The sequence below is a fragment of the Ranitomeya imitator genome, chromosome 1 (assembly GCF_032444005.1).
Source record: "Ranitomeya imitator isolate aRanImi1 chromosome 1, aRanImi1.pri, whole genome shotgun sequence".
NCBI lineage: Eukaryota > Metazoa > Chordata > Amphibia > Anura > Dendrobatidae > Ranitomeya > Ranitomeya imitator.
Genome location: NC_091282.1, coordinates 1,218,965,437 through 1,219,109,615, shown reverse-complemented (window position 1 = coordinate 1,219,109,615; position 144,179 = coordinate 1,218,965,437). Strand labels below are relative to the sequence as shown.

General features: G+C 45.3%; 1 protein-coding gene across 1 annotated transcript; it reads right to left on the bottom strand.

Moving 5' to 3' along the window:
• Window positions 1–57,830: 57,830 nt before the first annotated feature.
• Window positions 57,831–138,291, bottom strand: LOC138657336 (uncharacterized). Its single transcript, XM_069745073.1, has 5 exons — window positions 138,156–138,291; window positions 119,365–119,516; window positions 91,643–92,495; window positions 79,433–79,613; window positions 57,831–58,740 (listed from the first exon to the last, which is right to left on the bottom strand). Exons 2-5 carry the CDS (start codon window positions 119,369–119,371, stop codon window positions 58,537–58,539), a joined length of 1,245 nt encoding a protein of 414 aa, XP_069601174.1. The 5' UTR covers window positions 119,372–119,516; window positions 138,156–138,291; the 3' UTR covers window positions 57,831–58,536.
• Window positions 138,292–144,179: the final 5,888 nt, after the last annotated feature.

Sequence of the window (144,179 nt, the reverse complement as noted above, 5' to 3'; positions counted from 1 at the left end):
AGGCAGGGTTGCCCACTGTCGCCCCTTCTGTTTGCCTTAGCTGTGGAGCCACTGGCCGCTAAGATCCGACAATCGGATGAGGTTCCTGGGTTCAGATATGGGAGTGTTGAGGAGAAGATCGCGTTATATGCAGATGACATTTTACTGTTCCTGGCGGACCCGGATGAAGCCTTGAATGGGGCTATCGAGATCATTGGGAAATTTGGAGCCTTGTCGGGATTGAGGATAAATTGGGATAAATCGGTCCTCTTCGAGGTGGATGGAGTGGAGGAGAGCAGAAGTGAGCCATTGGGAGAGGGGCGGCTTAAGGTGGCATCCCTTTTCAAATACCTGGGAATATGGATCTCGATGCCAGTTACAGAGTTTTTGTATAGGAATTTGACTCCTCTCATGGGCGCCCTTAAAGCAAAAGTGGATGCGTGGAATAAATTACACCTATCGGTGGTGGGTAGGGTTAATCTCATTAAAATGGTTCTGATGCCCAAATTACTTTACGTCCTACATAATGCGCCAGTTTGGATTCCACGTGGGAAATTCCGGCAGATTAATGCTCTTTTTAGAAGCCTGATATGGGGGAGGCGGTACCCACGTATTCGCCTGGAGACGCTTCAGCGACCCAAGGAAGATGGAGGATTGGCTTTACCCAATCCTGAGTTATATTTTCTTGCAGCCCAGAGCCAGCATTTGAAGGGCTGGGCGCGGGGAGCGTCTACCAGTGCGGTACAACACTTGATGGAGAGGGTGACAAACCGAAGACCGGTGGCGCAGTGTCTGGAGGATGGCTCCTTGGGAGTATTGGGGAAATTATACCCAACTATGTTTTTGATACATAAATTATGGACCAGACTGCGACATATTCGGGGGGTTACGGGGCTGACTAAATTTACACCGATATGGCTTAATAATAATTTGGTTGAGTTTGCGGCTCTTGGAGTGCTGGCGGAGTGGCAGGCCAAAGGAATCCACTTGGTGGCTCAGATAATTCAACAACAAGGATTAAAGTCCTTTTCGCAGCTGCAGGGAGAGTTTGGATTGAGACCGACTGGGGAGTATCAATATGCTCAGATGAAACATGCCTTTAAAGCGCAAAACAAGGGCGGTGGTATTGAGATCCAGGAGGACATAGTTCTGGAATACGTATGTGGGGAAGGGTCCACAAGGGGAGTCATTACCACCCTTTATAAGGACCTTCTACATGCATATTTACTAGACTTCCCTCTAAAAGCGAGAGCGAAATGGGAAAGAGATTTAGGCCCAATGGAGGATGAAACCTGGGAGTCGGTGTTGGAGTGGGTCCCACGAGTGTCACTGAGCGAGCCGTATAGACTATCGCAGCTGTACATCTTGCACAGAGTCTATAAATCACCGGAAGTGTTGCACAGAGCGGGGTTGCGTGCGGACTCTGAATGCCCGAGATGTAAGACTGAGAATGCAGGAATATACCACATGATGTGGACATGTCCAAGACTGGTTGCTTTCTGGTTGGTGGTAATGAGCCGTGTGGAAGGGGCGTATAAATGCAGAGTGCCGAGAGATCCGATAGTGTGTATACTGGGACATGTAGAGGAAATTAGAGTGGATAACACCTGGAAGATAGCAATAGCTAGGCTATTATATATGGCAAGGAAGGTAATAGCAAGGAACTGGATCAAGGATGAGCCGCCTACAAGGGGTGAATTCCTGAAATATGTTAAACATGGTCTCAATTTGGAAAAGGGGGTATACAAAAGACGTGGGAAAATAGAAACGTTTGATAAAATGTGGTCTCCGTGGCTTGAGCTGGGATAGTAGGTATGGGAAATGGGAGGATGAGGGCCTCTGAAAGGAAGAGAGTGCTAAAGAACAAGCGGACATAAGTGATTCAAATGGCTCAAAGAGCCATCAATACTGGTAACAAAAGTATAACTGGGAAGGAGCTGTCAGGGGAGGGGGAGGTTTGGGTTTTGTTGGGATTGTTGGGGGTTTGGAAAATGTAAAAATTTTGTAATATACTGGAAAATGCATAAATTGTATTGTTCATATTCGCTTTCAATAAAAATCTATTTAATAAAAAAAAAAAAAAAATAGGCCTGACTTGCCCCAGAGAAATACCCCAAAGGAAAAGGCAGCCCCCCACATATAATGACTGTGAGTAAGACGAAAAGACAAAACGCAGGGACGAAATAGATTCAGCAAAGTGGGGCCCGATAATCCTAGACAGAGCGAGGATAGTAAAGCGAACCCTGCAGTCTACAAAAAACCCTAAAGCAAAAACCACGCAAAGGGGGCAAAAAAGACCCACCGTGCCGAACTAACGGCACGGCGGTACACCCTTTGCTTCCTAGAGCCACCAGCAAAACAAAAGACAAGCTGGACAAAAAAAAAAGCAACAAAACAGCAAAAAAAACACATAGCTATACAGAGCAGCAGGTCACAGGAACAATCAGGAGAAGCTCAGATCCAACACTGGAACATTGACAAGGAGCAGGGATAGCAGCATCAGGCGGAGTTAAGTAACGAAGCAGTTACCGAGCTCACCAGAACACCTGAGGAAGGAAGCTCAGAAGCTGCAGTACCACTTGTGACCACAGGAGTGAATTCAGCCACAGAATTCACAACAGGTGGACACACAGGGACAGAATGGTGGACACACAGTGGGACAGAATGCTGGACACAGTGGGGCAGAATGCTGGACACACAGTGGGGCAGAATGGTGGACACACAGTGGGACAGAATGCTGGACACACAGTGGGGCAGAATGCTGGACACACAGTGGGGCAGAATGCTGGACACAGTGGGGCAGAATGCTGGACACACAGTGGGGCAGAATGTTGGAGACAGTGGGGCAGAATGCTGGAGACAGTGGGGCAGAATGCTGGACACAGTGACAGGGGCAGAAATGCTGGACACAGTGGGGCAGAATGCTGGACACAGTGACAGGGGCAGAATGCTGGACACAAGGGCAGAATGCGAGACACAGTGGGGCAGAATGCTGGACACAGTGGGGCAGAATGCTGGACACAGTGGGGCAGAATGCTGGACACAGTGGGGCAGAATGTTGGAGACAGTGGGGCAGAATGCTGGAGACAGTGGGGCAGAATGCTGGACACAGTGGGGCAGAAATGCTGGACACAGTGGGACAGAATGGTGGACACACAGGGGCAGAAATGCTGGACACACAGTGGGACAGAATGCTGGACACACAGTGGGGCAGAATGCTGGACACAGTGGGGCAGAATGGTGGACACACAGGGGCAGAAATGCTGGACACAGTGGGGCAGAATGCTGGACACAGTGGGGGCAGAATGCTGGACACAGTGGGGACAGAATGGTGGACACACAGGGGCAGAAATGCTGGACACAGTGGGGCAGAATGCTGGACACAGTGGGGCAGTATGCTGGACACACAGTGGGGCAGAATGCTGGACACAGTGGGGCAGAAATGCTGGACACAGTGACAGGGGCAGAATGCTGGACACAGTGACAGGGGCAGAATGCTGGACACAGGGGCAGACTGTGAGACCCAGGGGCAGAATGCTGGACATTGGGGCAGAATGCGAGACACGGGGCAGAATGGAGATACGGGGCATGATTGGAGACACGGGGCAGGATGAAAGACATGGGGGCATGACTGGAGACAGATGGGGCAGGATTGGAGACAGATGGCGCAGAATGGAGACACAGGGGGCATGATTGGAGACAAGTGTCAGGATTTCAGACATGGGGGCATGGTTGGAGACATAGGGGGCAGAATGGAGACATGGGGCATGATTGGAGACACTGGGGGCAGAATTGGAGACAGATCGTGCAGGATCATGGGGCAGGAAGGATATGATGGAGACAGATGGGGCAGGATGGAGAGATCACATGGGGCGATCATATGGGGCAGGATGGGGAGATCATATGGGGCAGAATGGATACTCATGAGGGCAGGATGGGAGAACATCTGGCTGACGCCAGGAATGAGACACACGGGGCCAGGCTGGGGGATATTATTAATACCATAGGGGCTAATTTAGGGATATTATTACTGCAGTGATGTATTTATTTTATTTTTTGAGTATACTGTTTTAAATGGGGGGCGATCCTGTTACTCTATAGAGTGATACTATGTCGCCTTCTTCATGTGGTGTAATGTAGAAGTTGTGAAAAATTAAGTAATGTGTTCTGCAAGCGGAGCTCGAGATAACTGTGTTATTTCCTGCAGAGAGAAGTCCTGGCTGGATGAAATGATGGCGGTCTGTGCTGGATGAAAGATGAAGGACTTCACCTAGAGATGTCACTGGTGAGTCAGTTTTACCTATACACTGACACTATACACTGTATACTGTATACAGAGCTCCTGTGTATAATTTCACTAGTGATCACTATATTATCTGTACACAGACACTGCATACTAAGTACAGATCTCCTGTGTATAATGGCACTTATGGTGATAGTATGGTGCTTTTTTAAAATTACTGATCAGAATTGTAGTATTCAGTCACTATGTGGTGGTAATATGTGGTCTGGACATGGTGTTGTGGTATTTGTTCCTTGTATGTGATATTATTCGATCACTGTGGTGGTAATATGTGGTCTGGTCATGGTGTTGTGGTATTTGTTCCTTGTATGTGATATTATTCGATCACTGTGGTGGTAATATGTCATCTGGTCCTGATGTTGTGGTATTTGTTCCTTCTATGTGATATTATTGGTCATTTTAAAAATTGAAAAATAAATAAAAATATACCTAAATTGTATTGCATATTTTAACAAATATTTAATAGGTTACAGCAGTGTAGGGCCCGGCCAAAAGTGTCTACCGTGTTATGGTGGCGGCTTAAAAAATCTTTTGGCCAAAACAAAAGCTGCCAGCTATATGTGTGATCTGGTGATGGGAACTGTTAATGTGTGATTGGTGAGAAGTGGAGTTTTTCCAAGAGAGAGCAGTGGGACTGTGGACAGTTCGAGGGGTGGAGCCTGGAGGCGGGGCTGGGGTGGAGCCTGGGCGGAGTCTCAAGGGGGCCCCGAAAATTTTGCCAGTATGGGGCCCCGAAATTTCTAGTGGCAGCCCTGCTCCCATGGCAAACGTCTGTAAGACGACAGACCTAAACTTATAGATATTGTTAACCCTAAAGGTATCCTCCTTTACTTCCTCTTCTTCCCCCAGGACCACCACCACCACCACCTGCTCACCCACACTATTTAAAGTGTGCTCTGGCATGTAGATGACAGTAATAGGGATGCTGACGATGGTATCATCACGGCTAACCATCTTAGTAGCCATTAAGAAAATATACAGAAGGGTGCAGAGGTCCTTCATCTGTATCCACTACGCAAGTGTGAATTGCACAATGTCTGTAATGCGTTGTGCCAGGCTATGAAATATGTCATCCTGCACCAGGTCTCGGTGCTGCTGCCAGAGTCGCTGCAACATGTGCAGAGTTTAAATCCGTGGTGTGGTTCTATCGCATATCAACTGGTTAACCGGTTGTCCAAAAGATCTCTATACCAACTGATGTGGAATGGTGGAAGTCAGCACGACAGTGGTTTCTGCAGCAGCACATCCAGGCTGGGATAGTGGTGGAGGAATTGCTGTCCATCAGGTTGAGGATGCGAGCCATACAAGGCACGTGTGTAAGGTTGGCCCGGTGTTTGCACTGTTATCGCACACTCTTTCCTGGCTCCAGGTGGAGTGTAGACAGCCATTGCTCAAACTCGGCATGGATAACTGTCCACAACTGTTGATCTGTATGACTGCAATCTCCAAGGCATATTAATGTAAACACGGTCTGATTACGGTGAGCCCTGGCTGCGCAGTACAGAGGTGGGGGAGGGATTCTCTCTGCAGTGTTGGAATGTGTGTTTAATTAAGACAGAGGTTGAGGGCACAGGTGGAGGCCCTAGAGGAGGTGGAGGAGGCAGCATCACTGCAGGAACTGTTACATACAGAGGTTTGTTCTGCAAGCCCTGAGGATTTCAAGACTAGGTGTCTAGTGACACCTTGGTGTCTACTGCTTTAATTATCCATCCCCTGGTGTGTACTAGATTAATTCTCCATCCCAAGCTCTTCAGTAGTTAAGTCCTCCAACCTCTGTTCTCTATTAGTTTAGTACTCCATGTTCTGGTATGAATTTGTTTAGATCTGCAATCATAGTATCAGGATCCTGTCAGCATCGGCGCACTACCACGGCTAAACAGAGTGACTCACCCACACTTAGGGAGAGCCCGGGGTCTGATACCGCAGGGAAAGCACAGGCAGACGGGACCTGAGCAGCGTGCTGAGGATGGCAGAAAACAGAAGGACCTGCGATCATGTGACCATAGGAGGCGGGGCTTAGTGTCCTGCTGCTGGAGATGAGAGCAGGATTCTACTGGGACCCTAAAGTAGCGGAGAGGGGAACTCATGGCAGACAGGCGGGGGTCATACACGGCGGTACAGGAGGGGCGATCAAAGAATAGTCAGAACGTAAGCAAGGAATCATACACGGAGATAGCAGCGCAGTACAGGAGGGACAAACAGAACTCTAAACGGGGACAGAACCAGATCAGAACCAGACAAGCATAAAGTGGCACAGGCACAAAGCACAGACACAAGCACAACAGGGTCACACACACTCGGCCAAGGGTCAGAGTATAAGCGACGAGGAATGAACCCACAATGAGGCTATAAGAAGCCTCCCAGAATTCCATAGTGAGGCCGTCCAGATTAACCTCTGAACTACCTAATCCCACAAACTAAGCAGATCATGACAGTACCCCCCTCTCAATGGGGGACCTCCGGACCCCCAGGTTTCCCGGGATGCCGGGCATGGAATGCACGAACCAGGCGGTCAGCGTGTACCGATCTGGCTGGTACCCATGATCGATCTTCCGGACCATACCCCCTCGAATGTACCAAGTACTGCAAAGACCCCCGAACCCACCTGGAATCCACAATATGTTGTACCTCAAACTTCATATGTCCTTCAATCAAGATAGGAGGAGCAGCTTCAGTATCCTCCCTCACCGCCCCCAAGGGTTTAAGTAAAGACCTATGAAAGACATTATGGAGTTTTAAGGAGGGAGGAAGATGGAGGCGAAAAGTTACCAGGTTCACTACTTCGATGACCTCATAGGGGCCAATAAATTTAGGCCTCAGTTTGGTAGGGGGCAGTCGAAGATCTATATTTCGTGTGGACAGCCACACTTTATCACCACAAAGCAGTGTCTGAGCAGCGTCTCTTTTCCTATCCGCAAAATGTTTCTATGTCTCCTGAGCCTTAGAAATGTTTAAATGAACCTTAGTCCAAAGGTCCTTGAGACGATTGACCCCGTCCTCTGCCCCTGGACAACCAGAATCTATTTGAGAAAATTCGCCAAAATGAGGGTTCATCCCATAATTAATAAAAAATGGTGACCTATCGGTAGATTGGTTTACCCTGTTGTTGAAGGCGAATTCTGCTAATGATAAGGCATCAGACCAGTCCCTTTGCAGGGTAGAAGTCAGGGAATGAAGAATTTGTTCAAGCGACTGGTTGGTGCGTTCAGTTTGTCCGTTGGTTTCTGGATAATACGCTGAGGAAAAAGACAGTGATATCCCCAATTTTTTGCAGATGGCCCGCCAGAATTTAGACACAAACTGAGTCCCTCTATCTGACACAATATTAGTGGGGACCCCGTGTAAGCATACCAACTGGGACAGGAAATATCTAGAGAGCGTCTCTGCTGAAGGTAAACTTGTCATGTGTACAAAATGTGCCAACATAGAAAACCTATCCACCACTACCAAAATAACCGTATTACCACGGGAAGATGGAAGATTGGTGATGAAGTCCATGGACAAGTGAGTCCATGGCCTTCCTGGGACTGGCAAAGGCACCAATTCCCCGGCCGGCAACTCGAGCTCTTAGAACAGGCGCATATCCCACATACTGGAACATGTTTCTTGACATCTGAAGCCATTAAAGGCCACCAAAAGACCCTTGCCACTGCTTCCCGTGTGGCGGCCATACCATGGTGTGCACTCAACTTTGAATCATGGAACTCCCACAGGAGTTTGTTGCGCAAATGCTGCGAGACAAATAATTTGTCTACAGGTTTGGAGCTTGTGTAAAGGGACAAATTAAGAAAGATTCTCCATTTTGTGCTTTTCAACTCCATTTTGCTGTTATAATATAAATTTTGTTACTAGGCTAAAGTTTACAGCTGTTATGAGACCTCGATTGTTGCAATCTGGCAGGACATGAGACTGAGGGTGTATTGTTCTACGAGACTTTGACGTACAGACTGTTCCTGCATTATTATAGGTTAAGAACTGTGAGCGTGTTCTTATGCTGATTGGTTGAAGTATAATTGTTATGACTATGAAAAGTCATACACAATAAACGGGGGCCCAGAGATCTGCTTGATCCCCCCCAAACAGAGACACACGTCTCCGTCTGGTCATTTTCAGTTGCCGGCAATGCCCTGTAGATTAATTTGGAAATCACTGAGTTAACCGTGAAGGATCACTTTAGATCCTCCCTCAACACTTGGAGCCAAAGATTGAGCCCCCACAATCTCTTGCTCCAATTCCGACGACACTTCGGCAACCACAAGACTGGGTTGAAGAATGGGGGACCACAGATCGGGGGCCGAAAGGTAATGGAAAACTGAAATCTGGAAAAAAAAAGTGATTAGCGAGCTTACCTGGGAGTCAGTCTTTTAGCAGATTTGATGTACTCTAAATTTTTATGTTCAGTGATAACCGTAATAGGATGAGCCGCCCCCTGCAAAAAGTGCCTCCATTCTTCGAACGCCAATTTAATGGCCAGAAGCCTCTGTTGCCTACGTCATAATTTTTATCTGCCAGAGAAAATTTCTTAGAAAAATAGGCACAGGGCCTGAGATTAGTCAGAGAAACTGGTCCTTGCGACAAAACTGCCCCCACCCCCACCTCGGAAGCATCCACCTCAACCACGAATGGTTTGGAAGGGTCCGGTTGGACCAGGATAGGAGCAGATGAAAAACAGTTTTTTAGTATTAGAAAGGATTGTTTAGCTAACGAGGACCAGTTTTTGACATCTGCCCCTTTACAAGTGAGGTCCGTGAGAGGCTTAGTCACCTGTGAAAAACCTTTAATAAACTTGCGATAATAATTTGAGAATCCCAAGAAGCAGTGGAGTCCCCTAAGGTCCCGGGGCTGGACCCACTCCACAATAGCTTGCACTTTCTTGGGATCCATGGGAAACCCCTGAGGTGAAATTATCAGACCTAGAAATGACAATTCCTGAACAAAAAATGAACATTTCTCGAGTTTGACGAACAATTGATTTTCTCTGAGCCTCTGAAGCACTGTTTTAACTTGCAACAAATGGGAAACTCTGTCAAAAGAATATATCAGGATATCATCTAGGTATACCACTACAAAACAGCCAATGAGATCTGAAAATACCACATTGATAACATTTTGAAACACTGACTAAAGTCACCAATGACCTGCTAACTGCCAAATGAAAGCAACGTGAGTTTGTCTTCCTCCTTCCCCTGGACCTTGCATCCGTCTTTGACACACTGGACCATTTCCTCTTACTACAGACTTTCTGATCTGTTGATATTACAGACTTGGCCCTTTTTTGGATCTCCTTGTACCTAACAGACAGGACATTCAGTGTCTCTCACTCACACACCTCCACCTCATCTCGCCCCCTATGTGTCGGTGTCCACCAAGGTTCAGTTGTTTCAGTTGTAGGACCGGGAACTATGCTTAGTGGGCGCATGTGCGCACTCCCTCCCTCTTAAAAGGACCCGCCTGGAACAACCAACCTATAGCTGGGCGACACCTTCTATTTAAGGCTTCTCCTCCAATATAGAGGTGCCTGAGTTACATTGATGGTTTGCCTCGCATGCTTGCTAGTTGTCAGGTTCCCCTGGTCCACCTGTCTGCTTGTCTACTCTGACCCCATCTGCTTTTACCTGTCTGTGCCCTTCTGCCAGTCCAGCCTGCACTTGCCAGTGCTTTTCTGTTCCTCAGCCGGTCCCATCTGCACCCATGGTTCCATAGTCCCTACAGTGCCTGCCTGCATTTTTCATCCCTCCTTCAGGCTGTAGCAGCTTACCTGCTGTAGGGGTTCAGCTGCCACTTTCTGTAGGTCAGCCATGGAGTAGCACCTGGTGCCACCTCTTTGTCCCTCCTTGGTTGGCAGTTTTCACCTGCTGCCACTTGTCTGAGTAGGGATTTGGTAGGCCACATAGTTACGCCCCTTCCAAGCTTTCAAAGGCATACCTTACCTGTTACAGTCTCCATCTGCTGGGTTGGCTGTAGTGGAAGAGGTGTCGGTCCCCTCTATATTATTACTAGTCTATTGCAATTGATGCCACTTTGTTGGTGTCTGCCACTAATTTTTGTAAATGTGTAGACTCCTGGTTGGGTCTCCTTTATGCATGTTGCCTGTAGCAGTAGGCCTCCAAGACTGTCAGGCCTCCACTTCCTTGGAGTCATCTACCCTTGTTACTATCCTTAGATTTTTCTGACAATAGTAGTTTACAAAATTTATTTGATATTTTTGCCACCTTAGTGTGGCTGAGTATGAAAGCAGGTAGAGGTGTTGCATGTGGTGTCAGGGCTTCCAGCACAGGAGGCCTACACCGATTCATCACCCACCTCGTCTAAAGGTACCGTCACACTTAGCGACGCTGCAGCGATACCGACAACGATCCGGATCGCTGCAGCGTCGCTGTTTGGTCGCTGGAGAGCTGTCACACAGACAGCTCTCCAGCGACCAACGATCCCGAGGTCCCCGGTAACCAGGGTAAACATCGGGTAACTAAGTGCAGGGCCGCGCTTAGTAACCCGATGTTTACCCTGGTTACCAGCGTAAAAAAACAAACAGTACATACTTACATTCAGCTGTCTGTCCCTTGCCGTCTGGTTCCTGGACTGACTGCTGGCCGTAAAGTGAAAGCAGAGCACAGCCACAGCGGTGAGTCACCGCTGTGTGACTCACCGCTGTGCTGTGCTTTCACTTTCACTTTACGGCCAGCAGTCAGTGCAGGAAGCAGACGGCAAGGGACAGACAGCTGAATGTAAGTATGTACTGTTTGTTTTTTTACGCTGGTAACCAGGGTAAACATCGGGTTACTAAGCGCGGCCCTGCGCTTAGTTACCCAATGTTTACCCTGGTTACCAGTGAAGACATCGCTGAATCGGTGTCACACACGCCGATTCAGCGATGTCTGCGGGGAGTCCAGCGACGAAACAAAGTTCTGGACTTTCTTCCCCGACCAGCGATCTCCCAGCAGGGGCCTGATCGCTGCTGCGTGTCACACTGGACGATATCGCTAGCCAGGATGCTGCAACGTCACGGATCGCTAGCGATATCGTCTAGTGTGACGGTACCTTTAGCTTGACATTCATTGGAAAGCTGTAAATGCTGGCCCCGACCCCGATACCTCTTGTCTGGCTGATTACTGCAGTGCCGTGATACAATCTGTACTGTGGGTGAATTGAGGCCACTTTCATGGTGTCTGTCCCTCATTTGCTTTTGGTCCATTATAAGGTGTTGTGCATGCGTTTGTTTTGCCTACCATTGACTGTAATGGCGCTCTTTTATGCTTGGTGAATATTCAACGAATTAAGTGGCAAATATTGCAAATTCAGTGATCTTAATCCGAACCGAACATTGAAGTATTCGCTCATCTCTAATACTAAACCAATTTTTTGGGAGCAACAAAATATTCCTGCATACCAGTATATACATTTTTTTTTTACAGCTAAATACTATTCGTCAGTACCAGCATACAGTAACATCCTTTTAAAAGCTGGTTGCTAAATAGAATTCCTCGGCTATTATTGAAATAGCTAATATTTATCTAGGCAGTTGTGTGACTGGTGCAAAACCTGTTGAACTATGGAAATGTCACTATTTAATAGTAGTTTCCTTGAGTCTGCTGTTGGTGTGTCCCATAAAGGCGACAAAAATTTTAAAAAAATTATATTGGTTAAATAAATAGCATATCTTTATCTAGCAGTTGTGCGACTAGCGCAAATCCTGCCGAGATACGCAAACGTCACAATTTACCAGTGCCAATAATTTTCCTTACTCTGCTGTTGCCATGTGTCAGAAAGGTGATATAAAAAAATACTAATTTTCTATTGGTTAAATAAACAGTAAGCACAATACCCAAGCCCATATTCCCCTAAGGAGTGGGCAACACTTCATGTAACATTGAAAACATACTGAACCACAGCTACATGGACTGTGTTCACAGAAGTGTCTCAAAAGACCTTTGATATTGTTAAAACTAAGTTTTTATTACAAATAATTAAAAACATATACACAAATAAGAACCGTCAATAGGTACCTCAAAACAAACCGACAAAATTGGATGCGGTCAGCTAGAGACAGACATGTAATTTTCAGAGACAGGATTGAAAGGGAACATGCATGAAAATGTAGAAATACATGTATATTTAACTATGGTTCTCAGAATATACTAACAAGAATTGAAAAAGACGCATACATTTTATCTAGCAGTTGTAGAATTGGCGCAAAGCCTGCAGAGATACGCAATTGTCACAATTTACCAGTGCCAATTATTTTCCTTACTCTGCTGTTGCCGTGTGTAATTAAGCTGATATCTGGGAAAAAATTGCCACACATATTGCTAGATACAGAGAATTTGTCCATAACACTTCTGTGAGGGTATTTGTGAAAAATAAAGCCAGGCAATAATTTATACATAACGCATTCAATATCAGAAAGGGTGATATTAAGGAACAGGGACGTGGTGGTGCCCGCCAAGACCGTGTGACAGATCAGAAGGTGACTGTAACTCGTTCTAACTTCCTGTTGACAAGCAGCACCACGAAGGCTTCAACACAGTCCTGTCTCAGTAGCCAAGAGGGTGGGACTCTGAATCCACAACCCGCTTCTCCTTCCTCCCCCATCAAGAGTCCCAGGAGACCTATGACCCCAACGCTGGCCACTCTGAGGAACTGTTTAGGTTCCCTTGTAATTTGCCAGGCCTCTCAACGTGTGCCATTAAAGAGGGCCATGAAGAGGTGGAGTGCAATGATGTCCAAACATTTGAGCACCCATGGCCAGGAGAAAGGGGAAGGTCAATTAATGTCTGAAAAGATTGAGGATAATGATGACGCACAGTTGCCATCAGGACAGCCTAAAATAGCAACTCAGAAGGAGGATCAGATTGAGGAATTGGAAGACATAGGAGTATAATACAGCCTGTGAAGCTGTATTTTACTCCTATGGGGGCTGCATTATAATTATGTGGGGATGCATTATGCTCCTATGGGGAGCATTATATTATATGGAGGACTATGTTGTGCATTATACTTTATGGAAGACTATAGTGTGCATTATATTATATGGAGGACTATAGGGAGTGCATTATACTATATGGAAGACTATGGTGTGCATTATACTATATGGAGGACTATGAGGTGCATTATACCATATAGAGCACTATGAGGAGTGTATGATACTATATGGAGGACTATGGGAAGTGTATTAAACTATATGAAGGACTATGAGGTACATGATACCGTATAGAGCACTATGAGAAGTGTATTCTAATATATGGAGGACAATGGGATGTATATTACTATATGGAGGACTATGGGGTGTATTATACTAGTTGGAGGACTATAGGGCCCATTATACTTAACAAGCAAAATGCTGCCTATTCATCAAAGGATTGGATTGTTTATGTTTGAACAGAAATCATTGTTCTCAGCAGCACATCATCTGGTGAAAAACTTCAGACATGCTGCTAATAATATGATCCTGTATGTGGACAGATTGATTGAGTGATGGTTCTGTCCCCATCGTTCTTCCTCAGCCGCTGTAAAGAGGCCAGGAAACAAGAGCCACTGACTTCCATATCATTGATCACATTAATTAACGGCCTGAACTCAGCGCATGTAAATACAACCGACATGTTTCTGTGTGATGGTTCAGTGTGTCAGCAAATGGGGCCCTTGTGATGGGGTGAGATGCTATGTGGGTATCATTTCTGTGTATATTTATATTTTACTGATTATCATGGTGTTCTCTTGTAGGATGAGTTGTTATTTGCCATCTGATATTCTCCCCACAGTTCTGTATTGTTATCTCTCCACAGGGTCAGTGAATAATGTTGTTTGCTAATATACTAATGACATGTTGACCTAGCTTGCTGAAACAATGAGCCCCTGAGACCTTCCCCCTCCTGGCCTGTGAATGAGGGGGGACACTTGTAAATTTCAGTGAGGTGATCAGAGAGATCAGTCTTGTGTGGAACCTGGATGTGAAGAGCATATCAGAGAGAAAGAAGGGAATATGGACTGTTCTCCTCTGTGCTGGATTGTTGGACTTTTATTCTGCAACTGAACTGCATTCGTGTTCTGGAATATTTAATCCTTTGTGTGATGGATCGTATATGGACCTTTCGTGTTTTGCCTAAATAAAGGTCTTGGAATTGTTCACTATTCTCTTGCTCTGTTGATACCGGAGAAGGAACCCGTGACAACTGGTGGCAGCAGTGGGATCAACAGAGCATAACCTAATGGAGAACCACACACAGAGCGAGTACAGAAATTGGACTGTATCCAGTTTACAGGAGAGAGCCAGAGACCTGGGCCTGAACTACTAGGGACTGACTAAAGAGGCCTTGATTGACCTACTGGTGGGTGCCACCTCCTCCCATATGTCTGAAGGACGAGCACTGGAGACGAGGACCCCCACCCCAAAAAGCCAGTGGGTGGTGTGGTACAAAGAAGAGATGGCGGTTCTGGGCCCAAGCATCTCTCAGGAGTACAAGGAGGAGGCTGCCCGCCGGGCACAGCGGAGACAAGAAGCAATGGAGCTTGAAAGAGGGAGTAACGCAATGTGGACTTCCTGCAGATATCCTCCTTGGAAATGACATTGGGGAGTTGCAAAGTCATTTTGTGGAAGCAGAAGGTCCATGGGTCTCTCCTTCTTCTGAAAGAACAATTGGAGGAAGATATCGCAGATACCATACCGCCCATCATTCCTTACGTTCTAGAGTTCAGAGACTGTCTCGCCCAGCTAGCTACCTTGGCTAATGAACATCAGCGAACGACCCAGTCCAGTCAAAAAGCCTGGTATGACCATAAAGCCAGGATCCGGGTGTAACGGGGACTACTGTGCTGGAGTACCTCTTTCAGTACCACCCCGTGTTTCAGGAGGTCCTGCTTTGGCTGGAGTTGGAATGAAGAACGCTGGCTGGAATTGCTTGGTTACATGGGCGCATATAAAAGATCACTGCGTCTCCACGTATTTCCAGTATGACAACACTTTATTCACAGGACACAGAATATATCACACAGATACAGAGGGCAGGCCAATAGAAAAGCGGCAGGCCAGACATACATTACAATAGCCGCAGGTGGCTGGAGCCTGCCGATATTTACTGTGGGAATTACAAAGGTGGGGGAGGTCAGAAGGGGGATATCTTGTCCCCTCTGCCCAGGGGCGCAGCCTGTGGGCTGAAGCATTAGGGACATGCATCTCACATGGAACCTATTATACATACATATAACTCAACATATTCTGGGTGCTGTGGGGTTCGGTAACACCGGGAATTTATGGACAAGTGCTCATGATTAGGGTTGAGCGAAACGGATCGGTCATTTTCATAAATCGCTGACTTTTGGCAAAGTCGGGTTTCATGAAACCCGACCCGATCCCTGTGTGGGGTCGGCCACGCGGTCGGCAACCTTCGCGCCAAAGTCGCGTTTCATATGACGCGTTCAGCGCCATTTTTCAGCCAATGAAGGTGGACGCAGAGTGTGGGCAGCATGATGACATAGGTCCTGGTCCCCACCATCTTAGAGAAGGGCATGACAGTGATTGGCTTGCTTTCTGCGGTGTCACAGGGGCTATAAAGGGGCGTTCCCGCCGACCGCCATCTTACTGCTGCTGATCTGAGCATAGGGAAAGGTTGCTGCAGCTTCGTCAGAAGCAGGGATAGCGTTAGGCAGGGTCCATTAACCCCCAAACCGCTTGTGCTGTAGCGATTTCCACTGTCCAACACCACCTTTTCTTTGCAGGGACAGTGGAGGCTAGATTTTTGTTCATCAGCTCCGTAGCTTATTGGGCTGCCCTAGAAGGCTCCCTGATAGCTGCATTGCTGTGTGTACGCCGCTGTGCAAACCAACTGCTTTTTTCAAAGCACAAATCCTGTTGCTCCTTCCTTTCTGCACACTTCTCTTGTTTGTTTGTCCACACTTTTGTGTGCAGCAGTCCTTTTTATAGCTGCCTGCCATACTTTTCTGAGATTATTGTGGGGAGATAGTAATTGTAGTACGGTCCCTTTTTTTTAATATATATATATATATCTTCAAGCCACTTTCTGCCCCTGAAACTGTGTAGTGTAAAACAGTGGGCCTGTATTTTTCTGCACTGTCCCACACCTAAGAAGGGAGATTTATATTGCCAATCAGTGAATCTGCGCCAGTCCTGTCTGCGGCATCTGTCTGTCATTTTCTGCCACAGAAAATGTACTGTTCAACAGTGCGCCTGATTTATTAACTAGTCTCCCAGAATAAATAAAAAAAAGGGGTTGATTAATATTGGCAAATCTGCATCTGTGCCAGTCCTGTCTGTGACATCTGTCTGTTATTTTCTGCCACAGAAACTATACTGTAATACAGTGGGCCTGATTTATTCACTAGTCTCCCATAAAAAAAAAATAAGGGGAGATTAAAAGTGGCAAATCTGCATCTGTGCCAGTCCTGTCTGTGGCATCTGTCTGTTATTTTCTGCCACAGAAACTATAATGTAATACAGTGGGCCTGATTTATTCACTAGTCTCCCATAAAAAAGGGAGAGATTAAAATTGGCAAATCTGGATCTGTGCCAGTCCTGTCTGTGGCATCTGTCTGTCATTTTCTGCCACAGAAAATATACTGTTCAACAGTGGGCCCGATTTATTCACTAGTCTCCCAGAATAAATAAAAAAGGGGAGATTAATATTGGCACATCTGCATCTGTGCCAGTCCTGTGTGTGGCATCTGTCAGTCTTTTTCTGCCACAGAAAATATACTGTTCAACAGTGGGCCAGATTTATTCACTAGTCTCCCATATAAAAAAAGGGGGAGATTTTTATTGGTAGTGTGTGCATCTGCGTCAGTCCTGTTAGTGGCATATCTGTCTGTCACTGAAGCTGTGTACTGTTATACAGTGGGCCTGATTGTCCCTGCAGTCTCACCCACCTATAAAGGGAGATTTAAATTCACCACAAGTTTGCGTCCACCTTCTAACTGGTTTTACAGAACCAAATACTGTTTGTTTGGTGACATTTTTCAAAGAATGAGGAAGTCTGGTGGAAGAGGTTGTGGCCGTGGGCGGTCATTGCCAGCTGGTAATGATGGTAGTGGTGGTGGAGCATCAGGTGGTCGTGGGAAAAGCAATATAGCACCTAAGTCTAGAGTTGTTGAGCCAGCGTCATCGTCTGGCTACACAAGGCCTCGAACGCTCCCTTTTCTGGGAGTAGGAAAACCGCTTTTAAAGCCGGAGCAGCAGGAACAAGTTTTGGCTTTCCTTGCTGACTCTGCCTCTAGCTCTTTCGCCTCCTCTTCGGAAAGTGCAAAATGTAAAAGCAGCGCGTCGTCAGTGGATGTTCCCGGTCAGGGACAAGTTGCTTCCTTGTCTTCTTCACCCAGAACAACAGAGAAGGATGCGTCAGGCGACACAACGGGTTACTCCATGGAGCTCTTTACAAATACCGTTCCTGGGTTAGAAAGTGAAACAGTTAACAGGCCATGCCCATTACAAGATGAATCGGACATGGAGTGCACAGATGCACAGCCACAGCCAGATTATTATGCTGTTCCTTTGACTCAGATCACAACATTGCCCTCGCAGTGTACTGATCCAGAATCAGACCCTGATGAGACTATGGTGCCCCGTCACGAACACTATAGCACCAGCTTAAACGGTGACACAGAGGAAGGTGCACAGGACATAGAAGAGGAGGTCATAGATGACCCAGTTGTTGACCCCGATTGGCAGCCATTGGGGGAACAGGGTGCAGCCGGCAGTAGCTCTGAAGAGGAGGAGGAGGAGCAGGCATCAACATCGCAACAGGTTCCATCTGGCAGGCCCGTATCTGGCCAAAAACGCGTGGCAAAACCAAAACCAATTGTAGGACAGCGTGGCCATCCGGTTAAAGAAGCTCAGTCTGCAATGCCTGAAAAGGTATCCGAGAGTAGGAAGAGTGCAGTCTGGCATTTTTTTAACCAAGATACAAATGATCAGTGCAAAGTCATCTGTAAGAAATGCTCAAGGACCTTCAGCAGAGGTCAGAATGTTAAAAATCTAAATACAAGTTGCATGTGTAGACATTTAACCACCATGCACTTGCAAGCCTGGACTAACTACCAAACGCCCCTTAACGTTGTAGCACCCTCTCACAATGAAGCTAGTCAGCAACGCTACATCCCTTCCCTCACTGTAAGCCCACCGTTTACCACACCACCTGCAGCAAATGTGGAGGTTTCATCGCAAGGCCAAAGCAGTCAGGGAATCACCAGGTTCGTGGTAGGAAACACTGTATGTAGGCCAACTGCAAGAATACCATCACCAACCCTCTCTCAGTCTGCCATGTCCACCAGCACCCCCGCTAGTTCCACCATATGAAGCTTTCCAGTCCAGCTCACCCTACAAGAGACTCTCGTTAGGAAAAGGAAGTACTCATCCTCGCATCTGCATACACAGGTTTTGAACGCCCACATTGCTAGACTAATCTCGTTAGAGATGATGCCCTACCGGTTAGTTGAAAGCGAAGCTTTCAAAGCCCTGATGGCCTACGCTGTACCACGCTACGAGCTACCCAGTTGACACTTCTTTTCGAGAAAAGCCATCCCAGCCCTCCACCGGCATGTAAAAGACCTTTTTTGGAAGTGCATTTGAACAGCAAGGTGGATTGCTGTTGAGGGGAACTAGAGAAAAAAAAATCTATAAATCTTCAGCATAGCGAGTGTGAGCGAGCTGAGTGTGACCAGAGCGTAAGTGTGGACGGCGGTAAGTGTGACTTGTGATTCAGTGACTTTAGATTCAGGGAGTTTCCAAGGGAGGAATTACTGAATTGCTGTCTGTTTTGTATTAATACTTTGTATTTATTTATTTATTTTTTTTATTATTTAACTTTTCTGTCTGGTGCAATCCCCATTAGGAAATGTGCTCCACTCTTGTTAATGCCATCCAGTGCACATCTTGCCACATGTATGCAGTCCTTGAGCAGCCGATCGAGGGTGCATACTGCTGTGCGAGATGTGAGCACATTGTGCATTTGGAAACCCAGATTCTGGATCTAAATGTGCAGCTGGCAACACTGAGATCCATTGACAATATGGAGAGGAGTCTTCTGCTCACGGAGTAGACGCTCAATGGGACAGATGAGGGGGGATGGTGGGATGGAGCTGCAGGATGATGAAGTAGCAAGCTGGGTGACAGTTAGGAAGCAGGGTAGAGGGAAGAGTGCCAGGGAGGCTAGTCCTGATCTGGAACACCCCAATAAGTTTGCTAAGTTGGCAGATGAGGGGGGTGCCAGTACAGGGGTAGCACTGCTGCAGCCAGGCATGTCCTCTGAAAGCCGGAGGAGTGACTGCTCCAGTAAGGAGGGAAATAGGAGAGCAGGGCAGGCCAGACAGGTGCTGGTAGTGGGGGACCCAATTATTAGGGGAACAGATAGGGCAATCTGTCACAAAGACAGGGATCGTCGAGCGGTGTGCTGCCTACCTGGCGCTCGAGTCCGACACATCGCTGATCGGGTGGACAGATTATTGGGAGGGGCTGGTGAGGACCCAGCGGTCATGGTGCACATAGGCACAAATGACAAAGTTAGAGGTAGGTGGAAGGTCCTTAAAGATGATTTCAGGGAATTAGGCTGCAAGCTGAAAGCAAGGACCTCCAACGTGGTATTCTCCGAAATACTGCCTGTACCACGTGCCACGCCAGAGAGGCAACGGGAGATTAGGGAGGTTAATAAGTGGCTCAAGAATTGGTGTAGGAAGGAGGGGTTTGGGTTCCTGCAGAACTGGGCCGACTTCTCAGTTGGCTACAGGCTCTACGCTAGGGACGGGCTGCACCTCAATGGGGAGGGTGCAGCTGTGCTGGGGGAGAGAATGGCTAGAAGGTTGGAGGAGTGTTTAAACTAGGAATCGGGGGGGAGGGTATTCAATTTATAGGAGGGGAAGATAGTGCAGACAGAGACCTGGGCACAAATAAGGAAGTTGGGGGTGGCGGTGGCATGGGGGGTGGGGTTAGAACAGTTAATAATTTAAGAAAGAGTAGAGGTACAGAGAGGAACATCAAGTGCATGTATACTCATGCCAGAAGTCTCGCCAACAAAATGGACGAATTAGAACTAATGTTGTTGGAGCATAATTATGACATGGTGGGGATATCTGAAACGTGGCTGGATGAGAGCCATGACTGGGCTGTTAACTTGCAGGGCTATAGCCTGTTCAGAAATGACCGTACAGATAAGCGAGGGGGTGGGGTGTGTCTATATGTAAAATCATCCTTAAAACCCATCCTGCGTGATACAATAGGTGAATCTAATGAAAATGTAGAATCCCTGTGGGTGAAGATAAGGGGAGGGGGAAAAAATAATAAATTACTGATAGGGGTTTGTTATAAATCTCCAAAAATAATGGAAGCAATGGAGAATATCCTCGTAAAGCAAATAGATGAAGCTGCGACTCAAGGAGAAGTCATTATTATGGGGGACTTCAACTACCCTGAAATAGATTGGGGAACAGAAACCTGCAGTTCCAGCAAAGGTAATCGGTGTCTGACAACTATGAGAGACAATTACCTCTGACAACTGGTTCAGGACCCAACAAGAAGGGGGGCACTGCTAGACCTAATATTAACCAACAGGCCAGACCGCATAGCAAATGTAAGGGTTGGGGGTCACTTGGGAAATAGCGATCACAAAATAAAAAGTTTTCATGTATCCTTTAAAAAGATGTGTAATAGAGGGGTTACAAGGACACTAAACTTCAGGAGGGCAAATTTCCAAGTAATGAGAGAGGATCTTGGTGCAATTAAATGGGACGATATCCTGAGACACAAAAATACACAAAGAAAATGGGAGACATTTATTAGCATCCTGGATAGGACCTGTGCACAGTATATACCGTATGGGAATAAACATACTAGAAATAGGAGGAAACCAATATGGCTAAATAGAGCTGTAAGGGGCGCAATAAGGGACAAAAAGAAAGCATTTAGAGAATTAAAGGCAGTAGTTAGTGATGAGGCATTAAATACAGAAAATTAAATAAATTATGTAAAATGCAAATCAAGACAGCAAAGATTGAGACAGAGAAACTCATTGCCAGAGAGTAAAAATAATCCCAAAATATTCTTTAACTACATAAATAGTAAGAAACTAAAAAATGATAGTGTTGGCCCCCTTAAAAATAGTCTGGGTGAAATGGTGGATGAGGATGAGGAAAACCAATATGCTAAATGACTTTTTTTCATCAGTATTTACACAAGAAAATCCCATGGCGACAAAATGACTAGTGATAAAAATTCCCCATTAAATGTCACCTGCTTAACCCAGCAGGAAGTGCGGCAGAGTCTAAAAATCACTAAAATTGACAAATCTCCGGGCCCGGATGGGATCCACCCTCGAGTACTGCAGGAATTAAGTACAGTCATTGATAGACAATTATTTTTAATCTTTAAAGACTCCATAATAACAGGGTCTGTGCGACAGGACTGGCGTATAGCAAATGTGGTGCCAATATTCAAAAAGGGAACAAAAACTGAACTCGGAAATTATAGGCCAGTAAGCTTAACCTCTACTGTGGGTAAAATCCTGGAGGGCATTCTAAGGGACGCTATACTGGAGTATCTGAAGAGGAATAACCTCAAGACCCAGTATCAGCACGGGTTTACTAGGGACTAGTGTTGAGCGATACCGTCCGATACTTGAAAGTATCGGTATCGGATAGTATCGGCCGATACCCGAAAAATATCGGATATCGCCGATACCGATATCCGATACCAATACAAGTCAATGGGACATCAAGTATCGGAAGGTATTCTCATGGTTCCCAGGGTCTGAAGGAGAGGAAACTCTCCTTCAGGCCCTGGGATCCATAGGGATGTGTAAAATAAAGAATATAAATAAAAAATATTGATATATTTACCTCTCCGGCGGCCCCTGAACTCAGCGCGGGTAACCGGCAGGCTTCTTTGTTCAAAATCAGCGCTTTTAGGACCTGAGAATCACGTCCCGGCTTCTGATTGGTCGCGGGCCGCCCATGTGACCGTCACGCGACCAATCACAAGCCGTGACATCATTCGCAGGTCCTTAACGCGCTCATTTTTTAAAAATGAGCGCGGTAATGACTTTTAAAGACGTAGCGGCTTGTGATTGGTCACGGCCACGCGACCAATCACAAGCCGCGACGTCACCGCAAGCTATTAACGCGCTCATTTTTAAAAATGAGCGCGTTAATGACTTTCAAAGACGTAGCGGTTTGTGATTGGTCGCGTGGCCGCGACCAATCACAAGCCGCTACGTCTTTGAAAGCCATTAACGCACTCATTTTTTAAAATGAGCGCGTTAATAGCTTGCGGTGACGTCGCGGCTTGTGATTGGTCGCGTGGCCGCGACCAATCACAAGCCGCTACGTCTTTGAAAGCCATTAACGCGCTCATTTTTAAAAATGAGCGCGTTAATAGCTTGCGGTGACGTCGCGGCTGGTGATTGGTCGCGGCCACGCGACCAATCACAAGCCGCTACGTCTTTGAAAGTCATTAACGCGCTCATTTTTAAAAATGAGCGCGTTAATAGCTTGCGGTGACGTCGCGGCTTGTGATTGGTCGCGTGGCCGCGACCAATCACAAGCCGCTACGTCTTTGAAAGCCATTAACGCGCTCATTTTTAAAAATGAGCGCGTTAATAGCTTGCGGTGACGTCGCGGCTTGTGATTGGTCGCGGCCACGCGACCAATCACAAGCCGCTACGTCTTTGAAAGTCATTAACGCGCTCATTTTTAAAAATGAGCGCGTTAATAGCTTGCGGTGATGTCGCGGCTTGTGATTGGTCGCGTGGCCGCGACCAATCACAAGCCGCTACGTCTTTGAAAGTCATTAACGCGCTCATTTTTAAAAATGAGCGCGTTAATAGCTTGCGGTGACGTCGCGGCTTATGATTGGTCACGGCCACGCGACCAATCACAAGCCGCTACGTCTTTGAAAGCCATTAACGCGCTCATTTTTAAAAAATGAGCGCGTTAAGGACCTGCGAATGACGTCGCGGCTTTGGATTGGTCGCGTGGCGGTCACATGGGCGGCCCGCGACCAATCAGAAGCCGGGACGTGATTCTCAGGTCCTAAAAGCGCTGATTTTGAACAACGAAGCCTGCCGGTTACCCGCGCTGAGTCCAGGGGCCGCCGGAGAGGTAAACATATCAATATTTTTATTTTAATTCTTTATTTTACACATCTCTTTGTATCCGATACCGATACCCGATACCACAAAAGTATCGGATCTCGGTATCGGAATTCCGATACCGCAAGTATCGGCCGATACCCGATACTTGCGGTATCGGAATGCTCAACACTACTAGGGACCATTCATGTCAGACTAATCTGATCAGTTTCTATGAAGAGGTAAGTTCCGGACTGGACCAAGGGAACCCAGTAGATGTAGGGTATATGGACTTTTCAAAAGCTTTTGATACGGTGCCACACAAAAGGTTGATACATAAAATGAGAATAATGGGGATAGGGGAAAATACAGGTCCTTCTCAAAAAATTAGCATATAGTGTTAAATTTCATTATTTACCATAATGTAATGATTACAATTAAACTTTAACATAGTAACATAGTTAGTAAGGCCGAAAAAAGACATTTGTCCATCCAGTTCAGCCTATATTCCATCATAATAAATAAATACCCAGATCTACGTCCTTCTACAGAACCTAATAATTGTATGATACAATATTGTTCTGCTCCAGGAAGACATCCAGGCCTCTCTTGAACCCCTCGACTGAGTTCGCCATCACCACCTCCTCAGGCAAGCAATTCCAGATTCTCACTGCCCTAACAGTAAAGAATCCTCTTCTATGTTGGTGGAAAAACCTTCTCTCCTCCAGACGCAAAGAATGCCCCCTTGTGCCCGTCACCTTCCTTGGTATAAACAGATCCTCAGCGAGATATTTGTATTGTCCCCTTATATACTTATACATGGTTATTAGATCGCCCCTCAGTCGTCTTTTTTCTAGACTAAATAATCCTAATTTCGCTAATCTATCTGGGTATTGTAGTTCTCCCATCCCCTTTATTAATTTTGTTGCCCTCCTTTGTACTCTCTCTAGTTCCATTATATCCTTCCTGAGCACCGGTGCCCAAAACTGGACACAGTACTCCATGTGCGGTCTAACTAGGGATTTGTACAGAGGCAGTATAATGCTCTCATCATGTGTATCCAGACCTCTTTTAATGCACCCCATGATCCTGTTTGCCTTGGCAGCTGCTGCCTGGCACTGGCTGCTCCAGGTAAGTTTATCATTAACTAGGATCCCCAAGTCCTTCTCCCTGTCAGATTTACCCAGTGGTTTCCCGTTCAGTGTGTAATGGTGATATTGATTCCCTCTTCCCATGTGTATAACCTTACATTTATCATTGTTAAACCTCATCTGCCACCTTTCAGCCCAAGTTTCCAACTTATCCAGATCCATCTGTAGCAGAATACTATCTTCTCTTGTATTAACTGCTTTACATAGTTTTGTATCATCTGCAAATATCGATATTTTACTGTGTAAACCTTCTACCAGATCATTAATGAATATGTTGAAGAGAACAGGTCCCAATACTGACCCCTGCGGTACCCCACTGGTCACAGCGACCCAGTTAGAGACTATACCATTTATAACCACCCTCTGCTTTCTATCACTAAGCCAGTTACTAACCCATTTACACACAATTTCCCCCAGACCAAGCATTCTCATTTTGTGTACCAACCTCTTGTGCGGCACGGTATCAAACGCTTTGGAAAAATCGAGATATACCACGTCCAATGACTCACCGTGGTCCAGTCTATAGCTTACCTCTTCATAAAAACTGATTAGATTGGTTTGACAGGAGCGATTTCTCATAAACCCATGCTGATATGGAGTTAAACAGTTATTCTCATGGAGATAATCCAGAATAACATCCCTCAGAAACCCTTCAAATATTTTACCAACAATAGAGGTTAGACTTACTGGCCTATAATTTCCAGGTTCACTTTTAGAGCCCTTTTTGAATATTGGCACCACATTTGCTATGCGCCAGTCCTGCGGAACAGACCCTGTCGCTATAGAGTCACTAAAAATAAGAAATAATGGTTTATCTATTACATTACTTAGTTCTCTTAGTACTCGTGGGTGTATGCCATCCGGACCCGGAGATTTATCTATTTTAATCTTATTTAGCCGGTTTCGCACCTCTTCTTGGGTTAGATTGGTGACCCTTAATATAGGGTTTTCATTGTTTCTTGGGATTTCACCTAGCAATTCATTTTCCACCGTGAATACCGTGGAGAAGAAGGTGTTTAATATGTTAGCTTTTTCCTCGTCATCTACAACCATTCTTTCCTCACTATTTTTTAAGGGGCCTACATTTTCAGTTTTTATTCTTTTACTATTGATATAGTTGAAGAACAGTTTGGGATTAGTTTTACTCTCCTTAGCAATGTGCTTCTCTGTTTCCTTTTTGGCAGCTTTAATTAGTTTTTTAGATAAAGTATTTTTCTCCCTATAGTTTTTTAGAGCTTCAATGGTGCCATCCTGCTTTAGTAGTGCAAATGCTTTCTTTTTACTGTTAATTGCCTGTCTTACTTCTTTGTTTAGCCACATTGGGTTTTTCCTATTTCTAGTCCTTTTATTCCCACAAGGTATAAACCGCTTACACTGCCTATTTAGGATGTTCTTAAACATTTCCCATTCATTATCTGTATTCTCATTTCTGAGGATATTGTCCCAGTCTACCAGATTAAGGGCATCTCTAAGCTGTTCAAACTTTGCCTTCCTAAAGTTCAGTGTTTTTGTGACTCCCTGACAAGTCCCCCTAGTGAAAGACAGGTGAAACTGCACAATATTGTGGTCGCTATTTCCTAAATGCCCAACCACCTGCAGATTTGTTATTCTGTCAGGTCTATTAGATAGTATTAGGTCTAAAAGTGCTGCTCCTCTGGTTGGATTCTGCACCAATTGTGAAAGATTATTTTTCTTGGTTATTAGCAGAAACCTGTTGCCTTTATGGGTTTCACAGGTTTCTGTTTCCCAGTTAATATCCGGGTAGTTAAAGTCCCCCATAACCAGGACCTCATTATGGGTTGCAGCTTCATCTATCTGCTTTAGAAGTAGACTTTCCATGCTTTCTGTTATATTTGGGGGTTTGTAACAGACCCCAATGAGAATTTTGTTACCATTTTTCCCTCCATGAATTTCAACCCATATGGACTCGACATCCTCATTCCCTTCGCTAATATCCTCCCTTAAAGTGGACTTTAGACAAGACTTTACATAGAGACAAACCCCTCCTCCTCTCCGATTTTTACGATCCTTTCTAAACAGACTGTAACCCTGTAAGTTAACTGCCCAGTCATAGCTTTCATCTAACCATGTCTCGGTTATTCCCACTATGTCAAAGTTACCTGTAGATATTTCTGCTTCTAGTTCTTCCATCTTGTTTGTCAGGCTTCTGGCGTTTGCGAGCATGCAGTTTAGAGGATTTTGTTTTGTTCCAATCTCCTCGCTGTGGATTGTTTTAGAAATGTTCTTACCTCCCTTCTGAGTATGTTTTCCTGGGTCGTCTTTGTTCGAGTCTAATGTTTTTCTTCCCGTCCCCTCTTCTTCTAGTTTATTATTGCCTCTTTCAATTCAGATTTAAGGCCGGGCATACAACCTGCCACAAAAATGATTTACAATGAGAGTCCCAGAACTTTAAATACTACCATAAGATGCCCATAGAACTTCTCGGCAGTCCAGGATATATTGGTGCCTTGGGGTTACGGGGCATAGGGCTTACAGTCGGGAGAAGAAGCTTAATTTCCTGGGGAGGGACCATATTATCTAGCAGGGACACCCCCTCTCCCAAATTTTTGATTGTTTGCTTTCCCGACACATTAGTTACTTTCTCAGTTCCTTCTTGCACCACAAAGCATCCAGTTTTTTGTCATAGTAATAGACAACTTTCCTTTTTCAACGTATCAAAAAAAATCAGAATTCACTTCCTCTGTTAATCCTTAATTTACTATTTATCAACCACACAACTTGAAGCAGGTGAATCTTTTACCAATCTTTCAATTACACTGATAACCAAACAATCTTACAAGTTTCCTTCTAAAACTAGGCACCATATTTTACCTTAAACTTACAATATTTCTTTCTACTTCAATACAATATTGTACTATTGCTTTAAACAAAACACAGATCTCCCAGCACATACTACACAAGGATAGAAAATTCAGAGAGAACGCAGCTACGTGCCCCCTCCATACCAGAGACACAGAACAGATAAGAAGATCACAGCATTCCTCAGCACAGAAAGAAAAAAACAATAGCGCAGCTGTTTGACTACCCTTCCCATCGGGTATCTTAGAAATTTACACAGAAACAGAATACAGCAGTTCTCAGACTTAATTAATTTCTACAAAACCTTCATCACATAATTCATATGAAAAACCAGACCACCTTAGAAAAACCCATGATTGAGAACATTTTCCCCATCTTTGGGCTAACAATATCAGATTCATCACACAAATTCAAAGTCTTCTCTTACTTCCATGGAAACTGATTCTCCTTTAGAGCTAAATATCCTTACTTTAGTCGTGCATAGTACTAGAGCGGCCGGATAGTCTATTCCACTGGGTCTACCTGTCCCCCGCTGGGACAACCCAAAAACGCGGTACTCAGTGAAAGGAGGAGGGCGGCTTATACTAACCCTCCGGATACCTCTGGATATATTTACTGTATATCAATATATACCTGAGTTACGTATCCTACCCAATCTTCGATCACCTCACCGCGCCTGATTCTAACAATGATCAGGAATTCAGGATATTTTGACTAAAAAGAGAATTACATCACTGGTCAATCCGGGGTGTCAGTCCCTTATGAGGTACGGTGTTGTGAATTCAGCTTTTGGGCTCCCTCCGGTGGTTGTAGAGGGTAATGCAGTTGTGCCTGGACTGCAGGAGTGGACAGGTGTATCTACTAATTGCAAAACTAACTGGGGTATATAGCTTTAGTCAGTGCCAGTTGCCCATTGTTCTGGAAGGATTCACTTCCCTGCTGGTCTCTCAAGTTTGCTGTGCTTTTCTACAAAGAAAAGTCCTGCTTGGTTTTTGCTGTCCACCTGCAGTGGACTTTATAGTTCTGTGCATTTTCATGTTTTTGTTTTGTCCAGCTTAGTCTGTGAAGGATTTTTTGCAGCCTAGATATTTCTCTGGAGATGCAGATATACCCCCCATGTCTTTAGTCAGATGTGGTTATCCGTATTTTCTGCGGTGGATATTTTCTAGTGTTTTTGTACTGACCGCATAGTACTCTGTTCTATTCTTTCTTTTTAGCCAGTATGGCCTCCTATGCTAAAATCTGATTTCATATCTGCGTATGTTATTTCCCTCTCCTCTCACAGTCAATATTTGTGGGGGGCTATCTATCCTTTGGGGTTTTTCTCTGAGGCAAGATAGGTTTCCTGTTTCTGTCTTTAGGGGTAGTTAGATCTTAGGCTGTGCCGAGGGGTCTAGGGAGTGTTAGGTACCCCCCACGGCTACTTCTAGTTGCGCTGCTAGGTTCAGGGTTTGCGGTCAGTACAGGGACCACCTTCTCCAGAGTCCGTCTCATGCTGCTCCTAGGCCACCAGATCATAACAGTACAACTGGCCAACAATGAGTTAATTGCATCTCAGAAGAAGGGCGGGAAGCTTTTGAGCCATTTTTTTTTCCTTAGTCTGTTTGGTATTTTCCTCCCTCTTTACCTCTGGGGTTGTTGTATGATGAGCCTAATTCTGTGGATCAGGCTGAAAAAATCTTGTTAGCCCTGTGTCAAGGTCAAGAAGCGGCAGAATTGTATTGCCAGAAATTTAGAAAATGGTCTGTACTGACTAAATGGAATGAGGATGCCTTGGCGGCAATTTTCAGAAAGGGTCTTTCTGAATCCGTTAAAGATGTTATGGTGGGGTTCCCCACGCCTGCTGGTCTGAGTGATTCTATGTCTCTGGCCATTCAGATTGATCGGCGCTTGTGCGAGCGCAGAGTTGTGCACACTGTGGCGTTGCCCTCTGAGCGGAGCCCTGAGCCTATGCAGTGTGATAGGATTTAGAGCTGAACGTCAAACATTCAGGCGTCAGAATAGGTTGTGTTTTTACTGCGGCGATTCTGCTCATGTTATTTCTGATTGCCCTAAGCGTACTAGGAGAATCGCTAGTTCTGTTGCCATCAGTACTATACAACCTAAATTTCTGTTATCCGTGACCTTGATCTGCTCATTATCATCATTTTCTGTCATGGCATTTGTGGATTCAGGCGCCGCTCTGAACTTAATGGACTTAGAATTTGCCAGACGTTGTGGTTTTCTCATGCAGCCTTTGCAGAACCCTATTCCTTTGAGGGGCATTGATGCTACACCGTTGGCTAAAAATAAACCTCAGTTTTGGACACAGCTGACCATGCGCATGGCACCAGCCCATCAGGAAGATTGTCGTTTTCTGGTGTTGCATAATTTGCATGATGATATTGTGCTGGGTTTTCCATGGTTGCAGCTACATAATCCGGTGTTAGATTGGAAATCCATGTCTGTGACTAGTTGGGGTTGTCAGGGGGTTCATGATCAGGTTCCTTTGATGTCAATTTCCTCTTCCCCCTCTTCTGAAGTTCCTGAGTTTTTGTCTGACTTCCAGGATGTATTCGATGAGCCCAAATCCAGTTCCCTTTCACCGCATAGGGACTGTGATTGTGCTATTCACTTGATTCCAGGTTGTAAGTTCCCTAAGGGCCGACTTTTCAACCTGTCTGTGCCTGAACATACCGCCATGCGGAGCTATATTAAGGAGTCTTTGGAGAAGGGGCATATTCGGCCATCTTCTTCACCGTTGGGAGCGGGGTTCTTTTTTGTTGCCAAGAAGGATGGCTCCTTGAGACCCTGTATTGATTATCGCCTCTTGAATAAGATCACGGTTAAATTTCAATACCCCTTGCATTTGCTTACTGATTTGTTTGCTAGGATTAAGGGGTCTAGCTGGTTTACTAAGATTGACCTTCGAGGGGCATATAATCTTATTCGTATCAAGCAGGGTGACGAATAGAAAACTGCATTTAATACGCCCGAAGGCCATTTTGAATATCTTGTGATGCCATTCGGACTCTCTAATGCCCCATCTGTGTTCCAATCCTTCATGCATGATATCTTTCGGAGTTATCTTGATAAATTCATGGTTATATATTTGGATGATATTTTGATTTTTTCCAATGATTGGGAGTCTCATGTGAAACAGGTCAGGATGGTATTTCAGATCCTCCGTAATAATGCTTTATTTGTGAAGGGGTCAAAGTGCCTCTTTGGAGTGCAGAAGGTTTCTTTTTTGGGTTTCATTTTTTCTCCCTCATCTATAGAAATGGATCCGGTTAAGGTTCAGGCCATTCATGATTGGATTCGGCCCACATCTGTGAAGAGCCTTCAGAAATTCTTGGGCTTTGCTAATTTTTAACGTCGTTTCATTGCCAACTTCTCCAGTGTGGTTAAACCTCTAACCGATTTGACCAAGAAAGGCGCTGATGTGACGAATTGGTCCTCCGCAGCTGTTTCTGCCTTTCAGGAGCTTAAACGCCGATTTACTTCTGCCCCTGTGTTGCATCAGCCAGATGTTTCTCTTCCATTTCAGGTTGAGGTTGACGCGTCTGAGATTGGGGTAGGGGCCGTTTTGTCTCAGAGGAATTCTGATGGTTCCTTGATGAAACCGTGTGCCTTCTTTTCTCAGAAGTTTTCACCTGCGGAACGCAATTATGATGTCGGCAATCGGGAGTTGTTGGCTATGAAGTGGGCATTTGAGGAGTGGTGACATTGGCTTAAGGGGACCAAGCACCGTATTGTGGTCCTGACCGATCATAAGAATCTGATTTACCTTGAGTCTGCCAAACGGCTGAATCCTAGACAGGCTCGATGGTCCCTGTTTTTCTCCCGTTTTGATTTAGTGGTCTCGTACATTCCTGGTACTAAGAATGTTAAGGCGGATGTTCTCTCTAGGAGTTTTTTTCCTGATTCCCCTGGGGTTCTTGAGCCGGTTGGCATTTTGAAGGAAGGGGTGATTCTTTCTGCCATCTCCCCTGATTTGCGACGGGTTCTTCAGGAATTTCAGGCTGATAAGCCTGACCGCTGTCCTGTGGGGAAACTGTTTGTTCCTGATAGATGGACTAGTAAAGTGATTTCTGAGGTTCATTGTTCTGTGTTGGCTGGCCATCCTGGGATTTTTGGTACCAGAGATTTGGTTAGTAGGTCCTTTTGGTGGCCTTCTTTGTCACGGGATGTGTGTTCTTTTGTGCAGTCCTGTGGGATTTGTGCGCGGGCTAAGCCTTGCTGTTCCTGCACTAGTGGGTTGCTTTTGCCATTGCCGGTCCCTGAGAGACCTTGGACGCATATTTCTATGGTTTTTATTTCCGATCTTCCAGTTTCCCAAAGAATGTCAGTTATCTGGGTTGTCTGTGACCGATTTTCTAAGATGGTTCATTTGGTACCTTTGCCTAAATTGCCTTCTTCTTCTGATTTGGTTCCGTTCTTTTTTCAGCATGTGGTGCGTTTACATGGTATTCCGAAGAATATTGTGTCCGACAGAGGTTCTCAGTTTGTTTCCAGGTTTTGGCGGGCCTTTTGTGCCAAGCTGGGCATTGATTTGTCTTTTTCCTCTGCATTTTATCCTCAGACAAATGGCCAGACTGAGCGAACTAATCAGACCTTGGAGACCTATTTGAGATGCTTTGTGTCTGCTGATCAGGATGATTGGGTGGCTTTTTTGCCATTGGCCGAGTTTGCCCTTAATAATCGGGCTAGTTCGGCTACTTTGGTTTCGCCTTTTTTTTGTAATTTTGGTTTTCATCCTCGTTTTTCTTCTGGGCAGGTTGAGCCTTCTGACCTTCCTGGTGTGGATTCTGTGGTCAACAGGTTGCAGCAGATTTGGGCTTATGTGGTGGACAATTTGGTGCTGTCTCAGGAGGAGGCTCAGCGTTTTGCTAACCGTCGTCGGTGTGTTGGTTCCCGGCTTCGGGTTGGTGATCTGGTTTGGTTATCTTCCCGTCATGTTCCTATGAAGGTTTCTTCCCCTAAGTTTAAGCCTCGATTTATTGGTCCTTATAGGATTTCTGAGATTGTTAATCCGGTGTCCTTTCGCCTGGCGCTTCCGGCCTCTTTTGCTATTCATAATGTCTTCCATAGATCTTTGTTGCGGAAATATGTGGAGCCCGTTGTTCCCTCTGTTGATCCTCCGGCCCCTGTATTGGTCGATGGGGAGTTGGAATATGTTATTGAGAAGATTTTGGATTCCCGTTTTTCGAGGCGGAAGCTTCAGTACCTTGTCAAGTGGAAGGGTTATGGCCAGGAGGATAATTCTTGGGTTTCTGCCTGTGATGTCCATGCCGTTGATTTGGTTCGTGCCTTTCATCGGGCTCATCCTGATCGGCCTGGGGGCTCTGGTGAGGGTTCGGTGACCCCTCCTCAAGGGGGGGCTACTGTTGTGAATTCAGCTTTTGGGCTCCCTCCGGTGGTTGTAGAGGGTAATGCAGTTGTGCCTGGACTGCAGGAGTGGACAGGTGTATCTACTAATTGCAAAACTGACTGGGGTATATAGCTTTGCAGGATCCTTTAGTCAGTGCCAGTTGTCCATTGTTCTGGAAGGATTCACTTCCCTGCTGGTCTCTCCAGTTTGCTGTGCTTTTCTACAAAGATAAGTCCTGCTTTGTTTTTGCTGTCCACCTGCAGTGGACTTTATAGTTCTGTGCATTTTCATGTTTTTGTTTTGTCCAGCTTAGTCTGTGAAGGATTTTTTGCAGCCTAGATATTTCTCTGGAGATGCAGATATACCCCCATGTCTTTAGTCAGATGTGGTTATCCATATTTTCTGCGGTGGATATTTTCTAGTGTTTTTGTACTGACCGCATAGTACTCTGTTCTATTCTTTCTTTTTAGCTAGTATGGCCTCCTATGCTAAAATCTGATTTCATATCTGCGTATGTTATTTCCCTCTCCTCTCACAGTCAATATTTGTGGGGGGCTATCTATCCTTTGGGGTTTTTCTCTGAGGCAAGATAGGTTTCCTGTTTCTGTCTTTAGGGGTAGTTAGATCTTAGGCTGTGCCGAGGGGTCTAGGGAGTGTTAGGTACCCCCCACGGCTACTTCTAGTTGCGCTGCTAGGTTCAGGGTTTGCGGTCAGTACAGGGACCACCTTTTCCAGAGTCCGTCTCATGCTGCTCCTAGGCCACCAGATCATAACAGTACTGTTCGAGCACTGGGCTCCCAACGGAACTACACCTCTATATGATTCCACCCAAAAATCACCCCACCATCGGGGACAAACCTCAGATCCTCTTTGCAGCACAAACACAGGAAAACCACACCAAACGGTCAGTCTGGACAGTATAACTGCCAACTTACCGTGGTTGTTGTGGGGGATGATCAGTCCCAATTTTCCAGTGCCTGTGTCCGGTCCGAGGGTCCTTTGTGTTGTTGTCCTCCGGGGGGCAGAGGCGTTCCTGTTTGGGGCCCCACATTGGGCGCCAACTGTTGAGGGAGGATCTAAATTGATCCTTCACGGTTGACTCAGTGATTTCCAAATTAATCTACAGGGCGTTGCCAGCAACTGAAAATGACCAGACGGAGACGTTTGCCTCTCTATGGGGGATCTGTTGTGGATTCTGTTTTTGGGCTCCCTCTGGTGGTTACAGATGGTACTGGGTGACTTGTGTTCTCTGCTGTCTCTGGTGTCCACCTGTTCTATCAGGATATGGGAGTTTCCTATTTAACCTGGCCTTCTTGTCATTTCCTCGCCGGCGATCAATGTAATCAGTGTGTCTTGTTACCTCTGCTTCCCGCTTCTGTTATCTTCAGGACAAGCTAAGTTTTGATTTTTCTGTTTCACGTTTTGCTTAATTTTAGTCTTAGTCCAGCTTGCAGATATGTGATTCCTTTTTGCTGGTTGCTCTAGTGGGCTGATATTACTCCTCATGTTCCATGAGTTGGCACATGAGTTCAAGTAATTTCAGGATGGTTTTTTGTAGGGTTTTTCGCTGACCGCGCAGTTCACTTTTGTATCCTCTGCTATCTAGCTTTAGCGGGCCTCATTTTGCTGAATCTGTTTTCATAACTACGTATGTGCTTTCCTCTCATTTCACCGTCATCACATGTGGGGGGCTGCTATTTCTGTGGGGTGTTTCTCTGGAGGCAAGAGAGGTCTGTGTTTCTTCTAATAGGGGAAGTTAATCCTTCGGCTGGCGCGAGACGTCTAGGAATCATCGTAGGCACGTTCCCCGGCTACTGCTAGTTGTGTGTTTAGGTTCAGGATCGCGGTCAGCTCAGTTTCCATCACCCTAGAGCTCGTCTTGTTTTTTGCGCTTGTTCTTTTGTGGTCCCCTGCCATTGGGATCATGACAGTATCGCCGGCCCAAAATGTGGTAATCGTATTGGCTGAAGTAGGAGGAAAAGTAGTCTGAGGAAGTTTTTTTTTTTTTTCCCTCAGTGTTTGCTGCCTAGCCTTAATTGCAGCCTGGCTGCTTCTTACCTCCTCTTAATCCTTGAATGGCTCTGACCTCAGCTGTTTATCATGGACGTCCAGAGTTTGGCTTCCAGCCTGAATAATCTTGCTGCTAAGGTTCAAAATATACAAGATTTTGTTGTACATGCTCCTATGTTTGAACCTAGAATTCCTATCCCAGAGTTTTTTTCTGGAGATAGATCTAGTTTTCTGAATTTTAGGAACAATTGCAAGTTGTTTCTTTCTTTGAAATCTCGTTCCTCTGGAGACCCTGCTCAGCAGGTCAAGATCGTTATATCTTTCCTGCGGGGTGACCCTCAGAATTGGGCATTTGCATTGGCACCAAGGGATCCTGCGTTGCTCAATGTGGATGCGTTTTTTCTAGCATTGGGTTTGCTCTATGAGGAACCTAACCTAGAGATTCAGGCTGAAAAAGCTTTATTGGCTCTCTCTCAGGGGCAAGATGAAGCAGAAATATATTGTCAGAAATTTCGGAAATGGTCGGTGCTTACTCAGTGGAATGAGTGCGCCCTGGCTGCAAAATTCAGAGATGGCCTTTCTGAGGCCATTAAAGATGTTATGGTGGGGTTCCCTGCGCCTACAGGTCTGAATGAGTCTATGACTATGGCTATTCAGATTGATCGGCGTTTACGGGAGCGCAAACCTGTGCACCATTTGGTGGTGTCTTCTGAACAGGCACCTGAGACAATGCAATGTGATAGAATTCAGTCCAGAAGTGAACGGCAAAACTATAGGCTGAAAAATGGGTTGTGTTTTTATTGTGGTGATTCAGCTCATGTTATATCAGCATGCTCTAAACGCACAAAAAAGGTTGATAAGTCTGTAGCCATTAGTACTTTACAGTCTAAGTTCATTCTGTCTGTGACTCTGATTTGTTCATTATCAGCCATTTCCGTCGATGCCTATGTGGATTCAGGCGCTGCCCTGATTCTTATGGATTGGTCATTTGCCAACCGCTGTGGGTTTAGTCTGGAGCCTCTGAAAGTCCCTATTCCTTTGAAAGGAATTGACTCTACACCTTTGGCTATGAATAAACCTCAGTACTGGACACAAGTGACCATGCGTATGACTCCCGTTCATCAGGAGGTGATTCGCTTCCTGGTACTGTACAATTTACATGATGTCTTAGTGCTTGGTCTGCCATGGTTACAAACTCATAACCCAGTCTTGGACTGGAAAACAATGTCTGTGTTAAGCTGGGGATGTCAGGGGGTTCATGATGATGCACCTCCGATTTCTATCGCTTCATCTACTCCTTCTGAGGTTCTTGTATTTTTGTCTGATTATCGGGATGTTTTTGAGGAGCCTAAGCTCAATTCGCTTCCTCCTCACAGGGATTGCGATTGTGCTATAGATTTGATTCCTGGCAGTAAATTTCCTAAAGGTCGTTTGTTCAATCTGTCAGTGCCAGAGCATACTGCTATGCGGGATTATGTTAAGGAGTCCTTGGAAAAGGGACATATCCGTCCATCTTCGTCCCCTTTGGGAGCAAGTTTTTTTTTCGTGGCCAAAAAAGATGGTTCCTTGAGGCCTTGTATAGATTACCGTCTTTTGAAAAAGATTACAGTCAAATATCAGTATCTTTTGCCATTGTTGACTGATTTGTTCGCTCGCATTAAGGGGGCTAAATGGTTCACTAAGATTGATCTTCGGGGTGCGTATAATCTTGTGCGGATAAAGCAGGGTGATGAGTGGAAAACCGCATTTAATACGCCTGAGGGCCATTTTGAGTATTTGGTGATGCCTTTTGGACTTTCTAATGCTCCTTCTGTCTTCCAGTCCTTTATGCACGATATTTTCCGTGAATATCTGGATAAATTTATGATTGTGTATTTGGATGATGTTTTGGTTTTTTCTGATGACTGGGAGTCCCATGTTCAGCAGGTCAGGAAGGTGTTTCAGGTCCTGCGGGCCAATTCTTTGTTTGTAAAAGGTTCAAAGTGTCTCTTTGGAGTCCAGAAGATTTCTTTTTTGGGGTATATTTTTTCCCCTTCTACTATTGAGATGGATCCCGTCAAGGTTCAGGCTATTTGTGACTGGACGCAGCCTACATCTCTTAAGAGTCTACAGAAGTTCTTGGGCTTTGCTAATTTTTATCGTCGTTTTATAACTAATTTTTCTAGTGCTGTTAAGCCTTTGACGGATTTGACTAAGAAGGGTGCTGATGTTGCTGATTGGTCTCCTGCGGCTGTGGAGGCCTTTCAGGAACTTAAGCGCCGGTTTTCTTCTGCTCCTGTGTTGCGTCAGCCAGATGTTTCGCTTCCTTTTCAGGTTGAGGTTGATGCTTCCGAGATTGGAGCGGGGGCGGTTTTGTCACAGAGAAGCTCCGATGGCTCAGTGATGAAGCCATGTGCGTTCTTTTCTAGAAAGTTTTCGCCCACTGAGCGGAATTAGGATGTTGGTAATCGGGAGCTTTTGGCCATGAAGTGGGCATTTGAGGAGTGGCGTCATTGGCTTGAGGGTGCTAGACATCATGTGGTGGTCTTGACTGATCACAAAAATCTGATTTACCTTGAGTCTGCCAAGCGTCTGAATCCTAGACAGGCTCGTTGGTCACTGTTTTTCTCCCGTTTCGATTTTGTGGTTTCATACCTGCCAGGATCAAAGAATGTGAAGGCGGATGCTCTTTCTAGGAGTTTTGTGCCTGACTCCCCTGGAAATTCTGAGCCCACTGGTATCCTTAGGGATGGGGTGATTTTGTCGGCTGTCTCCCCAGACTTGCGACGTGCTTTGCAGGAGTTTCAGGTGGATAAACCTGATCGTTGTCCGCCTGAAAGACTGTTTGTTCCGGATAATTGGACCAGTAGAGTCATCTCCGAGGTCCATTCTTCTGCGTTGGCAGGTCATCCTGGAATATTTGGTACTAGAGACTTGGTGGCCAGGTCTTTTTGGTGGCCTTCCTTGTCGAGGGATGTGCGTTCTTTTGTGCAGTCTTGTGAAGTTTGCGCTCGGGCTAAGCCTTGCTGTTCTCGGGCCAGTGGATTGTTGTCACCTTTGCCTATCCCGAAGAGGCCTTGGACGCACATTTCCATGGACTTTATTTCGGATCTCCCTGTCTCTCAAAAGATGTCCGTCATCTGGGTTGTGTGTGACCGCTTTTCTAAGATGGTTCATCTGGTACCCTTGCCTAAGTTACCTTCCTCCTCTGAGTTGGTCCCTCTGTTTTTTCAGAACGTGGTTCGTTTGCATGGGATTCCGGAGAACATAGTTTCTGATAGGGGATCCCAGTTTGTGTCTAGATTTTGGCGGACGTTCTATGCTAAGATGGGCATTGATTTGTCCTTTTCGTCTGCATTCCATCCTCAGACGAATGGCCAGACGGAACGAACTAATCAGACCTTAGAAACTTATTTAAGGTGTTTTGTTTCTGCTGATCAAGATGACTGGGTTACCTTTTTGCCGCTTGCCGAGTTTGCCCTTAATAATCGGGCTAGTTCTGCTACCTTGGTTTCTCCTTTCTTTTGTAATTCGAGGTTTCATCCTCGTTTTTCCTCTGGTCAGGTGGAGCGTTCTGATTGTCCTGGAGTGGACATGGTGGTGGATAGGTTGCATCAGATTTGGAGTCATGTGGTGGACAATTTGAAGTTGTCCCAGGAGAGGGCTCAGCAGTTTGCTAATCGCCGTCGCCGCGTGGGTCCTCGACTTCGTGTTGGGGACTTGGTGTGGTTGTCTTCTCGTTTTGTTCCTATGAAGGTCTCTTCTCCTAAGTTCAAGCCTCGGTTCATCGGTCCCTATAGGATCTTGGAAATTCTTAACCCTGTGTCGTTTCGTTTGGATCTCCCGGCATCGTTTGCTATTCATAATGTGTTCCATCGGTCGTTTTTGCGGAAGTATGAGGTACCTGTTGTTCCTTCGCTTGAGCCTCCTGCTGCGGTGCTGGTGGAGGGAGAATTGGAGTATGTTGTGGAGAAGATCTTGGATTCTCGTGTTTCCAGACGGAAACTCCAATATTTGGTCAAGTGGAAGGGTTATGGTCAGGAGGATAATTCTTGGGTGGTTGCCTCTGATGTTCATGCTGCTGATTTGGTCCGTGCATTTCATAGGGCTCATCCTGGTCGCCCTGGTGGTTCTCGTGAGGGTTCGGTGACCCCTCCTCAAGGGGGGGGGTACTGTTGTGGATTCTGTTTTTGGGCTCCCTCTGGTGGTTACAGATGGTACTGGGTGACTTGTGTTCTCTGCTGTCTCTGGTGTCCACCTGTTCTATCAGGATATTGGAGTTTCCTATTTAACCTGGCCTTCTTGTCATTTCCTCGCCGGCGATTAATGTAATCAGTGTGTCTTGTTACCTCTGCTTCCCGCTTCTGTTATCTTCAGGACAAGCTAAGTTTTGATTTTTCTGTTTCACGTTTTGCTTAATTTTAGTCTTAGTCCAGCTTGCAGATATGTGATTCCTTTTTGCTGGTTGCTCTAGTGTGCTGATATTACTCCTCATGTTCCATGAGTTGGCACATGAGTTCAAGTAATTTCAGGATGGTTTTTTGTAGGGTTTCACTTTTGTATCCTCTGCTATCTAGCTTTAGCGGGCCTCATTTTGCTGAATCTGTTTTCATAACTACGTATGTGCTTTCCTCTCATTTCACCGTCATTACATGTGGGGGGCTGCTATTTCTGTGGGGTGTTTCTCTGGAGGCAAGAGAGGTCTGTGTTTCTTCTAATAGGGGAAGTTAATCCTTCGGCTGGCGCGAGACGTCTAGGAATCATCGTAGGCACGTTCCCCGGCTACTGCTAGTTGTGTGTTTAGGTTCAGGATCGCGGTCAGCTCAGTTTCCATCACCCTAGAGCTCGTCTTGTTTTTTGCGCTTGTTCTTTTGTGGTCCCCTGCCATTGGGATCATGACAGGGATCGAGCAGATCTCTGGCCCCCGTTTATTGTGTATGACTTTTCATAGTCATAGAAATTATACTTCAACCAATCAGCATGAGAACACGCTCACAGTTCTTAACCCATAAGAATACAGGAAAAACTTATCCCATGAAGATACAGAAAAAACAGAAACTACAGATATGGTCATGTCTTCTTAACATAAAAAAACATACTAACAGATGCCTCAGACTTGTATAGCGATACACCCCCGAGTCTCTTATCTGGCTCGAGTTAGAACACTCAAGGTCTTTATACCAATTATAAACCATAACCTAGTTGAATAACAGGCTTGTGAAAAACAAGATAAAGTTACTTCATGGCAGCTGTAACCTTTTACCTAATTAAATAACAGAATTTATCTTTAACCAACAAGAAAATGGAGTCAAAGCACAAAATGGAGAATCTTTCTTAATCTGTTCCTTTACACACACACGCGGCTCTGCTCCATACACCTTGCACACACGCGGCTCTGCTCCGTACACCTTGTACACACGCGGCTCTGCACCTTACACTTTGTACACACGCGGCTCTGCTCCTTACACCTTGTACACACGCGGCTCTGCACCTTACACCTTGCACACACACGGCTCTGCTCCTTACACCCGCAGATCTGCTCCGTACACCTCACACACACAGCTCCGCTTTGTACACTCCATACACACGCTTCTCCGCTCCATCCACCCCGTACACACGCGGCTCAGCTCCATACACCTCATAAACACGCAGCACCACTCCATACACCCCATACATACATGACTCCGCTCACCTCTTTCACCCTCGGCTCAGCTTTGTACACCTTGTACACACCTGACTCTGCTCCGTACACCTTGTACACATTGCTCCACTACACACATACACGGCTCCGCTCTGTACACCTTGTACACACACAGCTCTGTTCCATCCACACTGTAAACCCCTCCTGACCCCACACATAAACGTCCCCTTATTCAGCACGATGACAATCAAGCACAGCAGAGTCCTGCATACACTGAGGCCACTGATCATGTGACCCCTGACTCCTCCTCTCCTGTGACCTCATCACAGGTCCTGTGCGCACAGAACAGGTGTGCGTGTGTGTGTGTGTGTGCACGCGCATGTGTCAGGTGTAAACGGCTCATCAGCACTTTACTAAGTGCTGCGGGCCCAGTCGCAGCTGCGACCCCTGCGACCGCAGTTGTTACGCCCCTGCCTGGACCTCTTACTGGGCAGGTATTGTCCGAATTTTAGCCTCCCTTTGAAGTGAATGAGAGATTCATCAATAGCGATGCTCCTATGGGGTGTGTACTTCTCAGCAAATTTTCTGCTGAAGTGTTCAACCATTGGCCGAATTTTATATAGACGATCAAAGTTTGGATCGTCTCGGGAAGGACACTGTGCATTATCACTATAATGCAAAAATCTTTGGATCCCTTCAAATCGTGTCCTTGTCATGGTCATGCGGAATACCGGTGTACTGTAGAGAATGTCAGTACTCCAGTATTGCCGAAGCTTTGGTTTTCTGATTATGCCCATATGCAACACAATTCCCCAAAATGTCATCATCTCTGCTGCATTTACGGGGGTCCATCTGGCGTGTGATGACGTGGGGTTTTGGGTGAAAATTTGATGGGCATACAGGTTCGTCTGGGCCACCATAAGATTTATTAGTTCCTCACTGAAAAAGAATTTGAAGAAGTCAGCTTCAGTGAGGCCAGTGGTGTCAAACTGGATTCCTGAGCTGTCGATGAAATCCCAAATGACGGGCTGATCATTTTCAGGGGGTGCAATCCATATGGGATCGAGTTGCCTGGCTCCTAGGGCGCCTTGCTGGGAACCTTCCTCACTAAATGAGAAGGAGGAATAGAGGAATGTGGGATCTTCCTCATTGCATGAAACCGTGTCAGAGGCAAGGATGACGTAAGCCTCCTCTGATGAATAGCGTCTTCTTGACGAACGTGCCTTTTTTCCCCCCAAACCCCAGGGATGTGTGTGTAATTGGTGCTTTTACATGTGTAATGTGTGGGCCTTGTGTATAGGGTACTATTGATTATAAAAAATAAAAAAAGAGAAAAAAAGTAGAAAAAACAAGAAAAAAATGAAAAGAAAAACCAGATGTAAAAAAATAAGTTTGTATAAAAAAAAAAAGCAGATGTTCACTACACTAATGCCCTCCTCATAAATTTACCTGATGCAACCAATTCTTTTTTTTACAAAAGAAAAACGAACGACACCAACAATGCGACGCACCCTCCCAATGCACTAGAAAGTACCCGGCAAAAAAAAAAAAAAGAAGCTACCTCCCTACCTAAAAAAATGACTCTGTACAATTTTCTTTTTCTCTAAAAGAAGATCGGTTGTCACTAACGTTTAATAATGTATAGACTGATAAACCTGGTACCACCACAATGTGTTCTTCTTGTACTTTTGCATAAAATAAAATAGAATTATTCATTTCCTATGTGGTGATCACCTTTGTGGCCCGGGCCTTTTCTTCTGATTTTCACCTTCTTTGTGGCCCGGGCCTTTTCTTCTGATTTTCACCTTCTTTGTTGCCCGGGCCTTTTCTTCTGATTTTCACCTTCTTTGTGGCCCGGGCCTTTTCTTCTGATTTGTGGACTGTTGCTGTTTGGGCCCCAGGTTGATCCCCAGTGTTATTGTTCGGTGGTGCCCTCTATCCCTGTTTGTTTCAAGTAATAAAAATGCCTTAAAACCTTCTCTCTCTCATTATTCTGGCATTTGACAAATATTAATAATTATAGAAAGGTTTATTCTGATTTCATGCAGATATTGAGAACAACCTGCAGATGTGTCTTTATATGTAGTGGATGGAAACGTCTGGTTTTCACTGTATACAGTGTGAAGATCTGTGTGGGGGTCCATCATACTGAGTGGAGAGGTGTGGGGGCCATTATGCTGTATGTAGGCTCATTATACTACATGGAGGGCTGTGTGGGGGGGTCACAGTTGGGGGATCATACTGTGTTGGGGGCACCATACTTTTCTGGGACAGTTGCGGGGTGGGGTACAGTAGGGTCATCATACTGCGTGTGAGGAGGGTAGTGGGAGGAACTCACTATGGGGGTATCATAATGTTTGTGGGCACTTTTGTTGACGTCATACTTTACAAATGCAATGAAAGGGAAATCTAGGGCTCCAGTAGGAGGAAAATTAGGAGGCGCACAGTAGAAGACCCATGAGCAAGAAGCAGACAAGCCGCTCTTACCCATAGCTGATGATAAAGCACCTGGTGATATCTCTCCAGCCATCCATAGTGAGCGGTGACGTCCCTGACCTCGGCCCTTACATACAGTATAACTAATGGTCGGAAACTACGTTAACCCCTTAGTGACCAGGCCATATTTTTCTAATCCGGCGTGCGTCACTTAAAGCGGTGAGAACTCTGGAATGTTTCAGCGTATCCCAGTGATTTCACCATTGTTTTTTTCGTGACACATTATACTTTATGTCAGTGGTAAATTTAGGTTGGTATCTTTTGTTTTTCTTTATAAAAATATAAGATACTTGACAAAAAGTTTTTAAAATTTACAGTTTTCAAACTTTGAACATTTATCTCTTTAATCCAGACACCACACAAAATTGTTAATAAATATGATCATTCTGGAATTTCGAATAATGAATGAAGAACACGTGGGATAGTGAATGCATGCATAGATTTTATTGGATGTTGTGCAGATTAGTGATAGCATAAAATATATGTCATATGCAATAATCAGAGCAATGTGATACAATGAAGCAGAATTTCTAGGAACAATCCCAGGGGATGACCACGTTCCCAGCGTTCTCTTAGGTGCCTGTTGTCTAGTGAGATCCTAACATTCCAGCTGATTAGCAGAAAGGCTTTTCTTTTTTTATATATATATATATTTTTTTTATACTAGAACATAGTACAAAGCTTTGGACTCTAGATGAGATAGTAATGTAGAAGGGGCGGATGCTTCTCTGGATTTCTTTAGATACCTGAGAATGTGGACTGGAGCTGCAGAAAGTGAATGTGTCTATTTGATGGCGGCAGTAAATCAGGAGTGTTCAGGACTGAACACATGAAGTCCCTGCGGCTCTTACACTCTATATCCACATTCAGCTCCTGCACAATGATACAGTTGGTGCAGAAAGTATTCAGGCCCCTTTAAATCTTTCACTCTGTTTCATTGTAGCCATTTGGTAAATTTAAAAAGTTCATTTTTTCCTCATGAATGTGCACTCTGCACCCCATCTTGACGGAAAAAAACAGAAATGTAGACATCTTTCCAAATTTATTAAAAAAGAAAAGCTGAAATATCACATGGTCATAAATATTCAGACCCTTTGCTCAGACATTTAGTCCCATGCTGTCCATTTCCTTGAGATGGTTCTACTCCTTCATTGGAGCCCAGCTGTGTGTAATTAAACTGATAAGACTTGATTTGGAAAAGCGCACACCTGACTATATAAGACCTCACAGCTCACAGTGCATGTCAGACCAAAGGAGAATCATGAGGTCAAAGGAACCGGCCAAGGAGCTCAGAGACAGAATTATGGCAAGGCACAGATCTGGCCAAGGTTACCACAGAATTTCTGCAGAACTCAAGGTTCCTACGAGCACAGTGGCCTCCATAATCCTTAATTGGAAGAAGTTTGTGACCACCAGAAGTCTTCCTAGACCTGGCCATCTAGCCAAACTGAGCAATCGTGGGAGAAGAGCCTTGGTGAGAGAGGTAAAGAAGAACCCCAAGATCACTGCGGCTGAGCTCCAGAGATGCAGTAGGGAGATTGGAGAAAGTTCCACAAAGTCAACTATCATTGCTCATCACCTGCCCAATACAATCCCATGAGTGTAACATGGTGGTGGCAGCATCATGCTATGGGGGTGTTCTTCAGCTGCAGGGACAGGACGACTGGTTGTCATTGAAGGAAACATGAATGCGGCCAAGTACAGAGATATCCTAGATGAAAACCTCTTCCAGAGTGCTCTGGACCTCAGAATTGGCCGAAAGTTCAATGACCCTAAGCACACAGCTAAAATAACAAAGAAGCGGCTTCAGAACAACTCTGTGACCATTCTTGACCGGCCCAGCCAGAGCCCTGACCTAAACCCAATAGAGCATCTCCGGAGAGACCTGAAAATGGCGGTCCACCAATGTTCACCATCCAACCTGATGGAACTGGAGAGGATCTGCATGGAAGAATGGCCGAGGATCCCCAAACCCAGGGGTGAAAAACTTGTTGCATCATTCCCAAGAAGACTCATGTGTTGTGAATTCTGTGGCTGAATTCACTCCTGTGGTCACAAGTGGTACTGCAGCTTCTGAGCTTCCTCCCTCAGGTGTTCTGGTGAGCTCGTTGGCTGCTTTGTTATTTAACTCCGCCTGATTCTGTCTTCCTTGCTCCTTGTCAATGTTCCAGTGTTGGATCTGAGCTTCTGAATCTTTCCTGTGGCCTGCTGCTCTGCTTAGATAAGTGCTTCTTTGCTTTTGTTGCTACTTTTCTGTCCAGCTTGTCAATTCGTTTTGCTGGAAGCTCTGAGACGCAAAGGGTGTACCGCCGTGCCGTTAGTTCGGCACGGTGGGTCTTTTTGCCCCCTTTGCGTGTTTTTTTGCTTTAGGGTTTTTGTAGACTGCAAAGTTCTCTTTGCTATCCTCGCTCTATCTAGAATATCGGGTCTCACTTTGCTGAATCTATTTCATCCCTACGTTTGTCTTTTCATCTTGCTAACAGTCATTATATGTGGGGGGCTGCCTTTTCCTTTGGGGTATTTCTCTGAGGCAAGTCAGGCTTGTTTTTCTATCTTCAGGCTAGTCAGTTTCTCAGGCTGTGCCGAGTTGCATAGGTAGTGTCAGGCGCAATCCACAGCTGCCTTTAGTTGTGTTTAGGATAGGTTCAGGTATTGCGGTCTACAGAGATTCCACGTCTCAAAGCTCGTTCTATTGTTTTTGGGTTTTGTCAGATCACTGTTGTGCTCTGATTTCTGGCACACTGTGTCACTGGATTGCCTTCATAACAGTACCAGGAGCCTACCTAATGATTCTCAATAGAGGGAAAAAAGAAGTTCTGACATCATTTTTTTTTTTTCTCAGCTCTGTGTTCAGTTTTTTTTTTCCCCTAGACATTTGGGTGTTTCAGGACACAGGTGTGGACATGGATATTCAGAGTCTGTGCTCTTCAATGGATAATCTCGTTACAAATATACAAAGGATTCAAGATACTATTGATCAGAAATCTATGTTAGAACCAAGAATTCCTATTCCTGATTTGTTTTTTGGTGATAGAACTAAGTTTCTTAATTTCAAAAATAATTGTAAGCTATTTCTGGCCTTGAAACCTCATTCTTCTGGTAATCCTATTCAACAGGTTTTGATTATTATTTCTTTTTTGCGCGGCGACCCTCAGGACTGGGCATTTTCTCTTGCGCCAGGGGACCCTGCATTGAGTAATGTCAATGCGTTTTTCCTGGCGCTCGGATTACTTTACGATGAGCCTAATTCAGTGGATCAGGCTGAGAAAAATTTGCTGGCTTTGTGCCAGGGTCAGGATGATATAGAAGTATATTGTCAGAAATTTAGGAAGTGGTCAGTACTCACTCTGTGGAATGAATCTGCGCTGGCAGCTTTGTTCAGAAAGGGTCTCTCTGAGGCTCTTAAGGATGTCATGGTGGGTTTTCCTATGCCTGCTGGTTTGAATGAATCTATGTCTTTGGCCATTCAGATCGGTCGACGCTTGCGCGAGCGTAAATCTGTGCACCATTTGGCGGTATTGTCTAAGATTAAACCTGAGCCTATGCAGTGCGATAGGACTATGACCAGAGTAGAACGGCAAGAACACAGACGTCTGAATGGTCTGTGTTTCTACTGTGGTGATTCCACTCATGCTATTTCTGATTGTCCTAAGCGCACTAAGCGGTTCGATAGGTCTGCCGTCATTGGTACTGTACAATCCAAATTCCTTCTGTCCATTACCTTGATATGCTCTTTGTCATCGTATTCTGTCATGGCGTTTGTGGATTCAGGCGCTGCCCTGAATCTGATGGATTTGGATTATGCTAAACTTTGTGGGTTTTTCTTGGAGCCTTTGCGGTGTCCTATTCCGTTGAGAGGAATTGATGCTACACCTTTGGCCAAGAATAAACCTCAGTACTGGGCCCAGCTGACCATGTGCATGGCTCCTGCACATCAGGAAGTTATTCGCTTTCTGGTGCTACATAATCTGCATGATGTGGTCGTGTTGGGGTTGCCATGGCTACAAACCCATAATCCTGTATTGGATTGGAACTCTATGTCGGTATCCAGCTGGGGCTGTCAGGGGGTACATGGTGATGTTCCATTTTTGTCTATTTCGTCATCCACTCCTTCTGAGGTCCCAGAGTTCTTGTCTGATTATCAGGATGTATTTGAAGAGCCCAAGTCCGATGCCCTACCTCCGCATAGGGATTGTGATTGTGCTATCAATTTGATTCCTGGTAGTAAATTCCCTAAAGGTCGATTGTTTAATTTGTCCGTGCCTGAACACGCCGCTATGCGCAGTTATGTGAAGGAATCCCTGGAGAAGGGACATATTCGCCCATCGTCATCACCACTGGGAGCAGGGTTCTTTTTTGTAGCTAAGAAGGATGGTTCGCTGAGACCGTGTATTGATTACCGCCTTCTTAATAAGATCACTGTTAAATTTCAGTATCCCTTGCCACTGTTATCTGACTTGTTTGCTCGGATTAAGAGGGCTAGTTGGTTCACTAAGATAGATCTTCGTGGTGCGTATAATCTGGTGAGAATCAGGCAAGGAGATGAATGGAAAACTGCATTTAATACGCCCGAGGGTCATTTTGAGTATCTAGTGATGCCGTTCGGACTTGCCAATGCTCCATCTGTGTTTCAGTCTTTTATGCATGACATCTTCCGTGAGTATCTGGATAAATTCCTGATTGTTTACTTGGATGACATTTTGGTCTTCTCAGATGATTGGGAGTCTCATGTGAAGCAGGTCAGAATGGTTTTCCAGGTCCTGCGTGCTAATTCTTTGTTTGTGAAGGGATCAAAGTGTCTCTTCGGTGTGTAGAAAGTTTCATTTTTGGGGTTCATCTTTTCCCCTTCTACTATCGAGATGGATCCGGTTAAGGTCCAAGCCATCCAGGATTGGACTCAGCCGACATCTCTGAAAAGTCTGCAAAAATTCCTGGGTTTTGCTAATTTTTATCGTCGCTTCATCTGTAATTTTTCTAGCATTGCCAAACCATTGACCGATTTGACCAAGAAGGGTGCTGATTTGGTTAATTGGTCTTCTGCTGCTGTGGAAGCTTTTCAGGAGTTGAAGCATCGTTTTTGTTCTGCCCCTGTGTTGTGTCAACCAGATGTTTCTCTTCCGTTCCAGGTCGAGGTTGATGCTTCTGAGATTGGAGCAGGGGCAGTTTTGTCACAGAGAGGTTCTGGTTGCTCAGTGTTGAAACCATGTGCTTTCTTTTCCAGGAAGTTTTCGGCTGCTGAGCGTAATTATGATGTGGGCAACCGAGAGTTGCTGGCCATGAAGTGGGCATTCGAGGAATGGCGTCATTGGCTTGAAGGAGCTAAGCATCGCGTGGTGGTATTGACTGATCATAAGAACCTTACTTATCTCGAGTCTGCCAAGCGCTTGAATCCTAGACAGGCCCGTTGGTCGTTATTTTTTGCCCGCTTCGATTTTGTGATTTCGTACCTTCCGGGCTCTAAAAATGTGAAGGCGGATGCTCTGTCTAGGAGTTTTGTGCCCGACTCTCCGGGTTCATCTGAGCCGGCGAGTATCCTCAAGGAAGGAGTCATTGTGTCTGCCATCTCCCCTGATTTGCGGCGAGTGTTGCAAAAATTTCAGGCGAATAAACCTGATCGTTGTCCGGCGGAGAAACTGTTCGTCCCTGATAGGTGGACTAGTAAAGTTATCTCTGAACTTCATTGTTCGGTGTTGGCTGGTTATCCTGGAATCTTTGGTACCAGAGAGTTAGTGGCTAGATCCTTCTGGTGGCCATCTCTGTCACGGGATGTACGTACTTTTGTGCAGTCCTGTGGGATTTGTGCTAGGGCTAAGCCCTGCTGTTCACGTGCCAGTGGGTTGCTTTTGCCCTTGCCGGTCCCAAAGAGGCCTTGGACACATATTTCGATGGATTTCATTTCTGACCTTCCCGTTTCTCAAAAGATGTCAGTCATTTGGGTGGTCTGTGATCGCTTTTCTAAAATGGTCCATCTGGTGCCCTTGGTTAAATTGCCTTCCTTCTCTGATTTGGTACCTTTGTTCTTTCAGCATGTGGTTCGTTTGCATGGCATTCCTGAGAATATTGTTTCTGACAGAGGTTCCCAGTTTGTTTCTAGGTTTTGGCGAGCCTTTTGTGGTAGGATGGGCATTGACCTATCTTTTTCCTCGGCTTTCCATCCTCAGACTAATGGCCAGACCGAACGAACCAATCAGACCTTGGAAACATATCTGAGATGTTTTGTTTCTGCAGACCAGGATGATTGGGTGTCCTTTTTGCCGTTGGCTGAGTTCGCCCTTAATAATCGGGCCAGCTCGGCTACCTTGGTCTCTCCATTTTTCTGCAATTCTGGGTTCCACCCTCGTTTCTCTTCAGGACAGGTTGAGTCTTCGGACTGTCCTGGTGTGGATTCTGTGGTGGACAGGTTGCAGCAGATCTGGACTCAGGTAGTGGACAATTTGACCTTGTCCCAGGAGAAGGCTCAACTTTTCGCTAATCGCAGACGCCGTGTGGGTCCCCGACTTCGTGTTGGGGATCTGGTTTGGTTATCTTCTCGTCATATTCCTATGAAGGTTTCCTCTCCTAAATTTAAACCTCATTTTATTGGTCCGTATAGGATTTCTGAGATTCTCAATCCTGTGACTTTTCGTCTGACCCTCCCAGACTCCTTTTCCATACATAATGTATTCCATAGGTCGTTGTTGCGGAGATACGTGGCACCTATGGTTCCTTCTGTTGAGCCTCCTGCCCCGGTTTTGGTGGAGGGGGAATTGGAGTATATTGTGGAGAAAATTTTGGATTCTCGTGATTCTAGACGGAAACTCCAGTATCTGGTTAAATGGAAGGGTTATGCTCAGGAAGATAATTCCTGGGTTTTTGCCTCTGATGTCCATGCTCCAGATCTTGTTCGTGCCTTTCATGTGGCTCATCCTGGTCGGCCTGGGGGCTCTGGTGAGGGTTCGGTGACCCCTCCTCAAGGGGGGGGGGTACTGTTGTGAATTCTGTGGCTGAATTCACTCCTGTGGTCACAAGTGGTACTGCAGCTTCTGAGCTTCCTCCCTCAGGTGTTCTGGTGAGCTCGTTGGCTGCTTTGTTATTTAACTCCGCCTGATTCTGTCTTCCTTGCTCCTGGTCAATGTTCCAGTGTTGGACCTGAGCTTCTGGATCTTTCCTGTGGCCTGCTGCTCTGCTTAGATAAGTGCTTCTTTGCTTTTGTTGCTACTTTTTCTGTCCAGCTTGTCAATTCGTTTTGCTGGAAGCTCTGAGACGCAAAGGGTGTACCGCCGTGCCGTTAGTTAGGCACGGTGGGTCTTTTTGCCCCCTTTGCGTGGTTTTTTGCTTTAGGGTTTTTTGTAGACTGCAAAGTTCTCTTTGCTATCCTCGCTCTATCTAGAATATCGGGCCTCACTTTGCTGAATCTATTTCATCCCTACGTTTGTCTTTTCATCTTGCTAACAGTCATTATATGTGGGGGGCTGCCTTTTCCTTTGGGGTATTTCTCTGAGGCAAGTCAGGCTTGTTTTTCTATCTTCAGGCTAGTCAGCTCCTCAGGCTGTGCCGAGTTGCATAGGTAGTGTCAGGTGCAATCCACAGCTGCCTTTAGTTGTGTTTAGGATAGGTTCAGGTATTGCGGTCTACAGAGATTCCACGTCTCAGAGCTCGTTCTATTGTTTTTGGGTTTTGTCAGATCACTGTTGTGCTCTGATTTCTGGCACACTGTGTCACTGGATTGCCTTCATAACACTCATGGCTGCACTAGCTCAAAAGGTGCTTCTACCCAATACTGAGCAAAGGGGCTGGAGACTTATGACCATGTGATAGTTTAGTTTTTCTTTTTTAATAAATTAGCAAAAATTTCTACATTTCTGTTTTTTTTCAGTCAAGATGGGGTGTAGAGTGTACAGTAATGAGAAAAAATGAACTTTATTGAATTTACCAAATGGCTGCAATGAAACAAAGAGTGAAAAATGTGAAGGGGTCTGAATACTTTCCGCACCCACTGTATATTACTATATGGCATCTTCATCACACGGTATGGTGGTAAATGGAAATCCATACGGGATTCTTAATCTCCACCTCCATGACTCTACGGTATTGGAGACATGTAAATATATATCCGCCCAAGATTTATTACTGAGAGAAGTAAAAGCTGCTGGTCTGCGTGGGAAATGAGGGAGGATCTAAAGTGATCCTTCACGGTTGACTCAGTGATTTCCAAATTAATCTACAGGGCGTTGCGGGCAACTGAAAATGACCAGACGGAGACGCGTGCCTCTGTGTGGGGGATCGAGCAGATCTCTGGGCCCCCGTTTATTGTTTATAAGTTTTCATAGTCATAGAAATTATACTTCAACCAATCAGCATAAGAATACGCTCACAGTTCATAACCTATAAGAATACAGGAAAAACTTAACCCATGAGGATACAGGAAAAATGGAAACTACAGATATGGTCGTGTCTTTTTGGCATAACAAAGATATTAACAGATGCCTCAGTCTTGTATAACGATACACCCACGAGTCTCTTATCTGCCTCGAGTTAGAACACTCAAGGTCTTTATACCAATTATAAATCATAGCCTAGTTGAATAACAAAATGTTATCTTCGTGAGAAACAGGACAGAGTTACTTCATGGCAGCTGTAACCTTCTACCTAAGTAAATAACAGAATTTATCTTTAACCAACAAGAAAATGGAGTCAAAGCACAAAATGGAGAATCTAGCACAAAATGGAGAATCTTTCATAATTTGTTCCGTCACATTCCCCCCTAGATAAATTTTGTTAATTAATGTCCAGCATCAGAGATACTATCCCAAGCTATAAGCTCGAGGGGTACTGGTCTTCACATGACTGGTGCCATGTTACCAGTCAGGGCTGTTGTGGCGTACCCATCCCCCCTGTATACTAGAATTTACGAATAACAATTATTGATAACGGTGGTGGGGAACTTTTGAAGATAGCCATACGCTTGGCTTCAACATCTTCATCTGGTAACTTTGTGAAATCGGTGTAGAGAAGAGCAGGGGTGGCAAGGCTTTTGGTTTCATCATTAGTTGTCTTAGTGCAGAATTTCCTAATACATACAGAAATACACCAAAGAACAAGTTTTAGTATTACATACATGACAAGGATAAAGGCAGCGAAGTGTAACAAACTTTGCAAGATTCCAGCTATCCAGCCCCAAAGTCCCTCAAACCAATTGGCTGGATTAAGAAAGGAGAAGCTGTCTGCCCACCAACTGTCCTTATTACGGTCATTGTCTTTATCATATTGATCTCTTACTTTTTGAATGTCTTCTAACTTTAACTTTAGAGTACTATTGGGATCTATATAATGACAGAAAGCGGGTCCAATAATCTGACACATACCACCCTGTGCTGCTGTTAAGTAGTCCAGTACTACAGTGTGTTGATTAGTGACTATGATAAGTTGGTTTTGGACAGCGACAGTAGTATAAAGTATATCCAATATATCCCAAATTTCATCATCTAGATAGTCTGTAGCCCTAACCAATTTATCCCACATTTGTGTAATCATAGGGTAAATGAAAATAGAACTGAATTTTATTGGCTATACCCATCTGTACTATTAATCTTTCATGATATTGTACAAACTTATTATTCAAGGATGTTGGAGAATTTAGGCTGTCCCATGCGGTTACCAATAATAATATGGAAAATGCGAAAAACTAAAACATTATGTTCCCTTATTTGCTACTAGTCTGTTTGACCAGCTTGCAGTGCGATACGTGTATCCATGTCGGCCTTCCTTCCAGCTTTACTGACATAGGAGTAATGAGGAGGACTTGGTAGGGACAGTCATACAAGGGTTCTAGTCTGTGTTTTCTGACATAGCCTTTTCACGACCACAAAATCACCAGACTTCAAGTTGTGACAAATATCGGTTTCTGCTGAATCTGGAAGGGAAGAAAAAAACTAAAACATGGGTGTTAGCAACATTTTTACTAAGCTGAATAACATATTGAACAGCACGGTCAGTTTCTTCTGACAACTACTGAGGCTTGAAATTTGCAACTGAGAACCTAGCACCAAACAATATCTTATATGGGGACAGGCCATGTTTTGCAATAGGGGTAGTACGAACGTGTAAGAGCCCCGGCCATGGAGCCGTAGTCTCCTGCGTCATTTTGGTCAATTGTCCCTTCAGTGTGCCGTTCAGCCTCTTATCTTTCCCACTAGATTGTGGATGGTACGGAGTATGGAGGGCTACAGTGGATCCAAGCATTGTCAGAACCTCCTGATACATATGAGAAGAAAAGGCCGGGCCTTGGTCACTTTCAACAACTTCTGGAACACAATATCTGCATATAACTTCCATCACCAGTTTCTTTGCTGTGGTTTTTGCAGTCATGTTGGTAACGGGGAATGCTTCTGGCCAACTGGAGAACATGTCGACAACCACCAGACAATATTCATACCTTCCAGACTTAGGCAACGTGATGTGGTCCACCTGGAGCCTTTGGAAAGGATAGTCGGGCGTAGCAAGGTGCTTCGGGGCTACACGATGAAGTTGACCGGGATTGCAGGTCTGACAGATGTTACATGCACGGTTGAGTGCTGTCAGGGCTGTAGAAATACCTGGAGTCCAGTAGAATTTTTGTACCAGGGCAAGGGCCTGGTTTTTTTCCTTGATGTGTGGGCCCATGCGCCCACGTGGCAATAGCAGGGTAGATCCGCTTAGGGAAACACACAAGTTGGTCCTTTTTCCAGTGACCATTGTCCATACGTGCTCCATCAGCTTTCCACTGCTTCATTTCTTCCTTTGGAGACATTCTCTGCATTGTCATTAAGTGGTCTCGCGGGGTCCGACAGAAAACTTCAGTCTGTTGTGGATCATCAGGTTCCTGTAGAGTCAGTGTTTCTTGTAACTGTTTACGCTGAGAGCGTGTGGTCACCAAAGCTGGTATGGTCTGTTCAACGGGTAGGAGAGCAGCAGCTTTTGCTTGCATATCCGCAAAGGTGTTACCAACAGTCTGTGGTCTGTTCCATAGTACCGTGCTCCTTAACTTTGATAATGGCCACCTGAGTAGGTAATTTGATTGAGTCCATGAGGGTTTTAACAGATTCAACATTCTTCACTGGAGTCCCGGTGGTAGTAATAAACCCTAGATTGGCCCATAGGGCTCCGAAATCATGAGCAATACCAAATGCATACTGTGAGTCCGTGTATATATTAGCCTGCCTGTCTTTGGCCAAAGTACATGCAGTAGACAGAGCCTGAAGTTCTACTTCTTGTGCTGACTGTGAGGGAGGGAGTGCAGCTCCGTGCTCTACAGTGTCTTCCGTAGTAACAGTGTATCCTGTGTGGAATCTGCCAAAATCATCAGCATATCTTGAACCGTCTTTCAGGGCATTGTAAAGAGGTTGCATTATACGGGATGCGTCTGGTATCCACTGACAACAATAAGTACATAGTCCAAAAAAACGCTGGAGTTCAGTCTCATCTTTTGGGAAAGGAAGGGAGCTGACGGCTATTTTTCTTTCTTCTGTGAGGTGTCTGGCACCCTGAAGGAGACAGTGACCCAAAAATATCACTTGACCAAGGCAGAACCGAAGTTTCGAGGCTGAAACCCGACAGTTCAGATCTGCCAGATACTTGAGGAGGCTAACAGTGGCAACAATGGCTTCCTGCTCTGTCCATACACAGAAGAAAAGATCAGCCACATACTGAAGCAGCGTGACATAGGGGTGATTTAACTGCCAGGGTAAAAGACACTCACCCATATTTTTTGCAAACTGATTGGGACTGTTTTGGGCTCCTTGTGGCATAACTGTCCACATCAATTGTCATCCCTGATAAATGAATGCAAACAGAAACTGGCAATCTGGGTGTAATGGAATGCTGAAGAAGGCATTGGCGAGGTCGATAACTGTGAACCAAGCAGCGTCTTGAGGTATCTGGGACAAGAGTATGTGGATTAGGCACCACTGGAGTTTCTAGAACAGTAGCTGCATTAACTGCCCGTAGGTCTTGTACCAGCCGGTACACAGGGGGTTGGCCGGGTGGGGTCTTTTTCTTAACAGGAAACAAGGGAGTGTTACATGGAGAAACACAGGGTGCCAGGGCACCATTATCGAGTAACGTTTGTATTTGACCCTTGAGGCCCTGCTCCTGATCATGTTTCAAAGGGTACTGATGGACTTTGGGAAAAGGGGCACCAGGTTTGAGAAACACTTTTACTGGTTTTACAGGCATTATTGGGGGTGGATCTGGGCCTATCAGGGCCATCATAACCGTGGAAAGGGTATGTAAGAAACAGATCTCATTATGTTCATCTGCATAGGGGTTATATAACGTAAGGACCATCTGACCATCATCTTGGAATTATATTCTGGAGCGGAACTGTGATAATAAATCTGCCCTCAGTAAATTTACCGGACATGTGGGAGAGATTAGGAACTGAGCAGTAACTTCAGGGAAAGGTCCCACAGGGATGGGTTTTGTGAGAGTATATTTATTGGGTCTGCCATCTACTCTAATTAAAACAAGCTCTTGATCTGAGAATTGACATGGCGGGGCTTGGGAGGGAGATTCCCAGACATAGGGTTAAAATGGATATTGGAGTATGGGACTGGATTTGTGTATGGTGGGAGGGGGGCTGGAGCTGGAGTCTGGGCCACTGATAAGGAACGGAGCTGTGTCCTTGAAGCTGCGGCTCCTTGAAGCTGCGGTGGGGGCTAGAGAGTGAGCAAAAAATCACTGCAGTTGCTGATTTAACCTCTAATTTCCCTGCTGATGCAGAATGGGTTAAGTTCTTCTGAAAACTTTGTACTACTTTTTTTAATGCATCGTCCAGAATGGAAGTCTCAATATCGGGTCTCACTGACATTATTGCCTCTTTCAATTCAGATTTAAGGCTCAGACATCAAAGCTGCCACAAAAAGGTGTGAATGGGCTTTATTATACAGTGAAAACCCCAGATCTTTAAATACTACCATAAGACGCCCATAGAACTTCTCGGCAGTCCAGGATATATTGGTGCCTTGGGGTTAAGGGGCATAGGGCTTACAGTCGGGAGAAGAGGCTTAATTTCCTGGGGAGGGACCATATTACCTAACAGGGAGCACCCCTGTTTCAGATTATTATTTTTAATTATTTGTCTTTCTAACACATTACCCTCAATCACTTTCTCAGTTCCTTCCTGCACCGCAAACATCCAGTTTTTGTCATAGTAATAGACAACTTTCCTTTTTCAACGTAACAAAAACAAATCCAAATTCACTTCCTCCGTTAATCCTTAATTTGCTATATATCAACTAGGCTTGAGCGAAACGGATCGTTCATTTTCAAAAGTCGCCGACTTTTGGCAAAGTCGGGTTTCCTGAAACCCGACCCGATCCCTGTGTGAGGTCGGCCATGCGGTACGCGACTTTTGCGCCAAAGTCACGTTTCATATGATGCGCTTGGCGCCATTTTTTCAGCCAAAGAAGGAGCGTGGGCAGAGTGATGACATAGGTCTTAGGGGCGTGGACGCCTATCGTCATCTTGTCGATTGTGCGCAGGAGCGATTTGCAATGTGTAACACCAGCTTTTCTGTTCAGGGATGGAGGGGAGAGAGATTGAGAGAGAGAGGGAGAGGGAGACAGAGAGGGAGAGGGAGAGGGAGAGAGAGAGAAAAAATAAATAATTCAAAAAAAAAAAAAAAAATTCCCATTGACTTTGCATTGGGTTTCGTGTTTCGGTCAATCCCCGACTTTTTGCCATAATCGGCTGATTTCACTCGACTCGACTTTAGACATAGTCGGGTTTCGCGAAACCCGACTCGACCCTAAAAAAGTAAAAGTCGCTCAACCCTAATATCAACCATTCAACTTGAAGCAGGTGAATCTTTCACCAATCTTTCAATTACACTGATAACCAAACAATCTCTTACAAGTTTCCTTCTAAAACTAGGCCCCATTTTTTACTTTAAACTTACAATATTTCTTTCTAATTCAATACAATATTGTACTATTACTTCAAACAAAACACAGATCTCCCAGCACATACTACACAAGGATAGAAAATTCTGAGAGAACGCAGCGACTTGCCCCCTCCATACCAGAGACACAGAACAGATAAGAACATCACAGCATTCCTCAACACAAAAGAAAGCAATAGTGCAGATGTTTGACCCCTCCCATCTTGGAAATTTCACACAGAAATGGAGTACAGCAGTTCTCAGACTTAATTAATTTCTACAAAACCTTCATCACACAATTCCCATGCCAGAACACCTTAGAAAAACCAATGATTGAGAATATTTTCCCCATCTTTGGGCTAACAATATCAGATTCATCACACAAATTCAAAGTCTTCTCTTACTTCCATGGAAACATGATTCTCCTTTAGAGCTAAATATCCTTACTTTGTCGTGCATAGTACTAGAGCGGCCGTATAGTCTATTCCACTGGGTCTACCTGTCCCCCGCTGGGACAACCCAAAAACACGGTACTCAGTGAAAGGAGGAGGGCGTCTTAAACTTCCCTCCGGACACCTCTGGATATATATACTGTATACTTCTATATATTCCTGAGTTACGTATCCTACCCAATCTTCGATCACCTCACCGCGCCTGATTCTAACAATGATCAGGAATTCAGGATATTTTGACTAAAAAGAGAATTACATCACTGGTCAATCCGGGGTGTCCGTCCCTTATGAGGTACGGTTCGAGCACTGGGCTCCCAACGGAACTACACCTCTATATGATTCCACCCAAAAATCACCCCACCATCGGGGACAAACCTCAGATCCTCTTTGCAGCACAAACACAGGAAAACCACACCAAACGGTCAGTCTGGACAGTATAACTGCCAACTTACCGTGGTTGTTGTGGAGGATGATCAGTCCCAATTTTCCAGTGCCTGTGTCCGGTCCGAGGGTCCTTTGTCTTGTTGTCCTCCGGGGGGCAGAGGCGTTCCTGTTTGGGGCCCCACGTTACGGTCGCCAAGCTGTTGAGGGAGAATCTAAATTGATCCTTCACGGTTGACTCAGTGATTTCCAAATTAATCTACAGGGCGTTGCCGGCAACTGAAAATGACCAGACGGAGACGCGTGCCTCTGTGTGGGGGATCGAGCAGATCTCTGGGCCCCCATTTATTGTGTATGAGTTTTCATTGTCATAGAAATTATACTTCAACCAATCAGCATAAGAACAGTTCTTAACCTATAAGAATACAGGAAAAACTTAACCCATGAGGATACAGGAAAAATGGAAACTACACATATGGTCGTGTCTTTTTGGCAAAACAAAGATATTAACAGATGCCTCAGTCTTGTATAGCGATACACCCACGAGTCTCTTTTCTGGCTCGAGTTAGAACACTCAAGGTCTTTATACCAATTATAAATCATAGCCTAGTTGAATAACAAAATGTTATCTTCGTGAGAAACAGGACAGTTACTTCATGGCAGCTGTTACCTTCTACCTAAGTAAATAACAGAATTTATCTTTAACCAACAAGAAAATGGAGTCAAAGCACAAAATGGAGAATCTAGCACAAAATGGAGAATCTTTCATAATTCGTTCCTTCACACCATCATCATGTTACAAAGCTGATAGAATAATTTACATTTTCTTACTTTATTTTCTTACAATTTGTGACATTTTATTTAGATTGGTTTAATTTAAATGCAAAATCTTAACAATAATGTGAGCATTGCCTCCTCCTCTAGTGGTCGTAATTGTGCATCATTATTAAGGTTGCGGGATATTTAGCGTTGGCTCTATAATCTCTAATCCGCGGCCGAATAACTGCTGCTGATTATTTGTTGTAATCTTCTTGGGTGACCATCAGATTATAATGTGTAGCTCCGTTCCATGTGCCTTCAACTTCCGCCTCAAACCCAAATAAGGTCCTGACTCTCGCCCGGTACGGCACAATCAGGTCTGCTTTCATCACCGAAGCCACCACTCGTACGGCTAAACCAGGAGGAACCTCCATGTTGGAGCTGGATGAAAATCTCACCTGAGTGAAGAGTAATCAGAAATGATCAGATCAGAAATGGACAATTCTCCATCCAGAAGACAGAAGCAAATGGATAATGTAAAGAGTAAAAAGAATAAAGAGATGGAAAAGTGAGAACAGGAAATTAATTAGGGAAGAAAGATGGATGAGGAAGGGTGGAAAGGAGAAGAGCAAGTAATTAGGAATAAGGTGAAGGGAGGATAAGGAAAAATGGGAAAACGAATGGAAGGAAGAGAGAAAGAGGAAGAAGAATGTAAGAAGAAAGGAGGGAGAGAAGGAACAGAAGGAACGAGGAGAAGAAGGGAAGGAAGGAAGGACTTGTACTGCAGTACCATAACACTGAGAAATACAAACACTAAAGCACAATCTTATTACAATGGACAAACATAGCAATGGACCTTCTTTCTAATCATCTTGTTAAATCTAGGCCTGCAACAATGAGAATCCTTTATGTCAAAGAAGGTTTGATCATCATCACCACATATATTATGGTACAAGTGGAGTGCCCCCGTAGGGCAGTGGGGTACTCGGTACCGGGTCCTTCGGTTCTCAGGGGGATGCCATGGTGGCTGACCCGGTCCGTGGCCCTCGGGAGGTCCGTTGTAAAAGGAAAAGGTCTTTAAAGGGATAGTGTTCGTGACGCCACCTGTGGTATTCGGTCAGGGTGACCGACGCTACTTAGGGGTCCACTGGGGTGATGTTATGGCAGCTAGATGGTATACCTTCCCAAAGGTGAAGTATGTCCCCAGGGCTTCCCAGAGTGTAGATGGTGGATGGTGTGAGGTGCAGTGAAGAACGAGGACACAGGGTTGCAGACTCTTTACCTTTACTGAAGGTTTCAGCATCCACAGTCCAGAGCACCGGATCACAGGGCAGGCAGAGTCCGGCCGGTCTGAAGGCAAATCCAGAGTCCCCTTATCCAGGTGGAAATCAGTAGCCTTCCTCTAGCACCTGGGTGTTGTAGTACCTTACTGCTGAGCCTCTCATAAGGTCCTCACAGCTGTTGTAGATGTTCTAGATGTTGTGTCTCTCTCTGTCCCCCAGATGGATAGGACAAACCCATATGACTGATGGCCTGAGGCTTTTTACAGGGACTCTAGCATGCCCTGGCCCCCACAAGTTGCCACTGTGCCTCCTGGGTATTGGGCGGATCAGTAACTTGAAATTAGCTGTACTGCCGGTCTCTGGAGCAAGGCATAAAGGACTGTTGCTCCCTTGGTGTTCCGGCTACCGGATCCTGCGCCTCAGAAGGAGGCAGCCTGTGCAGGGCAAAACTCCTTCTGGTTTCCTCTCCTTTTGCTATGACTTCTTCTCACTCTCTACAATACAGTTCTCTGTTCGTGTCTCATTCTTAGGGGCTGCCGCACGTGGGGCAGGCGCAGCTTTGTGACCTTCAGTCTAGGCCTCTGACAGGATCCCACCCCTGTCAGGGACCAACTACCTGAGCGGAGCTCAGATAGCAACTGCCCTGAGCCAAGCTCAGTCAAAATAGGAGCATAGCTCCCCTTGGTGGAATGGAGTGTGAAGCGTGTTGCATGTTTGTGATTCCTGGTAAAGTGATCTCCTTTATTGCCTCCAAACGTAACATCACTCCCCCCTAGAGGAGAATGATATTACTGCAATGACCAGGACCCTGGGGCGCTGCACCTTCCTCCCCCCCCCCCATCACCCCGCCCCCCCACTCTCCCCACCCCCCGGGACTGGGAAAAGAAAACAACAATATATTACCAAAAAGACATGCAATTTTTAAATGCTTTAAAACAAGTTAATATACAGTTATATGAAAAAGTTTGGGCACCCCTATTAATCTTAAGCTTAATGTTTTATAAAAATTGTTTTTTTTTTGCAACAGCTATTTCAGTTTCATATATCTAATAACTGTTGGACACAGTAATGTTTCTGCCTTGAAATGAGGTTTATTGTACTAACAGAAAATGTGCAATCTGCATTCAAACAAAATTTGACAGGTGCATAAGTATGGGCACCCCACCAGAAAAGTGACAATAATATTTAGTAGATCCTCCTTTTGCAAAAATAACAGCCTCTAGTCGCTTCCTGTAGCTTTTAATGAGGTCCTGGATCCTGGATGAAGGTATATTTGACCATTCCTCTTTACAAAACAATTCCAGTTCAGTTAAGTTTGATGGTCGCCGAGCATGGACAGCCCTCTTCAAATGATCCCACAGATGTTCAATGATATTCAGGTCTGGGGACTGGGATGGCCATTCCAGAACAGTGTAATTGTTCCTCTGAATAAATGCCTGAGTAAATTTGGAGCGGTGTTTTGGATCATTGTCTTGCTGAAAGATCCATCCCCTGCGTAACTTCAACTTTGTCACTGATTCATGAACATTATTGTCTAGAATCTGCTGATACTGAGAGGAATCAATGCGTTCCTCAACTTTAACAAGATTCCCGGTGCCGGCATTGGCCACACAGCCCCAAAGCATGATGGAACCTCCACCAAATTTTACTGTGGGTAGCAAGTGTTTTTCTTGGAATGCTGTGTTTTTTGGCCGCCATGCGTAATGCCTTTTTGTATGACCAAACAACTCAATCTTGGTTTCATCAGTCCACAGGACCTTCTTCCAAAAAGAAATTGGCTTCTCCAAATGTGCTTTTGCATACCTCAGCCGACTCTGTTTGTGGCGTGCTTGCAGAAACGGCTTCTTTCGCATCACTCTCCCATACAGCTTCTCCTTGTGCAAAGTGCGTTGTATAGTTGACCGATGCACAGTGACACCATCTGCAGCAAGTTGATGCTGCCGCTCTCTGGAGGTGGTCTGAGGATGGTCCTTGACTGATCTCACCATTCTTCTTCTCTGCCTTTCTGATGTTTTTCTTGGCCTGCCACTTCTGGCCTTAACAAGAACTGTACCTGTGTTCTTCCATTTCCTTACTATGTTCCTCACAGTGGAAATTGACAGGTTAAATCTCTGAGACAGCTTTTTGTATCCTTCCCCTGAACAACTATGTTGAATAATCTTTGTTTTCAGATCATTAGACAGTTGTTTTGAGGAGCCCATGATGCCACTCTTCAGAGGAGATTCAAACAGGAGAACAAAACCAGGGATTCAAGCTTCAGGAGGCTAATTTGCATATTCCAGGTGCCTTCTGGGAGAAGCGAAGTCTCCCTAAGTTAGAAGATCGTTGGGTACAGCCGGGACCAGCTGCTTCGAAAGCATCACCAAACCAGGGATTCAAGCTTCAGGAGGCTAATTTGCATATTCCAGGTGCCTTCTGGGAGAAGCGAAGTCTCCCTAAGCTAGAAGATCGTTGGGTACAGCCGGGACCAGCTGCTTCGAAAGCATCACCAAACCAGGGATTCAAGCTTCAGGAGGCTAATTTGCATATTCCAGGTGCCTTCTGGGAGAAGCGAAGTCTCCCTAAGCTAGAAGATCGTTGGGTACAGCCGGGACCAGCTGCTTCGAAAGCATCACCAAACCAGGGATTCAAGCTTCAGGAGGCTAATTTGCATATTCCAGGTGCCTTCTGGGAGAAGCGAAGTCTCCCTAAGCTAGAAGATCGTTGGGTACAGCCGGGACCAGCTGCTTCGAAAGCATCACCAAACCAGGGATTCAAGCTTCAGGAGGCTAATTTGCATATTCCAGGTGCCTTCTGGGAGAAGCGAAGTCTCCCTAAGCTAGAAGATCGTTGGGTACAGCCGGGACCAGCTGCTTCGAAAGCATCACCAAACCAGGGATTCAAGCTTCAGGAGGCTAATTTGCATATTCCAGGTGCCTTCTGGGAGAAGCGAAGTCTCCCTAAGCTAGAAGATCGTTGGGTACAGCCGGGACCAGCTGCTTCGAAAGCATCACCAAACCAGGGATTCAAGCTTCAGGAGGCTAATTTGCATATTCCAGGTGCCTTCTGGGAGAAGCGAAGTCTCCCTAAGCTAGAAGATCGTTGGGTACAGCCGGGACCAGCTGCTTCGAAAGCATCACCAAACCAGGGATTCAAGCTTCAGGAGGCTAATTTGCATATTCCAGGTGCCTTCTGGGAGAAGCGAAGTCTCCCTAAGCTAGAAGATCGTTGGGTACAGCCGGGACCAGCTGCTTCGAAAGCATCACCAAACCAGGAATTCAAGCTTCAGGAGGCTAATTTGCATATTCCAGGTGCCTTCTGGGAGAAGCGAAGTCTCCCTAAGCTAGAAGATCGTTGGGTACAGCCGGGACCAGCTGCTTCGAAAGCATCACCAAACCAGGGATTCAAGCTTCAGGAGGCTAATTTGCATATTCCAGGTGCCTTCTGGGAGAAGCGAAGTCTCCCTAAGCTAGAAGATCGTTGGGTACAGCCGGGACCAGCTGCTTCGAAAGCATCACCAAACCAGGGATTCAAGCTTCAGGAGGCTAATTTGCATATTCCAGGTGCCTTCTGGGAGAAGCGAAGTCTCCCTAAGCTAGAAGATCGTTGGGTACAGCCGGGACCAGCTGCTTCGAAAGCATCACCAAACCAGGGATTCAAGCTTCAGGAGGCTAATTTGCATATTCCAGGTGCCTTCTGGGAGAAGCGAAGTCTCCCTAAGCTAGAAGATCGTTGGGTACAGCCGGGACCAGCTGCTTCGAAAGCATCACCAAACCAGGGATTCAAGCTTCAGGAGGCTAATTTGCATATTCCAGGTGCCTTCTGGGAGAAGCGAAGTCTCCCTAAGCTAGAAGAAAGTAAAGGAAGAAAGTAAAGGAACTGGATGCACAGGTAGTTTTTTCTTCTATCCTTCCAGTAGATGGGCATGGCACCAGGAGATGGAACAGGATCCTTGATGCAAACAACTGGCTAAGACGATGGTGCAGACAACAAGGATTTGGATTCCTGGACCACGGTGTGAATTACTGGTATGATGGACTCCTCGCCAGAGACGGACTACACCTCAACAAACCTGGGAAACACACATTCGCCAGAAGACTCGCTACACTCATCAGGAGGGCGTTAAACTAGAAGAAGAGGGGACGGGAAGAAAAACATTAGACTCGAACAAAGACGACCCAGGAAAACATACTCAGAAGGGAGGTAAGAACATTTCTAAAACAATCCACAGTGAGGAGATTGGAACAAAACAAAATCCTCTAAACTGCATGCTCGCAAACGCCAGAAGCCTGACAAACAAGATGGAAGAACTAGAAGCAGAAATATCTACAGGTAACTTTGACATAGTGGGAATAACCGAGACATGGTTAGATGAAAGCTATGACTGGGCAGTTAACTTACAGGGTTACAGTCTGTTTAGAAAGGATCGTAAAAATCGGAGAGGAGGAGGGGTTTGTCTCTATGTAAAGTCTTGTCTAAAGTCCACTTTAAGGGAGGATATTAGCGAAGGGAATGAGGATGTCGAGTCCATATGGGTTGAAATTCATGGAGGGAAAAATGGTAACAAAATTCTCATTGGGGTCTGTTACAAACCCCCAAATATAACAGAAAGCATGGAAAGTCTACTTCTAAAGCAGATAGATGAAGCTGCAACCCATAATGAGGTCCTGGTTATGGGGGACTTTAACTACCCGGATATTAACTGGGAAACAGAAACCTGTGAAACCCATAAAGGCAACAGGTTTCTACTAATAACCAAGAAAAATTATCTTTCACAATTGGTGCAGAATCCAACCAGAGGAGCAGCACTTTTAGACCTAATACTATCTAATAGACCTGACAGAATAACAAATCTGCAGGTGGTCGGGCATCTAGGAAATAGCGACCACAATATTGTACAGTTTCACCTGTCTTTCACTAGGAGGACTTGTCAGGGAGTCACAAAAACACTGAACTTTAGGAAGGCAAAGTCTGACCAGCTTAGAGATGCCCTTAATCTGGTAGACTGGGACAATATCCTCAGAAATGAGAATACAGATAATAAATGGGAAATGTTTAAGAACATCCTAAATAGGCAGTGTAAGCGGTTTATACCTTGTGGGAATAAAAGGACTAGAAATAGGAAAAACCCAATGTGGCTAAACAAAGAAGTAAGACAGGCAATTAACAGTAAAAAGAAAGCATTTGCACTACTAAAGCAGGATGGCACCATTGAAGCTCTAAAAAACTATAGGGAGAAAAATACTTTATCTAAAAAACGAATTAAAGCTGCCAAAAAGGAAACCGAGAAGCACATTGCTAAGGAGAGTAAAACTAATCCCAAACTGTTCTTCAACTATATCAATAGTAAAAGAATAAAAACTGAAAATGTAGGCCCCTTAAAAAATAGTGAGGAAAGAATGGTTGTAGATGACGAGGAAAAAGCTAACATATTAAACACCTTCTTCTCCACGGTATTCACGGCGGAAAATGAAATGCTAGGTGAAATCCCAAGAAACAATGAAAACCCTATATTAAGGGTCACCAATCTAACCCAAGAAGAGGTGCGAAACCGGCTAAATAAGATTAAAATAGATAAATCTCCGGGTCCGGATGGCATACACCCACGAGTACTAAGAGAACTAAGTAATGTAATAGATAAACCATTATTTCTTATTTTTAGTGACTCTATAGCGACAGGGTCTGTTCCGCAGGACTGGCGCATAGCAAATGTGGTGCCAATATTCAAAAAGGGCTCTAAAAGTGAACCTGGAAATTATAGGCCAGTAAGTCTAACCTCTATTGTTGGTAAAATATTTGAAGGGTTTCTGAGGGATGTTATTCTGGATTATCTCAATGAGAATAACTGTTTAACTCCATATCAGCATGGGTTTATGAGAAATCGCTCCTGTCAAACCAATCTAATCAGTTTTTATGAAGAGGTAAGCTATAGACTGGACCACGGTGAGTCATTGGACGTGGTATATCTCGATTTTTCCAAAGCGTTTGATACCGTGCCGCACAAGAGGTTGGTACACAAAATGAGAATGCTTGGTCTGGGGGAAAATGTGTGTAAATGGGTTAGTAACTGGCTTAGTGATAGAAAGCAGAGGGTGGTTATAAATGGTATAGTCTCTAACTGGGTCGCTGTGACCAGTGGGGTACCGCAGGGGTCAGTATTGGGACCTGTTCTCTTCAACATATTCATTAATGATCTGGTAGAAGGTTTACGCAGTAAAATATCGATATTTGCAGATGATACAAAACTATGTAAAGCAGTTAATACAAGAGAAGATAGTATTCTGCTACAGATGGATCTGGATAAGTTGGAAACTTGGGCTGAAAGGTGGCAGATGAGGTTTAACAATGATAAATGTAAGGTTATACACATGGGAAGAGGGAATCAATATCACCATTACACACTGAACGGGAAACCACTGGGTAAATCTGACAGGGAGAAGGACTTGGGGATCCTAGTTAATGATAAACTTACCTGGAGCAGCCAGTGCCAGGCAGCAGCTGCCAAGGCAAACAGGATCATGGGGTGCATTAAAAGAGGTCTGGATACACATGATGAGAGCATTATACTGCCTCTGTACAAATCCCTAGTTAGACCGCACATGGAGTACTGTGTCCAGTTTTGGGCACCGGTGCTCAGGAAGGATATAATGGAACTAGAGAGAGTACAAAGGAGGGCAACAAAATTAATAAAGGGGATGGGAGAACTACAATACCCAGATAGATTAGCGAAATTAGGATTATTTAGTCTAGAAAAAAGACGACTGAGGGGCGATCTAATAACCATGTATAAGTATATAAGGGGACAATACAAATATCTCGCTGAGGATCTGTTTATACCAAGGAAGGTGACGGGCACAAGGGGGCATTCTTTGCGTCTGGAGGAGAGAAGGTTTTTCCACCAACATAGAAGAGGATTCTTTACTGTTAGGGCAGTGAGAATCTGGAATTGCTTGCCTGAGGAGGTGGTGATGGCGAACTCAGTCGAGGGGTTCAAGAGAGGCCTGGATGTCTTCCTGGAGCAGAACAATATTGTATCATACAATTATTAGGTTCTGTAGAAGGACGTAGATCTGGGTATTTATTATGATGGAATATAGGCTGAACTGGATGGACAAATGTCTTTTTTCGGCCTTACTAACTATGTTACTATGTTACTAACTTGCAAGCGGCCACTTTAAGTAGCTTTTCTCATGATTGCATACACCTGGCTATGAAGTTCAAAGCTCAATGAGGTTAGAAAACAAAAAAAAGTGCTTTAGTAAGTCAGTAAAAAGTAGGCAGGAGTATTTAAAACAAGAAAATGATAAGGGTGCCCATACTTATGCACCTGTCAAATTTTGTTTGAATGCAGATTGCACATTTTCTGTTAGTACAATAAACCTTATTTCAAGGCAGAAACATTACTGTGTCCAACAGTTATTAGATATATGAAACTGAAATAGCTTTTGCAAAAAAAAAAAATTTTTATAAAACATTAAGCTTAAGATTAATAGGGGTGCCCAAACTTTTTCATATAACTGTATACTAAGCTTCCCTTTATGAGAGGTGAGAACACTTGAACGTCACAAACGAGAACATATTTGCAGTGCCGGCCTACTTCTATGGATGGAACATTTTAGCAACAATATATTAACTAACTATGAATTGTAATTACCTTTACAGGTATACTATCTATCAAGTGCAAAGGCAAACATTTTATTTTTATTCAAGTGCAAAACAATTATTCCTTTCTAAGTGCAAAACTTTTTCACTAACTAATTAACTAACTAACTAACTAACCCCCACGGGTTCACTTTAATTAAATGCAGAACAATCTATCAACCCCCCACGGGCTCACTGCATTTTCTTCAGTTTATTCAAAGTACATAATCTCAGACTATCTAACTTTTAACTCTATACTGTTAACTACATTCTATTGACTATGCAAACACAATTCTATCTAACTACTCAATACTTTCAAACATTATCACTTTAAGGCAAAGTGCAACAAATGAACATTCCCTTTAAGGGCAATCTCAAGTCTTTTCTGAGGTAGTGCAAAGTATTAATCACATCAAGATTCAAGTCAGTTTAGCAACAAAGGTGACGTGATGCGAGGGACCCGTGATGAACCCCCCCAACGTTGGTCTTGGGTGGGCTACAAGACATGTATCATGACCCGGCATTCTGCCACACCAACAGGTTTTTCTTCAGGTCTGAAAAGCAAAATATTTCTCACAAGATTAGTAGCAGTTTCTATTGGAGGCAGTCTCTGTAAATGCCCCCTTTGTAAAACCAGTAGGAAGCACCCTTAAGAAGGTGCCAACTATTTACCAGGACAGTTTGTGAATCATTCACCCTCCATGATTCAAACGTTTTTAAGGCAATGATGAAACTTGGGCAAACTGAGGATCCCTTTAAACATGAGACCCCTTTAAGAAATAAACCTGGACGGGTTTAAAGCAGAATAAGGAAAGTTTAGTAACTATTTACATTCAGTTCAGATTTCTTCTATTGTAATAATCTTCAAGGCACCAGCCGGCATCGAACGCTTCCTGGCTTAGGAAGGTGGGTGTCTGGATCTTCTTCTGGTTCCAAGTAGACGTCATGGGTTCGCTTCTCATGTATTGTCAATTCATTAGATGCTATTAGAGTTTGTGTAGCCTGAGTACGGATGTCAGCTTTAGCATTGGCCACAGCAGCAGGTCCAATAGTGGTAGATATGCACACAGTAGTAGTAGTGTTGGTTTGAGGAGCTGCTGGTTCAGAGATTAGAGGGGTAGCACTGATAGTCTCGTTTGTGGCAGCAGGTGGCGCTACTGCAGGTGCACATCGTTCAACGTTCTTGGCGTACCAACCTTTCTCACTCCTGTGGCGGGTGTATGTTACGTGATCCCCTCGACACAAATCTCGGGCAGGATGACCTTCCCAGAGATGGGATTCCACAACACGGCAGGTTACATAGACTACTGTCTGCAGTCCCGGTTCCTGAATGAAGCCCCAACCCCTTTTCGGGTGAAAGGCTGCAACTATCCCTCGTTTCGCTGGACTTCTATTACAGCGTTTGGTTTTATGATTCTGCACTTTATGTTGGGCATTCTGCTCCTTCTCCCTTCGGTCTTTCCAGTGTAAGAGTAATCATTGTTTGTACTCCTCCCAGGTGAGGATTGCGATATAGGACCCGTTCAACCCGTCTCTCACGGCGTCCCAGCGGAAGATCACTCCCTCAGGGCTCACGTCCAGCGGTATGGCCTCGGTAGCTAGGCACGGGAATGTTGTCTTGTCAGTGGTGCGGGGAGTCGCTGGAACTGGAGCGACGTCTGATGTTTGGTCACAGTCTGGGCAAGGAGCGGTCACTGAAGCGGGATCAGAAGCTGGGTGAATAGCGGTCACTAGAGCAGGATCGGTCGGTGGGGCAGGAGCGTTTTCTGTACCTGCGTCTGATGTGGTTCCACCGATGAGGACACTGGAGTCTGCTGCTGCCCGGACTGCGATTCTTCCAGTGCGATCTTCCTGCACAGCTCCGACTTCCATTTCTTCACTACTGTCGGCTCCGCGCCCGGGGGTTGGTGGTTCGGCTCCTCCACCTGTGGATCCAAGAAGTCCGGATCTTCCAGCAGTGGTTCGGGTTCGCCTCCGGTCGCCTGGGATGGTCCTGGGTCACTTCGTCGTCTTTCAGGTACCCGCTGGTCGCCATCTCTGCTCCCAGATCTGTGGCCGCACATTCACGCTGCTCCTCCATTTTCTGGGGGCGGGGCTCCTTCTCCTTGTTCCCGCCACGGCAAATAAGGAGGCGGACCTCCTTGGCTGCTGGGCACGTCTTCATCTGGTAGCAGTAGTCGGAGGGGGTGTTCATCACTTCTGGCGCCTTTTTGGTAGTCTCCTCCCATGTTGGTACGCCCTTCTTCTCCTGCGCTCCTCGTGGTGCTATAATGGTGGCGGTTTTGGCAGGAATTTTGGCGGTAAATGGCAATACACAGTTCTTCAATAAATCACAGTTCAAGTACAATTCTGGCACAGTTTTTAGGCACACATGACCCTATTTTTCAGGCTTAAGTAGATCCTGTTCATGACGCCAAGGTTGGATCGCCCCTGTAGGGCAGTGGGGTTCTCGGTACCGGGTCCTTCGGTTCTCAGAGGGATGTCACGGTGGCTGACCCAGTCTGTGGCCCTCGGGAGGTCCGTTGTAAAAGGGAAAGGTCTTCAAAGGGATAATGTTCATGACACCACCTGTGGTATTCGGTCAGGGTGACCGACGCTGCTTAGGGGTCCGCTGGGGTGATGTTATGGCAGCTAGATGGTATACCTTCCCACAGGTGAAGTATGTCCCCAGGTCTTCCCAGAGTGTGGATGGTGGATGGTGGATGATGTAAGGCACAGTGAATAACGAGGACACAAGGTTGCAGTCTCTTTACCTTTTTACTGAAGACTTCAGCATCCACAGTCCAGAGCACCAGATCACAGGGCAAGCAGAGTCCGGCTGGTTTGGAGACAAATCCAGAGTCCCCTTATCCAGGTGGAAATCTGTAGCCTTCCTCTAGCACCTGGGTGTTGCAGTACCTCACTGCTGAGCCTCTCATAAGGTCCTCACAACTGTTGTAGATGTTCTAGATGTTATGTCTTTTTCTCTGTCCCCAGATGGATAGGACAAACCCGTATGACTGGTGGCCTGAGGCAGGAACTCTAGCACACCCCAGCCCCCATAAGTTGCCACTGAGCCTCCTGGGTATTGGGCGGATCAGTAACTTGAAATTAGCTGTACTGCCGGTCTCTGGAGCAAGGCATAAAGGACTGTTGCTCCCTCAGTGTACCGGCTACCGGATCCTGCGCCTCAGAAGGAGGCAGCCTGTGCAAGGCAGAACTCCTTCTGGTTTCCTCTTCTTTTGCTATCACTTCTTCTCACTCTCTACAGTTCTCTGTTCGTGTCTCTTTCTTAGGGGTTGCCACACGTGGGGAAGGCGCAGCTCCGTGGCCTTCGGTCTAGGCCTCTGACAGGATCCCACCCCTGTCAGGGACCAACTACCTGAGCGGAGCTCAGATAGCAACTGTCCTGAGCCAAGCTCAGTCAGCGTCTGACTAACTTCCTATCCAGACCACCAGTTTTACCTAATTGTGAAGAGTGCCCTAATAAATAGGAGCATAGCTCCCCCTGGTGGACTGGCGTATGAAATGTGTTGTATGTTTGTGGTACCTGGCAAAGAGATCTCCTTTATTGCCTCCAAACGTAACATCACTCCCCCTAGAGGAGAATGATATTACTGCAGCGACCAGGACGCTGGGGCGCTGCACAAGCAGTGAGACTATGGATTATTTACTCTGCGAGTAATGAGAGTAAAGGTTCTTTACTGGATGAGCAGTGAAACTATGGAACTCTCCGCCACAACGTGGTGCAATGGGCGATTCATCAAAGAAGTTCAAGAAGGTCTGGAATATCTTCCATGAAAAAATATAACATTACAGGTTTTGGGTTCTGGATTCTGTAGGTGTTTTTCAGCTATGTGGTAACGCCGCTTTACCCCATCAGTGCATCAATCTATAGCTACGATTCTCACTGCACTATCCATATATTTGATGAAAGTCAAAGTAAATGAACATACTTTGGATTGTGACTATAATTAGTCCCCGCTCCAATCTGTCCTGAATGCTGCTGCCAGGATCATATTCCTCACCAACCGTTACACCGATGCCTCTACCTTGTGCCAGTCATTACACTGGTTACCCATCCACTCAAGAATCCAGTACAAAACTACTACCCTCATCCATAAAGCACTCCATGGCTCAGCACCACCCTACATCTCCTCTCTGGTCTCAGTCTACCACCCTACCCGTGCCCTCCACTCCGCTGATGACCTCAGGTTAGCATCCTCAATAATCAGAACCTCCCACTCCCGTCTCCAAGACTTTACACGTGCTGCGCCGATTCTTTGGAATGCACTACCTAGGATAATACGATTAATCCCCAATCCCCACAGTTTTAAGCGTGCCCTAAAAACTCATTTGTTCAGACTGGCCTACCGCCTCAATGCATTAACCTAACGATCCCTGTGTGGCCTATACTAAAAAAAAAAAAAAAAAAAATTAATTAACTGGTTCATGCAGCTTTACATGAACACCCAAGCCTTACACTATGGCTGGTCCGAATAACTATAGCAATTGTTACCATCCACCTCTCGTGTCTCCCCTTTTCCTCATAGTTTGTAAGCTTACGAGCAGGGCCCTCACTCCTCTTGGTATCTGTTTTGAACTGTATTTCTGTTATGCTGTAATGTCTATTGTATGTACAAGTCCCCTCTATAATTTGTAAAGCGCTGCGGAATATGTTGGCGCTATATAAATAAAATTATTATTATTATTATTATTATAATAATATGGACCAAATAATGCAATGGCGGCCGACAGCACTACTGCAGCATAAAATGGTTGCTCGTCCTAACTCCACAGGACCCAAGTGGAGAGGTACATACCAACGTATTGAAGTGAAGGACAGCATCCAATCCATTTTATGCTGCAGTAGTGCTGTCGGCCGCCATTGCATTATTTGGACTGTGTTTGGATCCTTGGCTGGCGTGCACCTGTGAACTATGGCTGAATCTAATCTTAATCCAGATATGGGTGAACTGGATGGTGCCAGTAGCATTTTTTCCTATACGGATGATGATGCCGCACGAATCATTAATGCTGCGCAGACAGATGTGACTTTCTTGAGTGTACCTTCAGGCGACATGTTGAAAAGGAAATACGAAAACGAGAAACGGAGGTTGATTTCATTGGAACTACATGTCTCAACTTTGACCGAATACTATAAGGTACATAGGATACCACGTGGGCTGCGTCCACATCTCCGGCCTACACTTATGTCAGAGAATGTGCTGTTTTGCTCGAGATTTGAATCTATAACGAATAAGTACTGCTTTGATTTGATGCTGTTGAATATTGAGTTCTTAAGCAAAGAAATAGAGACTCTTAAAAGAAATATCGTTGAATGTGAACAGCTACTTAAAGCTCATCTAACTGCGGCAGATATGAGTACTTACATGACACGGTTGAACGTTAATCTGTCCAAATTTCGTGCAGACAATGAAAGCACAAAAAGGTCTAAGTGGTTCCGTGATAATGAGGATTATAAAACTGGACGAGTTTTTCCATGGCACATGGGGAAACAGTCATCCTCGTATAGGAACAACAGAACCTTTCAAACACGTCGACGAAGGAGAGCCCTGGAGGGCAAACAACAATTTGGTTTCACTACTGGGGAGTCTGACTCCACTGATGACTCAAATGTGGGAGCTTCAACGTCCACGCATTTTTTAGAGAAAGAGTCTCCGATAGATACCATCCCGGGAGGAAATATCGGAGGGGTGGCAGGAAACACCAGAGGAGCAAAGCAAGGACCGAGAATGACACGGAACACAGCAATGAAACAGAAGAACGGAGAGGAGAAACGGAGATTCAACAATTGAAAGATAGAACTCTTGTGGTGAATATTTCCTCTGTGACTTTATCTACAATTGAACTGAGTGTCTTGGAAAAGGGTCTATCGTTTTGCCCCACAAATTTACCAGACTGGTTTGAGCTTGAGACTGATCTATTTGCTTTTTTTAGGAGGTGTCGCTTAACATCTTTTTTTGCAGATAGAGAACAATACACAATAAGTCCAGTTGATGTGGGTGTTAGTGATATGTTTACCCTACAGGGTGTTGGTCTATATAACAAAAGTGTGTTTCAGCCACCTACTAAAACCCATGTAGTTGAGGCTTTTATTCAATTGGTTGATAAAGAGTTTGAGACACTAAGAAGGACACATAGGAATCGTGGTCAGCATAATCTTACCAGAGCGGAAAAGAGAGCCCTAGACAACCTCTCTATGATTACATCCATTACAATCAAGGCCGCCGATAAAGGTGGGGCGGTGGTTGTAATGGATTCTGATAAATACAAAGCAGAGATAGTGCGCCAATTAGCTGACACTGATGTCTACTGTAAATTGTCAGGGGATCCTATACCACGTTTCCAGAAAGTACTGCAGCTTATGGTCAATGAGGCCCTGATGGATGGCCTGATTGACTCTAAGCTGTCTGAATATTTAATTACGGATTGCCCGGTTAGGCCTTTGATATATGTTTTGCCCAAAATCCATAAAGATTATTTTAATCCTCAGGGCCGGCCGATTGTGTCAGGCCGTGGCTCCATTTTCAATAAAGTATCGATCTTTCTTGATAAAGTGTTATCGAAGTTTGCCTCAGGGGCGAAGTCATATATTCGTGATACGGATGATTTTCTGAATAAAATTGAGGACTTGAATGTTACAGCTGAAACGTTTTTGGTGTCTTTCGATGTGGTCTCATTGTACACCTCCATAGACCATGATAGAGGCCTGGCAGCCATTGATGTGGCGCTATCGGGCTCGGACGTGGGGCCGGGCCGTGCACGTTTGGTCCTCCAGCTGCTGGAGTTCATCCTCAGAAGGAATTATTTCCTGTTTGGGGATGACTACTACCTGCAGCTGAGAGGTACCGCCATGGGGTCCAATGTGGCCCCCACTTATGCTAATATCTATATGGCGGTACTTGAGGACCAGTACGTGTATGTCTCCCAGTTTTGGCCCCGGGTCCGGGCCTGGTGACGCTACATCGATGATGTGTTTGCAGTCTGGGAGGGGCCCCTTAGTGAACTCTTGGATTTTCACCATGAGTTAAACAATATTTTTCCAGAACTCAGTTTTACAATCACACACTCTCAGGAGCAAGTTCAATTTTTAGACACAGTAGTATATAAGGTTGGGGCTTCTTTGAGGACTGATCTATACGTGAAAAGCACAGATAGGAACAGCGTGCTACAATTTAACAGTCATCATCCAAGGAGCATGGTCGAATCGTTACCTTGGAGCCAGATGCTTAGAGTTAGAAAGATTGTGGCGGATGACACGCGCCTCGATTCTAGATTAGATGAGATGTGCAGTAAATTTTTAAATCGAGGTTATCCTGAAATTGGAGTTAGAAAACATGTCGAGAGGGCTAAAGAGACATCTAGAGCAGTTGTAAGGGAGAAGAAAAGCAGGGTTAGAGACAAGCGGATTCCCTTTGTGTCTACCTCTAGTACAGCCAGTGGGCATGTGAAAAATATGATCTTGAAACATTGGCATATTTAACAACAAGGTTTACCTGACATTGAGGAACTTACCCTACCACCAATTTTGTCGTATAAAAGAGGGCGCAATTTGAAAGATAAATTAGTTAAATCTGATATTGGTTCAACGGTAGTTAGTTTGCAGAGGACTTTGGCCCCCCCGAAGTTTGGCAATTTTCCCTGTTTGGGATGTGCGTGTTGTGGCAATATGATTAAGGGAGATTTTTTTAATCATCCTCGCACGGGCCAGAGGTTTTCCATCAGGGGGAGGTACACTTGTACCTCAAGCTTTGTTGTTTATCTTATTGTCTGTCCTTGTGGACTTACATATGTGGGGGAGACCACCATGGAAATAAAAGCGTGCATTAGCAAGCACAAAAGCACCATTAGAACCAAGATGGTGGATTTACCGATACCCAAACACTTTATAGAGAGTGGACACTCAGTCAGCCAATTACGTTTCAGGGTGATTGATGGTGTGCCTCCTCTCCGTAGGGGTGGAGACAGGGTTAAAATATTAAAGAAAAAAGAACTTAGATGGATATCGAAATTGGGCTCTCGTCAGCCTGGAGGGTTGAATGTTGACTACAATCTTCTGTTATGTGTTTCTTAATCTAGCATTGTATGGTTTGTGGGGTTCGCATCTGTATAGCTTGTTTTTAAATGGTGATTGGTGATACAGTTTACTCTATCCCTTAGGATGACCTTTTGGGCCATGTGGAGTAGTGTATGATGAATTTTTCTGTCCCTTGTCCATTTGATCAATGGGCTTTTTACTTGTCTTGGAGTGTTCCCATTTATGGTAACTTAATACATTGCTAAGGATATGGCGATATACTATAGGGGACGGTTCATGTTAACGAACCTTTTTCTGATGTAGTTATCTCTTATTAGAGTGGATTGGGCTATTTTTAGCCAATCTTTAATCTGTGATATAGGTTCGGGGATCATTTGAGTTAGCCGTCCTCTCCCTCTTTTCCATGTGGTTTAGGGAGTAGAATATCATTATATGCTGCTTCATACGCCTTGAAGGTCTGTTGGCACGCACATTTGTACTTTGGAGTGGTACTGGTGGATCCGTAGTCTAGCCTATTATGTGTGGGCGTGCCCTTCGGCTATCTCGGGCGGCTCTGCATGTTGTGCATACGTCGCTGGGGAACCGGTGGATGTGTGTTCCTTATTGATGTAATCTGGCTTGCTCTGTGGGGGGTGGAGCTTGCGGCCGGTGGGCGTGCCCTTCGGCTGTCTAAGGCGGCGCTGCATGTTGTGTATGCGTCGCCGGGGAGCTGGTGGGCGTGCTCACTTGGTCGGGGACTCCTTCCCTCAACGGTGCGTCAGGTGAGCTGTGGACGTCAGCGTTGGTCAGTCATGTGACTGACATGGGGGCGTTGTGGTTGATGTGAGCCTTGATTGACTTTCTTACGTGGGGCGGGTGTTGGCACCGGTGGGCGTGTCTCTCGGCGGTCCGGGGTGACGCTGCATGTTATTTTCATGCTTTGCGTTACCGTGGAGCCGGCGGATGTGCGCACTGGTTCCAGGGCTCTTGCCTCTAGTGGGGAACCTGAATGCCACGAACGTGAGGTGTTGTGATCAGCCTGGGAGGCGTTTCCAGGTAAGCAGATATGGAGCCTGGATTGGCTCTACTGCGTGCGGCTGGTGATGTACTGGTGCCCCAGATTGGATTTTCACCTTAGGTATTGATTGGTCAACCATGAGTGATGTGATACAAGCCCGGTGATAGGCAGCTCGCGTTTATAATGGCCCCCTTGAGCCTGCTGATAGGCTCGGATATGACAGGCAATGTTGTTTATTTATTTTCGACCTTATACATGTGCTTGCTATGATGATTATGAAAGGTATTATCCATAATAGGGGTTTGTAGTAATACTGTAATGTATTTTTAACTATGTATGTCACACAGTTTACACATTTTTTATTATCATTATGATCACCAGTTAATATGTATGTAAATTTTGTGGGCGGACCTGCCAGGTGGTGGTGATCTACTTCCTATATAAGGCCGTCATATTGATCATTATGTATGCTTGACAAAGACCCTCTGAGGTTGAAACGTTGCACATATGGCACAATAAAGTGTTTCTTATCTTCACCTGGATTGGATGCTGTCCTTCACTTCAATAAGTTGGTATAATAATATGGAGTTCTACCTTAATGGAATGTCTTGGTCTACAGCAAAGTACAGTATCAAATAAACTTGGCACTCAGCAATATTTTGTGCAAATACGGTTCCTTTTATTTCGCATTCATTTGTTGATAAACGTTTTCGGTCCTGTTAGGGACCTACGTCAGAACTGAATGCCGTGGAGAAGGGGGAACACGGCTAGGCTAGCGCATGGTACTGCGAGCTGGTATTGCAATACAGGGCCTACCTTAGCCAAGCAGCTCGCAGTACCATGCGCTAGCCTAGCCGTGTTCCCCCTTCTCCACAGCATTCAGTTCTGACGTAGGTCCCTAACAGGACCGAAAACGTCTAACAACAAATGAATGCAAAATAAAAGGAACCGTATTTGTGCAAACTATTGCTATCTGAGTGCCAAGTACTTTACGGGCTGGATACCCTACTTGGGCACCTCATCCTTTATTCCAAGAGTGCCCTATATTATCTGGTGTACAGCAAATCCAGAGAACTAATCTAATTGCCATAACAGCAATCTGCAAGGACTTTCCCTCCTAAATTGGAGCAATTCAATTAGCATCTGCCACATGGGGTTTTTGCTGTTGTGCAGGTCAACATGAAACCTTGTAAGCTGAACTGATAATTGTTTTCAATTTAAACTCTAAAACTATGAAATTATATCACATGCATTGGCTGAAGTGGATGCTAATCAGATATTATCTACCATGGAGGTAAAGGATGATAATCAGATAAAAAAAACACTAAAGGTACCTTCACACAGAGCAACTTTCCAACGATCACGACCAGCGATACGACCTGGCCGTGATCGTTGGTAAGTCGTTGTGTGGTCGATGGAGAGATTTCACACAGACAGCTCTCCAGCGACCAACGATGCCGAAGTCCCCGGGTAACCAGGGTAAACATCGGGTAACTAAGTGCAGGGCCGCGCTTAGTTACCCGATATTTACCCTGGTTACCATTGTAAATGTAAGAAAAAAACACTACATACTCACATTCCGGTGTCTGTCACGTCCCCCGCCGTCAGCTTCCCGCACTGACTGTGTCAGCGCCAGCCGTAAAGCACAGCACAGCGGTGACGTCACGGGACGGCGCGGGACGTGACAGACACCGGAATGTGAGTATGTAGTGTTTTTTTTTACATTTACAATGGTAACCAGGGTAAATATCGGGTTACTAAGCGCGGCCCTGCGCTTAGTAACCCGATGTTTACCCTGGTTACAAGTGAACACATCGCTGGATCGGCGTCACACACGCCGATCCAGCGATGACAGCAGGTGATCCAGCGATGAAATAAAGTTCTGGCCTTCTAGCTCCGACCAGCGATGTCACAGCAGGATCCTGATCGCTGCTGCGTGTCAAACACAACGAGATCGCTATCCAGGACGCTGCAACATCACGGATCGCTATCGTTCTCGTTCAAAAGTTGCTCAGTGTGAGGGTATCTTAAGGCTGGAGAGGATGATAATCAGATATCAAACACCAAGGTTGGAGAGGGTAATAGTCAGATAACGAACATCAAGACTGGGGAGGATGATAATCAGATACCACCCACCATGGCTGGAGTGGATGATAATCAGATATCAACCATCATGGATAGTGAAGATGATAATCAGATATCAACCATCATGGCTGGTGAGGATGATAATCAGATACCACCCACCATGGCTGGAGCTGATGATAATCAGATACCACCCTCCATGGCTGGTGAGGATGATAATCAGATATCAACCATCATGGCTGGTGAGGATGATAATCAGATATCAACCATCATGGCTGGTGAGGATGATAATCAGATATCAACCATCATGGCTGGATCGAATGATAATCAGATACCACCCACTATGGCTGGAGCGGATGATAATCAGATATCAACCATCATGACTGGTGAGGATGATAATCAGATATCAACCATCATGGCTGGAGCGGATGATAATCAGATATCAACCATCATGGCTGGAGCGGATGATAATCAGATATCAACCATCATGGCTGGTGAGGATGATAATCAGATATCAACCATCATGGCTGGTGAGGATGATAATCAGATATCAACCATCATGGCTGGTGAGGATGATAATCAGATATCAACCATCATGGCTGATGAGGATGATAATCAGATATCAACCATCATGGCTGGTGAGGATGATAATCAGATATCAACCATCATGGCTGGAGCGGATGATAATCAGATATCAACCATCATGGCTGGAGCGGATGATAATCAGATATCAACCATCATGGCTGGTGAGGATGATAATCAGATATCAACCATCATGGCTGGTGAGGATGATAATCAGATATCAACCATCATGGCTGGTGAGGATGATAATCAGATATCAACCATCATGGCTGATGAGGATGATAATCAGATATCAACCATCATGGCTGGTGAGGATGATAATCAGAAATCAACCACCATGGCTGGTGAGGATGATAATGAGATACCACCCACCATGGCTGGTGAGGATGATAATCAGATACGACCTGCCAAGGCTGGAGAGACTTAATGGTTATCAGATACCAAACACCAAGGCTGGAGAAGAAAAGAATCAGATATGACCCACAATGACTAGAGAGAATGATAATCAGATGCCACGGGTGACAGGGAGAGTTAATTTACGGTACCTGAGTCTCGTTGGTTTCCGTGAAGCTCCAGTTATGGGTTGTGCTTGCATTTACGTGCACAGTTGCCTCAGTATCAGCAATAAATGGCACCCCAGCTTTAAATTTAAGGGAGGCACCAATTTCAATTGAAAATCCGTGTTCATGGGAGAAGGTGCTGCTTGATTTCACTGTTTTATCAAACCTGCCATTGAAAAAACACAGCTCTGCTATTACACAGTAACATGATGAGTTCATTCCCGCTATAAGTTTTACTGGTCTTGAAAAATAGGAGAAATTTTCAAACAATCAGCAGTATACAGATGTAGTAGGAGCCGTCTGTACAGATGTCGGGACTTTTACGTATCACACAGTTATTTTCCTTATAATAAAAGTACACTGTTCACAAAGCACCAGCAAATCTCTAAGAAACTCTCTTCCCCAACCCAATATCCCCCTGCCCCAGTAGGATTACAGGGAACCCTGAAGCATGGTCCTTCCCCGGCTACAGAGGAATACTGGACCAATAACCCAATGTAGCCGCTGCTGAAGTGGAAATATCATGTAAGTATAACGCTCCTCGGCCTAAAGTCTGTTGTGCGTCCTGACAGCACCTAGATGTGAACTGGAACTTCATGACAAACACGGAAGCCTTAATAGTGAGGAAAGAGGTCATGTAGCAGAGAAGCTGAAAGTCCCGGATGATGATCTTGGCAGTAATTGTGGCCTGTGACTGTATATATGCCTATCTAGCTCACTGCAGGCCTCATCTCAGCCTCTAGTATTTTGGCTCCACAATCTGGTGAAGTGCGCGCACGGTGACCCACTGCAGTGGTGCACTGGGACTTGGTTATCTTCCCGACCCGGGTCTGCCCCAGACAAATGATTGATGCATGCAGATGGATGACCCCGCCCGGTAGATGAGCGGCACCGCTGACTCTGACTGCTCACGCTGGTTCACGGCTTTTTCATGTTTTTCAGCTGTCTTCCTGGCAGCAATCTTCTTCCAGCTGGTTAGAATTTTCTCACAGCCCCGATCAGCTTCACACCGGCGTGGCACTGGTTTTGGTGGGATGCTTCTACCCCGTGGATATCACTGGATCCCACTCTGGAACGTCCTCTCTCTGTCCTCAGTGACTCCAGACTGCACCCAAGGTGGCCTGTTGTGAATTCCGCTCTTGGGCTCCCTCCGGTGGTTGTAAGTAGCATTTTTGTGAGTTCTGCTCTTGGGCTCCCTCCTGTGGTTTTGAGTGGTATGGCTGCTTCTTGGATTTAGCTTCAGCAGCTGTTTTCACTGATCGTCTTTCTGGCTCGGCTATATTAGTCTGGCCTTATCCCTCATTCAATGCCAGTTGTCAATTGTTCCTGCCTGGAGTCATTGCTCTTAGGACTTTCCTGACTCTCTGACCAGTTCATCAAAGCTAAGTCCTTGCTTGTCCTTTTGCGGTTCACTTGTTGTGGACTTTGTTGTTCAGCACTTTCTTTGTTTTTGTTCATTTGTCCAGCTTTTCAGTATGGATCTATTCAGCTAAGCTGGAAGCTCTGGGCAGCAGAGTTTGCCCTCCACACCTTTAGTCAGGTGTGGAGATTTTTACATTGCGGTGGACTTTTTCTAGTTTTTTTTACTGACCGCACAGCGTTCTGTCCTGTACTATTTCTATCTAGCTAGAAGTGGCCTCCTGTGCTAAATCTTGTTTCATACTACGATGTAATTTCCTTCTCCTCTCACAGTCATTATTTGTGGGGGGCTAATCTATCCTTTGGGGATTTTCTCAGAGGCAAGATAGTTTTCCTGCTTCTATCTTTAGGGGTAGTTAGCTCTTAGGCTGTGATGAGATGCCTAGGCAGAGTTAGGAGCATTCCACGGCTACGTCTAGTGTTGTGTTGAGCTTAGGGACTGCGATCAGTATAGTTGCCACCTGCTCAGAGCTAGACGCATGTCGCTCCTTAATCACCAGATCATAACAGTGGTCGCTCTACTCCTTCCTGGGATTCACATCCACCTGAACTTGTAAATCCGCCCGTCTCGAGATAGGCAAAATATCAGGTTATTGATATCGCCAGGAACCGCGTTTAATGGGACTCGACCGGTATATCTCAGCATGTTCCTTTCTGTGCTTCTGTGTGTGTTTTGCACAGTATACGTGTATTTAAGTCCCCCAAGAAGCAGGGCGAAACGCGCGCGTTGGGACTAAGAGGCTTAAAGTCCCCAGACACTTTTCTTATACAGCAGCAGTATAAGGGTATGTCCACACATTGCAGATTTGCCTGTGGAATTTTCTGCGCAGATTCTGCATCTCTGGGCAGAAAAGTCAAGTAAAAATTTGATGCGTTTTTGATGTGGATTTTCATGCCTTTTTTTCATGCAGATATGTATGCGTTTTTTAAGCGAAATAAAGATATATTTAACAAAAAAAAAGAATTGTGATATAATTTTTTGTCCAACCTCTTCATTTACATACTTCATTGAAGAATAATGTTTACACACACAGATAGATAGAGGATAGATAGATCTATAGATAGATCTATCTAAAGATCTATCTATCGATCTATCTGTTTATCTATAGATATATCTATAAATAGATGGATAGACAGATAACACCAAGCCCGATGTTTAGTAATAAACATAATAAAATGGTACATAAAGAGTTAAAGACACACACACAAAATCTGCGTTAGGCCGGGGTCACACTTTGGAGAAACTCATACTAGTCTCACACCTCAATACCCGGCACTGCCGCCGGCACTCGGGAGCAGAGCGTTCAGCTACATAGAAATACATGCAGCCGCACACTCCAGTCCGAGTGCCGGCAGCAGTATCGGGTATTGAGGTGTGAGACTCGTGCGAGTTTCTCGCAAGTGTGACCCCTGTTGTGAATTCTGTGGCAGAGCTCCCTCTTGTGGTCACAAGTGGTACTTCGGCTGATTCTCTCTGTGAGCTTCCGTTGGTGGAGGAAAGTGGTACTGCGGCTTCTGAGTTTCCTTCATCAGGTGATATGGTGAAGTCGTTAGGTGCTACCCTATTTAACTCCACCTGGTGCTTTGATCCTGGCTTCCAGTCAATGTTCTAGTATTGGACCTGTTTCCTCCTGGATCATTCCTGTGGCCTGCTGCTCTGCATAGCTAGTTCCTCTTTGCTATTTGTTTGCTGTTTTTTTTCTGTCCAGCTTGTCAATTTGTTTTTTCTGCTTGCTGGAAGCTCTGGGACGCAGAGGGTGTACCTCCGTGCCGTTAGTTCGGTACGGAGGGTCTTTTTGCCCCCTTTGCGTGGTTTTTGTAGGGTTTTGTGTTGACCGCAAAGTTACCTTTCCTGTCCTCGCTCTGTTCAGAAAGTTGGGCCTCACTTTGCTAAGTCTATTTCATCTCTACGTTTGTCTTTTCATCTTAACTCACAGTCATTATATGTGGGGGCTGCCTTTTCCTTTGGGGCATTTCTCTGAGGCAAGGTAGGCTTTTTTTTCTATCTTCAGGCTAGCTAGTTTCTCAGGCCGTGCCGAGTTGCATAGGCAGCGTTAGGCGCAATCCACGGCTGCCTCTAGTGTGGTTGGATAGTATTAGGGATTGCGGTCAACAGAGTTCCCACGTCTCAGAGCTCGTTCTTGTTTTTTGGGTTATTGCCAGGTCACTGTATGTGTACTGACCTCTATGTACATTGTGGTACTAAATTACCTTTCATAACAGACCCCGGCCTTAAAAGCAATATCTGTTTAATTTAAGGAAAAATGAAAGAAAAAATGGCATGTGCTCCCGCGCAATTTTCTGCGCCATAAAGGGAAAGCCAGCGACTGGGGGCCGATGTTTATAGCCTGGGAAGGGGTTAATACCCATGGATCTCCCCAGGCTATGAATATCAGTTTGCAGCTGTATATTTAGCCTTTACTGGCTATTAAAACAGGGGGACCCCCAAAATAAAACAACGTGGGATCCCCCTATAATAGCCAGAAAAGACTATGCAGACAGCTGTGGGCTGATAATCATAGCCTAGGAAGGGACCATGGATATTGCCCCCAGCTACAAACACCAGCACACAGCCGCCCCAGAAATGGTGCATCTGTAAGATGCACCAATTCCGAAACTTAGCCTCTCACTTCCCACTGCCCTGTAGTGGTGGCATATGAGGTAATAGTTGGGGGTTGATGCCAACTTTGAATTGTAAGGTGACATCAAGCTGGCTTAGTAATGGAGAGGCGTCAATAAGATACCTATCCATTACTAATCCTATACTTGTGAAAGGGTTAAATATAGAGACAGCAAGAAAAAAGTATTTCAATGAAATAAAACACAACACAGTTTGGCCATCTTTATTGTTCTGCCAATCCATGCAATGCCCTCTATCTTCTGCAAAAAAAAGAAAAACTAATAAACCAACACAAATACTCCCTGGCCCGACGCAGTCCATTTAACCCCTTTACCCCCAAGGGTGGTTTGCACTTTATGGACCGGGCAAATTTTTACAATTCTGACCACTGTCCTTTTATGAGGTTATAACTCTGGAACGCTTCAACGGATCCCAGTGATTCTGACATTGTTTTCTCGTGACATATTGTACTTCATGATTGTGGTAAAATTTATTTGATATTACCTGCGTTTATTTGTGAAAAAATGGAAATTTGGCAAAAATTTTGAAAATTTCGCAATTTTCCAACTTTGAATTTTTATGCAATTAAATCACAGAGATATGTCACACAAAATACTTAAGAAGTAACATTTCCCACATGTCTACTTTACATCAGCACAATTTTGGAACCAAAAGCTAACATATTAAACACCTTCTTCTCCACGGTATTCACGGTGGAAAATGAAATGCTAGGTGAAATCCCAAGAAACAATGAAAAGAAAGAAGAGGTGCGAAACCGGCTAAATAAGATTAAAATAGATAAATCTCCGGGTCCGGATGGCATACACCCACGAGTACTAAGAGAACTAAGTAATGTAATAGATAAACCATTATTTCTTATTTTTAGTGACTCTATAGCGACAGGGTCTGTTCCGCAGGACTGGCGCATAGCAAATGTGGTGCCAATATTCAAAAAGGGCTCTAAAAGTGAACCTGGAAATTATAGGCCAGTAAGTCTAACCTCTATTGTTGGTAAAATATTTGAAGGGTTTCTGAGGGATGTTATTCTGGATTATCTCAATGAGAATAACTGTTTAACTCCATATCAGCATGGGTTTATGAGAAATCGCTCCTGTCAAACCAATCTAATCAGTTTTTATGAAGAGGTAAGCTATAGGCTGGACCACGGTGAGTCATTGGACGTGGTATATCTCGATTTTTCCAAAGCGTTTGATACCGTGCCGCACAAGAGGTTGGTACACAAAATGAGAATGCTTGGTCTGGGGGAAAATGTGTGTAAATGGGTTAGTAACTGGCTAAGTGATAGAAAGCAGAGGGTGGTTATAAATGGTATAGTCTCTAACTAGGTCGCTGTGACCAGTGGGGTACCGCAGGGGTCAGTATTGGGACCTGTTCTCTTCAACATATTCATTAATGATCTGGTAGAGGGTTTACACAGTAAAATATCGATATTTGCAGATGATGCAAAACTATGTAAAGCAGTTAATACAAGAGAAGATAGTATTCTGCTACAGATGGATCTGGATAAGTTGGAAACTTGGGCTGAAAGGTGGCAGATGAGGTTTAACAATGATAAATGTAAGGTTATACACATGGGAAGAAGGAATCAATATCACCATTACACACTGAATGGGAAACCACTGGGTAAATCTGACAGGGAGAAGGACTTGGGGATCCTAGTTAATGATAAACTTACCTGGAGCAGCCAGTGCCAGGCAGCAGCTGCCAAGGCAAACAAGATCATGGGGTGCATTAAAAGAGGTCTGGATACACATGATGAGAGCATTATACTGCCTCTGTACAAATCCCTAGTTAGACCGCACATGGAGTACTGTGTCCAGTTTTGGGCACCGGTGCTCAGGAAGGATATAATGGAACTAGAGAGAGTACAAAGGAGGGCAACAAAATTAATAAAGGGGATGGGAGAACTACAATACCCAGATAGATTAGCGAAATTAGGATTATTTAGTCTAGAAAAAAGACGACTGAGGGGCGATCTAATAACCATGTATAAGTATATAAGGGGACAATACAAATATCTCGCTGAGGATCTGTTTATACCAAGGAAGGTGACGGGCACAAGGGGGCATTCTTTGCGTCTGGAGGAGAGAAGGTTTTTCCACCAACATAGAAGAGGATTCTTTACTGTTAGGGCAGTGAGAATCTGGAATTGCTTGCCTGAGGAGGTGGTGATGGCGAACTCAGTCGAGGGGTTCAAGAGAGGCCTGGATGTCTTCCTGGAGCAGAACAATATTGTATCATACAATTATTAGGTTCTGTAGAAGGACGTAGATCTGGGGATTTATTATGATGGAATATAGGCTGAACTGGATGGACAAATGTCTTTTTTCGGCCTTACTAACTATGTTACTATGTTACTATGTTACTATGTTAGGGAGTTATAAGGGTTAAAAGTTGACCAGCAATTTCTCATTTTTCCAACACCATTTTATTTTAGGGACCACATCTCATTTGAAGTCATTTTGAGGGGTCTATATGATAGAAAATACCCAAGTGTGACACCATTCTAAAAACTGCACCCCTCAAGGTGCTCAAAACCACATTCAAGAAGTTTATTAACCCTTTAGGTGTTTCACAGGAATTTTTGGAATGTTTAAATAAAAATTAACATTTAACTTTTTTTCACAAAAAATTTACTTCAGCTCCAATTTGTTTTATTTTACCAAGGGTAACAGGAGAAAATGGACCCCAAACTTTGTTTTACAATTTGTCCTGAGTACGACGATACCACATATGTGGGGGTAAACCACTGTTTGGGTGCATGACAGAGCTCGGAAGCGAAGGAGCGCCATTTGACTTTTCAATGCAAAATTGACAGGATTTGAGATGGGACGCCATGTTGCCTTTGGATGTGCCTAAACATTGAAACCCCCCCACAAGTGACACCATTTTGGAAAGTAGACCCCCTAAGGAACTTATCAAGAGGTGTGTGGTGAGCACTTTGACCCACCAAGTGCTTTACAGAAGTTTATAATGCAGAACCGTAAAAATAAAAAATCATTTTTTTTTCACAAAAATTATATTTTCGCCCCCAATTTTTTATTTTCCCAAGGGTAGGAGAAGAAATTAGACCCCAAAAGTTGTTGTACAATTTGTCCTGAGTACGCTGATACCCCATATGTGGGGGTAAACCACTGTTTGGGCGCATGGGAGAGCTCAGAAGGGAAGGAGCGCCATTTGACTTTTCAATGCAAAATTGACAGGAATTGAGATGGGACGCCATGTTGCGTTTGGAGAGCCACTGATGTGCCTAAACATTGAAACCCCCCACAAGTGACACCATTTTGGAAAGTAGACCCCCTAAGGAACTTATCTAGATGTGTGGTGAGCACTTTAACCCACCAAGGGCTTCACAGAAGTTTATAATGCAGAGCTGTAAAAATAAAACAAAAATCTTTTCCCACAAAAATTATTTTTTAGCCCCCAGTTTTGTATTTTTCCGAGGGTAACAGGAGAAATTGGACCCCAAAAGTTGTTGTCCAATTTGTCCTGAGTGCGCTGATACCCCATATGTGGGGGGGAACCACTGTTTGGGCACATGGGAGGGCTCGGAAGGGAAGGAGCGCCATTTGGAATGCAGACTTAGATGGAATGGTCTGCAGGTGTCACATTGCGTTTATAGAGCTCCTAATGTACCTAAACAGTAGAAACCCCCCACAAGTGACCCCATATTGGAAACTAGACCCCACAAGGAATTTATCTAGATGTGTTGTGAGAACTTTGAACCCCCAAGTGTTTCACTACAGTTTATAACGCAGAGCCGTGAAAATAAAAAATCTTTTTTTTCCCAACAAAAAATATTTTTTAGCCCCTAGTTTTGTATTTTCCCAAGGGTAACAGGAGAAATTGGACCTCAAAACTTGTTGTCCAATTTGTCCTGAGTATGCTGATACCCCATATGTTGGGGTAAACCCCTGTTTGGGCACACAGGAGGGCTTGGAAGGGAAGGAGCACTGTTTTACTTTTTCAACGCAGAACTGGCTGGAATTGAGATCGGACGCCATGTCGTGTTTGGAGAGCCCCTGATGTGCCTAAACAGTGGAAACCCCCCAATTATAACTGAAACCCTAATCCAAACACACCCCTAACCCTAATCCCAACAGTAACCCTAACCACACCCCTAACCCTGACACACCCCTAACCCTAATCCCAACCCTATTCCCAACCGTAAATGTAATCCAAACCCTACCCCTAACTTTAGCCCCAACTCTAACTGTAGCCCCAACCCTAACCCTAGCCCTAACCCTAGCCCTAACCCTAGCCCTAACCCTAACCCTAACCCTAGCCCTAACCCTAACCCTAACCCTAACCCTAGCCCTAACCCTAGCCCTAACCCTAATGGGAAAATGGAAATAAATACCTTTTTTAATTTTTTGATTTTTCCCTAACTAAGGGGGGGATGAAGGGGGGTTTGATTTACTTTTATAGCGGGTTATTTAGCGGATTTTTATGATTGGCAGCCGTCACACACTGAAAGACGCTTTTTATTGCAAAAAATATTTTTTGCGTTACCACATTTTGAGAGCTATAATTTTTCCATATTTGAGTCCAGAGTCATGTGAAGTCTTGTTTTTTGCGGGACGAGTTGACGTTTTTATTGGTAACATTATCGGGCATGTGACATTTTTTGATCGCTTTTTATTCCGATTTTTGTGAGGCAGAATGACCAAAAACCAGCTATTCATGAATTTCTTTTGGGGGAGGCGTTTATAACGTTCCGCGTTTGGTAAAATGGATAAAGCAGTTTTATTCTTCGGGTCAGTACGATTACAGCGATACCTCATCTATGTCATTTTTTTATGTTTTGGCGCTTTTATACGATAAAAACTATTTTATAGAAAAAATAATTATTTTTGCATCGCTTTATTCTGAGGACTATAACTTTTTAATTTTTTTGCTGATGATGCTGTATGGTGGCTCATTTTTTGCGGGACAAGATCACGCTTTCAGCGGTACCATGATTATTTATATGTGTCTTTTTGATCGCGTGTTATTCCACTTTTTGTTTGGCAGTATGATAATAAAGCGTTTTTTGCCTCGTTTTTTTTTTTTCTTATGGTGTTTACTGAAGGGGTTAACTAGTGGGACAGTTTTATAGGTTGGGTCGCTACGTACGCAGCAATACTAAATATGTGTACTTTTATTGTTTGTTTTTTTATTTAGATAAAGAAATGTATTTATGGGAATAATATTTTCTTTTTCTTTATTTAGGATTTTTTTTTTTTTTTATTTACACTTGTGGAAATTTTTTTTTTACTTTTTTACTTTGTCCCAGGGGGGAACATCACAGATCGCTGATCTGACAGTTTGCACAGCACTCTGTCAGATCAGCGATCTGACTTACAGCGCTGCAGGCTCTGAGCAGGCACTTGGTAAGCCACCTCCCTCCCCGCAGGACCCGGATGCCGTGGCCATCTTGGATTCGGGCCTGCTACAGGGAGGGAGGTAAGGAGACCCTTGCAGGAACGCGATCACATCGCGTTGCTGCGGGGGTCTCAGGGAAGCCCGCAGGAAGCCCCCTCCCTGCGCGATGCTTCCCCTTACCGCCGGCACACCGCGATCATGTTTGATCGCGATGTGCCGGGGGTTATTGTGCCGGGGGTTGTCCGTGACCGCTCCTGGCACATAGCGCCGGATGTCAGCTGCGATATGCAGCTGACACCCGGCCGCAATCGGCCGCGCTCCCCCTGTGAGCGCGGCTGATCGCCCTGGACGTACTATTCCATCCTTGGGAATTTAGGCCCACCCCACATAGACGGAATAGTACGTCCAATGACAGAAAGGGGTTAATAACAAGTGTCCCACAACGATATTCCCTGTATAGCTGTCACATCAGGACTTGTGACAGCTCTACAGGGCCTCCAGTGACACACTGACAGGAGACAATGGCTCCTGCAGTGTTATCATTGAGGGTTCAATGGCCTCTCACTTTACGGCACTGCTGCATGAGAACTTTCCCACGCAGCAGTGCTGCAAGAAACAGTATGAACTCTGCACTCACAGCGGTGGAGGGATACAGTGTGGAAGGATACCTTCCGTCATTGTATTACTGGAGCCCCTGGAGAGCGGTCGCATCTGCCAATGTGACAGCTCTCCAAGCGAGATCATCATGGTACACTCGTTATTAAATGGATTACATCGGTGTTATGATACAGTGGTCTAGGAGCAACATGGAACGAGCTCTGAAGGAAGTGGGAAAAGTACTGACCGCAGTCCCTAAGCTCAACACAACACTAGAAGTAGCCGTGGAATGCTCCTAACTCTCCCTAGGCACCTCGTCACAGCCTGAGAGCTAACTACCCCTAAAGAAAGAAGTAGGAACGCTATCTTGCCTTAGAGAAAATCCCCAAAGGATAGATTAGCCCCCCACAAATAATGACTGTGAGTGGAGAGGGAAAAGACAAACACAGAATGAAACCAGGATGAGCACAGGAGGCCAGTATAGCTAAATAGATAGGACAGGATGGAATACTGTGCGGTCAGTATAAAACACTACAAAAATCCACGCAGAGTTTACAAAAAATCTCCACACCTGACTAAAGGTGTGGAGGGCAAATCTGCCTCCCCTCCCAGAGCTTCCAGCAAGACAGAATTAATTCACACTGATAAGCTGGACAAACATAGAAAGCAAAGAATGGATAAGTCCACAATCTATGGACAGAAAAGAGCAAGCAAAAACTTAGCTTTGCTGAACTGGTCAGGATAACAGGGAAATCCAAAGAGATGTGAATCCAACCAGGAACCATTTACAAGTGGCCCTGGCTGAAGGACAGAGGCAGGCATAAATAGCCGAGCAGAAAAGACGATCAGTGGAAGCAGCTGAAGACAGCTAACTCCAAGGAGCAGCCATACCACTGGAAACAACAAGAGGGAGCCCAAGAGCAGAACTCACAAAAGTGCCACTTACAACCACCGGAGGGAGCCCAAGAGCGGAATTCACAACACATCGGATCAGGGAGTATATGGTGGTTTTTTGTTTTTTTTGTTTTTTACAGGTGATTGAGGGCTTTGGGGATTAGGCGATTGGTGAGTATATACTGTATGTTGTATGTACTGTATATCTATATGTATGTACTGTATATGTGTGTGTGTTTTTGGTTTTTTTTTACACTTGAACACAGTAGCCGGATGATGGGACTACTCCTGTCCCATCATTGGCTAGCTGTCACTGTAGCAGGCATAGCCGGATGGGACTAGTAGTCCCATCGGAAGATGCTTGCTTACATACAGACCCGCACACACACACAGACACACACAGCCCCGCAGACCCCCGCAGACACACACAGATACACATAAACACCCACACACAGACACGCACATCTTCTCCACACAGTCTCCGCCCACATACACAGTCTCCACCCACACTCCACCCACACACTCTCCCCCCTCCCGATCTGCAGCGTTTCTCGCAGGCACATCCGCAGCAAATCCGCAGATCTTTTTTTAAACCTGCGGTTTTCCTGCGGATTGGCCTGACTCAATATAAGTCAATGGGTGCAGAAACGCTGCAGATCCGCAAAAAGAATTGACATGCTGCGGAAAATAAAATGCGGCAAATCAATTCTCAATTTCCCACTGCAGACAGCGTTAAGGCATCGTTCACTTTACCCTCATTTCTCTATGCTCCTTCAATTCAAGCCGACGACCAGAACTATCGCTGACAAAGGCTGCCAGCATCAGCACCAATAAATAGCCACCCAAAAATCAAAGAGAGGCAGGAGAGGTTAACCCCGCCATGACTAGACCGGAGAAGGGAAGGCAGAAAGTAAACCCCAGCCTGGATCATGTCAGCCAGTACAGAAGTTCTCTGGTAGATGCCCATGTAGTTGAAGGGAAAGTTTGCACCATTATTACAGAGGGGTCATATGTCTAGAGTGAGGGGCACAGAGTAAAAGAAGCAGCGTCATTTGGAGGAGCTTTATTCTTGTTGATGTGGCTAGAATTTAGGAAAATCAGATCTCTGGTGTTACATCCAGTTGAAGTCCATCCATGCCTATCTCGATGTAAGACCAGTCCATGGAGTAATAGAGGTCCCTCACGTGACGTTGCCCTGGATTGCCTGGTTACATTTCTGAATGACCACGATCCATGAACACTGGTGTTGTCACCTCTGGCAGACACATTGGCATACTCACGCGAAGGTATGGTTCAGAGCGGTGCTGCTCTTCCGATTATTGTAGATTCTCTCCTCTATCACTTCTGCACTCTCTGAAGATCGTTTTCCGCGTTCAGGTAGGAATTGAAAGGTAATAATGCTGCTGATTGTCTTGTCTTTTGCCAATGAGAGGAAAGGAAAAATGATATAATCGTATCCTAAATAGTCGGCATTGTCTATATATGAACCATCTTCTGATATGAACCCGCTGTACATGTTTCCATTATCTTTTTGTACACACATCAGTTTTCCTTCAGGACAAAAGGCCATAAAATAGCTCAGCTTTAGCCAACCGGATCCTCCAGCCATTATGGTTGTCTTATTCCACTCCGAGAACTCTTGTTTTGTTGATGGTGGCTTTGCTTTTATAATACTGTCTGCCTTGGTCACTGCGTACAGGTCCCCACCTGGATGAAAGAGCAAGGCTTCACATTGATCCCAGCCCTTGGTCCCGATCTCCCTGGACTGCTCATAGAGCCAGGGCACATTTTCATTGTCCGGCTGTGGACCTCTGTGGAGCTCTCCACCATGGGTTGTGCAGTACAATTCTCCATTCGGATGAAAGAACATACGTTTAATCTTGTACCATTCACTTTTTCCAACTCTTTTGGCCACAGAAAACCAATCAACACCTTCCTTAGAAGGCATTGGCCCTCTGTAGAGGTCATCTCCACTGACACAGAACAGTTCTCCGCCTGGACTGCAGAGCACATGGCTGGCTTTGCTCAGGTCTCCCACAAGCTTCGCTCTATCATAATAGCTTCCTAGATGTCTTTTTGGTGCCAGAGCAATTCGAATGGTGCTATACTTATCGATGGTCAGTAGCAGAACATCTAGAAAATAAAGAGATCAAATATTAAGTGATATGTTTTTATTTCTCAGGACTCAGAACGGCTAGAAAGGAAGTGGCTGTGGCTGCTTGTAGCACTAACATTGGCAGAAGCGGAGTAGTGCTGGCTCCGCGGTGAGAAAAGAGGGGTTTTCGGGTCAGATATGAGCCCAATAGGACACTTGTAATCCGACTAGAGGCAGACTGCGCTGCTGCTCTTCCCGCTTTTTGTGGTTCTCATATTCTTACATGATGTGATGGGTGATTTTTTTTACATTACTTTGTGCGTGTTATTCACTTACTTGGAATTATCGGTGTTGTTTGAGATGTTTATATATTAAACCTCGTCCAGTAATACTTTGTTAATTCTCATATTTTTTTATTCCAACTCCCTCAACAAATGCTGATGGAATTACATACTGTATATAAATGGTAAAGAATTACTCTATAGTCACAGAAAACATGAAGCATCAAGGAATATTGGCGTACAGATACAGCAAGTCCAGGCTGGACAGACCGCCGGGTGATACACTGTGCCACATACACTATTCTGGAATGACCTGTGTGGTCACATTATTAGGCCTACCCTTCTATATTTTTATTTCAATTTATCTTTATATTTAATTCTCATTTCCCACTCAAAAAAATGAATAGATTTACAAACAAAAATGGTATAGTAGTCTGTGTTATCTTATCTAACACATGGGGCTGTCATTTTAACTGGTTTAGTGAAGTATTTAAATTTGTTGACTTTTGTAACTTTCTCAAAATTCATAGCCAAAGTGATTCACTTTCAATCACAGAGTATAGGGAATACATTTCCAGAACCAAGCACAGTAAATAGATAAAGTATAAGAAGTAATGCAACATATACAGCATCAGAACCAACCTCAGTACATTCTACATAAATACAGCACCTGAACTATACTCAGTACAAAATACAGAGCAGATAATAAACTTAGTACATGAACATAGAAGCATGAGTAAGTTAAGCAGGCGCTCTAAGGTCTCCTTGGAATATGTCCAACCCCTTTCAATATCTTTTAATATCAAAACAACCTCACCATGGAAATGTATGGTAACCTAGTAGTAACCAACAGCTCATTGAATAACACTGCACTGACAGACAGTAATGACCTGAGTTTGGCAAGAATCCTGCCTTAGCCTTTTCATGATTTTTTGTTGTTTTTTTACATTACTTTGTCCACTGCCACTTTTTTTCCAGTCGTTTTGTAAATCGCTGTAATCAACTCAGAAAGCAAAATGTGGCAGCAGGAACAATTGCCAAATTGGACAATAGGTGTGCAAAAACAGACATGCAGATAAATGTCTACTTTTATTTATATTTACCAGTATAATTTTTTTAATTCAACCTTTTCCTAAAAATAACAAAATGTGAAATTGTAATAGGTACATGACCAAAGAAACCAGAATCTGCAACAGGACAGTGTATCGGTGTGGTGTATATGGATATTAAGCCTTAAGAAGCTTTACCCTCAAAAGTTTTTATCCTCTTAATATATTAAACTGTGGTATGGCTACATATAGTACATATTATATATATATATATATATATATATATATATATATATATATATATATATATATATACAGTTAGGTCCATATATATTTGGACAGAGACAACATTTTTGTAATTTTGGTTATAGACATTACCACAAAGAATTTTAAACAAAACAATTCAGATGCAGTTGAAGTTCAGACTTTCAGCTTTCATTTGAGGGTATCCACATTAAAATTGGATGAAGGGTTTAGGAGTTTCAGCTCCTTAACATGTGCCACCCTTTTTTTAAAGGGACCAAAAGTAATTGGACAGATTCAATCATTTTAAATAAAATGTTCATTTTTAGTACTTGGTTGAAAACCCTTTTTTAGCAATGACTGCCTGAAGTCTTGAACTCATGGACATCACCAGACGCTGTGTTTCCTCCTTTTTGATGCTCTGCCAGGCCTTCACTGCGGTGGTTTTCAGTTGCTGTTTGTTTCTGGGCCTTTCTGTCTGAAGTTTAGTCTTTACCAAGTGAAATGCTGCTCAATTGGGTTGAGATCAGGTGACTGACTTGGCCATTCAAGAATATTCCACTTCTTTGCTTTAATAAACTCCTGGGTTGCTTTGGCTTTATGTTTTGGGTCATTGTCCATCTGTAGTATGAAACGACGACAAATCAGTTTGGCTGCATTTGGCTGGATCTGAGCACACAGTATGGCGGCTCTGAAGACCTCAGAATTCATTCAGCTGCTTCTGTCCTGTGTCACATCATCAATAAACACTAGTGACCCAGTGCCACTGGCAGCCATGCATGCCCGCGCCATCCCACTGCCTCCGCCGTGTTTTACAGATGATGTGGTATGCTTTGGATCATGAGCTGTACCACGCCTTCACCATACTTTTCTCTTTCCATCATTCTGGTAGAGGTTGATCTTGGTTTCATCTGTCCACAGAATGTTCTTCCAGAACTGTGCGGCTTTTTTAGATGTTTTTAGCCTTTTTATTCTTGATGCTTATGAGTGGCTGCACCGTGCAGTGAACCCTCTGTAGTTACTTTCATGCAGTCTTCTCTTTATGGTAGATTTGGATATTGATACGCCGACCTCCTGGAGAGGGTTGTTCACTTGGTCGGCTGTTGTGAAGGGGTTTCTCTTCACCATGGAGATTATTCTGCTATCATCCACCACTGTTGTCTTCCGTGGGCGCCCAGGTCTTTTTGCATTGATGAGTTCACCAGTGCTTTCTTTCTTTCTCAGGATGGACCAAACTGTAGATTTTGCCACTCCTAATATTGCAGCAATTTCTCGGATGGGTTTTTTCTGTTTTCGCAGCTTAAGGAAGGCTTGTTTCACCTGCATGGAGAGCTCCTTTGACCACATGTTTAATTCACAGCAAAACCTTCCAAATGCAGCACCGCACCTCAAATCAACTCCAGGCCTTTTATCTGCTTAATTGAGAATGACATCACGAAGGGATTGCCCACACCTGTCCATGAAATAGCCTTGGAGTCAATTGTCCAATTACTTTTGGTCCCTTTAAAAACAGGGTGGCACATGTTAAGGAGCTGAAACTCCTAAACCCTTCATCCAATTTTAATGTGGATACCCTCAAATGAAAGCTGAAAGTCTGAACTTCAACTGCATCAGAATTGTTTTGATTAAAATTTATTGTGGTAATGTCTCTAACCAAAATTAGAAAAATGTTGTCTCTGTCCAAATATATATGGACCTAACTGTATAATATCGCAAGTTCAAGTCCCCTAAGGGGACTAAAAAACACAGTGAAATTTTTATTAAAAAGTTTTAAAAAAATATGAAAAAACAAACAAACATAGAAGTTCATATAACCTCCCTACTGCTCCTTTTAAAAATGAAGATAATAAAAAAATGAAAAATACACGCGGTATCGCCAGGTCCAGAAAAGTTTGATCTATAAAAAATAATGAACCTAATCGGTAAACACTGTAAACAGAAATAAATTCTGCACTACAAAAAAATTGCTGTAATAAGTGACAAAATTTCAAATCTGTCCCAAAATGCTATCAATAAAAACATTGTTTCACCCCGCCAAAAAATAAACCCACGCACAGGTCCATTGCCAAAAAATGAAAACATTACGGGTTTCGGAACATGGCCACACAATCAAAACAAATGTATTTTCAAAGTTCTGATTTTTTTTTCACCACTAAAATAATAAAATAATTGGACAAGTTTGATATGGCCAGTATCTGTTGAGGAGACTCATATCGCGAGGTCAGTTTTATCACACAATGTCATTCACAAGAACAACTAGTCCCGCAAAAACCAAGTCCTCAAAAGTCTATGTGGACAGAAAAAAAACAAGATATGGCTCTTGGGAGAGAAAGGTGGGGAGGGCCGGATACTGACCACGACCAGAAGGCGCTAACAATGCATCTACATAATGGCATAAAGTGGGATGCAGGCTCTCAGGACTTGACAAGTATTTGGCACTTCATAAGAACAAATGTTACTGGTAATCTGGAAAAAGAATTCCTAGGAACGCCTGTTAACTTATTATCAACCTCTAAACTGGCCACCAATCACCTGACAAACAAGGAAAAACGCTCATCTGGCAAAATTATTTTTAAGGTGTTGAAGGAGGATCTAAATTGATCCTTCACGGTTGACTCAGTGATTTCCAAATTAATCTACAGGGCGTTGCCGGCAACTGAAAATGACCAGACGGAGACGTTTGCCTCTGTATGGGGGATTGAGCAGATCTCTGGGCCCCCGTTTATTGTGTATCACTCTTCATAGTCATAGAAATTATACTTCAACCAATCAGCATAACAACACGCTCACAGTTCTTAACCTAAAAAACTTAACCCATGAGGATACAGACAAAACGGAAACTACAGATATGGTTGTGTCTTTTTGGCATAAAAAAAAAGACATACTAACAGGTGCCTCAGTCTTATGTAGCGATACACCCCCGAGTCCCCTCCCTGGCTCGAGTCAGAACACTCAAGGTCTTTATACCAATTATGAACCATAGCCTAGATGAATAATAGACTTGTGAAAAACAAGATAAAATTACTTCATGGCAGCTGTAACCTTTTACCTAATTAAACAACAGAATTTTTCTTTAAGCAACAAGAAAATGGAGTCAAAAGCACAAAATGGAGAATCTTTCTTAATTTGTTCCTTTCCAAAGGTTACTGAAAAGTCATCATTCTCAAGCCCCATACACATAAGACTGCCAGCAAATCCTGCCAATATCATGTAGACATTGGTGTAATGTGCACAGAGGTGGCCTCAACCCTTCCCCTATCCCTCACTGTGACCATGACCCTAGTATGAACCCTCATTCTAGTCCTAATCTTAGTCCTCAACATAGAATTTATCCTCCTCCAAATCGTAGCTTTAATCCTCATCCATTTAATAATCCTAATCTCAGCCCTAACCCTCTTCACAGATTTAACCTTAGCGCTAAACCTAGTCCAAACCCTAATCTTAGTTCTAACCATAGTTATGAAAAGTATGTAAAAATGAAAAGTTTATAATAATAAATAATAATAATAGTTTATTAAGAATTAGTTCATTATATTATAATGGTTTTAAAAAAAGGGGACACCTTTTTAAACCTTGTCTCTGTGTCCCCTCTCACAAAACTGGAAGTGAGAGAAGAGGCAGAAAATAGTGGTAGGACATGAGGGAGAAAGAATGGGGGAGCTGTGGGGGATATAGAAAGGGGGAGCTGTGGGGGGACATAGAAAGAATGGGGGATCTGTGGGGGGACATAGAAAGAATGGGGGAGCTGTGGGAGGATATAGAAATAATGGGGGAGCTGTGGGAGGATATAGAAAGAATGGGGGATCTGTGGGGGGACATAGAAAGAATGGGGGAGATGTGGGGGGACATAGAAAGGGGGAGCTGTGGGAGGACATAGAAAGAATGGGGGATCTGTGGGAGGACATAGAAAGAATGGGGGATCTGTGGGGGGACATAGAAAGAATGGGAGAGCTGTGGGGGGACATAGAAAGAATGGGGGAGCTGTGGGAGGATATAGAAAGAATGGGAGAGCTTTGGGAGGGCATAGAAAGAATGGGGGATCTGTGGGAGGACATAGAAAGAATGGGGGATCTGTGGGGGGACATAGAAAGAATGGGAGAGCTGTGGGGGGACATAGAAAGAATGGGGGAGCTGTGGGAGGATATAGAAAGAATGGGAGAGCTTTGGGAGGGCATAGAAAGAATGGGGGATCTGTGGGGGGCATAGAAAGAATGGGGGAGCTGTGGGAGAACATAGAAAGAATGGGGGATCTGTGGGGGGACATAGAAAGAATGGGGGAGCTGTGGGGGGACATAGAAAGAATGGGGGAGCTGTGGGAGGATATAGAAAGAATGGGGGATCTGTGGGGGACATAGAAAGAATGGGAGAGCTGTGGGAGGATATAGAAAGAATGGGGGAGCTGTGGGAGGACATAGAAAGAATGGGAGAGCTGTGGGGGGACATAGAAAGAATGGAGGATCTGTGGGAGGATATAGAAAGAATGGGGGAGCTGTGGGAGGACATAGAAAGAATGGGGGATCTGTGGGGGCATAGAAAGAATGGGGGAGCTGTGGGGGACATAGAAAGAATGGGGGATCTGTGGGAGGATATAGAATGGGGGAGCTGTGGGAGGACATAGAAAGTATGGGGGAGCTGTGGGAGGATATAGAAAAAATGGGGGAGCTGTAGGAGGACATAGAAAGATTGGGGGAGCTGTGGGAGGATATAGAAAGAATGGGGGAGCTGTGACGGGACAGAAAGAATGGGGGAGCTGTGGGAGGATATAGAATGGGGGAGCTGTGGGAGGATATAGAAAGAATGGGAGAGCTGTGGGAGGATATAGAAAGAATGGGTGAGCTGTGGGGGGACATAGAAAGAATGGGGGAGCTGTGGGGGAACATAGAAAGAATGGGGGAGCTGTAGGAGGACATAGAAAGAATGGGGGAGCTGTGGGAGGATATAGAAAGAATGGGGAAGCTGTGGAGGGACAGAAAGAATGGGGGAGCTGTGGGGGGATATAGAAAGAATGGGGGAGCTGTAGGAGGATATAGAAAGAATGGGGGATCTATGGGGGGATATAGAAAGAATGGGGGATCTGTGGGGGACATAGAAAGAATGGGGGAGCTGTGGGGAGACATAGAAAGAATGGGGGAACTGTGGGGGGACATAGAAAGAATGGGGGAGCTGTAGGAGGATATAGAAAGAATGGGGGATCTATGGGGGGATATAGAAAGAATGGGGGAGCTGTGGGGGACATAGAAAGAATGGGGGAGCTGTGGGGAGACATAGAAAGAATGGGGGAGCTGTGGGAGGATATAGATAGAATGGGGGAGCTGTGGGAGGATATAGATAGAATGGGGGAGCTGTGGGAGGACATAGAAAGACTGGGGGATCTGTGGAGGGACAGAAAGAATGGGGGAGCTGTGGGGGGACATAGAAATAATGGGGGAGCTGTAGGAGGATATAGAAAGAATGGAGGAGCTGTAGGCGGATATAGAAAGAATGGGGGAGCTGTGGGGGGACATAGAACGAATGGGGGAGCTGTAGGAGGATATAGAAAGAATGTTGGAGCTGTGGGAGGATATAGAAAGAATATGGGAGCTGTGGGGGGACATAGAAAGAATGGGGGAGCTGTAAGAGGACATAGAAAGAATGAGGGAGCTGTGTGGGGACATAGAAGGAATGGGGGAGCTGTGGGGGGACATAGAAAGAATGGGGGAGCTGTGGGAGGACATAGAAAGAATGGGGGAGCTGTAGGAGGATAGAGAAAGAATGGGGGAGCTGTGGGGGGGACATAGAAAGAATGGGGGAGCTGTGGGAGGACATAGAAAGAATGGGGGAGCTGTGGGAGGATATAGAAAGAATGGGGGAGCTGTGGGGGGACATAGAAAGAATGGGAGAGCTGTAGGAGGATATAGAAAGAATGGGGGAGCTGTGGGGGGACATAGAAAGAATGGGGGAGCTGTGGGGGGACATAGAAAGAATGGGGGAGCTGTGGGTGGACATAGAAAGAATGGGGGAGCTGTGGGAGGACATAGATAGAATGGGGGAGCTGTGGGGGGACATAGAAAGATTTGGTAACCTGTGGGAGGACATAGAAAGAATTGGGGGGCTGTGGGAGGACATAGAAAAACTGGGGGAGCTGTAGCAGGATATAAAAATAATGGGGGAGCTGTGGGGGACATAAAAAGAATGGGGGAGCTGTGGGAGACATAGAAAGGGGGAGCTGTGGGGGGACATAGAAAGAACGGGGGAGCTGTGGGGGGACATAGAAAGAATGGGGGAGCTGTGGGAGGATATAGAAAGAATGGTTGATCTGTGGGGGACATAGAAAGAATGGGGGAGCTGTGGGAGGACATAGAAAGAATGGGGGAGCTGTGGGAGGACATAGAAAGAATGGGGGAACTGTGGGGGGACATAGAAAGAATGGGGAGCTCTGGGGGGACATAGAAAGAATGGGGGAGCTGTGGGGGGACATAGAAAGACTGGGGGAGCTGTGGGAGGATATAGAAAGAATGGGGGAGCTGTGGGGGACATAGAAAGAATGGGGGAGCTGTGGGGGACATAGAAAGGGGGAGCTGTGGGGGGACATAGAAAGAATGGGGGAGCTGTGGGGGGACATAGAAAGAATGGGGGAGCTGTGGGGGGACATAGAAAGAATGGGGGAGCTGTAGGAGGACATAGAAAGAATGGGGGAGCTGTGGGAGGATATAGAAAGAATGGGGGACCTGGAGCAGAACAATATTGTAACATACAATTATTAGGTTCTGTAGAAGGACATAGGTCTGGGGATTTATTATGATGGAATATAGGCTGAACTGGATGGACAAATGTCTTTTTTCGGCCTTACTAACTATGTTACTATGTTAGCTGTGGAGGGACATAGAAAGATTGGTGGAGCTGTGGGAGGATATAGAAAGAATGGTGGAGCTGTGGGGGGACATAGGAAGAATGGGGTAGCTTTGGGAGGACATAGAAAGAATGTGGGAGCTGTGGGGGACATAGAAAGAATGGGGGAGCTGTGGGGGACATAGAAAGAATGGGGGAGCTATGGGGGACATAGAAAGAATGGGGGAGCTGTGGGGGGACATAGACAGAATGGGGGAGCTGTGGGGGACATAGAAAGAATGGGGGAGCTGTGGAGGGACATAGAAAGAATGGGTGAGCTGTGGGAGGATATGGAAAGAATGGGGGATCTATGGGGGGACATAGAAAGAATGTGGGAGCTGTGGGAGGATATAGAAAGAATGGGGGAGCTGTGGGAGGATATAGAAAGAATGGGGGAGCTGTGGGGGAACATAGAAAGAATGCAGGATCTGTGGAGGGACATAGAAAGAATGGGGAGCTGTGGGGGGACATAGAAAGAATGGGGAGCTGTGGGGGGACAAAGAAGGAATGGGGGAGCTGTGGGAGGACATAGAAAGAATGGGGGAGCTGTGGGAGGACTTAGAAAGAATGGGGGAGCTGTGAGAGGACATAGAAAGAATGGGGGATCTATGGGGGGACATAGAAAGAATAAGGGAGCTGTGGGAGGATATAGAAAGACTGGGGGAGCTGTGGGAGGATAAAGAAAGAATGGTGGAGCTGTGGGGGGACATAGAAAGAATGCGGGAGCTGTGGGGGGACATAGAAAGAATGAGGGAGCTGTGGGGGGACATAGAAAGAATGGGGGAGCTGTGGAGGGACAAAGATAGAATGGGGGAGCTGTGGGAGGATATAGTGTTGTGAATTCAGCTTTTGGGCTCCCTCCGGTGGTTGTAGAGGGTAATGCAGTTGTGCCTGGACTGCAGGAGTGGACAGGTGTATCTACTAATTGCAAAACTGACTGGGGTATATAGCTTTGCAGGATCCTTTAGTCAGTGCCAGTTGTCCATTGTTCTGGAAGGATTCACTTCCCTGCTGGTCTCTCCAGTTTGCTGTGCTTTTCTACAAAGATAAGTCCTGGCTTGATTTTTGCTGTCCACCTGCGGTGGACCTTATAGTTCTGTGCATTTTCATGTTTTTGTCTTGTCCAGCTTAGTCTGTGAAGGATTTTTTGCAGCCTAGCTATTTCTCTGGAGATGCAGATATACCCCCCATGTCTTTAGTCAGATGTGGTGATCCGTATTTTCTGCGGTGGATATTTTCTAGTGTTTTTATACTGACCGCATAGTGCTCTGTTCTATTCTTTCTTTTTAGCTAGTATGGCCTCCTATGCTATAATCTGATTTCATATCTGCGTATGTTATTTCCCTCTCCTCTGACAGTCAATATTTGTGGGGGGCTATCTATCCTTTGGGGATTTTCTCTGAGGCAAGATAGGTTTCCTGTTTCTGTCTTTAGGGGTAGTTAGATCTTAGGCTGTGCCGAGGGCTCTAGGGAGTGTTAGGTACCCCCCACAGCTACTTCTAGTTGCGCTGCTAGGTTCCGGGTTTGCGGTCAGTACAGGGACCACCTTCTCCAGAGTCCGTCTCATGCTGCTCCTAGGCCACCAGATCATAACAATATAGAAAGAATGGGGAGCAGCGGAAGGACATAGAATGGGGGAGATGTGGTAGGACATAGAAGGAATGGGGGAGATGTGGGGGAACACAGAAAAAATGGGGGGGGATGTAGAAATAAACCCTGTAGCAGAGAGTTGGCGGTGTCACTGTGGAGTTTGCAAGGTGCAGAGCAGATGGCTCTGCAAAAAGCTCAGCCTGTGTGAGGGAACACAGAGCCAAGCGGAGAGAACTCCTGGCACCCCGCAGGATGATACGATGGTGCAGTCACCCACGGCAACGGGACACATTTATGGACTGTCTTGTTTCCCGGCTGTGATCTGGAGGATACCGTGTGTTTTGTTTGTGAGTTTTGGACATTAGAACTACATTTACTTTGAACTTTCCAGGGTCACTGCTTCATCACTGCACAGGGTGGACACCACTGCACTACAAGTGTCATGTCAAAGTTTGGGCACCCCTGGTCAAAATTGCTGTTATTGAGAACAGTTAAGCAAGTTGAAGATGAAATGATCTCTAAATGAGATCAAGTTAAATAAGACACATGTCCTTTGAATTTTAAGCATATATATATACTGTATATATATATATATATATATATATATATGTGTATATATATATATATATATGTATATATACACTGCTCAAAAAAATAAATGGAACACTAAAATCCCACATCCTAGATATCTCTGAATGAAATATGATCAATGTAAATCACAACTAATATCCCACGGAGGTCTGGAGTTGGAATAATGCTCAAAATCAAAGTGGAAAATGAAGTTACAGGCTGATCCAACTTCAGTGGAAATGCCTCAAGACAAGGAAATGATGCTCAGTAGTGTGTGTGGCCTCCACGTGCCTATATGACCTCCCTACAACGACTGGGCATGCTCCTGATGAGGATGGTCTCCTGAGGGATCTCCTCCCGGACCTGGACTAAAGTATCCACCTACTCCTGGACAGTCTGTGGTGCAACGTGACATTGGTGGATGGTGCGAGACATGATGTCCCAAATGTGTTCAATCGGATTCACGTCTGGGGAATGGGCGGGCCAGTCCATAGCTTCAATGTCTTCATCTTGAAGGAACTGCTGACACACTCCAGCCACATGAGTTCTGGCATTGTCCTGCATTGGGAGGAACCCAGGGCTAACCGCACCAGCATATGATCTCACAAGGGGTCTGAGGATCTCATCTCGGTACCTAATGGCAGTCAGGCTACATCTGGCGAGCACATGGAGGGCTGTGCGGCCCTCCAAAGAAATGCCACCCCACACCATTACTGATGCACTGCCAAACCCATCATGCTGAAGGATGTTGCAGGCAGCAGATCGCTCTCCACGGCATCTCCAGACTCTGTCACGCCTGTTCCATGTGCTAAGTGTGAACCTGCTTTCATCTGTGAATAGCACAGGGCGAAAGTGGCAAATTTGCCAATCCTGGTGTTCTGTGGCAAATGCACAGTGTTGGGCTGTGAGCACAACCCCCATTTGTGGACGTCAGACACTCAGACCATCCTTATGGAGTCAGTTTCTAACCATTTGTGCAGACACATGCACATTTGTGGCCTGCTGGAGGTCATTTTGCAGGGCTCTGGCAGTGCTCCTCCTGTTCCTCCTTGCACAAAGGCTGGGGTAGCGATCCTGCTGCTGGGTTGTTGCCCTCCTACAGCCCCCTCCACGTCTCCTGGTGTACTGGCCTGTCTCCTGATAGCTCCTCCAGCCTTTGGACACTACGCTGACAGACACAGCAAACCTTCTTGCCACAGCTTGCAATGATGTGCCATCCTGGATGAGCTGCTCATTAATCATGGGGTGGATCAATCCTGCTTTGGGGTTGTGTTGCAGCCAATGGCACTGGGAATATTCACAGGTAGAGAGAATGAATTCAGTGAAATTTTCACAAATTCTTGATGCAAACAACACCATCTGTAAAAAAGCTAAAGGTGAAAAGAGGATGGTGTCACGGGGTTACCACAACAGAGAGGACCCAGAAGTCCGCAGTGTCTCATTGCTCCTACTCCTGAAAATAAGCACTTCTCCTTTCTAAATGGTGTTTACTTCTTTTGGCAGAACAGGGGTTAATCGGCCATGTTGGAAGCCTTGGGAGTCTGAGCTCTCAGCTGAGCTCGGTTAGCCACTCACATTCCCTTTATAATCTGGGTCTTGATTCAAACCCATGTCAGTGCTAGCTTATGCTGCATGGCTTGGAGGAGAGGTGTTTATATGAGGAGTTTGGAGGAGTTATCTGTGAATGTTGCGTGGCTTTGTAGGTGTGATAATTCCCTTCTCTTATTTTAGTTTATTTCCTATCCTCCACTCCCTGGTGCATTCCTCTTGGTGGAGACCCCGGCATCTTCACCTTCTGAATTGTCTCGGGGAATATTGCGAGCTGGGGCACCCCTTTGTGTTAGGGAGAGGGAAGGAGCCCATGGTCCTGAGCCATTCGACAGCTGAGTGGTGACAGATGACTTCTACAAATGGATAATGATCCTCAACACACGTCAAAATCCACAAAAGATGACTGTGGCACTTCAGGAGTTCGGGTACCACAGTGGTGCTGCCTTCCTCTCGAGGAGGGTAATGCCATGCCTGGAGACAGGAGGGATCCCCTTTGGCAGGTAATCTCATATTCAACACATTCTGACTCCAGACCAGAAGGGGGAGCTCTAAACCCTGTTTTAGGGGAGCTTACCTCAATTTACATCCTGGTCTGGAGGAGGAGTTAGACAGTCTGGTGCAGACAAGAGACAGGGAAAGAGCAGAGGAGTGATCAGTAGCTAGAGGAGGGCTATGAATGGGTCCCTCTAAGCAGAGCACAGAGGCCGTGCACCGGGAGCCCGAGGTTGTGGGCAACTGCAGGTCCCACAGCAGAACCGGAGGGCAGAGAGCTGAAAGTTTCTTGCCTACATCAAACCTGAGGTTCAGCAGCATTGCAGAGCCCGGAGTTACCGTACAAAGAGACCCCAGAGAAACAGCTCAAGTTGCCTACTGTGCAGGTACTGTCACAGGACAGGAGAGAACGAGAACCTTGTTTGGACACTACAGGCAACAAGAAACTAATAGCCAAGGAAGACTCCCAACCTGACCTGTCTTCAGGCTGCCTGAACTCCATCTACACCTGTTGCCGGTACCCTGGACTGAGGCCTGCTACCATCAGTGTTATGAACAGGTAATTCAGAACCACAATGGACCTTGAAGTTCAGAGCATACAAAGTGACCTGACATTTACCAAAACCATATGACGAGCTCTGAGACGTGGAAACTCTGCTGACCGCAATCCCTAATCCTATCACACCACACTAGAGGTAGCTGTGGATTGCGCCTAACGCTACCTATGCAACTCGGCACAGCCTGAGAAACTAACTAGCCCTGAAGATAGAAAAATAAGCCTACCTTGCCTCAGAGAAATTCCCCAAAGGAAAAGGCAGCCCCCCACATATAATGACTGTGAGTAAAGATGAAATACAAACACAGAGATGAAATAGATTTAGCAAAGTGAGGCCCGACTTACTGAATAGACCGAGGATAGGAAAGATAGCTTTGCGGTCAACACAAAACCCTACAAACAACCACGCAGAGGGGCAAAAAGACCCTCCGCACCGACTAACGGTACGGAGGTGCTCCCTCTGCGTCTCAGAGCTTCCAGCAAGCAAGAAAAACCAATATAGCAAGCTGGACAGAAAATATAGCAAACAAAAATAACATATGCAGAACTTAGCTATGCAGGATAGACAGGCCACAGGAACGATCCAGGAGGAAGCAAGACAAATACTAGAACATTGACTGGAGGCCAGGATCAAAGCACCAGGTGGAGTTAAATAGAGCAGCACCTAACGACTTAACCTCATCACCTGAGGAAGGAAACTCAGAAGCCGCAGTACCACTCTCATCCACCAAAGGAAGCTTATAGACAGAACCAGCCGCAGTACCACTCACGACCACAGGAGGGAGCTTGGCCACAGAATTCACAACAGTACCCCCCCCTTGAGGAGGGGTCACCGAACCCTCATCAGAGCCCCCAGGCCGACCAGGATGAGCCACATGAAAGGCACGAACCAGATCGGCAGCATGGACATCAGAGGCAAAGACCCAGGAATTATCTTCCTGACCATAACCCTTCCACTTAACCAAATACTGGAGTTTCCGTCTCGAAACACGAGAATCCAAAATCTTCTCCACAATATACTCCAATTCCCCTTCAACCAAAACCGGAGCAGGAGGAGCAATAGATGGAACCACAGGTGCCACGTATCTCCGCAACAATGACCTATGGAACACGTTATGGATGGAAAAAGAAGCTGGAAGAGTCAAACGAAAAGACACCGGATTAAGAACCTCAGAAATCCTATATGGACCAATGAAACGAGGCTTAAATTTAGGAGAGGAAACCTTCATAGGAATATAACGAGATGACAACCAAACCAAATCCCCAACACGAAGTCGGGGACCCACACAGCGTCTGCGGTTAGCGAAACGTTGAGCCTTCTCCTGGGACAAAGTCAGATTGTCCACTACATGAGTCCAAATCTGCTGCAACCTATCCACCACAGTATCCACACCAGGACAGTCCGAAGACTCAACCTGCCCTGAAGAGAAATGAGGGTGGAACCCAGAATTGCAGAAAAACAGCGAAACCAAAGTAGCCGAGCTGGCCCGATTATTAAGGGCGAACTCAGCCAAAGGCAAAAGGGACACCCAATCATCCTGATCAGCAGAAACAAAACATCTCAGATATGTCTCCAAGGTCTGATTGATTCGTTCAGTCTGGCCATTTGTCTGAGGATGGAAAGCCGAGGAAAAAGACAAATCAATGCCCATCCTAGCACAAAAAGCTCGCCAAAACCTCGAAACAAACTGGGAACCTCTGTCAGAAACGATGTTCTCTGGAATGCCATGTAAACGAACCACATGCTGGAAAAACAACAGCACCAAATCAGAGGAGGAAGGCAAATTAGACAAGGGCACCAAATGGACCATCTTAGAGAAGCGATCACAAACCACCCAAATGACCGACATTCTTTGAGAGACGGGGAGATCCGAAATAAAATCCATAGAGATATGTGTCCAAGGCCTCTTCGGGACCGACAAGGGCAAAAGCAACCCACTGGCACGAGAACAGCAGGGCTTAGCCCGAGCACAAATCCCACAGGACTGCACAAAAGAACGCACATCCCGCGACAGAGACGGCCACCAAAAGGATCTAGCCACCAAATCTCTAGTACCAAAGATTCCAGGATGACCAGCCAACACCGAACAATGAACCTCAGAGATAACTTTATTCGTCCACCTATCAGGGACAGTTTCTCCGCTGGGCAACGGTCAGGTCTATTAGCCTGAAATTTTTGAAGCACCCGCCGCAAATCAGGGGAGATGGCAGACAAAATTACCCCCTCTTTGAGAATACCCGCCGGCTCAGACAAACACGGAGAATCGGGCACAAAACTCCTAGACAGGGCATCCGCCTTCACATTTTTTTTTAGAGCCCGGAAGGTACGAAACCACAAAGTCAAAACGGGAGAAAAACAGCGACCAACGAGCCTGTCTAGGATTCAACCGTTTGGCAGACTCGAGATAATTCAAGTTTTTGTGATCAGTCAAGACCACCACGCGATGCTTAGCTCCTTCAAGCCAATGACGCCACTCCTCGAATGCCCACTTCATGGCTAGCAACTCTCTATTGCCAACATCATAATTTCGCTCAGCAGGCGAAAATTTCCTGGAAAAGAAGGCGCATGGTTTCATCACCGAGCAATCAGAACTTCTCTGCGACAAAACAGCCCCGGCTCCAATTTCGGAAGCATCAACCTCGACCTGGAACGGAAGCGAAACATCTGGTTGGCACAACACAGGGGCAGAAGAAAAATGACGCTTCAACTCCTGAAAAGCTTCCACAGCAGCAGAAGACCAATTGACCACATCAGCACCCTTCTTGGTTAAATCAGTCAACGGTTTAGCAATGCTATAAAAATTAGCGATGAAGCGACGATAAAAATTAGCAAAGCCCAGGAACTTCTGCAGACTCTTCAGAGATGTAGGCTGAGTCCAATCATAAATGGCCTGAACTTTAACAGGGTACATCTCGATAGTAGAAGGGGAAAAAATGAACCCCAAAAATGAAATCTTCTGAACACCAAAGAGACACTTTGACCCCTTCACAAACAAAGAATTAGCACGCAGGACCTGGAACACCATTCTGACCTGCTTCACATGAGTCTCCCAATCATCCAAGAAGACCAAAATATCATCCAAGTATACAATCAGGAATTTATCCAGGTACTCTCGGAAGATGTCATGCATAAAGGACTGAAACACTGATGGAGCATTAGAAAGTCCGAATGGCATAACCAGGTACTCAAAATGGCCTTCGGGCGTATTAAATGCTGTTTTCCATTCATCGCCCCGTTTAATACGCACAAGATTATACGCACCACGAAGATCTATCTTGGTGAACCAACTAGCCCCCTTAATCCGAGCAAACAAATCAGACAGCAGCGGCAAGGGGTACTGAAATTTGACCGTAATTTTATTTAGAAGGCGGTAATCAATACAAGGTCTCAGCGAACCATCCTTCTTGGCCACAAAAAAGAACCCCGCTCCCAATGGCGACGATGACGGGCGAATATGACCCTTCTCCAAAGACTCCTTCACGTAACTCCGCATAGCGGCGTGCTCAGGTACAGATAAATTAAACAGTCGACCCTTAGGAAACTTACTACCAGGAATCAAATCGATAGCACAATCACAATCCCTATGCGGAGGTAGGGCATTGGACTTAGGCTCATCGAATACATCCCGGTAATCAGACAAGAACTCTGGGACCTCAGAAGGGGTGGATGATGAGATAGACAGAAATGGAACATCACCATGTACCCCCTGACAACACCAGCTGGACACAGACATTGATTTCCAATCTAATACTGGGTTATGGACTTGTAGCCATGGCAACCCAAACACGACCACATCATGCAGATTATGCAACACCAGAAAGCGAATATCCTCCTGGTGCGCAGGAGCCATGCACATGGTCAGCTGGGTCCAATACTGAGGCTTATTCTTGGCCAAAGGCGTAGCATAAATTCCTCTCAATGGAATAGGACACTGCAAGGGCTCCAAGACAAACCCACAGCGCCTAGCAAACTCCAAGTCCATCAAATTCAGGGCAGCGCCTGAATCCACAAATGCCATGACAGAATAGGAAGACAAAGAGCAGATCAAAGTAACGGACAAAAGAAATTTCGACTGTACCGTACCAATGGTGGCAGACCTAGCGAACCGCTTAGTGCGCTTAGGACAATCGGAGATAGCATGAGTGGAATCACCACAGTAGAAACACAGCCCATTCTGACGTCTGTGTTCTTGCCTTTCAGCTCTGGTTAAAGTCCTATCGCACTGCATAGGCTCAGGTTTATGCTCAGATAATATCGCCAAATGGTGCACAGATTTACGCTCGCGCAAGCGTCGACCGATCTGAATGGCCAAAGACATAGACTCATTCAGACCAGCAAGCATAGGAAATCCCACCATGACATCCTTAAGGGCTTCAGAGAGACCCTTTCTGAAAATAGCTGCCAGCGCACATTCATTCCATTGAGTGAGCACGGACCACTTTCTAAACTTCTGACAATAAATCTCAATCTCATCCTGACCCTGACACAGAGCCAGCAAATTTTTCTCTGCCTGATCCACCGAATTAGGTTCGTCGTACAGCAATCCGAGCGCCAGAAAAAACGCAACAATATTACATAATGCAGGATCTCCTGGCGCAAGGGAAAATGCCCAGTCTTGAGGGTCGCCACGTAATAAAGAAATAATAATTTTAACTTGTTGAACTGGGTCACCAGAGGAGCGGGGTTTCAAAGCCAGAAATAGTTTACAATTATTTTTAAAATTCAAAAACTTAGCAATATCTCCAAAAAATAACTCAGGAATAGGAATTTTAGGTTCTAACATAGGATTCTGAACCACTAAATCTTGAATGTTCTGTACTCTTATAGTGAGATTATCCATCAAAGAGTACAGACCCTGAATGTCCATGTCCACACCTGTGTTCTGAACCACCCTGATGTATAGGGGAAAAGAAAGACAGAACACAGTGCAAAGAAAAAAAAATGGTCTCAGAACTTCTCTTTTCCCTCTATTGAGAAGCATTAGTACTTTGGGCCTCCAGTACTGTTATGAACAGGTAATTCAGAACCACAATGGACCTTGAAGTTCAGAGCATACAAAGTGACCTGATATTTACCAAAAACATATGACGAGCTCTGAGACGTGGAAACTCTGCTGACCGCAATCCCTCATCCTATCACACCACACTAGAGGTAGCCGTGGATTGCGCCTAACGCTCCCTATGCAACTCGGCACAGCCTGAGAAACTAACTAGCCCTGAAGATAGAAAAATAAGCCTACCTTGCCTCAGAGAAATTCCCCAAAGGAAAAGGCAGCCCCCACATATAATGACTGTGAGTAAAGATGAAATACAAACACAGAGATGAAATAGATTTAGCAAAATGAGGCCCGACTTACTGAATAGACCGAGGATAGGAAAGATAGCTTTGCGGTCAACACAAAACCCTACAAACAACCACGCAGAGGGGCAAAAAGACCCTCCGCACCGACTAACGGTACGGAGGTGCTCCCTCTGCGTCTCAGAGCTTCCAGCAAGCAAGAAAAACCAATATAGCAAGCTGGACAGAAAATATAGCAAACAAAAATAACATAAGCAGAACTTAGCTATGCAGGATAGACAGGCCACAGGAACGATTCAGGAGGAAGCAAGACCAATACTAGAACATTGACTGGAGGCCAGGATCAAAGCACCAGGTGGAGTTAAATAGAGCAGCACCTAACGACTTAACCTCATCACCTGAGGAAGGAAACTCAGAAGCCGCAGTACCACTCTCATCCACCAAAGGAAGCTTATAGACAGAACCAGCCGCAGTACCACTCACGACCACAGGAGGGAGCTTGGCCACAGAATTCACAACACATCAGTAAACCAGGTAAAGACTGCAACCCTGTGTCCTCCATTTATTTACTGGCAACACATCTGTTATGTAGGCAATCCTGTGACACAGTGTGCCAGCAATCAGAGCACATACAGTGATCTGACAATAACCCAAAAACAATAGAATGAGCTCTGAGACGTGGAATCTCTGTAGACCGCAATACCTGAACCTATCCTAAACACAACTAAAGGCAGCTGTGGATTGCGCCTGTCACTACCTATGCAACTCGGCACAGCCTGAGGAGCTGACTAGCCTGAAGATAGAAAAACAAGCCTGACTTGCCTCAGAGAAATACCCCAAAGGAAAAGGCAGCCCCCCACATATAATGACTGTTAGCAAGATGAAAAGACAAACGTAGGGATGAAATAGATTCAGCAAAGTGAGGCCCGATATTCTAGATAGAGCGAGGATAGCAAAGAGAACTTTGCAGTCTACAAAAAACCCTAAAGCAAAAAACCACGCAAAGGGGGCAAAAAGACCCACCGTGCCGAACTAACGGCACGGCAGTGCACCCTTTGCATCTCAGAGCTTCCAGCAAAAACGAATAGACAAGCTGGACAGAAAAAGTAGCAACAAAAGCAAAGAAGCACTTATCTAAGCAGAGCAGCAGGCCACAGGAAAGATCCAGAAGCTCAGGTCCAACACTGGAACATTGACAAGGAGCAAGGAAGACAGAATCAGGTGGAGTTAAATAACAAAGCAGCCAACGAGCTCACCAGAACACCTGAGGGAGGAAGCTCAGAAGCTGCAGTACCACTTGTGACCACAGGAGTGAATTCAGCCACAGAATTCACAACAGTACCCCCCCCTTGAGGAGGGGTCACCGAACCCTCACCAGAGCCCCCAGGCCGACCAGGATGAGCCACATGAAAGGCACGAACAAGATCTGGAGCATGGACATCAGAGGCAAAAACCCAGGAATTATCTTCCTGAGCATAACCCTTCCATTTAACCAGATACTGGAGTTTCCGTCTAGAAACACGAGAATCCAAAATTTTCTCCACAATATACTCCAATTTCCCCTCCACCAAAACCGGGGCAGGAGGCTCAACAGATGGAACCATAGGTGCCACGTATCTCCGCAACAACGACCTATGGAATACATTATGTATGGAAAAGGAGTCTGGGAGGGTCAGACGAAAAGACACAGGATTGAGAATCTCAGAAATCCTATACGGACCAATAAAACGAGGTTTAAATTTAGGAGAGGAAACCTTCATAGGAATATGACGAGAAGATAACCAAACCAGATCCCCAACACGAAGTCGGGGACCCACACGGCGTCTGCGATTAGCGAAAAGTTGAGCCTTCTCCTGGGACAAGGCCAAATTGTCCACTACCTGAGTCCAGATCTGCTGCAACCTGTCCACCACAGAATCCACACCAGGACAGTCCGAAGACTCAACCTGTCCTGAAGAGAAACGAGGATGGAACCCAGAATTGCAGAAAAATGGAGAGACCAAGGTAGCCGAGCTGGCCCGATTATTAAGGGCGAACTCAGCCAACGGCAAAAAGGACACCCGATCATCCTGGTCTGCAGAAACAAAACATCTCAGATATGTCTCCAAGGTCTGATTGGTTCGTTCGGTCTGGCCATTAGTCTGAGGATGGAAAGCCGAGGAAAAAGACAGGTCAATGCCCATCCTACCACAAAAGGCTCGCCAAAACCTCGAAACAAACTGGGAACCTCTGTCAGAAACAATATTCTCAGGAATGTCATGCAAACGAACCACATGCTGGAAGAACAAAGGCACCAAATCAGAGGAGGAAGGCAATTTAACCAAGGGCACCAGATGGACCATTTTAGAAAAGCGATCACAGACCACCCAAATGACTGACATCTTTTGAGAAATGGGAAGGTCAGAAATGAAATCCATCGAAATATGTGTCCAAGGCCTCTTTGGGACCGGCAAGGGCAAAAGCAACCCACTGGCACGTGAACAGCAGGGCTTAGCCCTAGCACAAATCCCACAGGACTGCACGAAAGTACGTACATCCCGTGACAGAGATGGCCACCAGAAGGATCTAGCCACTAACTCTCTGGTGCCAAATATTCCAGGATGACCAGCCAACACCGAACAATGAAGTTCAGAGATAACTTTAGTAGTCCACCTATCAGGGACGAACAGTTTCTCCGCCGGACAACGATCAGGTTTATTCGCCTGAAATTTTTGCAACACTCGCCGCAAATCAGGGGAGATGGCAGACACAATGACTCCTTCCTTGAGGATACTCACCGGCTCAGATGAACCCGGAGAGTCGGGCATAAAACTCCTAGACAGAGCATCCGCCTTCACATTTTTAGAGCCCGGAAGGTACGAAATCACAAAATCGAAGCGGGCAAAAAATAACGACCAACGGGCCTGTCTAGGATTCAAGCGCTTGGCAGACTCGAGATAAGTAAGGTTCTTATGATCAGTCAATACCACCACGCGATGCTTAGCTCCTTCAAGCCAATGACGCCATTCCTCGAATGCCCACTTCATGGCCAGCAACTCTCAGTTGCCCACATCATAATTACGCTCAGCAGCCGAAAACTTCCTGGAAAAGAAAGCACATGGTTTCAACACTGAGCAACCAGAACCTCTCTGTGACAAAACCGCCCCTGCTCCAATCTCAGAAGCATCAACCTCGACCTGGAACGGAAGAGAAACATCTGGTTGACACAACACAGGGGCAGAACAAAAACGATGCTTCAACTCCTGAAAAGCTTCCACAGCAGCAGAAGACCAATTAACCAAATCAGCACCCTTCTTGGTCAAATCGGTCAATGGTTTGGCAATGCTAGAAAAATTACAGATGAAGCGACGATAAAAATTAGCAAAGCCCAGGAATTTTTGCAGACTTTTCAGAGATGTCGGCTGAGTCCAATCCTGGATGGCTTGGACCTTAACCGGATCCATCTCGATAGTAGAAGGGGAAAAGATGAACCCCAAAAATGCAACTTTCTGCACACCGAAGAGACACTTTGATCCCTTCACAAACAAAGAATTAGCACGCAGGACCTGGAAAACCATTCTGACCTGCTTCACATGAGAATCCCAATCATCTGAGAAGATCAAAATGTCATCCAAATAAACAATCAGGAATTTATCCAGATACTCACGGAAGATGTCATGCATAAAAGACTGAAACACAGATGGAGCATTGGCAAGTCCGAACGGCATCACTAGATACTCAAAATGACCCTCGGGCGTATTAAATGCAGTTTTCCATTCATCTCCTTGCCTGATTCTCACCAGATTATACGCTCCACGAAGATCTATCTTAGTGAACCAACTAGCCCCCTTAATCCGAGCAAACAAGTCAGATAACAATGGCAAGGGATACTGAAATTTAACAGTGATCTTATTAAGAAGGCGGTAATCAATACATGGTCTCAGCGAACCATCCTTCTTGGCTACAAAAAAGAACCCTGCTCCCAGTGGTGATGACGATGGGCGAATATGTCCCTTCTCCAGGGATTCCTTCACATAACTGCGCATAGCGGCGTGTTCAGGCACGGATAAATTAAATAATCGACCTTTAGGGAATTTACTACCAGGAATCAAATCGATAGCACAATCACAATCCCTATGCGGAGGTAGGGCATCGGACTTGGGCTCTTCAAAGACATCCTGATAATCAGACAAGAACTCTGGGACCTCAGAAGGAGTGGATGATGAAATAGACAAAAATGGAACATCACCATGTACCCCTTGACAACCCCAGCTGGATACCGACATAAAGTTCCAATCCAATACTGGATTATGGGTTTGCAGCCATGGCAACCCAAACACGACCACATCATGCAGATTATGTAGCACCAGAAAGCGAATAACTTCCTGATGTGCAGGAGCCATGCACATGGTCAGCTGGGTCCAGTACTGAGGTTTATTCTTGGCCAAAGGTGTAGCATCAATTCCTCTCAACGGAATAGGACACCGCAAAGGCTCCAAGAAAAACCCACAACGTTTAGCATAATCCAAATCCATCAGATTCAGGGCAGCGCCTGAATCCACAAATGCCATGACAGAATACGATGACAAAGAGCATATCAAGGTAATGGACAGAAGGAATTTGGATTGTACAGTACCAATGACGGCAGACCTATCGAACCGCTTAGTGCGCTTAGGACAATCAGAGATAGCATGAGTGGAATCACCACAGTAGAAACACAGACCATTCAGACGTCTGTGTTCTTGCCGTTCAACTCTGGTCATAGTCCTATCGCACTGCATAGGCTCAGGTTTAATCTTAGACAATACCGCCAAATGGTGCACAGATTTACACTCGCGCAAGTGTCGACCGATCTGAATGGCCAAAGACATAGACTCATTCAAACCAGCAGGCATAGGAAAACCCACCATGACATCCTTAAGAGCCTCAGAGAGACCCTTTCTGAACAAAGCTGCCAGCGCAGATTCATTCCACAGAGTGAGTACGGACCACTTCCTAAATTTCTGACAATATACTTCTATATCATCCTGACCCTGGCACAAAGCCAGCAAATTTTTCTCAGCCTGATCCACTGAATTAGGCTCATCGTAAAGCAATCCGAGCGCCAGGAAAAACGCATTGACATTACTCAATGCAGGGTCTCCTGGCGCAAGAGAAAATGCCCAGTCCTGAGGGTCGCCGCGCAAAAAAGAAATAATAATCAAAACCTGTTGAATAGGATTACCAGAAGAATGAGGTTTCAAGGCCAGAAATAGCTTACAATTATTTTTGAAATTAAGAAACTTAGTTCTGTCACCAAAAAACAAATCAGGAATAGGAATTCTTGGTTCTAACATAGATTTCTGATCAATAGTATCTTGAATCCTTTGTACATTTGTAACGAGATTATCCATTGAAGAGCACAGACCCTGAATATCCATGTCCACACCTGTGTCCTGAAACACCCAAATGTCTAGGGGGAAAAAAAGACTGAACACAGAGCTGAGAAAAAAAAATGATGTCAGAACTTCTTTTTTCCCTCTATTGAGAATCATTAGGTAGGCTCCTTGTACTGTTATGTAGGCAATCCAGTGACACAGTGTGCCAGCAATCAGAGCACATACAGTGATCTGACAATAACCCAAAAACAATAGAACGAGCTCTGAGACGTGGAATCTCTGTAGACCGCAATACCTGAACCTATCCTAAACACAACTAAAGGCAGCTGTGGATTGCGCCTGTCACTACCTATGCAACTCGGCACAGCCTGAGGAGCTGACTAGCCTGAAGATAGAAAAACAAGCCTGACTTGCCTCAGAGAAATACCCCAAAGGAAAAGGCAGCCCCCCACATATAATGACTGTTAGCAAGATGAAAAGACAAACGTAGGAATGAAATAGATTCAGCAAAGTGAGGCCCGATATTCTAGATAGAGCGAGGATAGCAAAGAGAACTTTGCAGTCTACAAAAAACCCTAAAGCAAAAAACCACGCAAAGGGGGCAAAAAGACCCACCGTGCCGAACTAACGGCACGGTGGTGCACCCTTTGCGTCTCAGAGCTTCCAGCAAAAACGAATAGACAAGCTGGACAGAAAAAGTAGCAACAAAAGCAAAGAAGCACTTATCTAAGCAGAGCAGCAGGCCACAGGAAAGATCCAGAAGCTCAGGTCCAACACTGGAACATTGACAAGGAGCAAGGAAGACAGAATCAGGTGGAGTTAAATAACAAAGCAGCCAACGAGCTCACCAGAACACCTGAGGGAGGAAGCTCAGAAGCTGCAGTACCACTTGTGACCACAGGAGTGAATTCAGCCACAGAATTCACAACACACATCATCCTTGCCCACTACACTGGGAACCCCGCTACACCTGTGGGAAGCATCACCATCTATGCTGCAGTAACATCACCCTAGAGGACCCCTTTAAGCAGCGTCGGTCCCCTCTGACCGAGAACCACAGGTGGCACAAATACACATAAAAACCTTATTACAAAGCCCCTTAAAAGACTTGCCCCTTTTGATTGAGTGCCCAGTGCCACGGACCGGGTCACAGCCACCGTGACATCCCCTTTAAGTGCGACCGGACCCAGTACCGAGTATCCCCATTGCCCTAGTGGACGACTTATGACCTCACAAGCTGAAGGTTTTACAATGGCCGTCACAGTCCTCTGATTTGAACATCATTGATAATCTGTGGCGAGACCTCAAAATAGCAGAGGATGTAAGACGCCCCAGGAATCTCACAGGACCGCAGGAATTTTTCATGAAAGAATGGAGGAAAATCCCTCAAAGAAGAGAAAGACTCTTGTCTGGCTACACAGAGGGCTTACAAGCTGTGATACTTGCAAAAGCCGGTGATACTAAGTACTAACCACAAACTTGTGCATCATCCCATTTTCTTTTTTGTAATTTTTAAAATGTAAAAGATGAAAATATGTTTTTGTTTGCCTAAAATACAAAGAAAATGTGTCATCTGCAATTTTAGGCCTCTTAGAGATCATTTCATCTTCAACTTTCTTAATTGTTCACAATAACAGTAATTTTGACCATGGGTGCCCAAACTTTTACATACCGCTGTACAATGCGTCTGGAATCATAAAATCATCACCTCCAACAACATAACGTGGCATCTATTAGGCTGGATTCACATTTGCGTTTTTTGCTGCTGCGTTTTGGCACAAAAAAAGCATGCGTTTTTTTCCTATACTTAACATTAAAAACGCATGCGTTTTTTGCATACGTTTTGCCACCGCATGCATCTTTTCTATGCATGCGTTTTGTTGCAGAAATGCAACATGTAGTAATTTTTAGCGGCTTTTTTTGCCGCAAAAAAACGTATTGCTGTCTATGGAAATGCTTGCGTTTTTAAGCACATGCATTTGCATGCGTTTTTAAATGCATGCTTTTTAATAGAAAAACACAAGAATACACACTGATAACCAAACCCTCAACCCTAACCCTAACCCTAAGGGATCCTAAACCTAACCCTAAGGGATCCTAAACCTAACCCTAACCCTAAGGGTTAGGGTTAGGTTTAGGATCCCTTAGGGTTAGGTTTAGGATCCCTTAGGGTTAGGGTTAGGATCCCTTAGGGTTAGGGGTAGGGTTAGGGTTAGGATCCCTTAGGGTTAGGGTTAGGATCCCTTAGGGTTAGGGATAGGGTTAGGGCTAGGATCCCTTAGGGTTAGGGTTAGGATCCCTAGGGTTACTAGGGATCCAAACCCTAACCCTAGATATTTCTGTTTATAGTAGATTTTCTTGTTGATTTTGATGATTGGCAGCTGTCACACACTTCTCATCATGCGTTTAAAAAACGCAAATGCATGAAAAAACGCATGTAAACGCGTCAAAACGCCGCTTTTGCATTAAAACATGCAAAAACGCATGCGTCAAAAAAACGCAGCGTTTTTAGATGCGTTTACATGCGTTTTTTCACCAAATGCGTTTGCGTTTAAAACGCTGCGTTTTTAAACGCAAATGTGAAACCAGCCTTAAGCATGATGGCAATCGTCCTATTTATCTTCCTAACATGTTTTTGTCTTTTAAAATGAGTTTCCTTAAGGAACCAGAAGCACTGAGGGAGAACGAGAGCACAGATCAGTTGTGGCACAGAACATCCAGAACATTCTGATAAAACGCTCCAGTTACATTGTATCACTATAGTACAGACTCAAAAACAACTGAAAACGAGGTTTGTTACTATAATTTTTTAAATGATGGGGGGGTGACAGACGTGAGACCCCCACTGATGTAATATTGATGGGCTCGATGGATTTCACACAATTTGACGTTTCTATCGCAGCAGTTTGATTGTGGTCTACATGACAATGGGCATTTCCATGAGCTTCCTGCAATCACAAAGATTCCTAGAACATTTCTATATTATTGTTTCCTTTGTTTTTTAGATGTCCGGTATAACAAGAAGTCAAAAATAAATAAATAAAATTCTCACCAGACATTTTGCTTTGTGTTGATGCTTTCTTGTGGTTTACGTGGAGAATACTTGGTCTCGTCTTCTCAAACTCTTCTATATCAGTCCAATATCACGGCTGGAGCTGAAGTTGATTATTTTGGATGTTGCAGATGGGAAGTGCGAGAACGTGTCTGTAATGAAAACAATTATAATTAAGAGATCATGAAGGCTTCATATCTTCTTCTACAGTAAAGTGGTTGGCCAAGACTTTTCAACCCCCGTCCATCTGCCATAACTCCCACAGATTAGCTTCTCACTAAATACTTTGTCACATCATGCAGTACCCGAGCTGTGCTAATGGTCACATGGTCTCTGGCTGAGAATCTGCGGCCTTACGGTGGTGTCACGTCAGATTCTGCCTCAGTTATGGGCCTGGAAACAGATGGATGGGGTGGGTGGTGCTTCGAGAGGGTGGATGGGCCTTCTAGAGGGTGCACAGGGCTTCTAGAGGGTGGACGGGGCTTCTAGAAGGTGGACGGGCCATCTAGAGGGTCGACGGGCCTTCTAGAGGGTGGACCGGGCTTCTAGAGGGGGCACGGGGCTTCTAGAGGGTGCACGGGCCTTCCAGTGGGTGCATCACATCCACAGTGGTGACAGAGCTTCACATGTCCCCACTAGGGTTGAGCGACCTTGACCTTTTTAGAGTCGAGCCGTGTTTCGTGAAACCCGACTATCTTAGAAGTCGAGTCAAGTGGAATCGGCCGATTATCGCGAAAAGTCGGGTATCGCCCGAAACACGAAACCCAATGCAAGTCAATGGGGGAGCATAGTCGGCAGTGAGTTGAGGCCAGGAAAACACCTACACTGCCCATTTTAATGGCAAAAACATCCATTCTTGTTAAAGAAGCTTGTCAATCGTAATTTACCTTATAATAATTGGAAGGCATTTGAAATTGGGGGTCATTTGGCTAAAGTTGTGGGGGGTAGGGCTGGTTCAAGTAATTAGTGGGCCCAGTAAATCTGGACCACGTCACGGCAGTGGAGCAGGGAGAGGTAAGTTTTTCAACTTTGGAAGTGCTGTGATCCTGAGCAAGCAGGAGGGGCCCACTCGTTGGCATTGGCACAGGCACAGGGCCCCTCAAAGTACAGCGGTGTGTTTGCACGGCGGGGGCGCCTCCCATCGGCAGCAACACTTTTGCGTACTATGAGAGGCCCTGTGCCAGTGACGTCGCCAACTAGTATTCCTCCCCCCACCTGATGAAGGAACCTGCACTTTCATCTGCACCTTCCTCTTTGTCCCCGTGTAAGGTGGTATGGTATGCGGGAAGAGCAACCTGACTTTCAGCAGGGTCACAATGTTGCTGTGTAGCGTGCACGGGGAATTTTACGTTATGGGTCAATGTACCAGCAGACTCATCTATCACTGGCTGGGCAATGGGCAGAATGAGGAGGAAACACAGATATAGGCCCAAAGAATAAAGTTGGCTAAATGCAGTTCAAAATTGGTAACACAGGACTAACCAGGGAGCATTGCAGTGGAGGACAACTGGAATGAGAGGCTGACACAGAGAGTAGGCCCAAATCAGTAAGTAGTCGAAATGCAGTTCAAAATTGGCAACCGTAGTAAACAGGCGGCACAGCTTTGTTCAGTGGAGGAGAACAGCAAGGAGTGGCAGACACCGATAGTAGGCCCCAACCCAACTAGTAGGCCAAATGCAGTCTAGCATTAACAACTACTTAACGAGAGCCTGAAAATGGAATTTCAGGACAGGAAACCAGGAGAACAGCAAGGAGTGGCAGACACCGATAGTAGGTCCCAAACCAACTAGTACGCCAAATGCAGTTGTTCCGTTTAACCACAATTTAATGAGAGCCTGAAGATAGAAGTTCAGGAAAGGCAACCTGGAGAACACCTTGGAGTGTAACACACCATCTCTCTACACCCCATACCCAATTTGTAGGCCTAATGCAGCGTAGTTTCCAACAACTACTAAACGAGAGCCGGAAGATCGAAGCTCAGGAAAGTCAACCTGGAGAACACCTTGGAGTGGAACACACCATCTCTCTACACCCCATACCCAATTTGTAGGCCTAATGCAGTGTAGTTTCCAAGAACTACTAAACGAGAGCCGGAAGATCGAAGCTCAGGAAAGGCAACCTGGAGAACACCTTGGAGTGGAACACACCATCTCTCTACACCCCATACCCAATTTGTAGGCCTAATGCAGTGTAGTTTCCAAGAACTACTAAACGAGAGCCGGAAGATCGAAGCTCAGGAAAGGCAACCTGGAGAACACCTTGGAGTGGAACACACCATCTCTCTACACCCCATACCCAATTTGTAGGCCTAATGCAGTGTAGTTTCCAAGAACTACTAAACGAGAGCCGGAAGATCGAAGCTCAGGAAAGGCAATCTGGAGAACACCTTGGAGTGGAACACACCATCTCTCTACACCCCATACCCAATTTGTAGGCCTAATGCAGTGTAGTTTCCAACAACTACTAAACGAGAGCATGAAGATCGAAGCATTGGCGAGGAAACCTGGGGAACACCTTGGAGTGGAACACACCATCTCTCTACACCCCATACCCAATTTGTAGGCCTAATGCAGTGTAGTTTCCAACAACTACTAAACGAGAGCCGGAAGACCGAAGCAATGTAGACGAAACCTGGGGAACACCTTGGAGTGGAACACACCATCTCTCTACACCCCATACCCAATTTGTAGGCCTAATGCAGTGTAGTTTTCTACAACTACTAAACGAGAGTCGGAAGACCGAAGCAATGGAGAGGAAACCTGGGGAACACCTTGGAGTGGAACACACCATCTCTCTACACCCCATACCCAATTTGTAGGCCTAATGCAGCGTAGTTTCCAACAACTACTAAACGAGAGCCGGAAGATCGAAGCTCAGGAAAGGCAACCTGGAGAACACCTTGGAGTGGAACACACCATCTCTCTACACCCCATACCCAATTTGTAGGCCTAATGCAGTGTAGTTTTCTACAACTACTAAACGAGAGTCGGAAGACCGAAGCAATGTGGACGAAACCTGGGGAACACCTTGGAGTGGAACACACCATCTCTCTACACCCCATACCCAATTTGTAGGCCTAATGCAGCGTAGTTTCCAACAACTACTAAACGAGAGCCGGAAGATCGAAGCTCAGGAAAGGCAACCTGGAGAACACCTTGGAGTGGAACACACCATCTCTCTACACCCCATACCCAATTTGTAGGCCTAATGCAGTGTAGTTTCCAAGAACTACTAAACGAGAGCCGGAAGATCGAAGCTCAGGAAAGGCAACCTGGAGAACACCTTGGAGTGGAACACACCATCTCTCTACACCCCATACCCAATTTGTAGGCCTAATGCAGTGTAGTTTCCAAGAACTACTAAACGAGAGCCGGAAGATCGAAGCTCAGGAAAGGCAACCTGGAGAACACCTTGGAGTGGAACACACCATCTCTCTACACCCCATACCCAATTTGTAGGCCTAATGCAGTGTAGTTTCCAAGAACTACTAAACGAGAGCCGGAAGATCGAAGCTCAGGAAAGGCAATCTGGAGAACACCTTGGAGTGGAACACACCATCTCTCTACACCCCATACCCAATTTGTAGGCCTAATGCAGTGTAGTTTCCAACAACTACTAAACGAGAGCCGGAAGACCGAAGCAATGTAGACGAAACCTGGGGAACACCTTGGAGTGGAACACACCATCTCTCTACACCCCATACCCAATTTGTAGGCCTAATGCAGTGTAGTTTTCTACAACTACTAAACGAGAGTCGGAAGACCGAAGCAATGGAGAGGAAACCTGGGGAACACCTTGGAGTGGAACACACCATCTCTCTACACCCCATACCCAATTTGTAGGCCTAATGCAGCGTAGTTTCCAACAACTACTAAACGAGAGCCGGAAGATCGAAGCTCAGGAAAGGCAACCTGGAGAACACCTTGGAGTGGAACACACCATCTCTCTACACCCCATACCCAATTTGTAGGCCTAATGCAGTGTAGTTTCCAACAACTACTAAACGAGAGCCGGAAGACCGAAGCAATGTAGACGAAACCTGGGGAACACCTTGGAGTGGAACACACCATCTCTCTACACCCCATACCCAATTTGTAGGCCTAATGCAGTGTAGTTTTCTACAACTACTAAACGAGAGTCGGAAGACCGAAGCAATGGAGAGGAAACCTGGGGAACACCTTGGAGTGGAACACACCATCTCTCTACACCCCATACCCAATTTGTAGGCCTAATGCAGCGTAGTTTCCAACAACTACTAAACGAGAGCCGGAAGATCGAAGCTCAGGAAAGGCAACCTGGAGAACACCTTGGAGTGGAACACACCATCTCTCTACACCCCATACCCAATTTGTAGGCCTAATGCAGTGTAGTTTTCTACAACTACTAAACGAGAGTCGGAAGACCGAAGCAATGTGGACGAAACCTGGGGAACACCTTGGAGTGGAACACACCATCTCTCTACACCCCATACCCAATTTGTAGGCCTAATGCAGCGTAGTTTCCAACAACTACTAAACGAGAGCCGGAAGATCGAAGCTCAGGAAAGGCAACCTGGAGAACACCTTGGAGTGGAACACACCATCTCTCTACACCCCATACCCAATTTGTAGGCCTAATGCAGTGTAGTTTCCAACAACTACTAAACGAGAGCATTAAGATCGAAGCAATGGCGAGGAAACCTGGGGCACACCTTGGGTAGGCAGACACCGTTAGTAGGCCCTACCAAAGTTGTACCCCCAATGCAGTTTTAAAATTCCTAGAGGCTGAAAACAAGACTATTGACGCTCAGCTTTTTTCAAAGGAACACAGCTGAATTGAGTGGCGCAGACAGACACAGGTAGTAGGACTTAACCCAAAAATGTGGCTCACTGCAGCTTAAAAAAGTTACAGGGGTACACAAGCAGCAGTGCTCTGGGCAGTGGAGGACAATTTCAATAGTGGACCGCAGACAGACTTTGTACGCCTACTATTAAAAAAAGGATGCTCTATGCAATTAAAAATAGGTTCCAGGGGTCCACGGGCAGCAGTGGTGTGGTCAGTGGACGAGTATTGGAAGGAGGGACCGCAGACAGGCGTAGTAGGCCTAACATAACAAAATTAGGCTGTAGACACTGTAAAATTGGTTCCAGGGGTACACGGGCAGCAGTGGTGTGGTCAGTGGAGGCCTAGTGGAAGGAGTGACCGCAGACAGGCATCGAAGGCCTAAAATAAAAAAATTGGGCTGGCTGTAGGCAATTTTAAATTGGTTCCAGGGGTACACGGGCAGCAGTGGTGTGGTCAGTGGAGGCCTAGTGGAAGGAGTGACCGCAGACAGGCATCGAAGGCCTAACAATAATAGCACATTGCTGTTGGCAATTTTAAATTGGTTCCAGGGGAACACGGGCAGCAGTGGCCTGGTCAGTGTAGTAGTAGTAGAAAGAACGGACCGCAGACAGGCATCGAAGGCCTAAAATAAAAAAATTGGGCTGGCTGTAGGCAATTTTAAATTGGTTCCAGGGGTACACGGGCAGCAGTGGTGTGGTCAGTGGAGGCATATTGTAAGGAGTGACCGCAGACAGGCATCGAAGGCCTAAAATAATAACACATGGCTGTAGGCAATTTTAAATTGGTTCCAGGGGTACACGGGCAGCAGTGGTGTGGTCAGTGGAGGCATAGTGGAAGGAGTGACCGCAGACAGGCTTCGAAGGCCTAACATAACAAAAATGTCAATACAATGGTATTGTCAGTGGCAGGCATTGAAGGATGTCAGCGCATAGACTAAACATTGGTGGAGCTGTGAGATAATTTTGCAAGTGGTAGAGCACTGTTTGAGCTGGGGGGGGGGAACTGTCTTGTGGCCGGCGGTACAGGCCCAGGGCCCCTCATATTACAACGGTGTGTCTGACGTTGGGTGCGCACCACCACCGCCAGAGACACTTTATTGTACTAGGAGGGACCCAGTGGCAGTGCCGTCGACCAAAAGCGGGCACACCCACCTCTTCAGACAAACAGCACTCTCACGGGTGCTGTCGCCAAGTGTCGATACCACGGCCCCGTGTGGGGAGTTTGGCCATTTAGTGAGGTGTAAACATGTCGTATGCTGGACAATCAGGTGCAGAAAATTACGAGATTGGAAAAGGCATTCAGAATAGTCCACAGGCAAGACCTTTTCATAGGAAAGCTAGGTGTCAGCCGGGCAAGGTGGGGCAAAAGATTTTGAAATCCAGTTGTGGTTCATTTTAATGAAGGTTAGATCATCTACATTTTGGGTAGCCAGACGAGTCCTTTTTTCGGTTAGTATTGAACCTGCAGCACTGAATACTCTTTCTGATAGGACACTAGCTGCCGGGCAAGCAAGCTCCTGCAATGCATATTCTGCCAATTCTGGCCAGGTGTCTAATTTTGATGCCCAGTAATCAAATGGGAATGACGGTTGAGGGAGAACATCGATAAGGGATGAAAAATAGTTTGTAACCATAATGGACAAATGTTGTCTCCTGTCACTTTGAATTGATGCGGCAGTACCTGTCCTGTCTGCGGTCATAGCAAAATCACTCCACAACCTGGTCAGAAAACCCCTCTGGCCAACGCCACTTCTGATTTCTGCCCCTCTAACTCCTCTGGTCTGCTGGCCCCTGCAGCTCGTGTGAGAACGATCACGGGCGCTGTGTGCAGGGAATGCCAGAAGCAAACGGTCAACAAGAGTTGATTGTTTGGTTGCTAATATTAGTTCCAAGTTCTCATGTGGCATTATATTTTGCAATTTGCCTTTATAGCGAGGATCAAGGAGGCAGGCCAACCAGTAATCGTCATCGTTCATCATTTTAGTTATGCGTGTGTCCCTTTTGAGGATACGTAAGGCATAATCCGCCATGTGGGCCAAAGTTCCAGTTCTCAAATCTGCGGTTGTGCTTGGTTGAGGGGCAGTTTCAGGCAAATCCACGTCACTTGTGTCCCTCCAAAAACCAGAACCCGGCCTTGCCGCGCCACCAATTTCCAGTGGCCCCGGAAAAGCTTCCTCATTAAAAATATAATCATCCCCATCATCCTCCTCGTCCTCCTCCTCCTCTTCGCCCGCTAACGCGTCCTGTACACTGCCCTGGCCAGACAATGGCTGACTGTCATCAAGGCTTTCCTCTTCCTCAGCTGCAGACGCCTGATCCTTTATGTGCGTCAAACTTTGCATCAGCAGACGCATTAGGGGGATGCTCATGCTTATTATGGCGTTGTCTGCACTAACCAGCCGTGTGCATTCCTCAAAACACTGAAGGACTTGACACATGTCTTGAATCTTCGACCACTGCACACCTGACAACTCCATGTCTGCCATCCTACTGCCTGCCCGTGTATGTGTATCCTCCCAGAAAAACATAACAGCCCGCCTCTGTTCGCACAGTCTCTGAAGCATGTGCAGTGTTGAGTTCCACCTTGTTGCAACGTCTATGATTAGGCGATGCTGGGGAAGGTTCAAAGAACGCTGATAGGTCTGCATACGGCTGGAGTGTACGGGCGAACGGCGGATATGTGAGCAAAGTCCACGCACTTTGAGGAGCAGGTCGGATAACCCCGGATAACTTTTCAGGAAGCACTGCACCACCAGGTTTAAGGTGTGAGCCAGGCAAGGAATGTGTTTCAGTTGGGAAAGGGAGATGGCAGCCATGAAATTCCTTCCGTTATCACTCACTACCTTGCCTGCCTCAAGATCTACAGTGCCCAGCCACGACTGCGTTTCTTTCTGCAAGAACTCGGACAGAACTTCCGCGGTGTGTCTGTTGTCGCCCAAACACTTCATAGCCAATACAGCCTGCTGACGTTTGCCAGTAGCTGCCCCATAATGGGAGACCTGGTGTGCAACAGTGGCAGCTGCGGATGGAGTGGTTGTGCGACTGCGGTCTGTGGACGAGCTCTCGCTTCTGCAGGAGGACGAAGAGGAGGAGGAGGGGGTGCGAACGGCTACAGCCAACTGTTTCCTAGACCGTGGGCTAGGCAGAACTGTCCCAAACTTGCTGTCCCCTGTGGACCCTGCATCCACAACATTCACCCAGTGTGCCGTGATGGACACGTAACGTCCCTGGCCATGCCTACTGGTCCATGCATCTGTTGTCAGGTGCACCTTTGTGCTCACAGATTGCCTGAGTGCATGGACGATGCGCTCTTTAACATGCTGGTGGAGGGCTGGGATGGCTTTTCTGGAAAAAAAGTGTCGACTGGGTAGCTCGTAGCGTGGTACAGCATAGTCCATCAGGGATTTGAAAGCTTCGCTTTCAACTAACCGGTAGGGCATCATCTCTAACGAGATTAGTCTAGCTATGTGGGCGTTCAAACCCTGTGTACGCGGATGCGAGGCTAAGTACTTCCTTTTTCTAACCATAGTCTCATGTAGGGTGAGCTGGACTGGAGAGCTGGAGATCGTGGAACTAGCGGGGGTGCCGGTGGACATGGCAGACTGAGAGACGGTGGGAGATGGTATTGTTGCCGCCGGTGCCCTAGATGCAGTGTTTCCTACTACGAAACTGGTGATTCCCTGACCCTGACTGCTTTGGCCTGGCAAAGAAACCTGCACAGATACTGCAGGTGGTGCGGAAAATGGTGGCCCTACACTGCCGGAAGGGATGTTGCGTTGCTGACTAGCTTCATTGGCCGAGGGTGCTACAACCTTAAGGGACGTTTGGTAGTTAGTCCAGGCTTGCAAATGCATGGTGGTTAAATGTCTATGCATGCAACTTGTATTGAGACATTTCAGATTCTGCCCTCTGCTTAAGGTAGTTGAACATTTTTGACAGATGACTTTGCGCTGATCAATTGGATGTTGTTTAAAAAAATGCCAGACTGCACTCTTTCTAGCATCGGATACCTTTTCAGGCATTGCAGACTGAGCTTTAACCCGATCGCCACGCTGTCCTCCAACAGGTTTTGGCTTTGCCACGCGTTTTGGGCAAGATACGGGCCCGGCAGATGGAACCTGTTGCGATGTTGATGCCTGCTGCGGCCCCTCCTCCTCCGCTTCAGAACTGCTGCCGCCTGCACCCTGTTCCCCCAATGGCTGCCAATCGGGGTCAAGAACTGGGTCATCTATTACCTCTTCTTGTAGCTCGTGTGCAACTTCGTCTGTGTCACCGTGTCGGTCGGTGGTATAGCGTTCGTGATGGGGCAACATAGTCTCATCAGGGTCTGATTCTTGATCATTACCCTGCGAGGGCAATGTTGTGGTCTGAGTCAAAGGACCAGCATAGTAGTCTGGCTGTGGCTGTGCATCAGTGCACTCCATGTCAGATTCAACTTGTAATGGGCATGGACTGTTAACTGCTTCACTTTCTAAGCCAGGGACGGTATGTGTAAAGAGCTCCATGGAGTAACCCGTTGTGTCGCCTGCTGCATTCTTCTCTGTTGTTGTTTTTGCTGAAGAGGACAAGGAAGCGACTTGTCCCTGACCGTGAACATCCACTAACGACGCGCTGCTTTTACTTTTACCAGTTTCACGAGAGGAGGCAAAAGAGCTAGAGGCTGAGTCAGCAAGATAAGCCAAAACTTGCTCTTGCTGCTCCGGCTTTAAAAGCGGTTTTCCTACTCCCAGAAAAGGGAGCGTTCGAGGCCTTGTGTAGCCAGACGACGAACCTGGCTCCACAGCTCCAGACTTAGGTGCAATATTTTTTTTCCCACGACCAGCTGATGCTCCACCACTACCACTACCCTCATTACCAGCTGACAATGAACGCCCCCGGCCACGACCTCTTCCACCAGACTTCCTCATTGTTTTAAAAATGTAAACAAACTAACGGTATTTGTTGCTGTCAAACAACGTACACGGTGAGCTATAACTTCAGTATGATTTAGCTACCCCTTTACAGGTGAGTGAGACCACAACGAAAATCAGGCACAATGTTACACACTCTGTTGTTGGTGGCAACAAAAGAGAGAGATGCCACACACGCAGGACTGTCACTGAAGCACAAATGTAAATATTAATCTCCCACTGATTTGTTTTTTTTTTTTTTTCAGGGAGACTTTAGGAAAAAAAAATAATAGAATAAAATGATTTTTTCAGGAAGAATTTAGAAACCAAATAAAATAAACTGATTTTTTCAGGGAGAATTTAGAAAACAAAGAAAACAAAAAAAGGCTTTCTATGGCCCACTGAGTGAGAGATGACGCACACAGGAGTCAGGAGTGGCACACAAGCCCAGAGGCCAATATTTATCTCCCACTGATTGATGTAGTGATTTTTTCAGGTAGATTTTGGAACCCAAATCAAGCTAAAAAAAATAATAGGCTTTCTATGGCCCACAATTGGAGAGAGAGAGAGAGATGGCACACCCAGGAGTCAAGACTGGCACACAAGCAGAAAGGGCAATATTAATCTCCCACTGATTTGTTTTTTTTTTTTTTTTCGTCAGGTAGACTTTAGGAAAAAAAAATAATAGAATAAAATGATTTTTTCAGGAAGAATTTAGAAACCAAATAAAATAAAATGATTTTTTCAGGGAGAATTTAGAAAACAAATAAAACAAAAAAAGGCTTTCTATGGCCCACTGAGTGAGAGATGACGCACACAGGAGTCAGGAGTGGCACACAAGCCTAGAGGCCAATATTTATCTCCCACTGATTGATGTAGTGATTTTTTCAGGTAGATTTTGGAACCCAAATCAAGCTAAAATAATAATAGGCTTTCTATGGCCCACAATTGGAGAGAGAGAGAGAGATGGCACACCCAGGAGTCAAGACTGGCACACAAGCAGAAAGGGCAATATTAATCTCCCACTGATTTGTTTTTTTTTTTTTTTTTCAGGGAGACTTTAGGAAAAAAAAATAATAGAATAAAATGATTTTTTCAGGAAGAATTTAGAAACCAAATAAAATAAAATGATTTTTTCAGGGAGAATTTAGAAAACAAATAACATAAAAAAAAGGCTTTCTATGGCCCACTGAGTGAGAGATGACGCACACAGGAGTCAGGAGTGGCACACAAGCCCAGAGGCCAATATTTATCTCCCACTGATTGATGTAGTGATTTTTTCAGGTAGATTTTGGAACCCAAATCAAGCTAAAAAAATAATAGGCTTTCTATGGCCCACAATTGGAGAGAGAGAGAGAGATGGCACACCCAGGAGTCAAGACTGGCACACAAGCAGAAAGGGCAATATTAATCTCCCACTGATTTGTTTTTTTGTTTTTTTGTTTTTTCAGGGAGACTTTAGGAAAAAAAAATAATAGAATAAAATGATTTTTTCAGGAAGAATTTAGAAACTAAATAAAATAAAATGATTTTTTCAGGGAGAATTTAGAAAACAAATAAAACAAAAAAAGGCTTTCTATGGCCCACTGAGTGAGAGATGACGCACACAGGAGTCAGGAGTGGCACACAAGCCCAGAGGCCAATATTTATCTCCCACTGATTGATGTAGTGATTTTTTCAGGTAGATTTTGGAACCCAAATCAAGCTAAAAAAAATAATAGGCTTTCTATGGCCCACAATTGGAGAGAGAGAGAGAGATGGCACACCCAGGAGTCAAGACTGGCACACAAGCAGAAAGGGCAATATTAATCTCCCACTGATTTGTTTTTTTTTTGTTTTTTTCAGGGAGACTTTAGGAAAAAAAAATAATAGAATAAAATGATTTTTTCAGGAAGAATTTAGAAACCAAATAAAATAAAATGATTTTTTCAGGGAGAATTTAGAAAACAAATAAAACAAAAAAAGGCTTTCTATGGCCCACTGAGTGAGAGATGACGCACACAGGAGTCAGGAGTGGCACACAAGCCCAGAGGCCAATATTTATCTCCCACTGATTGATGTAGTGATTTTTTCAGGTAGAATTTAGAACCCAAATCAACCAAAAACATAAATAGGCTTTCTATGGCCCACTATTTGTGAGAGAGATGGCACGCTCAGGACTGGCACAAAAGCCCAGAGGCCAATATTAATCTCCCACTTTTTATTTTTTTTCAGGGAAAATTTATAAACCCAATAAAAAAATAAATAAATAGGCTTTCTATGGCCCACTATCTGAGAGAGAGAGATGGCACGCTTAGGACTGGCACACAAGCCCAAAGGCCAATATTAATCTCCCTTTTTTTTTTCAGGGAGAATTTATAAAACCAAAAAAAAAAAAATAAATAGGCTTTCTATGGCCCACTATTTGTGAGAGAGATGGCACGCTCAGGACTGGCACACAAGCCCAGAGGCCAATATTAATCTCCCATTTTTTTTTTTTGTTCCAGGGAAAATTTATAAACCCAATAAAAAAATAATAAATAGGCTTTCTATGGCCCACTATCTGAGAGAGAGAGATGGCACGCTTAGGACTGGCACACAAGCCCAAAGGCCAATATTAATCTCCCACTGATTGATTTATTGATTTTTTCAGGTAGAATTTAGAACCCAAATAAAGCAAAAAAAAAAAAAAAGGGCTTTCTATGACCCACTGAGTGAGTGATGATGCACACAGGAGTCAGGAGTGGCACACAAGCCCTGAGGCCAATATTTATCTCCCACTGATTGATTTATTGATTTTTTCAGGTAGATTTTAGAACCCAAATCAAGCAAAAAAATAAATAGGCTTTCTATGGCCCACTGAGTGAGAGATGACACAGACAGGGATGGCACTCTAGCAGAAATGCCAATCTTAATCTCCCACAAAAAAAAAAAAAAAAAACAGGGACTGTCCTTCAATTACTATCTCCCTGCAGTAATCTCAGCCAGGTATGGCAGGCAGCAATAAGGAGTGGACTGATGCACAAATTAAATAAAAAGTGTGTACAAACCAAAAAGATAGCTGTGCAGAAAGGAAGGAACAAGAGGATTTGTGCTTTGAAAAAAGCAGTTGGTTTGCACAGCGGCGTACACACAGCAATGCAGCTATCAGGGAGCCTTCTAGGGCAGCCCAATGAGCTACAGCGCTGAGGGGGAAAAAAAAAATGTAGCTTCCACTGTCCCTGCACACCGAAGGTGGTGTTGGACAGTGCAAATCGCTACAGCACAAGCGGTTTGGTGGTTAATGGACCCTGCCTAACGCTATCCCTGCTTCTGACGAAGCGGCAGCAACCTCTCCCTAAGCTCAGATCAGCAGCAGTAACATGGCGGTCGGCGGGAACTCCCCTTTATAGCCCCTGTGACGTCGCAGACAGCAAGCCAATCACTGCAATGCCCTTCTCTAAGATGGTGGGGACCAGGACCTATGTCATCACGCTGCCCACACTCTGCGTTTACCTTCATTGGCTGAGAAATGGCGCTTTTCGCGTCATTGAAACGCGACTTTGGCGCGAAAGTCGCGTACCGCATGGCCGACCCCGCACAGGGGTCGGATCGGGTTTCATGAAACCCGACTTTGCCAAAAGTCGGCGACTTTTGAAAATGAACGACCCGTTTCGCTCAATCCTAGTCCCCACATCACATCCACAGTGGTGATAGAGCGTCACATGTCTCCACATCACATGACTGCGTATCCCAAGATTGGACCTTCGAGATACCGCATAGTGCTTACCCCTGACCACATTCACCCCGAGAAATGTTTCTTCCCCTCAATTAAGACATGACAATTATTTCTTTGGATAATTTGGCCACAGCGGCCATTTTATTAATAAAACAAACATAAACAACATTTATACATTTGTATAAAAAACTGAGGGGAGGATTCTTGGAGCTAATAAATCTGGCACCCAATAGGCAAAAGCCCAAACCAACTTTTTTAAGCGAAAACCTTCTTTACCCTCAGCCGTAACCACCAGCTCGAGGGCACCATGTAACCCGTTTACCGGGCAAACCAACCCCAAAGCTCACGAGGTAAAATCCCCGTCTAGAGCCAATAAACCAAAGCCAGATCCGCCCCATAAAACACCAACTCCAAGAACCCCACCACCCGCCAACCAGCCACTGTGACGACAGTATGACTCGAACCCCTACGAAAAAGACTAATTTAACTCTGAATTACTTACTACTCCCCCCCAAGCCCGACAAAAACACCCAAAGCAAGAACCAAAAAACAAGGGTGGGTGGGTGGGCTTCACAGCTTCGTTGCCTACAAGGTAATGGCCCCCTTTCCGCACTTTCTCTACGAACCCGCCCTACAAATTACGGACCACCCCTTTTCCCCCCCATCCTTTAAACCAATCCCGACTGTTCCTGCCTCATTTCAAACAATGCTCCCAAAGTTCCCTTGGCAACGCAGTCATGGGGAGCTTTCGATTAACTGCGTTCCTACAGCCCCCCCCGCTTGACTGTGTATCCCAAGATTGGACCTTCGAGATACTGTACCGCATAGTGCTTACCCCCGACCACATTCACCCCAAGAAATGTTTCTTCCCCTCAATTAAGACATGACAATTATTTCATTGGATAATTTGGCCACAGCGGCCATTTTATTAATAAAACAAACATAAACAACCATTTATACATTTGTATAAAAAACTTTGCCTGCCTCCCTCCTACCTCTTGCTTTTTTTATGTTCTTCCTTTATTAGTCCACTCCTCCTCCTTTACCCGATTTCCTCTTCCTCCTTTTCTCCTCCCTCTCACCACTCCTCCTCACTTCGCTGACATTCCTCTTTATCCCTTCTGTCATGGATCCCACCGTGCTGCCACCAATATGTCATGGATCCCACCGGCTGTGTCAGGGATCCCACCAATATGTCACGGTTCACAAGGAATATACCTTTATCATCCCCACCACTCACACCAATTTGTCACAAACCAGGGTTGTTTGGTTGCCCCTGATTCCTTCTGAAGGAGATTTATCTATATCCCACTTCCCAGTTCTGGTTTGGAACTTGCAGCTCTCTGGCGCCCCCTTAACCTCAGGTCAGTCAGAGTACTGCACCTAGGGTAATTATTCACAAGAAAGGCTGCCTCTATGTGCTGGCTATGGGGCACACTGCAGCGAGAGCGATATAACTACTCCCACTCAGGAGTGAACAATAATTATCAAAGCCGCCATCACTACAAAGCCTCCCAAGCGCACAGAACAAAGTATACTGCCACCAGCTCCGATTCTCTTAGGATTAACAGGTCCGGAGCCAACCCAAATCAGTAGCATAATTCACTTCAGAGGATGCAACAGTTAGTTTAGAGCATGGAGAGACAAGCTAGTAATTTTATATTTTACTCCAAAAAAAGGTAGGCAGTGTTTACAAAGTATACAAAGATATTATAAAGGGGACAATATCATATGTACAGTACAAATTACAAAAATGGGATTAAAATTGAAAAGAACACTTACAGGTCGCTATGTCATTGTATCATCTTGACTGGCCGTGTGCTGGGGGGTGAGCATATATCCAGATGCATGGCACCCCTCTGTATAGCAGCTGGACCCTGGACAAAAGACACTGCTAGAATGCTGTCTCATTAAGTTATTCCTAGCCCAAAACTCAGGCACTCCCCCTGTGGTGACAAAACTTAGAGGCTGACACCTCCCCTTTTCTTAGAATATGAAAACTATTTTTACGCATATAACGCTGTATGAATCTCGTATATGAAATACACCAGGTTCCCGAGGTGCACCACGTCGGGGCGATTCTTTAAAGTGTAAATATGGCGTACTTACATGAACCGCTTAAGGAGAAATCCACGCTTTGCACTCATTGCATTTAGCTTCTAGCTCCTTCAGTGAGTGATAGATCTATCGATGGACATCCGGAATATTTAATTCTTATATCCCTAGCCTGGATCGGTGCCCATATATATCACGTTAATAGAACAAAGGATCTCATGCAGTTTGGAAGGGGCTATACCAGTTTGGGCTGGTATTTGTTGGGAGGAGGGAATGAGTAGTTTTAGGGGGATTTGTCTGCTGCAGGTAAAAGCCATAAACTGCTCACACATTGGCATCAAGTTGCACAGAGTGTCTGCCATAGGGCTTTGTCTTTGTATGAGCGAATGTAGGGGGGGAGAAAGGGGGGTTGAATCTGCAGTGTGTGTGTGTGGAAAGCCATGTAACCTTTTGAAACAAAACTCACAATATGACATTTTTTACATTATCGTGACACCTTCCTTTACTCCTTTCCTTCCCTCTCCATTTCCAAAGGGCTCAAGCAGACATCCGTGTAAATCGGTGTGATCTGGGACTGCAATCTATAGACTGGCTGAGGCTCTCCCGACCCGAAATGTCAGCTAAATATATTTCTATACGGCTGTCACACTGGGGTCGGGGGAGCTGCTGCCTGTCCGTGCATTGCGGTATGAGATCGAATTGATTTCCTCTGATGCTTGAGCCCTAACTCTTCGCCTCTCCTGCTTTACTTTCTCTCTCCTGCCTACTCTTCCTCTCCTCTTTTTCTTTCTCTCTTTCCTTCCTTCGTCAGATCTCCTCTCCATTCCCTCGTCTCTCCTATGCTACACTCCTTTCTTGCTTCAGCTCTCAGTCTTCCCCCTCTTCCTCTATCCTTCCGCTTTAATTCTCTCACTCATACTACTCTCTCGCCTCCACCTGCCCTCTTTTTCTTCATCTTGTCCCACTCCATTTTCCCTTTTCAAACTCGTCTGTGTCTGGTCTCCATCTTCGTCTCTCTTCGCTCTCTACCATACTCTGGCCATCCTTGTACTGCCTCTTCTCCTTCCCTCTCCTTGTCTAAAATAGACATTTCCTTTTTAGTTTCTTTATTTCTTCCTGAAATATCAGTAAAAAAAATAAAAAATATGAAAAGTAGAAATAAGTTAGTTCCAAAGGAGGAAACATAGATGAATAGCTGAACAAGAAACAACTTAAGCTCCATATAGAAAAAGGGGGTGGACAAGATGAATGAGGGGAAAATATCTCACAGGGTTAAATCTGGGTAGTAACTATGGAGTCCTGTTTTTCTGTTAAGACCCCCTGTGATACAAAAGCATTAAGATGGAATATCTGCAAAATATATTTCTAAATGGTTTCCTTTAATTCTGGAGATAGTTGTGAAGATTTCTGCCATGTTTGGTGCTTTATTTTTGCTAAAAAAAACTATAGTTAAAAATATGATACAATATAAAGTGGACAAATAGTAAATGTCAATTATTTACTACAATGTGAGATAATCAGTTCTAAGGATAAAAAGGTAAAACTCTTGAAAACTATATTTTTTCTACATTTTCTGTAAATGTCTTTATTTTTCATACAAACTAAATCAAATGTATCTACCTAAATATATTTCAAACATAAAGTACAATGTGTCATGAAAGTAGAATCTGCGAATCACGTGGATAAGTAGAAGCATTTACAAGTTATTAGCGCATAAATTGACTCAAATAAGACTGGAAATATAGTGGCAAAAAAGAGGCTTCCAGCTCCCGCCAGTAGATCCTTGGATCTACTGTGTCATAGCGTGGATATGCAGCAGAGGAATGAGGGAGAGATTCACGGCAAAGTGTCTCTTTACTCATAGTGCAGAGGATTGAGGGTGAAACCTTCGTGTTAGCGACACTCCACGGCTCTCAGGTGTCTGCGCCCACGATCAGGATGCGTAACTAAGCAGCTCTGCCTTGCTCACCACGTTACTATTAGCGTAAAATATCGATTACAAATACTAATGAAATACTAAACATACAAATAAGATGAAAACATACTGCTTATTATAAATGTGAATATCTAAATATTGCATAAATAGCGCCATCAGGACAAAGAGCAGAAATGAAACACTGATAGTATCTATAGCCCAGTATCTGACCTTCACAATTCTGATGTATAATACGGCACATTCATTTTCACAAAAGCCTAAGATTTAGTGTAACAGTAAGTTCATTTTATATACATTTACCTTGTATTTATATACAGTGATAAGCATTGCATCTGTGTAGGCTTCATTCACATTGGTGATGATTCACATCCGTTATTTTATTGTCAGAATGAAGCTACATGCTTCTCTACAATTGTGGCCACGACTTGTGTCTGTTACGTGTCGCTGAGTCACTACTCATGGACTAGCCATGAGATAGGGTGGTCAGGAGGTCCGAGGCCAGATACCAGGAGGGCTCGCAGTACAGAGGGGTGAGACAAAGGAGTAATCAGGAAACAGACTGGGATCAAAAGCCAAAAGGGTACATTAAGACAAGGAGTAAAACAAACAAATAGTCAGAGACCAAGTCCGGGGTCAGATACCTGAAGTCTGAGAGAATCAATGCAGGAGGGATAATCTACAAGAATAGCTAAGACAAATCCCCGGTCCAGCAACAAGAGGAAAGAGACAAAGGGCTAAGCAAACACCCCTAAGTTAGCAAGGCTATGACTGACACTGACTACTAAGGCAAGCCAGCTAAATACCTTGCAAATGATAAAGAATGAGAGGCACCTCGGGAGATGACCGCAGACTGAACCAGGTTGAGCTGCAGGGCTGTCAGCCAAAATGGTCACAACCCAGCATGCCCCAGGATCAGATTGGATAACTGGACTGTCACTCACACAAATGACAGTCCATCATACTCCAGAACAACTATGGCGGCTGAGCTGTCACTCACAGTGTTCCGTTTATGGAATATCATATCGATATGCAATTTAACAATACGTGAACCCCAAAAACGTAACTCGTTGCAACTACTTATCAATTGTGGGTGACAAGTATCACAAATGTGAATTTGAAGTATAAACTGACAGATCATCAGACTATGCTGGGAGTTTTAGTTCCACGAACAATGGCACCACACGCTATCAGCCTCTTAAGTAGAAAATGCAGAATGAGTGCAGGGAGCAGATCGCTGATCCCATTGGAGTTCACAACTACATTCCCTATCAGACTTTGGATTGTGAAAGGAAACCGGATTATCCAGAGAAATCCCACATGAACACGGGGAAAACATATATAAAGGAAATGTCAGTTGGAGGAGACCTTCCCGGGATTACAGGACCACTGACCTTTATGAGCTTGGATTCTGTAGATTTAGTCTTCTCTTGTGAATATATTCTTGTGATGTCGGAGAGCAGACGGCACAAGCAGAAGTGCAGCTCATTTCATACCTGTATTATGCCACACACCGTATGTCAGCATCCAATCATGGTAACGATCTACACCCCATCAATGTATATGCACAACCAATGATAATGCATGGTCACAATTGTTGTATTGCTAAAACTGTTGACTTATTTCAAAAACATGAATATTGATAACGTGAAAGATGGGAAAACAAAGAACTGCAATGTTAGCACATGTTTATGAGCCGGGATATATTACATTGGTGTTACGGACCGTGCCCCCTAGATGGTTTATAGCAGCAAGGCAGCAGAATCCACTATTAACAACAGTTAGGAATACTCAGTGTCACGCTGCAGCTCTGCAGGTAATTGCAGACTCCACTAGATGGCAGCAGAGTAGAGAGAGAGCTGAAATCCTGCTCATAGCAGACCAGCAGGACTGCAGTGAGGCTACCACCAGGTGGCAGCAGAATGGTCAGACAAGCCGGGTAGATACCAGAGAGTAGTGTAGTACAAAGGGAAATTCCAAACACAGAGTCAAAGGAGCGCCAGTAGGTCAGTATCAGTCCATAGAAGAAGTATCAGAAGGGAGAGACAGAAGCAGGTCTCCGGGGGCGGAAGAAGAATTCATTGAAACGTGCATTGGGGTGGAAGGCAGGTCTATTGTGGTTTCCCCATTGAGGTAATTATGTTCAGATAAGCATTTTATTATACTTGTACGGTTGGTAAATGTTTACATGCACTCAAGCACTTTGCTATGGACTTCCTTAAAGGGAATCTGTCACCACTTTTTTGGGATATCATGTAAAAATATCATTCAATTTAGTGTCATCTATGCATCATACCAGTACTTTTGATACCCCTCGACTCCCCACCTTTGATCCATAAATACTGTTTATAATCTTCCCGCAGTGTATGCAAATCTGCTCGGTCTGGTCCAATGGGTGGGGCTTATGGTCAGTCTCTCCCCCCCTCCTGGCTTGCTCTACTCATTTCTTTCGGGTAATTCCTGCGTTCAAGTAGAGTTACCGTGCGTGCGTATTCAAATGTTCGCTTGCACGTGCATAGTATGCTTTGCCTTTTTATGGGCAAAGCATAAAATCAGTTTTGCGCATGAGCCGGCCTACTCCATTATGTTCTATGGTCCGGAAGTAATGCAATGGAATTGTGTGTTCCCTCTGTTCTGCCTTCCTCCACGTATGATGCTGTGTGGATTCTAGCATACGGCTAAACCTTCATCCATTTCCTCAGTAAACAGACTGCATAGGTTCTTAAGTCTATAGTTATTGAGATGGTGAACGATGAACAACAATAGCAGATGATATTGTGAGATATGGGATATAATGGATGATCAGGAAAAGACTAAAAAGGAAATAACAGCGCCCCAGTACTTGGCCCATTACAGCTTGTTACAGGATGCAATAGCATGAATAACAGAGACTAGAGAGCTAACACTGAACACAGGATAAGACAGATACACAGTTATCATGGCTATCTTAGGGCAAGTTCAGGCTGTCAGCATTGTATTACTTTATACAGGCAAACATCTATCTGCATACAGAGAAACATTTGCAAAACAATGGGGAGACAAAGAGCGCAATAGGGTCTTATCCACTTTACACAGAGGAGAATATACACCAAATTTGCTCACCTGGTTAGGGTGAGATTAGATCACATAGATGAGATGAATTTCAGGAGAGTATAGTTGATTCACAGTGGTAAAAATTTTAACTATGAATCTCCCTTTGAAGACATACAGAAAAACAGCAATATGAAACAAAGCACAGCATGCCTAACTACACACTCTGCTACACAATGGCTGCATAACTGCTCTAACACAAGATACACATGTCAGTACACTTGTGCCTCACCGGAATCCGCTTATCAAGAGCAATGATCTGCAGGAAGAGAGAGCCAGGAACATGTGTGTAAGACTCAAGGTCTGGGGGAAAATAGCTACTCTTGCCTGGGAAACCCGGGGTGCGGTTCTAGTCAGAACACAGGCTTAAAGCGATAAGCTCCTGAATACAGGAACAGGATAAATGTGTACCTAATGACCTCTAATGGTGACAACTGGTACTGAATTGTGAATTGCTGCACATTAATGGGCAGAACACTCCCCGCTTGGCATCAACGGATGCCACTATTTGGTTCTTTTGGGGAAAATAACAATACAAGTTCAGTAACTGGCCTGAGGAACAGTTTGTTCTCCCCAAGCTTGCACACTCTGACTTCTACTTTGCACACCTTCCCATCCTTGCTGGGAAAGGGCTTGGTGACTAGGCCGAGTGGCCACTCGTTTCGATGCGTCTGACTGTCTTTGACGAGAACAACATCCCCAGGTTGGATGTTTGGGCGGTCTTTCTGCCACTTTGTCCTGATTTGCAGAGTAGAGAGATACTGCCTTCTCCATCTGTTCCAAAAGACATTGTACAAGTTTTGCACTTGCCTTTATTGTCGCCTGTAGAGGTCTTTGTCATTGAATTCTCCGAGTGGAGCTCTCGGGAAAAAGGTTTTCTGCGTGAGTAGTATTGCAGGAGTAAGGACTGTTGGGTCTCCAGAATGGCTGGAAAGCGCTGTTAGCGGCCGGGCATTAATGATAGCTGAGACCTCAGCCAAGAACGTAGTTAATCTTTCGTGTGTGAGTCTGGTGTTTGCTTGTAAGAAGATAGAGTCTAGTATTTTACGTGCTATCCCTATCATTCTTTCCCAGGCACCTCCCATGTCCAGGTACAGCTTTGCCCACCTAGGTACCTTTCAACATTAGCAGTGTCTGAATTGGAAGGGATTTGGAGTTCTCTTGCCGCGACGATGAAATTCGTACCTCGGTCAGAACAAATATGCTTCACAGGGCCTCTGATTGCGATGAAGCGTCGAAGTGCATTTATAAAACTCAAAGTGTCCAGAGATTCGATTACTTCGATATGAACAGCTCTGATGGACAGACAGTTGAATAGAACTGCCCAACACTTTGCTTCAGTATGGATCTTTCTAGTGCATCGTGTAGCCACAGACCAAGGACCGAATACGTCTAGTCCGACGTTAGTGAAGGGGGTTCAGTACTAAGTCTGTTGTGTTGCAGATTGGCCATCTTTGGATTTTGGAACATGCCTCGGAGTTTGGGACACATAAAACAGTTGAAGATGAGTTTGCTCATGCTTCTCTTTGCTCCGATTATCCATAGTCCAGCCGCCCGTAGGTCCCCTTTGGTAAACAAACGGCCTTGGTGTCTCACTAAATCATGATGATGCTGAATGAGCAAGGTTGTGATGTGATGATGTCCAGGAATTATTACTGTATGTTTCTGGAGCGCCCCCAGACGCAGGGCCACGGGGTACTCGGTCCTCTCTGTCTCGGTGCTGGGGTTGACACGGTGGCTGGACCCGGTCCGTGACCCTGGTAAGGGGCGTCCAATAAAAGGGTGATGAAAGTTTGTCAAGGGTTCGTGACGCCACCTGTGGTATTCGGTCAGGGTGACCGACGCTGCCTAGGAGTCCGCTGGGGTGATGGAAAGGCAGCTAGATGGTATACCTTCCCACAGGTGAAGTGTGTCCCCAGGGCTTCCCAGTAGTGTAGGTGGTGATGGTGTGAGGCGCAATTAATAACAAGGACACAGGGTTGCAGTCTCTTTACCTTTTTACTGAAGATTTCGGGATCCGCAATCCAGAGCACTGCTATCAGGGCTGGCTGAGTCCGGCCGGTCCGAAGCCACATCCAGAGTTCCCTTTGCAGGTGGAAATCAGTGTCTACCAACCAGCGGAGCATTCGGGATAGTCCTCACAACTTTCGTATTCGTTCTTTCTCTTCTCCGTCCCCCAAGTTTATCTGGCTAGGATGCACCCGTATGACGGGTAGGCTCGAAGCTATTCTGGGACCCTAGAGACGCCCCTCTCCACGTTTGCCCCCTATGTCTGCTTAGGTGATGTAAGGTAGACAGCCAACCCAAAATCAACTGTCCTGCCGCTGTTTGAAGTAATGCTTGAAGTCTGTTACTTCCTCGGCGTTTCGGCCACCGGCTACGTGCCTCGGTAGGATGTTGCCGATCTCGGGGCACGACTCCTACTGGTTTATCTCCTTGTGCTGTGATTTCGTTTCTCACTTCTCCACAATATCCTCCGCTTCGTGTCCTTCCTTAGGATGCCGCCGCAAGGTAGTGCAGGCGTGGCTCCGTAACGTTCTGTCCTTTCTGCTAGGTACCTGCCAGGAACCCACCCCTGACAGGTCCTCCCTGGAGCTCTCCAAGGCTGCGTTCTCTCTAACTTCCTATCCAACCCCCAGTTTTACCAGAGTGTGAGGAGTGGCCTAATACATAGTGCCTTTTGCTCCCCCTGGTGGCCGGAGTGTGAAGTGTAATGTGTGACTGTGATACCTGGTCAGGTGAACTCCTTTAGAGCAATCAGACATTACATCACTCCCCTTAGTGGCAGAGCGACATTACTGCAACGACCAGGACTCTGGGGCGCTGAACTTCTCTGAAACTTCCACCTCAGCTTCTTGAAGATGGCCACCTACTCTCAGCAGCCCATCTTGGTCGACAATCAGATCGAGCTTCTTCAATGCACTATCTCCAGGAACGGGTTGTCCCTTGTTGAGGTTGTCCATTTCTCTGGTGTAGGTTTCCTTTTGTACAACACAAAGTATTATAACCTTGGCTGTTTCTAGGTTGGAAGTGGTAAACGCCTGTTTGCAGTGATGCCAACCTTTACAAGGTCTCTGGCTTGCAGGTAGTGCCGACTTGTAGGACTGGGCTACATGAAGTAGACAAGCGATGGCTCGAACAAGTGACTTCCAGGTTGAGAACCTGATGAACCGATGAGATTCAAGGTGTTGACTTGAAATCACTGTATGTAGAGCAGACACTTGAGGACGGAGCTCTTTGTCGATATCTGGATCCACTAGTTCGAATGTATCAGACCTGCTGATTCAAAGCATAGAACGGTTCAAGGAGGCAGGGCCTGTGAACCATGTAGTAAACATAGAACTTAGCACTCAACTTGGGATGTTTGAACAGAAGAACTTTATTTTGCAGTATACTCAAAACGTTTCGGTTCAACATGAACCTTCTTCAGTTACTACAAAATGCAAAAAGTGCAAATAAACGCAATAAACAAAAAACAAAAGTATATACAAGAAGACACAGAGGTCGGTCAAATTCAATGTAGTCATACAAAATATGTAGCAGAAATAAATCTGACAGGGAATACAGGCCGAAATCTGCACAACAATCAAATATGGATGTAGGGGGGAGAGGAAGTGCAGGGCCAGTGGTGGGTATGTGTCAGTGTGATAAAGGTATCTAGGGAACATACCGTATACGGGATTCATATGATGAATTTGCCCTGAAGTCAATGGGCTAGAATAAATCTATGAAGGGGACTGTAGAGAACAACGGGGTTACCAGAGGGTAAGGTAGGGGACCAGGGAGAGAGACATACAAGTGGGTATGTTACTTACGATGCAGCCGTGATATGCGGAGAGAGGTACTATAAAAGTATGAAAATAGCGATAGTAAGTGGGTGTAGTAAAGGTTAGTTCGCTAACCGTGCAAGAGGGAGTTAATTTACCTTTAGGAGAATAAGGTGAAGGCGCGTATACATCTAGACGCGGAGTCCACCGCTTGTCTAGGGATGTGGACTCCGTACAGAGTCTAAAAGGGGGAAGAGGCGGGACAAAATCGGCCGGCAGCCAATGAATGAAAGGCCCCGGACGGAAGTGACATATCGCTGCAAAAAAGAAAATGCTAAATGTAGCATTGCTAAAGAGAGGTAGCAAACCGGAATAGGGCCTGGCTGGACACTGGTACCCGTGAATAGAAAGGCAGTGGGTATAATGGGAGTAGGTAGGGAAAGAGGGGAGACACAGGATGTTTAATGAAGGAAAAGTGAGAGGGGATGCAGGGAGCAGTAATGGGCAGGCAGATGAATGGAGCATGTACTACTGTGGAAATTGTGCACCATATATAGCAGG

What these genes read in the sequence shown, in the direction of transcription:
- LOC138657336 (XM_069745073.1), bottom strand. An exon ending in GCTCTGAACCATACCTTCGC is followed by an intron (nt 79,614 to 91,642) that starts GTGAGTATGCCA and finishes TTTCAATGGCAG; the next exon opens with GTTTGATAAAACAGTGAAAT. An exon ending in CGGAAACCAACGAGACTCAG is followed by an intron (nt 58,741 to 79,432) that starts GTACCGTAAATT and finishes CTCTTCACTCAG; the next exon opens with GTGAGATTTTCATCCAGCTC.